The sequence below is a fragment of the Schizophyllum commune genome (genome assembly GCF_000143185.2).
Source record: "Schizophyllum commune H4-8 unplaced genomic scaffold SCHCOscaffold_16, whole genome shotgun sequence".
In the NCBI taxonomy this organism is placed as follows: domain Eukaryota; kingdom Fungi; phylum Basidiomycota; class Agaricomycetes; order Agaricales; family Schizophyllaceae; genus Schizophyllum; species Schizophyllum commune.
In genome coordinates, this window is record NW_026089553.1 from 505,551 (window position 1) to 609,140 (window position 103,590).

At 56.5% G+C, this 103,590-nt stretch overlaps 32 protein-coding genes and 1 non-coding gene across 33 annotated transcripts; 19 read left to right on the forward strand and 14 right to left on the reverse strand.

The window, feature by feature from the left end:
* Positions 1-12,405: 12,405 nt before the first annotated feature.
* On the reverse strand, positions 12,406-13,744 carry SCHCODRAFT_01109647 (uncharacterized protein; the record flags this gene model as incomplete). Its single annotated transcript, XM_003026254.1, has 7 exons — positions 12,406-12,435; positions 12,581-12,667; positions 12,718-12,874; positions 12,945-13,310; positions 13,366-13,520; positions 13,569-13,654; positions 13,708-13,744. 7 exons carry the CDS (start codon positions 13,742-13,744, stop codon positions 12,406-12,408), a joined length of 918 nt encoding a protein of 305 aa, XP_003026300.1.
* Positions 13,745-14,535: 791 nt separating this feature from the next.
* Positions 14,536-18,014, forward strand: SCHCODRAFT_0238578 (uncharacterized protein; the record flags this gene model as incomplete). Its single annotated transcript, XM_003026343.1, has 22 exons — positions 14,536-14,543; positions 14,595-14,684; positions 14,740-14,793; positions 14,852-14,899; positions 14,948-15,013; positions 15,063-15,182; positions 15,230-15,322; positions 15,531-15,617; positions 15,672-15,714; positions 15,756-15,800; positions 15,858-16,030; positions 16,080-16,121; positions 16,175-16,366; positions 16,413-16,460; positions 16,508-16,534; positions 16,583-16,694; positions 16,746-16,846; positions 16,896-16,994; positions 17,051-17,146; positions 17,199-17,569; positions 17,619-17,729; positions 17,779-18,014. 22 exons carry the CDS (start codon positions 14,536-14,538, stop codon positions 18,012-18,014), a joined length of 2,262 nt encoding a protein of 753 aa, XP_003026389.1.
* Positions 18,015-20,119: 2,105 nt separating this feature from the next.
* Positions 20,120-21,001, forward strand: SCHCODRAFT_02520361 (uncharacterized protein; the record flags this gene model as incomplete). Its single annotated transcript, XM_050343450.1, has 1 exon — positions 20,120-21,001. A coding segment is annotated over one exon (882 nt), but the record flags the coding sequence as incomplete, so codon positions are not given.
* Positions 21,002-21,019: 18 nt separating this feature from the next.
* SCHCODRAFT_02465160 (uncharacterized protein) lies at positions 21,020-21,403 on the forward strand (the record flags this gene model as incomplete). The annotated part of the gene is made up of 1 exon (XM_050342650.1): positions 21,020-21,403. A coding segment is annotated over one exon (384 nt), but the record flags the coding sequence as incomplete, so codon positions are not given.
* A 342-nt stretch (positions 21,404-21,745) lies between these two features.
* Positions 21,746-24,127, forward strand: SCHCODRAFT_01050459 (uncharacterized protein; the record flags this gene model as incomplete). The annotated part of the gene is made up of 2 exons (XM_003026342.1): positions 21,746-22,024; positions 22,115-24,127. Coding segments are annotated over 2 exons (2,292 nt in total), but the record flags the coding sequence as incomplete, so codon positions are not given.
* Positions 24,128-24,505: 378 nt separating this feature from the next.
* SCHCODRAFT_02520650 (uncharacterized protein) lies at positions 24,506-26,824 on the forward strand (the record flags this gene model as incomplete). Its single annotated transcript, XM_050343459.1, has 2 exons — positions 24,506-25,758; positions 26,734-26,824. 2 exons carry the CDS (start codon positions 24,506-24,508, stop codon positions 26,822-26,824), a joined length of 1,344 nt encoding a protein of 447 aa, XP_050197171.1.
* A 633-nt stretch (positions 26,825-27,457) lies between these two features.
* SCHCODRAFT_0114450 (uncharacterized protein) lies at positions 27,458-29,215 on the forward strand (the record flags this gene model as incomplete). The annotated part of the gene is made up of 7 exons (XM_003026340.2): positions 27,458-27,465; positions 27,516-28,042; positions 28,092-28,335; positions 28,384-28,587; positions 28,637-28,817; positions 28,865-29,083; positions 29,135-29,215. The coding sequence occupies 7 exons, from the start codon at positions 27,458-27,460 to the stop codon at positions 29,213-29,215; spliced, it is 1,464 nt and encodes a 487-aa protein (XP_003026386.1).
* Positions 29,216-29,429: 214 nt separating this feature from the next.
* Positions 29,430-31,504, forward strand: SCHCODRAFT_02128055 (uncharacterized protein). The gene is made up of 6 exons (XM_050341880.1): positions 29,430-29,759; positions 29,810-30,345; positions 30,403-30,652; positions 30,711-30,914; positions 30,968-31,166; positions 31,217-31,504. The coding sequence occupies exons 1-6, from the start codon at positions 29,752-29,754 to the stop codon at positions 31,382-31,384; spliced, it is 1,365 nt and encodes a 454-aa protein (XP_050197172.1). The 5' UTR covers positions 29,430-29,751; the 3' UTR covers positions 31,385-31,504.
* A 120-nt stretch (positions 31,505-31,624) lies between these two features.
* On the reverse strand, positions 31,625-32,306 carry SCHCODRAFT_02603594 (uncharacterized protein; the record flags this gene model as incomplete). The annotated part of the gene is made up of 3 exons (XM_003026253.1): positions 31,625-31,912; positions 31,964-32,029; positions 32,088-32,306. The coding sequence occupies 3 exons, from the start codon at positions 32,304-32,306 to the stop codon at positions 31,625-31,627; spliced, it is 573 nt and encodes a 190-aa protein (XP_003026299.1).
* A 794-nt stretch (positions 32,307-33,100) lies between these two features.
* Positions 33,101-33,388, reverse strand: SCHCODRAFT_02673626 (uncharacterized protein; the record flags this gene model as incomplete). Its single annotated transcript, XM_050346683.1, has 1 exon — positions 33,101-33,388. One exon carries the CDS (start codon positions 33,386-33,388, stop codon positions 33,101-33,103), a length of 288 nt encoding a protein of 95 aa, XP_050197173.1.
* A 314-nt stretch (positions 33,389-33,702) lies between these two features.
* On the reverse strand, positions 33,703-34,838 carry SCHCODRAFT_01176824 (uncharacterized protein; the record flags this gene model as incomplete). Its single annotated transcript, XM_003026251.2, has 5 exons — positions 33,703-33,857; positions 33,916-34,137; positions 34,190-34,294; positions 34,468-34,554; positions 34,616-34,838. 5 exons carry the CDS (start codon positions 34,836-34,838, stop codon positions 33,703-33,705), a joined length of 792 nt encoding a protein of 263 aa, XP_003026297.1.
* Positions 34,839-37,219: 2,381 nt separating this feature from the next.
* Positions 37,220-42,009, reverse strand: SCHCODRAFT_02644731 (uncharacterized protein). The gene is made up of 6 exons (XM_050346404.1): positions 41,525-42,009; positions 40,022-41,472; positions 39,489-39,962; positions 39,326-39,439; positions 39,168-39,273; positions 37,220-39,116 (listed from the first exon to the last, which is right to left on the reverse strand). The coding sequence occupies exons 1-6, from the start codon at positions 41,643-41,645 to the stop codon at positions 37,648-37,650; spliced, it is 3,735 nt and encodes a 1,244-aa protein (XP_050197174.1). The 5' UTR covers positions 41,646-42,009; the 3' UTR covers positions 37,220-37,647.
* A 935-nt stretch (positions 42,010-42,944) lies between these two features.
* SCHCODRAFT_02644736 (cell cycle checkpoint) lies at positions 42,945-44,378 on the forward strand. Its single transcript, XM_003026338.2, has 6 exons — positions 42,945-43,001; positions 43,058-43,172; positions 43,249-43,549; positions 43,625-43,799; positions 43,852-43,983; positions 44,101-44,378. The coding sequence occupies exons 1-6, from the start codon at positions 42,959-42,961 to the stop codon at positions 44,211-44,213; spliced, it is 879 nt and encodes a 292-aa protein (XP_003026384.1). The 5' UTR covers positions 42,945-42,958; the 3' UTR covers positions 44,214-44,378.
* A 197-nt stretch (positions 44,379-44,575) lies between these two features.
* Positions 44,576-45,331, forward strand: SCHCODRAFT_02520839 (uncharacterized protein; the record flags this gene model as incomplete). Its single annotated transcript, XM_050343463.1, has 2 exons — positions 44,576-44,725; positions 44,783-45,331. 2 exons carry the CDS (start codon positions 44,576-44,578, stop codon positions 45,329-45,331), a joined length of 699 nt encoding a protein of 232 aa, XP_050197175.1.
* Positions 45,332-45,774: 443 nt separating this feature from the next.
* SCHCODRAFT_02644742 (uncharacterized protein) lies at positions 45,775-47,002 on the forward strand. Its single transcript, XM_003026336.2, has 3 exons — positions 45,775-45,961; positions 46,016-46,851; positions 46,898-47,002. The coding sequence occupies exons 1-2, from the start codon at positions 45,827-45,829 to the stop codon at positions 46,544-46,546; spliced, it is 666 nt and encodes a 221-aa protein (XP_003026382.1). The 5' UTR covers positions 45,775-45,826; the 3' UTR covers positions 46,547-46,851; positions 46,898-47,002.
* SCHCODRAFT_02128157 (uncharacterized protein) lies at positions 46,652-47,679 on the reverse strand. The gene is made up of 6 exons (XM_003026249.2): positions 47,580-47,679; positions 47,425-47,523; positions 47,337-47,374; positions 47,091-47,281; positions 46,898-47,041; positions 46,652-46,851 (listed from the first exon to the last, which is right to left on the reverse strand). Exons 2-6 carry the CDS (start codon positions 47,459-47,461, stop codon positions 46,758-46,760), a joined length of 504 nt encoding a protein of 167 aa, XP_003026295.1. The 5' UTR covers positions 47,462-47,523; positions 47,580-47,679; the 3' UTR covers positions 46,652-46,757.
* A 165-nt stretch (positions 47,680-47,844) lies between these two features.
* Positions 47,845-48,721, reverse strand: SCHCODRAFT_02644747 (uncharacterized protein). Its single transcript, XM_003026248.2, has 4 exons — positions 48,671-48,721; positions 48,484-48,616; positions 48,334-48,431; positions 47,845-48,284 (listed from the first exon to the last, which is right to left on the reverse strand). Exons 1-4 carry the CDS (start codon positions 48,695-48,697, stop codon positions 47,961-47,963), a joined length of 582 nt encoding a protein of 193 aa, XP_003026294.1. The 5' UTR covers positions 48,698-48,721; the 3' UTR covers positions 47,845-47,960.
* Positions 48,722-48,837: 116 nt separating this feature from the next.
* Positions 48,838-53,058, forward strand: SCHCODRAFT_02694021 (uncharacterized protein; the record flags this gene model as incomplete). The annotated part of the gene is made up of 8 exons (XM_050346864.1): positions 48,838-49,137; positions 49,188-49,251; positions 49,304-49,384; positions 49,435-49,482; positions 49,532-50,732; positions 50,927-51,072; positions 51,160-51,189; positions 51,536-53,058. The coding sequence occupies exons 2-8, from the start codon at positions 49,194-49,196 to the stop codon at positions 53,056-53,058; spliced, it is 3,087 nt and encodes a 1,028-aa protein (XP_050197176.1). The 5' UTR covers positions 48,838-49,137; positions 49,188-49,193.
* Positions 53,034-54,596, reverse strand: SCHCODRAFT_02557885 (uncharacterized protein). The gene is made up of 3 exons (XM_003026247.3): positions 54,570-54,596; positions 54,441-54,520; positions 53,034-54,389 (listed from the first exon to the last, which is right to left on the reverse strand). The coding sequence occupies exons 2-3, from the start codon at positions 54,517-54,519 to the stop codon at positions 53,137-53,139; spliced, it is 1,332 nt and encodes a 443-aa protein (XP_003026293.1). The 5' UTR covers position 54,520; positions 54,570-54,596; the 3' UTR covers positions 53,034-53,136.
* A 261-nt stretch (positions 54,597-54,857) lies between these two features.
* SCHCODRAFT_01260586 (uncharacterized protein) lies at positions 54,858-55,327 on the forward strand. Its single transcript, XM_050341338.1, has one exon. The coding sequence runs from the start codon at positions 54,994-54,996 to the stop codon at positions 55,243-55,245; it is 252 nt and encodes an 83-aa protein (XP_050197177.1). The 5' UTR covers positions 54,858-54,993; the 3' UTR covers positions 55,246-55,327.
* A 1,171-nt stretch (positions 55,328-56,498) lies between these two features.
* SCHCODRAFT_02706943 (uncharacterized protein) lies at positions 56,499-58,326 on the forward strand (the record flags this gene model as incomplete). Its single annotated transcript, XM_003026334.1, has 2 exons — positions 56,499-56,511; positions 56,567-58,326. 2 exons carry the CDS (start codon positions 56,499-56,501, stop codon positions 58,324-58,326), a joined length of 1,773 nt encoding a protein of 590 aa, XP_003026380.1.
* A 137-nt stretch (positions 58,327-58,463) lies between these two features.
* Positions 58,464-60,074, reverse strand: SCHCODRAFT_02520768 (uncharacterized protein; the record flags this gene model as incomplete). Its single annotated transcript, XM_003026246.2, has 4 exons — positions 58,464-59,683; positions 59,733-59,816; positions 59,873-59,950; positions 60,002-60,074. The coding sequence occupies 4 exons, from the start codon at positions 60,072-60,074 to the stop codon at positions 58,464-58,466; spliced, it is 1,455 nt and encodes a 484-aa protein (XP_003026292.1).
* Positions 60,075-60,479: 405 nt separating this feature from the next.
* SCHCODRAFT_02520384 (P-loop containing nucleoside triphosphate hydrolase protein) lies at positions 60,480-65,927 on the reverse strand (the record flags this gene model as incomplete). The annotated part of the gene is made up of 19 exons (XM_050343451.1): positions 60,480-60,808; positions 60,858-60,920; positions 60,973-61,092; positions 61,151-61,456; positions 61,506-61,902; positions 61,955-62,068; positions 62,118-62,236; positions 62,338-62,551; positions 62,601-63,722; positions 63,772-63,864; positions 63,913-63,929; positions 63,981-64,360; positions 64,410-64,684; positions 64,734-65,151; positions 65,205-65,321; positions 65,371-65,410; positions 65,463-65,562; positions 65,608-65,794; positions 65,833-65,927. 19 exons carry the CDS (start codon positions 65,925-65,927, stop codon positions 60,480-60,482), a joined length of 4,506 nt encoding a protein of 1,501 aa, XP_050197178.1.
* Positions 65,928-75,365: 9,438 nt separating this feature from the next.
* Positions 75,366-76,013, reverse strand: SCHCODRAFT_02557894 (uncharacterized protein; the record flags this gene model as incomplete). The annotated part of the gene is made up of 3 exons (XM_050343730.1): positions 75,366-75,750; positions 75,802-75,888; positions 75,939-76,013. 3 exons carry the CDS (start codon positions 76,011-76,013, stop codon positions 75,421-75,423), a joined length of 492 nt encoding a protein of 163 aa, XP_050197179.1. The 3' UTR covers positions 75,366-75,420.
* A 273-nt stretch (positions 76,014-76,286) lies between these two features.
* On the reverse strand, positions 76,287-78,953 carry SCHCODRAFT_02753710 (uncharacterized protein). The gene is made up of 6 exons (XM_050347283.1): positions 78,063-78,953; positions 77,607-78,012; positions 77,401-77,556; positions 76,687-77,349; positions 76,525-76,630; positions 76,287-76,475 (listed from the first exon to the last, which is right to left on the reverse strand). Exons 1-6 carry the CDS (start codon positions 78,916-78,918, stop codon positions 76,452-76,454), a joined length of 2,211 nt encoding a protein of 736 aa, XP_050197180.1. The 5' UTR covers positions 78,919-78,953; the 3' UTR covers positions 76,287-76,451.
* A 302-nt stretch (positions 78,954-79,255) lies between these two features.
* Positions 79,256-83,317, forward strand: SCHCODRAFT_02520852 (WD40 repeat-like protein; the record flags this gene model as incomplete). The annotated part of the gene is made up of 12 exons (XM_050343465.1): positions 79,256-79,471; positions 79,527-79,567; positions 79,616-79,765; positions 79,816-80,012; positions 80,055-80,155; positions 80,205-80,571; positions 80,619-80,692; positions 80,741-81,282; positions 81,333-81,384; positions 81,437-81,860; positions 81,910-82,486; positions 82,540-83,317. The coding sequence occupies 12 exons, from the start codon at positions 79,256-79,258 to the stop codon at positions 83,315-83,317; spliced, it is 3,519 nt and encodes a 1,172-aa protein (XP_050197181.1).
* An 851-nt stretch (positions 83,318-84,168) lies between these two features.
* SCHCODRAFT_02520680 (uncharacterized protein) lies at positions 84,169-88,736 on the forward strand (the record flags this gene model as incomplete). Its single annotated transcript, XM_050343460.1, has 17 exons — positions 84,169-84,384; positions 84,642-84,932; positions 84,979-85,372; positions 85,422-85,518; positions 85,567-85,658; positions 85,709-85,845; positions 85,901-86,012; positions 86,064-86,181; positions 86,231-86,426; positions 86,507-86,680; positions 86,736-86,935; positions 86,996-87,165; positions 87,214-87,313; positions 87,365-87,485; positions 87,538-87,766; positions 87,818-88,180; positions 88,231-88,736. 17 exons carry the CDS (start codon positions 84,169-84,171, stop codon positions 88,734-88,736), a joined length of 3,516 nt encoding a protein of 1,171 aa, XP_050197182.1.
* A 383-nt stretch (positions 88,737-89,119) lies between these two features.
* Positions 89,120-89,217, forward strand: SCHCODRAFT_t265. The gene has a single exon. It is a non-coding gene; the product is annotated as a tRNA-Gly (tRNA).
* Positions 89,218-89,642: 425 nt separating this feature from the next.
* On the forward strand, positions 89,643-93,532 carry SCHCODRAFT_02520726 (uncharacterized protein; the record flags this gene model as incomplete). The annotated part of the gene is made up of 12 exons (XM_003036932.2): positions 89,643-89,685; positions 89,742-89,801; positions 89,858-89,914; positions 89,966-90,046; positions 90,099-91,100; positions 91,165-91,198; positions 91,682-91,771; positions 91,825-91,895; positions 91,945-92,004; positions 92,057-92,122; positions 92,174-92,251; positions 92,304-93,532. 12 exons carry the CDS (start codon positions 89,643-89,645, stop codon positions 93,530-93,532), a joined length of 2,871 nt encoding a protein of 956 aa, XP_003036978.1.
* A 67-nt stretch (positions 93,533-93,599) lies between these two features.
* Positions 93,600-95,526, reverse strand: SCHCODRAFT_02594099 (uncharacterized protein; the record flags this gene model as incomplete). Its single annotated transcript, XM_050344007.1, has 2 exons — positions 95,303-95,526; positions 93,600-95,251 (listed from the first exon to the last, which is right to left on the reverse strand). Coding segments are annotated over exons 1-2 (1,653 nt in total). The 5' UTR covers positions 95,304-95,526.
* Positions 95,527-96,064: 538 nt separating this feature from the next.
* SCHCODRAFT_02557911 (uncharacterized protein) lies at positions 96,065-97,951 on the forward strand (the record flags this gene model as incomplete). Its single annotated transcript, XM_050343731.1, has 5 exons — positions 96,065-96,188; positions 96,247-96,318; positions 96,368-96,427; positions 96,476-96,577; positions 96,630-97,951. 5 exons carry the CDS (start codon positions 96,065-96,067, stop codon positions 97,868-97,870), a joined length of 1,599 nt encoding a protein of 532 aa, XP_050197184.1. The 3' UTR covers positions 97,871-97,951.
* On the reverse strand, positions 97,884-100,672 carry SCHCODRAFT_02753714 (uncharacterized protein; the record flags this gene model as incomplete). Its single annotated transcript, XM_050347284.1, has 3 exons — positions 97,884-100,250; positions 100,302-100,442; positions 100,648-100,672. 3 exons carry the CDS (start codon positions 100,670-100,672, stop codon positions 97,915-97,917), a joined length of 2,502 nt encoding a protein of 833 aa, XP_050197185.1. The 3' UTR covers positions 97,884-97,914.
* An 854-nt stretch (positions 100,673-101,526) lies between these two features.
* Positions 101,527-102,615, forward strand: SCHCODRAFT_02603607 (NGP1NT-domain-containing protein; the record flags this gene model as incomplete). The annotated part of the gene is made up of 4 exons (XM_003036934.1): positions 101,527-101,773; positions 101,807-102,303; positions 102,330-102,407; positions 102,457-102,615. The coding sequence occupies 4 exons, from the start codon at positions 101,527-101,529 to the stop codon at positions 102,613-102,615; spliced, it is 981 nt and encodes a 326-aa protein (XP_003036980.1).
* Positions 102,616-103,590: the final 975 nt, after the last annotated feature.

A 103,590-nucleotide genomic window follows, 5' to 3' on the forward strand; every position in this document is an offset into this window, starting at 1 on the left:
GCCATCAACGAACAGGGACAAGCGTACTACCCGCAGCTCACAATGCCTGAGACGTGGAGTAACTACACCACGAACCGTCCTGAAGGGAACGCAGACGCTTCGGGCGCGGGTTTTTAGGAGGTTCAGGGATTCGCGTCCCACCTCAAGCCCAACGCTGGGGACGCGATGAGAACATAGCTAGATCAGCGTCGAACGCGTTCACACAGAACAAAGCGGCAACAACTAACCAGCCTACGAAGAGTGGGGCGAATAAGAGCGCGAATTCGCGGCCTGGCCCGCCTCCTCCAAAGGAGGGCCCCGCGCATCCTTATCGAGCTGTACCAGAGACTCGTTTCGTACCATATGATCAGAGACCGCCAGCTTTGCCGGTAAAACCAGGGGAAAATCCAAGGAAAGACATGGCTAAGGATTCAGGCCGTTTGGCGTCGGCGGGAAGGCCTCAAGCGCCTGTCCAAAGAGCTACCGAACCTGAGAACGTGCTAGAGAAATTACTTGAAGCACGCTGCCCTACGACGGGTATTTCCTTAAGAGAGCTACTCGGTGTTAGTCCGTCGCTACAGGACCTTCTTCGGAAGGCGTTGACGCGAAAGAGTGACATTATTGATAGTTTTGGGAGTCTCTTCCATAAGACATTATTGAGAGAAGCGTATCAGAAGAGGGAGCTCGATTACTCACAGGGTATTCGTTGGCGGTCAGCACCCGAGGAAATGCCAGCCGATTCAGGCCTACCTGCCGATTGGATGAACCTACAAAATGAAGTGATCACCACGACGGTAGAGTTACCCTCGGGCGCTTGTGGGAAAGTACCTGCCGGGTCTTTCGTCCAAATCGACTCGGCTTTCGAGGTCTACCAGAGTATGAATGACAAAGAGAAGGCAGGGGTCATCTTCGCTGGAGAACCCACTGCTAACCTGCGTACGCTATGGCCTATCATAAATAAAAATGGCGCGGACGAGTGTATTTTGGACAGCGGCTCGCAGGTCGTGTCGATGTCGAAAGACTGTGCTCGAGCGAAGGGAGCGGCCTATGACCCCACAGTGAAAATACGCATGCAGAGCGCGAATAACCAAATAAATGAAACCTTGGGACTCGCGAGGAACATCCCTTTCGATTTTGCGGGGACCATTATATATCTTCAGTGCCACGTATCGGATACGGCCGCCTTCCGGATCTTACTGGGGAGGCCTTTCGACACCCTGTGCGAGTCCGTGGTCTCTAACGACCGATTTGGCAATCAGGAAGTGACGATCACTTGCCCGAACACCGGTAATAAAGTGACCATGCACACATACCCCAGAGGCACGGTGCCGGAGCACATGCGCGAGCAGCTGGGTTTTCCGGAGGCTTCTGCGAATTGATCTCGCTTCTCGAGGATCAAGGAGAAGCTGCCCTACAAATCGAGATGGATGAAGATCAGTCGATTAAAATAACCCATATCTCACGCCCCGACCAGGAGGGCGCCTTTGACCGAAGCGACCTCCAGTCGAGGTATCTACAAGCAGCCTTAGACGCTGGATACATAGCCGATAAGGACGGGAAAGAGCTACTAGAGACATACTACCAGACATATGGCGGAAAAAGCACCGGGGTGGCAGAACAGAGAAGTCAGCAGTCGCGAGAGGCGCCGCCAGCATCGGCGAACCTGTTGAGTGACCCACTCAGGTCTGCCTACCAATACGATGAAGCGGTAAAGCGAGCCGAAGCTGCGCTACCAGAAGCAGCCGCCTTTGCGGCCGCTCGAAAGAAATACAAGCCGGTGGCACTTAAAGTGAAGCCGGTACAGGCCCAGCTACCCCAACAATTCCATATAGAACGCAATATAAGGGGTGACCCCGAAGAAGGAATGCCTACGCTCCCGGTTCACCCGCCAGATTTTCAGCCTACGGGGCGGTATACGGAAGAGCGTAAGGCCTTGATAGAGAAACTGCACGGGACGGACTTCCTCACGCCGGAAGAGATGAAGCTGCTGCACTACATATACATGGTACACAATCAGGCATTTGCCTTCACGGACGAAGAGCGTGGCTGCTTCAGAGAGGACTTCTTCCCACCCGTAGAAATCCCGGTTATACCTCACAAGTCGTGGGCGGAGAGAAATATACCGATCCCGCCTGGGCTGTATGAAAAGATTTGTGAAATCATAATGAAGAAAATCAAAGCTGGCGTGTATGAGCCCTCGAACTCCTCATACCGGTCGAAGTGGTTCTGCGTCGTGAAGAAAGATGGGACCAGTCTACGCCTTGTACATAGCCTGGAACCGCTCAATGCAGTTACAATTGCGCATTCAGGCCTACCACCAGCGACCGATAGCCTTGCGAACTGGTTTGCCGGCCGCGCTTGCGGTGGTATCCTAGACCTGTTTGTGGGATACGACGAGCGATTACTAGCAGAGTCTTCACGGGACTTAACCACCTTTCAAACACCTTTTGGCGCGTACCGATTAAGGACGTTACCCATGGGCTGGACCAATGCCGTGCCGATTTTCCACGACGACGTTACTACTATCCTACAACCGCTCATACCGGACATTACCATCCCCTACATTGACGATGTACCAGTACGTGGTCCGGCGACACGATACGAGTTGCCGGGTGGGGGTTACGAGGTCCTGAAAGAGAACCCGGGAATCCGTCGATTCGTGTGGGAGCATCTGCAGAATGTCAACCGAGTAATTCAGCACATGTGGTACTCAGGTGGTACCTTTTCAGGGACGAAGTCCATACTTATAGCGGCGGAAACAACAGTAGTGGGCCACCGCTGTACTTACGAAGGGCGCAAGCCTGAAGACGATCGAGTTAACGTCATCAGTAATTGGGGGCCGTGCAAAAATCCCTCAGAGATTAAGCAATTCCTCGGACTGACGGGCGTGTATCGCATGTTCATTAAAGACTACGCGGCGGTGTCCGACCCACTAGTTAAATTAACAAGACTCGGGGTACCATTTCATTGGGGCCCGGAGCAACAGAAAGCGCAGGATAAATTAAAGGCGGCACTGCTCGACAGTCCACCGCTGAAGCCTGTCGACTATAAGACGGATTGGGACACTATCCTAGGGGTAGATACCTCATACATAGCGGTTGGCTGGTTTATACAGCAAGTCAACCCTGAAAATGACAAGGAATACTACTACTGCCGGTTCGGCTCGACACTCTTGAACGAGCGAGAAGCGCGGTTTTCCCAACCAAAAAGAGAGCTGTTCGGGTTGAAGACGGCTTTACAATCAGCGTACTATTGGATCGCGGGCTGCCGCAGATTAGTTGTTGAAGCAGACGCGAAGTTCCTTAAGGGAATGTTGAGCAACCCTGGCTTTGGACCCAACGCCACGGTCAACAGATGGATAGAGGAAGTGTTGTTCTTCCACTTTACGCTAAGGCACGTACCCGGGAAGTCGCACGCGGTAGCGGACGCCCTGTCCAGAAGACCGGCCTTCCCGGGGGATAAACCACGTGAGACTCCCCTGAGTGACGACGAAGACGAGCCTCAGGGCCTCGGTGGCTTCGAAGTTAAAGGCCAGGGCGTCGATGACACGCTGCCTTTTGAAGCATTTAAGGACCATATAGACTCTCGGGGAGGGTACTTCCACTCAGAGATGACGCATTCAGGGCAAGACTCTCCCTTTTTAGGCCGAGCACATGTCAAAGATATATTCGAGCAATTTAAGAGCGACTGGCTTACGCCACAAATCACACAAAAGGCGCCAGGGCTGTTCGCATTTAATCTGACCGTCAAGAAGGAGCGCAAGAAGCGTGGGGCGCTGCGCGATCCGATAGAGAACCTCAATGATGAGGACACGCTAGAAAAATATCTTCGGTTTCCCCGCTCGCTAGAGCTAAGAGAATTTGACGAGAAATTATGGGACTTGCGGGATTTCCTTAGTCTGAACCCAGTCGACCTCGAGCCTAATCGGTGGGAAGAGATAGCACCGCTGGCTAAGGAGTACCGCATGACGCAGACAGGCAGAATATATAGAAAAATGGGCAACGGCAGTACCGCTTTGTTAATATGGCCAAGGGACCGTTACTTCGTGTTGGATTGCGCACATAGCGCGGGTCACCACGGCGGGTTTACCGAAATTTATAGCACCGTAGCGGCAAAATATTGGTGGCCTGGTATTGAAGCGGACGTCGAGCACTACCTCACCCTTTGCGACTACTGCGCCGGGCGTGAGAGGATGCCTGAATCCCTACCAAAGTGCCTTTACTTAACGAGCGGACCCGTTTCAGTCTCGAGGGAGCCTGCCACTCATAGCACAACCGTATCGGGTGTAGCGAATTTGGAGCGGGAACTGAGGGAAAAATACGGCATGTCACCAGCTGAAGTTAAGTCGGTGGCAGCTCTAGTGATTTCGGACATGGCGGACGGACTCAGTCGCTCTCCACTCTACCACGAGTCCGAGCAGGAGCGGCCTGAATTGGTGGAACAAACGCAAGTAAAGCCTAAGCTTCCCGCCTGGGCTGCACAACAACCCGTGCCACCTGGTGCTGCGCGAGATCTACGGGATTTCGAGATAGAATTACAGAAAGCAGCAGCTGAGACGCGCCACTTTAACGAGATACGCGCACAGCAGCTACAGCAACAGGGACACCTCGAGTCCTCAGACATCTATAGGGCTTTTATTCACCAGCCTTGTCAGACAGAAGTGTTCGAAGAGTTGGTTGCAGAACCAGTCGATGAGAAGCGACCAAGGCTAGGTAATAAAATGGACACAGAACTAGAGACGTGGCTCAGATGGGTGCAAGACCCCGACCCAGAGCGTAATGCCGTGGCCTTCCGCGAGGCCCAGCCCATCGCTGAAAAATACAGTGACCGGTTCTTTGCAGCGGAAGGGAAACTGTACAAACGGGAAAAAGATGCGGTACCCAGGCTGTACGTCCCGAGAGACAAGAGAATACAGATGATGGCTGAAGCGCACGATAATCTTGGGCACCGAGGGGTCTATGCGACCGAGCAACTACTCCGTGTGCGGTTTTACTGGCCTGAATTGGTGGAAGACGTCGATTGGTTTATCCATACGTGTCGACCTTGTCAGGAGAGGCTCAAAACTCTGGCGAGGATTCCGCCGGTAGTGACCTTCACACCTTCACTGTTCCAAGTGATCCATGTCGACACCATGCACGTCACCCCGTCGTCAAGAGGGTTCAGATACATCGTGCATGCGCGGGACAGCCTTTCAAACTGGCTCGAAGGGCGAGCGCTGCGGAAAGAGACCGCGGTCACAGTGGCAAAATTCATTCTAGAGGACATCCTCTGCCGTTGGGGCTGTCCTGGCGAGATCGTCACGGACAACGCCAACCTCATGAAGTCGGCCATGCAATGGATCTCGAAAAACTATGGAATTAACCATATTAAGATATCTGCTTACAACTCGCAAGCGAACGGCAAGGTCGAGCAGGTACACTGGGATATCCGTCAGTCATTAGCTAAGGCTTGCAACGGGGACTTGAGCAAATGGTTCAACCACCTACCTTTTGTGTGGTGGGCAGACCGTGTTACCATAAGAAAAAGGATCGGTGTATCGCCCTATTTCCTCGTGACAGGAGCGCACCCGACCCTGCCCTTCGATTTGGCTGAGGCGACTTGGCTTGTTGACTACCCTACGCGTATACTCTCGCGCGAGGAATTGATCGGCTACCGCGCGCGGGCACTCGCCAAGCACCACTCTGATGTGGAGGCGGTGCGCAACAAAATTGACAAAGAAAAGCGAGCACGCCTGAAGCGGTACGAAGAAGAGTACGGACATGTTATCAAGCTGCTTGACTTTAAGCCGGGCAGCCTGGTACTAGTCAGGAATACTAGAATAGAGAAGTCTCACAGCGACAAGATGCTACCGAGATATCGCGGCCCCATGATTGTTATACGACGGTCAAAAGGGGGATCGTACGTACTGGCGGAAATGGATGGAACCGTCTTCCAAAATAAAGTAGGCGCTTTCCGCGTACTTCCGTATCGAGCGCGTGAGCGAGTTGTCTTGCCCTCAAATATACATACATTAATTGATTTATCACCGTCCGAATTGGAGGACCTTATGGCCTCCGATGAGCCTGACTCGGTCGACGCGGCTCACCTTGGACCTGCAGACCTGGAAGGGATAGACGAAGACGTAATTGGGGAGATTGAAGCGGCTGATGAGGGCGCGGCTAGGCTAACTACGCCTGAACCCGAAGTGCAAGTCGACCACGAACGGGCGGTAACCGAGGGGAACGGAAGCGACGAGCCTCGCGCATCGCGATCATCGACACCCACACCCAGTGAGCAAGACAGTGTGGAAGGGGATGAAGGCGACTTCATCGGAGGGGCACCCATTGAGGAGCCTGACCGTGAGCTCACTCCACCGCTGCAGCCTGACGAAGTGCGTCGCAGGAAGCGCGAGGGTCGTCCCGGCAGGGATATGGCCGAAAAAGGAGGCTGGGACGCCATTATGCGCACGCTCAGGAAGCGATAACTCGGACTGAAGGCCTAATTGACACACGAAGGCGGTTGCAGGCGCATAAACATATATTGCATCTGCAGATAAATAAAACAGCACATGCTAGCCACTACAGAACGTAGATACAAAGAGCGGACGCGTCTAGGCGACGCTGTGGCAGAGAAAATAAGTTAAGACGACTCGGAACAGCGGTAACGACAGTAGGGACAGTGTATACACTGCTTGAGAGAAGATAAATAGTAAAACGGGGTATAGACTGTTCGAATGGTCGCCAAGTGCCCTGAACCGATTAGTTCTTCAGCGATGCAATGGCAGGAGCTTCAGGCGAGGCGGCCTTGCCACGCTGACGCGTAGAAGTGCGAGAAGGGGCGGTCGACTGACGCCCGCGACTCACAGCGCGAGTATCCGCTTTCTCGGCGCTCCCGGTCTTGGAGGGGGCGCTCGGCTTCGCAGGCGTCTTCGACGACGACCCCTCGTCGACTTCCATCGGCGCTGGGTCCGCAGACGAAGACGGAGCGACAGCCGCGACCGAGTCAGGCGTGCTAGCGGAAGTAGCGGCGGCTTTGGCCGTCTCGGCCGCCATAGCGTCGTCCATCTCGTCCTCGGAGGTGGGCCGGTCGTTCAGGAAGGCGTTGTCGTAGTCGGCCTTGATACGACGGCGAGAGTCGGGGGACGCGTCGCGCAGATCGCGCGATGCCGACTCCAACTCTCTGTCGCGCCAGCCAGCGGGCGAACGCGCCGTGCGACGCGATCCAGGGACCTCGGGACCGTCGCTCTACAGAAAAGAACAACTTCAGTAATGAGCAAATGAGACTCCAAACATGAACACTCACTGCATCCTGAGCAACATACTCATTGTGGTGAGTAAGGGACTTATAGACGCCTTGAAGGCCCTTGCGGCAATGCTCCATCTCGCGCTGCGCCTCGAGAAGGAAGCCGATGCCGAGAACAAGGGTGTTCTCATGCGCAGTCACCTCCTTGAGCAGCTTCATGACGCTGCTGAGGTGAGGCTTGCCGTCACCGTATGACTGGCGACGCGCGATTGAAGCAGCCGCCTCGAGCATGGTCTTCGAGGCGTCGTAGCCGAGAGCCTGAGCGAAGACATCCGTGCCGTTGAGCCCGTTGAAAACGAAGCCGGTATCGCCGAAGTGAGCGATGCCCGAGTTGCTCGCATCGAAGACTCCGATCTAGATGGTATAAGCGAATAGTCTCACGACGCCTGAATAGGTCACATACCTTCGTAGGAGGGAACTCAGCCGAGGGCGACAGGCCTCGCTTGAGTGACAGCGAGAAGTCCGTCGGAGGCGCCGCGGGCGGCTGCCTCTCGCGGCCTTTGCCGCGCTGGCGACGGCCCTTGAACGAAGAACCGGCTGCAGCGTTGCCCTCGATGCCGCTCATGGCGTCTGCACTACCGAAGGTGTCGCCGCTGCGACGGATCTTCAACTACAAACAATAATCAGCACGCAGAAGTAACTCCAGCCGGGCGAGTACTCACCGACTGTACGGCGTCATCAGCCAGTTGCTGAATGACTTCGAGGTCGCGGAAGTAGTCGTTGGGCGACTCGTCAACGGCGAGAATGTTGAGAGCGAAAATGCAGAGAGTGGAGCAGCGGGACATGATGAGATAATGACCGCGGCAGCCCGAGTCGGATACAATGACCTACGCGTTCGTGAGCAACCGAATCAGGCATGTACAAGAAGAAACGCACCCGTGCATCCCCAAGGCGGGGATGTATAGTCCGATCCACGCTCTGCCTCAGCGCCTTGAGCAGCGGGTCGCTCTTCATGTCGGCGCGGCTGTCTGCGAGCTGCGTCGTATACTGGCGAAGCTTGTTGAAATCGAGGCTGAGAATCGCGCGGATGGCAGACGCGACCTCGGCAGTGGGCTCCGAGGGCAGCGCCTGAATCTGTTTCTCGACGTTGATGTGACCGAAGGACGACATTGACAAGCAGGGATGGAAAGAGCGTAGCGAAGTTGGGTTGCGGGAGCCGATTCAGGCCCGCCTCCTTTTATAGGCACGACCTTACGGTCTGCTCAGAGTGCCGGAAGTGAAGAGAGGTTGCGATAGCGCTGCCCTCCACCTATTGCCGACGGCGAGGACGCCGCTTATTTTGGTGTGGGGGAGATGGAGCAGTCGCAAGCCCCTAAAATTTGTCGATTTTTCCATTTTGAACCACGACTATGGAATGGCAGCACGGCCTGGTTCAGCGGAAGCAAACAAGACGAACCACGGCGATTGCCGAGCAGGCCACCTGACTACCACGTGCCGCACAAGCGAACTGAGGTTGACGCGCCGCGAGAGAACGAGAAGCTACCCACAGATAAATGAGAACTTTTTGTCATATACCAGACTGATAGTAAACCAAGAAGTCAATTGTGGACGATGCTAAGAGCTACTCTAACCCAAGAAAAGAGACAAGAAAGAAAGAAAAGAGAATAAAAAGACGAAGCCCATCTACTCCGGGTGGTACGCATAGTTCCTGGAAGAAAGGCGTAAGCGCGCCTGAATGGCAAGCACGAACTCGTACGTACCGATCACATACGCGTTCAGTCCTCCTCCATCACCCCAGCATGGGGGAACCGCAACATCACCTCTACCTCGAGGAGATCCGATGAAGCGGGGGACTGAGTGGCGTCCATCGAGGGCGACACCGGAGTCGAAGATGTCGGCGAATCCAGCTCGTCGAGGACGGCCGTCGGCGCATTGGGAGGGGACGATGAAGTCGAAGAGACCGCGGTATCGTCCAGAGTGTCAATCACGGGGAGGACCGGCGACAAAGGGGTTTCGGGACCCGTCGACATCGAAGACCCCGCAAAAAGTAAGCTAGCGGGATCGGACTCCGGTGGCGTGTCGGTGCCGACCGCGGGCTGGAGCACCCCGTCCTGAGAGGGCGGGGAGACTGGCTCCATCGGGAAGGAATCTCTGCCATGCACGTAGTCGTAGCCCAGTAGCGCTGGGATGAACGACCGAGTGTCCGGGGAGATGGGTAAACCATGACGGGTGAAGTACAGCACTTCGAAGAAGTGGCTATTGACGAATATGAGCGATTCCGCGCTGGGTGTCGAAGGGGCAGGCGGCATGAAGGGTTGTGGCAGCTCAGGGAGCGCCATGGCGTCAGAGAGACAAGGCGAGAGCCAGCCTCCCGGAGTGAGCTCGCCCACCGAGCTGAGTGGCGAACTAGCGGCACTGTCCGAAACGGAAGATGAATCGAAAGTGGCCTCACGGAGGTCTGCGGGCCCAACCGTGTAGTCGCCAAGAGGAGTCCAGTCGTGTCTCGAGTGAAGTGGGGGCGTACGCAGCGGCGAAGCCATCGGTGGCCTAGGCGACGACGACTCTGGAGTAACCGACACCTGGAAGAGGAGGGCGTCGGAAATAGGGGACGCACGCGTTGAGGAGAGCGGCGCTGGAACGCTAGCCGGCGACGGAGGCAGAGAGGCGGCGGGAGAAGGCGCACGTGAGGATGGCGGCGAGGTCACGACAAGCCGCTGTCTTCCGCGCGGCTGCACGTCCAAATCGAAGCCGAGGGCCTTTGCGGCGTCGCGCTGCTCGCGACGTTCCATCATCGCCAGAAACGCGGGCGGAATAACCGGAACGCGCACGTCCGGGCGTCGGTAGGAGGTCGGACACTCGACCGACAACTTGGCGATGCGGCGACTGTAACGCTCCCCGTCTGGCGAAGGCTAGAACGGGAGAAACAAAGTCAGAAAACTATGGAATACACAAGCGAGAAGGGAACGTACCGGTTCCTGAGGCAAGTGCGAGGAGCGCGTGGCCTCGGGCAGCTCCACTCCGTTCTTGCGCGCCTGACGTTGCCGAGTCGCGAAGCCCAGCTCCCAAGGAGTGGCAGGGCGACAGCGGTCCAGTTGGACGTCGCCATACCCACACCGCAGAGCCTCGTCGCGCACCCAAGTGTCGGGGAGGAACTCTGCGTCCCAAAGCGATTCGAGCTGCAAGAAGAGAAGTCAGAAATAACGCGAGAAGTGAACAAAGGTTGTGTACTTACCGCCTCGCGGTTGGCACGTTCCGTGCTAGCCCGACGGAACTCGAGGGAACCGGTGGTCTCCAGGGCCGGCAGATCAATATCGACGGCGTTTATGAGAAATCTGGAAACGCATAGTCAGCCAGGGACTCTTCAAGGAGAGAAGAAAGCAAGAAAAGTGACTTACCCGGGCCGGGGAAAGTCGTGATTGCTATACCACTTAGGGCCCGGCCTGGCGAGGCGGATGACATCCCAAATAAAGTATGCCGCCGCCGCCCATGGTGGTATTGGATCGAGGAAGTTGACGTCGTCGTCGGGCTCGCCCAAGACGAGCACACTCATGAACCGACCCTACACGGATTTAGTTCGAGAAAATCGCGTGAAGCGGGAGTGAAGGGACTTACTAGCAGTTGAGAGGTCGACTTGGCGAGAGCCTCGTTGCGTATGAAGAGCAAACACAAGTTGCGAAGAGTAGGCGCCTTGTCGGCGCCTAACCTCGCGCGAATCGGTCCCGTGATCGCTTGGAAGCGACCAGCGTACGCTTGAGGGCCCTGGCGCGCTTCGGGGTGGGGAGCTTCTGACTTTGAAGGCATCTAGAGGCCTGAATCAGCGGCAGAACGCGACGTCCGCGCGATGAACGTACCAGGATGACGGTTAGAGACAAAAATTTAGAACTCGAACATGCACGATGCGAGCTTAAGTTACGTTGCCGGCGCTTCGGCCCGGCCACAAGAGTTCGAATCCAGCAGAAACCCGACCTGCAGGCAACATTGGGGCAGCCATTTCAACAGACTGCGTCGCGCAGTCGACTCGGTAGTGCTTGCCCTACGAGTAACAACGCCGAATCACTCTACTAGCCATTTGAAATGACCGAGGACGGTCAAGATTATGGTGTGGGGGAGATGATACGCCGGGGCTAAGAAAATCGCGTTTTATAAGGGGAAATTAAGCAATATGAAGCGGATCGCCGGCAAGCAATCAGGGCTATGAAATAGCAAGCTACTACTGTACAGGGAGCTTAGCCTAGATGGTACCAAAGGTGCTGGTGCAAGAGACTGTCAGCCTGTCCAGCTTCTATAAGCGGGTACTATAAGAGAAACCGGTTAGCGGGCTACCCTGAGGGCCACTAGGAGCTCCGAGGCACCTGACCGCCATGTCTGCGCGCCTTAGATGACATCCTTTGGATCCCTGAAAGGGCTGAGTGGGATGCAGTCGCTCTAAGACCGCCACTCACGGCTATAACATGCTTTAGCAGCGCCGGAATCTCGTATAGGAATATGTCGCACCCATTCAGGCAGTCTCTGCTAGCTACCTAAGGGAAGTCTGCCAAGGGAATCTTTCCCGAAGCAAAGCCTGTTGCCGGTGCCGCACGCGCGTCACCTGACCGTGTAACTCGAACCGTGACGCGGTTCGGACTTTGCCGAAACCAACTCGCACCGGCGCGACGCTTCCTCCGCGACGCGCGCTCGGTTTGCGGCCCCACCACGCGTGCCTCGATACACCTCGGCGAGCGGAGAATTCGACTGCGGACTCGTGCGGTCCCCAGGAGAAACCGCGCGCTCCCTAGGCGGATAAGATCCATATCTCGGTATCTCGACTCTCTGGCGCCTCTTCGACACCGGCAATCTTCCAACCGGCTGACAGTATCGTCCTAAGCCCGGTATCAGCGCTCCGGCGCTCGCGATAGGCAGGAATTGGGCGGGATTTGCAGGGGATGGCGCGATATGAGGGAATTATTGGGAGGAGATAGGAGAAGTGCCGCGGCGAGGCGTCGGGCTGACCTCGGAGGGGCGAACGTTCAAATACCAGACTGTAGGATGGATTCAGGGACTTTTCGGACCCCGAGAAGCCCCAGTACAGCGCACCGCTAGAATCATAAGCTTAACCAGCATTTGACCGTCTGATCAGCCTTTGGGCAACTAAGCACCTGAATATCTCGTCGTAACCTTCGTATAACGCTTCCCAAGCGCCTGCGAAAGCTTTGAGCACAGACCCTCTCAGTAACCGCGACTCCCAGAGCACGGAACCTATTATTTCTCCAGTAGACTAGTTACTCCCAAGCAATACAAAAACCCGGACTCGCTGCGTCTCTGACCGGTGATTGACCATTCTACTGTGTGCTTGTTGTGTGTGGTTGAGGCCTGAGTCGATCAGAGGTCTTTCGAGACGTACGATCCCATTAGCGAGAGCGCGTCGGGACACCGTAGTACGCTTTTTGGCGGCAAAGGTCGGCTCGTCAAGCTGCCTCATAGCGATAGTCTGCGTCCGGATGAGGGCAAGGAGCAAGGAAGACGAGCGCAAGTACTTACAGTGGAGATTGTATCGTCGATGAGAGTGATGGACCTGAGTACGAGCACGAGCTCAGACGAGGTGCTGTTGTGGGCATTGTCCTGCTTCACGCAGATAGCGAAGCCAACGCGCACGATGTCGCCTGGGCGGAAGCGCGCCGGTGTAATGGCCGTCTGTCTGGTGACGAGTCAGTCACGAGAAAGGGAAGGACGAAGGAGGGAAGTACAGGCGACCAGGCGGGACTCACTTAAAAACGCCTTCGTCGGACTCAAACCCTTCTAAGTACTGGACAACGTTGTCCTCGGTGTGGAGACAACCATCCGCTTGCATGCGATTAAGATCGTCAAATGGATCGACGTGCTTCGGGAACGAGATCTTCTCCTTGCCTTTAGCGTCATCGCCGGTTTCGAAGTAGGGGTTGGCGACAAGGAAATTGTCGACGCAGACACGCTCGGAGGGAAAGACCGTGGATTTCGCGACGTGGCGGTCGAGGATGACGCAGCCATACTTGGCAGCCTGTACCGCCTTCACCATAGTGTTCGCTCCGGCGCCGTGCAGAGAGACGGATTGGCGGAACCCCTTGAAGACGGAGTCGCGGAAAGGGGCATATTTCCTTTCGTGAGAGTCAGAATGGAGCATTGAGACAGCTTATAGACGAACACGCGTACCTCTTAGGCTTGAAGGGAGGTAGCAGCTTTTGAGTGAGTACTCCGACCGTGTAGAGCGTGAGCTCTTCTTCCACGTCGGCGTCTTCGTCATGGGAGTGGAGTCTAAAGGTAGTGTAGGTCGCTGATTCATCAGGCTTGACTCGAAGACTGAGTTCCTATACGAAGTCATGAGGAGGGGGACGGGTCGCTGGGGGAGCGCTCACCTCGAAGTCGTCTGTGACGTACAGGCTGTTAGGCGGCAGGTGATCTGTTTGTCCGTGTTTGATCATAAAGGCGTCGATGATGGCGCCTGTGAAGTTCAACTCAGCCGCGAGTCACTGCCATAGCTCTTTGCTCACTCACGCGCCGCTGCTACGTCGAACTCCTTGAGGTTTTCCATGACTGGGGGATGAGGCGGACGATCGGTATCCGACTGTCTGCGCGTTCGTCTTAAGGGAATTTGGCCGGCGGTCGCCAGCCCTTGCCGACCGATTCTGCTTCCGCTTGACTGAAATTCGGACTCGGCGTTCTGGATACAGTCCCCAACGTATCGTCAGAGTGTGTCCCCCCTGTGTAGTCTTCCGGCCATAGGTCACGGCGCAGGAAAGCGGGTAAGCTGATGTCGCTTTCTGTTGTTTCTCACCTCCCGGGCATACAGGTCGCAATTTTGCGAACGGGCAAGTGCGCTACTTGGAAGCTCATACGCTGCCCAGCCGACTGGTACCCGTATAACGATCAAGACCGCGTGCGACCGCATCTTCAAGGAACGACGAACATGCTGTCGAGGAGCGCGTCCGACTGGACGAGAATTCTGTCATCGGATGTCCATACGCCCAGGTAAATTTTGGCCGAATCGGGTGAAAGTTTGGACCTTCACTTCGACCCCTAAACGCGATAGCCACCTCGCTACGAGGTGACCGGGCGGTCCGCCCGCATCGACCTTCAACCAGGCGCGACAAATCGGGCAATAATTTGACCATAGCCCCCCTGTCGTTATCGCTGGGCAGAGGGCATTCGGATGTTTGCGGGTACGCACTTTCTTCCTCCTTAAAGGCGCTTCCCCAGTACTTAGAATTCTCGTCGGTTTTGCCGTCTTTACTCCCGCCTTCTTGCCCACCTCGATAGCTCTCACGCGCCATCATACCCTCCCCCCGTCCCAACTCGATATCTTCAACCAGAACAATCGCAGTTATGACTCAGTGCGTTCTCGTCGTATGCGTATACATTGCCAAGTCTGACGACTCCAACAGGCTTCCCATCCCCCCTCCTTTCGCTGCAATGACTCCGGAGCAGATGCAGGCGATGTTCGCCTTCTTCATGCAAAATCAGGCCACTGCTCTGTGTGTACCGTGCGATCGACCCCACTCTGTATGCTGACTACTCGTTCACTCGCAGCGCTGCTGCTAGTCCATCCCCTCAAGGAAATGTCGGGCCGCCCTCTGCGCCGCAGTGAGTTTACAACATGGTTCCATCGTCGGCTCCACTGATTCATTGACTCGTAATTTAGGGAGGCGCCTGCGCACGACGATGAGGTTGAAGGGGGGCCGGTCGATAGGTGCGCGAGTATAATCAGTTTTGCTCATTCACACTGACCCGCTGCCAGTCATACCGCCACGGCTCAGGCGCCCCCGACTCCTACCAAGACGCCCCCTCGGCGCAAGACCGTCGCGTACGCAGATCATTCCCTGTCCCTTTCATTGTCCTGATTGGCCGACCAGCGCAACGCCCGCGACCCCTCGTGTGCCCGTCAACACGACTTCAGTGATCGGCAATCTACCCAAGTCAGCGGCCTCGACGCCGTCATCCAAAATGGCGCAACTCACGCTCGATGGCCGCAAGTAAGCGTTGGCCTTTCTTCGCATCCCCGGTTCTTACAATTGTTTAGGTTGTCGGCAACGCCGCCCACGGACGGTAGACGTCGCGTCGCAATGTCTGCCTCCACCCGCAAGGGACCGATTCCTACGGGTCATGATCCCCAGTAAGCATCCGACTGAGTATGTAGCGATTTTAGATCGCTGATTCAAATGACCAGGCTGGTCTTTGAGGACATTTTCAGCGACAACGCCTTTGAGCGCGACCCTGGCGCCGCGGATTCCGCAGATGACAATGCCAAGGTGGACGACGGCGATGAGTGAGCATCCTGCGACATCACGGCACAATGTCTATCGCGCTAACGTAGCTTTCAGGTCTGATCCCTTCGAAGGGTTTCCTGAGATCGTCACCGTGCCTACCACCGAGCGCGCCGATGACGGGGATGATGCCGCGGTCAATGAGTGCGTACTCATCACATGGGAACCGCAGACGCGCTGAGCTCACGTACTATCCAGCACTCCAAAGCCGACGGGAACAAGGCGCAAGCGGAATGAGTGTGTACTTTTTCGCGTGAATGACAGTCCACTGATCAGGTACAGTCCTACGACTCCGAGGTGGATGAGCACCCGTCGTACGAGGACCAGGTGAGTCTGATGTCGTACAGCCTTCTTCTCGGCTGACGTGCGTTCTGCAGCTCTCAGTCTAGCCCGCCAGCTGTTCAAACCAGCCCCAAGAAGAAGGCGAGGGTCGCATCGCCGACGGGCAGCCCGGTACCCAGTCCCACCGTGTCCAAGATAGCGGTTGGCGAGGGCATGGCCTCCCCTTTCGAGTCCCCGAGCCAGGACACGTTGGCGTCGGACGTCGAAGCCTTGAAGTGAAGTGTCGGACTTACGCCTTGTCGCCATGTACTGACCGCCTTCTAGGCGTTTGCTAGCTTCAGCACGACAAGGCGTCAAGATCCCAGCGTCAGTGCATATGTTCTTGCTCATTGCTCCTGTTTCCTGACGCATTCCCGAAGTCTTGCCCCGCTGCTGGAGGAGGCGAAGGCTGCGGAGCTACTCGATCTGGAAGCCCTTTGCGCGAGTGGCGACGAGGATGACGAAGACGAGCACGGCGATCTCAAGGGCTTCGTCGTTGGGGACGACGTTGTTGAGTACGATGAATCGGCGCCTTCGTTGCCGGACGACGACGCACCCCAGCCTCCTCCCCGGTGAGTTACTCTCCTGCCTCCAATACCTTGTGCTCACTCTGTACAGTAAAAGGTTGTATCGACGTCAGGGAGCGGATGACCCCGCTGAAGACCAGTGAGTACTCTTGCATCGGATATCTGATTCGTCGCTGACCTCCACAGATCTTCGGAGGTGGAGATCGTTCCGACGTGAGTGGTGTTTTGTAGACCATCTGCCTTCGTCTGACGCAGTTGAAGACCTAACAAAGGCAAGAGCCGTGCAGCCCCGCCCCCTCCGCCTCCGCCTCCTCCGCCGTCGAGGCCTATTCCTGGGCCGTCTGGCGAACGTAGGTCCCGCAACGCGGTCGAAGTGAGTAAAGGGACGTGCCGACAAAGTGTGCTTTTGCTAATCCATCCCAAGTACGCATGGCAGACCGCGAAGATTAAGCTCAGCGCGGCGCCGCGAGGTCTTCACCCTGGATCGACCGCTCTTGATCACGGTCTGAGCGTTTGCGAGCCCTTGTACGTACGGGTGTTTATTGGCGTTTTCATTAGCTAACTAAGCTTGCAGGGACATCAGTCCGCCTGCCGAGCTGTTCAGCTGGATTCCCTTCCTGGGCGACAAGATGAAGGAAATCGGCTATGGCGAGAACGTGAAGCCGGTTCCTGGGTTCGTCTTTAACTCATATGCTGTACTATAGACGTTGTCGCTCATCTATAAACCAGTGACGGCGCTCTGTTGCTCTCCGACTACACCGACGATGGATGGTGCACGCCCCCTCTCGACATTGTTATCGCAGCGGAGACCCACGTCCATGTTCCGTGCGTACATATGCGCTTTTCATACCGTGCTCTAGCTGACGATCCTACGTAGAAACCTCCTTCGAGCGCTTATGTTCCGTCGCCACGGGCCGTACATCAACGAGTCTCAGGTTGACCCTGACGACATCGACGCCGTCGAAGTCTCGAGCGTCGGTGCTGCGGTGAAGCGATACAAGTTCATGGTCAAGGAGACTCGGGCTCCCGCCGTGTCGCTCACCGTTGGCATCGTCAGGTACTCGCGACTCGATAATCCTACGTCAGGTCCCCATCCTGTGTGCTACATCAACGTGACGTCGCTCGAGGGCGACTTCGATCGTAAGGTCGGGCTGCAGTGCATGAAGTTCGGCCAGCGTGAGCTGTCGTGCGTGTCCTTCAACAACGCGGTCAGGATGACGACTCTGCCCGTCTTTGATCGTCCCTCTGGTGAGTGTATCACTTTGCATACGCGATTCGTACACTCACATGCGCACAGTTGCCGGGCCCACTGGAAAGTCGAAGCCCAGTACCTCCATCCGTCGCGGCAAGAGCAGCGGTCAGACCACCCGCCGGGGTGCGAACTTCGAGTTATCTACAAACGACGTTGGTGAGTACCTTCATACGACATGCATCGTGCACCATCTGACAAGATTCAGTGCCCGTTCTCGACGCCCGTAAGATGAGTCTGCCCGAGGATATGTCAATCTGGCACACGGCGCTACCACCCTTCGAGGGTCCTATTCCCAAGGACGCTGCGGCGATTGTGGCCCACACCACAAACATGTGGGTTGGTAATCGCTCCAAGACTGCCCCGTCTGGCACGACGTACAACGTGCAGTACAACTTGCTTTACATCATCATCGTCGGCGAGCTCCCTGCTGGCCTTGTCTAGAGTATATTCCATTATACCGCCCATTCTCCCATTCGTATGCCTTCCCTCTATGGTACCTGCGCGCCTATGCCTATGACTTATCCATGCTTATGCTTATGCCTCCTATGCTCCCTATGCCCTACTTCATACCCTCATGTCTACCCCTTTACTCTCATAGCGCCAGCGGACTTTTGTGTGTACTCCTGATGTGCTCCTCGATGTTCCACTTGTTCTGTACTGATGGAATAATGAGAACTATCTTTGGATATCTGTCGCGTTCGACTGAGCGGAAGACTCGCGGGGGGTGTCATCGGTATACACCTCTCCCCAGGTTGGCTATCATGAAGTACATTGGGCTGCAGCTGCGAGGTAACGGGGAGCTCATTATCGCGCAGCTATCCTTAAAAGCCGTGCTGTTGTGCATGCGCATGCGAGGACGGACGCGAGGCGCGGGTCCTTGGATGAGAATTCGGGGAGGACCGGGAAAAAAATTGCCCGATTTGGAACGATTCCCGGCATGGAAATTGTTTTCCGGGTACTCCCGCATCCCTCCTCACCGCCGTCGCTCACCTGTATACGAACACTACCATGGCGCCTCGCACAAGGAGAAGGTTCAGACCTGGGACTTTGGTGCGTGGCAGTATACACGTAAAGTCGTCGATCCTGACCGTGTGCAGATGCGCCTATGTTTGAACATGAACCATCTATCGACTGTAGTCGCCTGGCTCGCCTTCGTCGCGACGCTCTACGCCTGCGCAACGCCCCCAGCAGACGCCTCGAACGCTACCCCAAGCGACAACGCAACTGTCCTATCCCCGGGTCATGACCTGATCGGCGGGAACGTCGTATCTGTGTGCCTATCGTACCACGGAAGACCCTGCTCAACGCAAGACTCTCATACACCCCAATTGCCGTCGCAGCCAACTTCTTACGGAGGAGGCTTGCATAACTCGTCGCGGTGGCCATGTCCCGGCCATTCGCTCCACTCGTCGCCGTCTACAAATCTCCATGTAGATGTGCCCCCTTGCTCGCCACCCGTCGCTCTCCAGAGCGGGTCGGTTTCGTCACTGCCTCGGTGCAGTTTCCAAGATCTACGCGCGTTCGACGCCTACAATAAGACTACACAGTGCGACGATCTCAAACCCGATGCGCGTTGTTTACCTTACACCGTGCATCTAGTACCTCCAGCCGCTGCCATATGTCCCGCTGTCGCGTACCGATATGAAATGCTATATCGCCTTTCCCTGACTCTGAATAGCTGCGATGGTCAATCGTCAACGACCCGTGATCTTTCAAGTACGACGCGCCTGGCTCGGCGGACGCGTTGGGTCGCCTACAATCGTCCACGGCTCAGGATTCGAACGTCCCATGCGGTACTTCACGCGTTCTACAGGCAGGATTCGATGTTGAGCTGTCTCCTCGTTATGAGGAGTAACATTCGTGCTGTGTGTGCGTCTATGCGAAGGAACTTCATGAGAAGGTGGGATTACCGAGCGTATCTGGCCGGATACAGGCATGGCGAGGCAATCACTGAATATGTGCTTCAGCTCGACGGGGCGCCCCTCTTGATTCATATGCCCATTCACGCCTCCGTTCTAGTCACCATGTTCCTTCCCTTGTACCCCTATCTTGACCCTCGCATGTGCCCGCGCGAACCTGAATCCGTCAGAGCCCAAAGGCCGATAGGGCGGAGAGCTTTCCACAGGACTATGCGATTTATCCTGGGAGGTGGAGGACCTACGAACCGGTTGAAGTGGTCGTCCCTTCGAAAGTACGTGAAAGGCGCTTCTCCTGAGGATGTCGGTGATGATACTGAATTTAGTTTCGCAGGGTACGGACCTAGGGAAGTTATGACGGCGCGCGCGAGCAAGGACAAACTAGTCGTTGTCGACATGCCTTTCGTCAATGCTGTTTGGTTTTTGAACAAGACCCAATTGAAAGGCGCTAGTCTGTTGCACGACACCGAGTGGTCGTCTCGATGGGATGTAGGCGAAGCCCGTCTGGAGCTAAGTGCGCACGAATGCTCAAATGACTGCACGCCCCACGATTCCGTTTGCGTCTTCAAGAAAGTCGTCACGCGTACTGAACGTAACCGCCGAGACTACGCTAAGCGGAAGAAGGCACCTATGAAGCCCGCTGTTCGTAGTGTTGAGACGCCTGCCCACTTCCCTCCAGAGCCCGTCACTGACGACCTCGTAGAGGACATCGTTCGAGGATTCTGCGCTGACACATCCAAAGAAGCGATCGAGGAAGTCGGCTGTGCTTCGTGCGGGATTCTCTGCAATCGCGCGTCGTCAAAGTCGGTCAAGGATCGAAAACTTGACCTCTCGCTTCTCATAGAACCCCACGCAACTCGACTGGAACGAGATTCTCTCAGCCAGCCACTGAAGCGTGTCGACGGACCCGTCCTTGCGGAAGGATGCGATAGAATATGTGTAACGTGCTTCGACCATCTAGTGAGTGGTAGAAGACCCCCAATGTCTCTGGCGAACGGCTTATGGATCGGAGAGGTTCCGGACGTGCTTAAGGGTCTCTCATACGCGGAGATGCAGATGATAAGCAAGGTCCGCCACAATCGTGCCGTTGTTCGCGTTCGATCCGGCCGTGGCAAAATGATCGCTAATGCAGTCATGTTCTCGAGCCCTCTTCCCCAGGTACGCCGTGTTCTTCCCCCCCACCGGGAGGAGCTCAACGAAGTCGTAGCATTCACATTTTTGGGATCCGCTCGCCCCACGCCTGAGGAGTTCAATCGTACGCCAATGCTCATGAGACTGGATGTCGTCGAGAAAGCGCTGCGTTGGCTGTGTCCAAACCATCCGTCCTTTCATGACGTGGAGATATCGCAGGAGAACATAGATAGTTACCGCGTAGAGAATGCGCTTGTGTGGGAATTCCGTCAGTTGGCGGACGATGATACGATTCAAGAGGCTACCGCTACGAGTATGGCCAACGAAGACGTTGACGCTCCAGACCAAGGGCGATGCCCCTTCGTCGTTCATGGACTGACATCTGAGAAGTACTCTAGTATGACCATCAATCAATTAAAATCTGTCGCATTGGAGCATCTTCAAAAGGGCAATACGGTCCTTGGCGTGGGTCACGATGAAAAGCCGGAAGGCATGTTTGATAACCCCAAAGCGTATCCAGCGATGTTCCCCTGGCTCTTCCCCTATGGACTAGGAGGTATCGGTATGTACATGAAGGACGAAGGTTCCATATCAGCCAAAGTTCACAAGGCTCACTTATTATTGTATCACGACAAGCGGTTTCAGGACGATCTCTATTTTCCTATGATAGCATTCAATCACGAGCAAATTGCCGCGAGCTCGACGGCTAGCAATATCATGGTGAAGCGGGCAGATTTTCCTCGCGTTATCGACAAGTTGGCGACCCTCAATCTCCACGTACTCGGCCAGCTATCACGTAGACTCGAGGAAGAAGGCGGCGTAGTGGTTGAGACGGACGACGAAAGAAACTGTTTCGATATCATGCGCAGTCTCGATTACATTGGCGGCCATGTACAGGGTTCCGTGACAGCGAAGAAGTACATGAGGAATGAAATCTGGTCTCTCATTAATTTTATGGGTGCTCCGTCGTGGTTCATCACCCTGTCTCCATCGGATAGTAGCCATCCAATCGCACTGTACTTCGCAGACCACGACCTAGTATTCAAGCCGCGCATCAAGTCTTGGAAAGAGCGGAGTGATCTTGTCGCCCGTAATCCAGTTGCTGCTGCACGATTCTTCAATATCATGGTTAAAGCTTTCATCACGCACGTCTTCGGCGTTGGTTCTGCTCACCGTGGCTTATACGGTCCAACATCCGCTTATTACGCCGCCGTCGAGCAGCAAGGCAGACTGACATTACATCTGCACTCGCTGCTTTGGATTCGAGGGGCTCCGTCGCCGCAAACCATCCGCGATAGGTTGCTTGGCGGCGATACAGCGTTTGAAAGAGAAATGATCCGTTATCTTGAAGAGATGCAAACTGGCCAATTCTTAACGGGCGACATTGAGACGGTGAGAGCAAGAGTACCTTTCCGCCCGAAGAATGATGCCGAAGACGACGTCCATCGCTTGTACAAGGAAGATACAGCTGAGGTTGATGATGAGCGCCTGAAGCAGAAAGACGCGACGCGACGAAAGGGTGCGTACGAGGATCCAACCCAGACCCTTCCCGAACCTCCGCCTCCGCCCTGTAAGTGCAAACAGAGAGCCTGCGAATGTGCAGATAAGCGAAAATTGTGGTGGTCGCGATTCAAGGAGACCGTCGACGATCTGATCCTTCGAGTACAAATACATCGCTGTATCCGCAAACGAGGCGCAAGAGCAGCAGAATCCGCTGCCAAAGGACGGAAGGACCCACTCGAGGGCATCAAAGGTTGCAAAGGGGATGACGATATTTGCGAGGCCCGCTTTCCTAGAGATTATGTTAGTAAATCTTATGTGGATCGCGTCACTGGGGCCATACACTTAGTGAAGACGGAGGTCATGATGAACTGCGTTACCCCGGTAGTGACGTACCTCACCAGGGGGAACACAGATACTACGAGTCTGCAGTCAGGGACATCCATGAAAGCGGTCGTACTGTATGTATCAGACTACATCACCAAATGTTCTTTGAAAACTTACCACATCATGTCGTGCATAAAAGCGGTCTTCGAGAGACACGCGGCTGCATTCCAGGGGGCGCCAAGAGACGCGACGAGCGCTAGAAAGCTCATGATGAAGATGGTGAATGCGTTGGCACCCCGAATGGAGATTGGGAGCCCGATGGCTGCGTCCTATCTGCTCGGATTCCCGGACCACTACAAGAGTCATGAGCTCGTCATCTTCTGGTGGAAGAACTACGTCAATCGGGTACTGGACGACTGGCCAGAGTCTGTGAGGTCGGGCACCTTCGAGGAGCGGCTGATCTTGAAGAAAGAGGATGGCCAGGTGATAGGCACCTCCATTGTCGATGATTATGTGCATCGCCCTCGGAAGTACGAGAACTATTGTCTGTTTGAGTGGATACAATGTGCGAAAAAGACGAAGCGCACCGCTAACCAACTCAAATCGTTCTTAGCTGCTAACGCGGATGTAGCGCCAGGCGACGCAGACGAAGATGTTAACGCTGGCGACGATGCGGTCCCTGTCGAGGCACACACACCTCCAGTCAATTCCGCTGATGATGTTCCCGACGTACTGGATGACCTTGATAGGATACCGAAAGCGGTGGATCTTATGGACGGTACGCAAAAGTCACCTATGGCCGTCAATCGTCAGCCCCCTTACGCGTCGTTCTTAGACACGCACCCGCAACACGCCTCTCATCATGTCTGGTGCGATCCATCGAAGAGGCACTACATAGTCCCTAACTTCGTCGGCGGAAGTATCCCTAGAAGCGATCAAGGAGACCGCGAGTATTATTGCGCAACTATGCTTACCTTGTTTTCTCCGTGGCGTCGAGGCCGAGACCTGAAAGTCGAGGGGTACGATTGGGACCACGCATTCCGTGCTTACGAGTTCAAGGGTCGCCATCTGCAGTTGATGGAGAACTTCAACCTTCGGTACGAATGCGCTGATGCCCGCGATGATTATCGGAACGAGTTGAAGAAGAAGAAGCGAGTTGGCGCGGTGAACTTCAGGATAGAGGATGCTGAGGACGATGGCGATGGCGGTGTCGGATACCCAGGAAGCTACGGTGAGGACCTAGATTATGACGCACCCGACGACGGAGAGACGGGACCAGGTTGGAATCGCGTGTATCAAATAGTTGACTTCGCTCGGACGTACGCGGGTACATCAGGTTGGACTGAGATTCGAAAGGACGACAAGCACCCTGCTCCTACATCGAGCATTCCAAAAGGGGCGCGGCGTGGGTCGGAGTGGGCGTCGTACATCAAAAACTTGAAGGACAGCATCTTTCATGCGAAGCTCAGGTCAGTGCCGGTAGGTAATGGGTCGCGCAACGCCGCAGGGACAAGCAGCGGGATGCATGAGACAGGCGTTGTCAACCTACCTGCGTCTTACTTCACGAAAGAGTACTCCGCTGACAAACCGGACCTTAGAACTCTGATAGAGGACATCGTCAGTGAATTCTCCCTGAACGCTGATCAGCAGAGGGCATTCACCTTGATCGCCAACCACGCCGGTGGTGTCCAAGCAGACCCACTACGAATGTTTATGGGCGGTATGGGTGGAACTGGGAAATCAACAGTGATCCGCGCGCTTATCGAGTTCTTCAAGCGTAGAGGGGAGGAACATAGATTCATCATACTGGCGCCGACTGGCACTGCTGCTGCTCTTCTCAACGGATTCACGTACCACTCTGTCCTTGGTATGGGGTGGGGGTCCAACAACGGATATGCGGACGGCTCGAGTGTGAGGAACATCAATGACCGCCTGCAAGGTGTTGAATATATATTCATCGATGAGATCTCGATGCTCAATTGCGGCGACTTATACCGTATAAGTGCTCACCTGGCCAAGGCCTTGGGAAGGCACGAACTCCCATTCGGTGGTATGAATATGATTTTCGCAGGGGACTTCGCGCAACTTCCGCCCGTTGGAGGGGTTAAGCTCTACGACCGAAAGGTTCAGACAGACGTCGAGCGGAAGAGGATGTCGCTTACAGTTCAGATGAACATCATTGGGAAGGCGATGTGGCACCAGGTCACAACGGTAGTGATACTGTCGGAGAACATGAGAATGAAATCGGCGACAAAGGAGGATCGCGATCTCGCGCGCACCTTGGCCGACATGCGATATGCTGCGTGCACACCCGAGGATATGGAGGTCCTTCGCCGCCTTGTTGTTGGCAGTAGTCCTGCGGCGCCTAAGATGAACGATCCCAAGTTCAGGAGCGTATCGATTATTACCGCAAGACACGCTGAAAAGGATGCATTCAACGATCTGGGGGCTAAGCGCTTTGCCGCGGAGACAAATCAAGAGCTCACTTCCTTTTATTCGTGCGACGCCCGTGCGTCCGAAGACACCATCCCGGGTCGTAAGAAGAAGAAAGGCCGACCCGGCAAGAAGGCTGCTAAGTCGGGCTCAGGAATAGCGGAACACTTACAGAAGATGTTATGGGATTCGCTTCCCTGCTTCACCGATAATGTGCCCGGGAGGTTGGATCTCTGCAAGGGCATGCCGGTCATGATACGTTCCAACATAGCGACAGAGCTCTGCATGACAAAAGGTCAGGAGGCCGTCGTATACGATTGGTCCGCGTCCCTCGGCGACCAGAAGCAGCGAATACTCGACGTACTATATGTCAAGCTGGTAAACCCGCCGAAGAATGTGCAGATGGATGGTCTGGAGGAGAATGTCGTACCGTTGTCGCGGATGTCCCATACCATACGGTGTCAGCTCCCTAATGACCAAACCGTCAGAATAGAGCGAAAGCAGATCCCGATTCAACTCAACTTCTCGATGACGGACTACGCATCGCAGGGTAAAACCAGGACTTTCAACGTCGTGAACCTCGCGAACTCGCGATCACATCAAGCATGCTATACCGCTCTATCTCGTGGAACCTCTGCCTCTGGAACCGCCATAGTATCCTCCTTCAACGGCGTGATGCTGACGAAGGGCATGGACGATCAGCTGAAGAGAGAATTCAGGAATCTGGAGGTACTTAGCGAGATTACGCGCTTGCGTTACGTGGGCGACTTGCCCGCCCATGTCACAGGCGACACAAGAAATCAGCTTATACGTAGCTTCCTTGACTGGAAAGGCCCAGATTATGAGATCCCGAATCTACATCCGGCGCTCAGGTGGCGGTCAAAAGAGGATTGGGACGATATTAATGACCCTGTCGGTCGTCAGGCATGGCAATACGCAGCTAAGGACGATGAAGAACCGCAGCCAGCGCCTATCGCGCAATCAGAGACGAAAGGGACAGCGAAGAGGAAGAGGAAGGTCGAAGGGGACGTGGAAAAAACATCTCAGGACGAACGCCCAGCAAAGCATGCACGCACTTCGAATTGTGATGTACAGAGTCGCCCTGCTCCCCGAGGATACCAGTGGAACTCAACAGACTGGAGCTGTCCGTACGATGCCGTGTTCACCGTCCTTCATTGTATCTGGATAAGTGATCCGACGAGATGGAGTCGTCATCTTTCCAGCGTCAGCCCGTTCTCCAAGAAATTGGTTACCTTGTGGACCGAGTATATGAGTGCATCCGAGCGTTCGTGGATCGGTACCCGAGACATCGTGAGGACGATGCTTCATGAGAGCGATCCTACCATATTCCCGTATGGAAACCGGCCTGCATCCGCCACTCGGCTAGCCATAAACATGCTGGGTGACACCGTTTTCGCATCTAGATCAAGAAGATGCGTCAGTTGTGGATCCGTACGAGGTGAAGGGACATCGGCGCTGGGCCAATGCAATCCGCTGTACACTCAGAATTTGCTTCATGGCAGAGATCGCGAGAGATTCACCACTGCGGACTGGCTTACCGAAGTCCTGCGAGGTAAATCGCGGCGTGTCAGTTGTCTCTCGTGCCGTAGCGCCACCGAGCCAATAGTCACCGTCCGCGAAGTTCCTGAGCTGCTATGCCTTGATAGAGAAGACGCGCACTTACTTATCTCGCACAAACTGGATTTCAAGGGCGTCGCCTTCGCCCTGCGCGGTGTCGTATACGCTGGTCAGCACCACTTTACGTGCCGTGTTGTTGATAGCGTGGGCACCCTGTACCGGCACGATGGGATAACCAATGGGAACCTTTGTGAGAGGGAGGCGGATCTAGCTAGAGTGACACCAGATGAATTAGGAACTTGGAGATGTCGAGATGGTGCGGTCAAGGATGCGACCCTCGTCTTCTACGTGCGTGTGAGGCCCTAGGTTGTGTTCTCATATATACTTGGCACATGTTGAGTGACCCAGTAGCATGTTGGTCCGCGGGGGTGGGGTAGGGCGGGAGGGGTTATGTTGGAGGAAGCGGTGGTGTACGACGATGATGAGTGTCACGTGCTATTATCTTGCGATGGATATTTGTGGCGTAATGACGTGTACTTTCCTTACATGGTTCATTTTCACCCATTCTCCCCGACCTAGCATCCTCGCTGCTTGAACTTCCTCTGAGCCTACGGACTACATAGCCAATTCACATCTTGGTCGGTATGCTTCTCAGATATCACAGCGACCTTCCGATTCTGACGACCTTGCTGCCAAATGCAATGTGTATCCCACTGCCCCCCTCGTACCTGCCACCGAGCAGCGTCTTCTGCATCTACATCTTCTTCCGAGTCGGAAAACGAGCGGCCCTACAATGCCGCTGCACATGCCCCACGCCAATGGGCGGCTCGCATGAGACGATGTGCATGAATATTTGATTTCCGCCGTGCCGAGCTCGCAGGCCGCCTCCTATCAGACGCATCGGCTCTTCTGCGTCCGAAGCCGGCGGAGTCTCATCCTCGTCTGGCTTTTTTACCCTCCTTGTGATCGCCCCCCACCGTCCGCCCGTCGACCGCTGGTATGATTCTGTGCGTATATCTGCCCTCCTTCTGCCCCATCGCTCACGAACCCGTTGCAGACCCGAACCATGCGACGCGCCCCTATGCTCTTGCCTCAGCGCCCGCGATCTCATAAGCTATGGCCAAGTTTGTCGCGACACTCGCCGAGCCGTCACCGACTACAGTAGCTTAGCCTTCCAGGTGAAGTACGCCCTCGAACCCTTCATGGATCACAAAGACGTCGTCCTCTTCCGCGAGGTCCTCAGGGACACTGGCGCAGTCATATCCGGCGCTGTCGCTCTACATTTCTTCAACCGCGTAACGGTCCAAGACACTCCCCTCGAAATCTACGTCGAGCGCACGCACACGATGGAAGTCGCCCTATTCTTCGATTATATTGGTTACCAGTATCGGCCTCGAGAGAGACAGGAGGGCATCCTCGCGGACGCCCACAGCCTCGCCATTAATCGCTTCAACCTGCGCGATGCCGCCATCTCCGAGTTACACTCCATCCTAGACATGTTTACCCTCGTCCGGGGTGACACAGAGGTCAAGATCATGATGGTCGTTGACAGCGCACTCGATGCCATCCTGGACTTCCACTCTTGTGCGTGTCGCGGCATAGTCCTTCCTCGTCTTCTGACTGTAGTTCCCAGCTCCCGTGATGAACTTCATCACTTATAGGTCGGCTTACTCGCTCTTCCCTTACAACACGTTCATCAAGAAGTCGGGCCTTCTCTTCGTTGAGGATAACGGTCACGTCGACGGGTATAGGAGACGCGGTTGGAGAATGTACCGGCGCCTATCCAACTCACGGTACGAGACCGTCGGCAAGGAGATCACTGTCGGTACTCGCTACGTTGGGGACCAACATACGTGGACTATCGACCTTGATGACCTGTGCGTTCCGGTGATCTTTCCTTACCTTCCGAATTAACCTTTCTACAGTGCGCCGCAGGACTTGGACCCTATGCTATTCAATTCGTTCGAACTCCAATGGTCGCGTAGGGTGGACGCGTACATCCTCCCGCAAATCGCTCGCCTGGTTTTCCTCGCGCCCCAATATTGGACGCAAAGCCGGCTATTCGCCAGCAGCGACCTCATTCACCGCTTTACGGTTGCCCTTCATTCCATTCAGCCCGTGGCCTATAGGTGAGCGACTTCGCACTCGTCCGATTCTACCCGCTGATGCTGCGTACAGACAAACCGACGACGACGTCGTCCGCGCCGTCCTCTCCAGTGGCGAAGATACACTCTTCAAATTTCATCCTCCTTGCGCGACGGACACTATCATGCTGGTTCCTTGGAAGGCAACTCTCAGGAAGTACCGGGTGCCCGTCGTCAAGATTCGCGGTGCGAGGTTGTACCCCCCCGAGGGCTTGGTTTGTGAAGTACAATGCGCTCCTGCCTCGTCTAATCGTGCCTCTAGGAAGATCCTTTCGCGCCCGACGAAGCGAGGAGGACCCCTGAACCGAATGCCGTACCTTCGTCCCACATGCAGCCGGCCAATCAGCACTCGGACGACCATATAGATCATCAAATCGGCAATGGCGATGCCCAGACGGCGATCAGCGCCATCCACGCCGCGCCGGCTCCCATACCCTCCAACTCGGCGAACCCGCTTATCGGCGTCACCGAAGAGCTACAGGTACGGACTTCGCCTGGCTTGCTTATCTACTTTCTGACATCCCTCGCGTAGCTAGCGGTCTGGGACGGCGTCGGTGACTTTGAGGTCTACACTCGTCCTCGGAAAAAGGCTCGGAGAGCGGATGTCGTATGATACTCTTAGTTGCAGCGGTCATACAATGATGATACGAAACACGCAATAGGGTCTACATCTACATATATATGGTTCGATGAAGCCATCCTCTTGTGGCCGCAACGATAGGCATGTGAGCGTCGTACCTTCATAGTCGGATGCAAAAAATTGCCTTCTATGGAATGCGATCGGTGATGACGTAAACCTTCCGTCTTCGCTCCGTCTTTTCCCTCCCCTCTTCCTCGACCTCCCCCCTCGCTGCGTCCCGCTTCCATCGCAGTCTCCTGTTCCCGCACATTGAGTACCATCAGGACTTGTCTCTCTCTGCCTCTTCTATGCGACCAGGCATCTTCTTTGCTTCCGATCTTCACTGTCGTGCGGTCGCTCGGCGACACTCCGCCTGGATCACGATGACACGACGTGCGTGTCCTGCAATTTCACCTCTCCCGCTTCAAGTTTGCTAACTATTTGTCCTGAGGCACCATTCTTATCGAGCTCCGCGGCGGCTTGCTTCCCTCCCCCATCCCCAGGCGCCCTTGCACTCCACAGCGTGCGCCATGATACTGTACGTGTCTTTCGCGACCCCCCGCCGTCCCACCTGTTCATTTTCCTCAGGCCTGACATCTGCGACGATGACATCTGCAGTCCGTTGTCGTTGCCAGATCTTGTGACCTATTCGCAGATCTGCAAGGACACGCATCGCACTGTCCGATCGTACGCTCACAGAGCATACAAGTTCAAGCATTGCCTCGAGAGGTTCATGGACGCGGACGAAGCGGAGGGCCTACGCAACCTCATGCGCAAGACGGGAACCATCATATCTGGATCCATCGCCCTTCAGTTCTTCTCGCGCGAGCCCCTTCCCGATAGTGACCTCGACCTGTACGCTGACCGCTTTCGCGCGGTCGAGGTCTTTGGCTACCTGGCGGAGCTTGGCTACCGTTACCTTCCCCGCGCAGACCAGGACCGCGTGCTCGACGTCGCGCTCGTTCGTGCGATCAGGTCCGAGCGCATTCGCCCCGAATTTACCTACAACTTGGAGTCCGTCCTCGATGTCTTCACCTTCGGACGCCCCTCAGTCCCGGACGTCGTGATACAAGTCGTCGTCGTGGTTCACTCCGTGATTGACGCCGTGCTCGACTTCCACTGCAGTACGTACCATTGATCCTCCCGCCTACATCGCACGCTCACGAACACTACACATTCAGCGGCGGTCATGAACTTCATCACGTACCGCGCCGGTTATTCCCTCTACCCGCGCAACACCTTCGTCACCATGTCTGGCGTCGCCTTCGACGACGATGCCATGAACGGCCCGTCCAGCAAGTACAGGCGCCGTGGATATGATCTCCGTTGCGCGATGGAGGAACGCAACTTTGATCTCCTCGGTCGTGAAGTGACTTGTGGTGAACGCTACGTCGGCGACTCGCACACGTGGGTCATCAACTTCGACAACGGGTGCGTTTCCTGCTCGCAACCGGCGCCTGCGTCCCACAGCGCTGAAATGTAATTGCAGAGCGGACGAGCAGCTCGATACTATGCTCTTTAATTCCTGGGCTCTTCAATGGACCGTCGTCGGCCGCATTCGCATCCAGCCCAAGATCATTCGCCACTTCTACGTCGACGGCTACGATACCCTCATTACTCGTGTCTTCGCGACTGAGCTGCTCCTGCACGACTTCACCGATCGCGTTACATCCATCCACATCGACACTATAGGGTGCGTGCTGCTCGCTCGCGCGTGTTCAATGACTGACGCTTGCTTATGGACAGTCGCACGGATGCTGACGTTTTGCAAGCCGTCATCCGTAGCGGCTTGACTTCCTTGTTCTCCGACATGCCTCCGTCCGCAGCGGACACCAGATTCATAACCAACATAGCCAAGGTTCCCGTCGCTGTCGGCGGCATCCATCAACTCGCCCTGCGCTCTTTCGGTCCCGTGGATCTGCTACCATCCGCGTTTACCGAGAAGGTATGGTTCTCGCCTACTGTACTAGCGCTCGATCCTGATATTTCCTTCAGGTTCCGAATGCCTTCGACGACGAAGACGACATCGTGTGCGTTGGCATGAGTTTTGGGCGCTGCCTGGGCCGCCAGCGGTACGACGTCAACGCGCACAGGACCCTCGCGGTGTCTAAGGCATATACTCAGATCAATGTGTCCTACTCGTGCTCACTGCTTCCTAGGTAAACAAGGTTGCGCGTGATGGGCCCGTCGCGAAGAGGCGTCGTATTGATTGATTTAGCTACTCACTTATCGACCTCCTGTGACCTTGAACAATGACCGCATGACTTGGGCTTCAGCCCGTCCTTTAAAAGTTAATAATCTGCTTGGCAAAAATGATCATTTCTCTTTTTGGGTCTTTGCTGTTGTGTCGCTGTCCTTGTCTCGCCAAGGCAGGTCTCGTATACCGCCCCCGGGGCCACTTACCTAGTTGAAGCGTGGAGTTCCTGGTTCTGGCGTAGGGGCTGATTGTGGCGCATTGGCTGTCGGTGTAGGCTGTGGCGGCTGCGGCGTTGTCACTGGCGGTGGTGATGGCGATTGCACTGGTGCGGGCGGTGGTGCAAAGGAAGGAGTGGCTGTATGGCTCGCCGATGTGGACTTAGCAGACTCGCGCTCGGAGCGCCTCTTTGCTGCATGAAAGAATGCTTCCGGGGTACTAGGCTTCTGACCTGCTCGTGCCTGTCTCATGCTCACCGCGGTTGCGCTTGCACGGCCCTGGACATCTAGTCAGGAGAGAAAGAGATGGAAGGAAGCAGTATCACGCACCTCTTGAGCAGATGAGGTAGAGGACTTGGGGTCTTGCGCCTGTGGTTGTGGAGCAGCAGAAGTGGTCTGGTAGGATATGAAGCATTAGTACATGGAAAACACTAGTTATGCTATGAGCACGCACAGAGGATCTTTCGGTGGTGCTCCCGCCTTGCTGTTGTTGCTGTCGTCCTAGTCCATCCCGCTTGCGGTGGTAGACTGCCATATGGCTGCAGTATCCGCACTTGCGATTCTTCGGAATAGCACCCATATCCTCGGAGAAGTCCAGGAAGGACTCGCAATCGCAATCGAGGAAGAGACATGTGCCCAGCATGGACGCCGTCAGAAAGGTTGTGGAAGACATTGGACCACCACCACTGGACCACCGCTTGTCACCTCTACCACAACCACCATCCAGCGTGAGACCACGCCTTCGCACCAGATAGCAGACAGGAAGAAGGAGGCAGAGTTGACTAGCCGCTTAGTCGCGAGTCCGAATAGCTCCGGGGAGATGATCGAGATGAGGCAAATGAGGTGTATTCCTTACCGCAGCTTTACATATGTAGGTTGTATGTAGGTCGTAAAGCAACGAGCCGCTCTGTACCAGCGCTCGCATCTGTTGAGAAGTAGTCGTCGTCCAAGTCTGCAGCAGATAGGCCTTCCGAGATATGGCGGGATGACGGTTCAAAGCAAGCTCAAATTTGACCACAGGCCCTTCCAACAACTCCTCTGTATACTGTGTACCACAAGTCGTGCTCTCGCTCTCACTTGTGCCTGTGTGAGGCCCCTGCTCTGGGCTGCTGCTACTACGAGGGACAAGTGATGTCAGGTTGCACAGGCCTGGGAAACGGCGAGTCCCATCCAGACAGCGCAGCTTGAGAAGGAGTGAAGGAGTGGGAGGAGAGATGCCCCACCACCTGGGACGGCGAGCAGGCTCGGAGATCAGATGGCAAGAAGGCGTCCGCAAGCCGCTTGTTAACCAGAAATCTCAAAGGAAAGCACGGCGAAGATGAGGGCAGGCAACTCCCAGGGAAGATGGGAAGATGAATCAATTCAGCGGGTGGGACATGCGGCTGCGCTGCTCGATGATGGAAGGAGGATGACCAGGCGGTCAAAGACAGCAAGTGGGACGACGACGATGACAACACGCTCACACGCTCAGCCAGCGAGCAGATGGTGGTCGTGGACGCGCTCGACTACAGCAAGGAGGAGGATGGCGTACACAGCGGTGGTCGCACACTCGTCGCTGAGGTGAAGGCATCCAAGGCCCGACGTCAAACTAAGCAAGTCACCGCCGACCTTTGTGACGCCCAGAGCCCAGAAGCGCGACAGACCGCCGAGGCGCGCAGCTTCGAGGCCGTGATGCGTGAGCACGCCCGCCGCCGAGCAGCGCGCTGCAGGGCTCGAGGCAGAGCTGGCGAATGTGGACGGTGAAGTCCAGGGCATGCAGGCGCAGTTGCGCGATGCAATGCACAGGCTCAACTCAACGATCTAGAATCGCACTGCGCCAACTCGTGCTTTTACCTCGGGGCGAGCATGATGACCATGGCGACGCGCACGGGTAGTGGTACCTCGTCGAGGAAGCGGCGGACCATAAAGAGCAGGTCGCCCGTGATGCTGTTCGCGAACGCGAAGCCGGCGAACGCGGCATCGATGCGCGGCGTGAGCATGACAACGACGGTCGTGACGCCGACGGCGGAGGAGAGGAGGTTGAAGCGCACGGATAGCCAGCAGTTCACGCCACATCCAGTAGTATGGGTTTAGTATGGATTTGCGTTCGTGTCGACGCAGCGGAGCATGTCGCGCATAAACTTGGTCGAGGCGCCGAAGGCGCGGAGGATGGTAACAACAGCGGGGAGCATCACCGAGTCGAGGCGGCGCATGTCGCGGAAGGTCTGGCCGTAAACCTTGCCAGCTTGGTAGTAGAAGAACCCCGATTACAAGCGCGGCGGCGGCGACGAAGGGCGGTCCACCGACCACGCTGACCGTGATGATTGTCGTCGCCGTCGACAAGCTGTACATTGCCGTGCGTTCAGAGTTGTCCTGAAGCGAGGAGTCAGTGCCCTCGAAATCTGTCCCAAACCGATTGAGAACACGTCCGCGGGAGACAGTATCGTGGAAGCGAATGTTGGCGAAGAGGACCGACTCAAGAAGGCGCTTATACAGGACGCGGGAGGCATGGATGGAACCACCGTCTGAGAGTCGGTTAGCCGGAGGAGGAAGAACACGGCTTGAAAATATACGTACACAAACTGGACCAGCGGAGAGTCGTGACAACGAGACCCGCAAGAGCAACCGCGGCGTAGACGCCGATGTAGTAACCAGCACACTCTTGCGCTCGCTCGGCGGTTCCTGCGCCGACCAAAACCTCAGCCAGCCATTCTCAGCAATGGGGGAGAGCGCAGAGACAACGAAGACGAAGACGAAGAACACCCAGTACCACTTATCGCCAGAAGCTTTGAAGTAGGTGAGCCTATTTAATCTTCGTCAGTCTTCCGCTATGCTGTCCGAGGCCCATGACGCACCAGATGTCCTTCCCACGGCGCGCGCTTCTCCTCCTCGACAAGCTTCCGGGGCGGCTTGCGAGCGTTCGCTGGGGCCACAGGCGGCGGCTGCAGCACCGTCTTCAGCTCCGACGGGCGCCCCGCCCTCGCTCTCAAAGCCCCCCTCAACCCCCCTCAATCGCCTGCTCCTCCATCTCATCCTCCTCCACCGCGTCCACCGCCTGCACCAGCCCCGCCATCACGCCCGACCCGCGGAAGCCCTCCACGCCGCCCCATACCTCACGCGCCCATTGTCCAGCGCGCGAAGAGGCGGTTGTAGCAGAAGTGGGTGTCTCAGCAATGAGAATTGCCTTTGAAGCCGTTGCGGGCGTCTCTGAAGCAGCTAAGGGCATTTGGGGAGTAAAAGGAGAACATTCGGCAGGCCTAGGCTTTGCTTGCGCCAGGCGAATCATAAGCTGAAGCCAGATCTAAGCGCACGGCTTCGCGCACTTCGACGTAACGATTGGTGGCGAGAACTGGAGGTTGCGCTTGAGCACGAGAGAAGGGGTTGAGGCTGTGTTGGTGCAGGGAAGCCGTCCATCAGTATTGCCGGCAAGTCCACCACACGCGGGCTAGGCAATGGCGTTGGGCAATTGTACAGAGGTCTCCTGTAGCGAGGGCTCGTTCTCTTCCGATACTGGACTTCTCGGCACGTCTGCGCCCATCGACGTGGGTCTACAACCTCGTCCGAGCGAGGAGAGCAGTCCGCTGCTTCATGCTAGCTCCGATGCTAGAAAGAGCCCCTTTACGAGGAGCGGGAGCGTACGCCATTGCGATGGTTATTCAGCGGTTCGATTGGTGGTACGGGCAGTGGTTGATCGGGATGGCAAGTGATAGTGGCTTCCGCATCCGCGATGAAGTGCTTTGAGGCCAACGCGCGCGGACTGTCTCCTCGGGCTCGAAGGATACGAGATCGGCGTTAGTGAGGCGGCGAACGAACGCGACATAGGGTTCTATTGCAGCGTGTATAGGGATGACGGGGGGTCGGGCAATGCTGTTAGGCGCGTCAGTGATCATGGGTCCATGCAAACATGGGTGCACAACGCACATGAGGAACGGCTCCTAAGCGCCGCGCCCGTAAAGTCGCGCTTCACGAACAGGCGCAGGAGGCGCTGAGCGTCCAGCGCTGATCCTGAAGATATCATCAGATCAGGGTCGGCCGCTAGATTATAATCATGGCGGCGCGAGTGCTCACCTCCCTCATGCGCTTGGCGGCGCAATCTTCGAGCTCTTGCTGCCTCGCTCTTGCTGCCTCTCTTGGTCGAGCGCGCTAGCTCCACATATGGGGCCGGGACGACATTGGGCGGGTGCGGGGTGTATGGGCACAGATAGACAGAGGCTGGGGAAGGAACAGCAGGCGGCCTTAGGGATGTCTCGAGTAGATTACAGTGTGCTGGGTACGCTGCCGATGGTGAGGGGATGGTGAGGGGACATCCTCTTCAGGCACGGACGAGCAGCAAGATGGTGATAAGAGACGAGACCACCGGGCAGCCTCCCAACGCCAAACGAAGTGGGCTGGTCGCCGAGTGAAGGAGAGCACCAAGTTCGGCGAACTCGGACCGCCTTCCCGTGTTTGGTCTGCTTGTCTGTGTTTGTCCCCCATGCAGTGTCTCGTACATTTCGCCATCAATTAGCGGAAGGGAAGTGGACTGTTGTGTATCGAGGGGTGAGGGAGGGTGAGGGGCAGGGCAGCGTGGTGTGGTAGGCAGACCTGCTCCGCGGGAAACGCGTCTTGGCGGTGGTCGGGGTGGTCAGCATCGAGCATGAATCATATCTCATGCCTCATGCTGCAACCTCCCAACTTCCTATGCTGTATAGTCATCGTACATATACTACCACATACCACGGCAGTTAATTATTCAATCATGCACTTTCTCCTTTGGAAAAGCGATTCCTGCTGATCAGAATGAAATAAATCATGTGTCGTTGAGAGGCCATGGTGCGCAATTTCATCGTTCCATTAATCCATTGGTCCCTCCTCATTCTTCTCACTGAGGATATGCAAGGCTTCCTGTTTTCAGTGTGCCATTGGAACACACCTTCCTTTATCCAGGGCATCGTAGCTTCCCATTTTTGGACTTCCACGACCTGTCAATTTCGGGTAGATCCCCAATGTGTGACACCTTCTCTTTTGGAATCTTCCTGTTACTTGCTCATTTAACGCGTTGCCAATAGTAGCTTCATAATTTTCGGTGCGCAACATTTTGTAGCTCTAAATATTCACTACTGAAACATTTTCCGGACACTATACCGCCCATACGACTGTCCCATGAAGGAAGAGGATGAGCAGATTCGCAAGCGCTGCATCTCCGTTCTGTCGCTTTCTCTTATAAGGCGATGACAATCTTGCATAAGGGCGTCATTGAGACCATGAATAGAGATTTCGACCTGGAAATAACACAATAGCACGGCGGCAGGGCCGAGATGTCTGGACCGTATGCATGACCTATTCGCAAGACGGGTGGCCCCTGCGGACTTCCTTCGCATGAGCCTTGCAACGGAAGTAGCCGACCAGATCCGGTGGCCAAGTTTTTGCATTATTTCAGGAAAAAATAAGGTACAGGAGATTTGCAGAGGCCGACGATGATATGGCGAAGGGAGGAATTTCTCGCCACTGTCGTGGTTGAGAGCAAGTCGCTGCGGCAAGACCCGAAACCATTACACGTGACATGTCACGGTTCGAGTTGACCAGTTACCAGCCACCGGCAAGGCAAAGGATCAGTTCATGAGACTAGGCATGAGAACATTTCACTGTCCGAGATCACTTCGACTTCTTGTATTACTTCTACACCTACCAGCAAGTCTAAGGATGCGAACGAGCGAGACGAAAACAAGTAAGATAAGAGCCCAGCAGCTAGACCAACCAAGATTCCTAGTAAGCGTTATGTATGAACGTGAGTGAGCCACGATGCAATGGTGGTATGTATCATATGCAGGCAGGCGCAGAGAAATACGTTAGAAGGAGTGTGTGTATGTTCGTGAACAGAACGAGTAGGTAGATCGTCTGTTTGCGGCGACGCGCAGGAACATAGGTTGAGAAAATGAGATGCATACTGTATAGATAGGCATTCGCGAGATGGATGGATGGAAAGCGGTATAGAGCTATAGAGCAGAAGAGCGAGGAGTCCGAGACGACGCGACCAGCACGTGAGGATGAATCCATCAAGGAGGGCCTTGGCGAGGGGAAGAGAATAGCGAGAACATCTTCTCCGCGCCCTCCTTGTACTTCTTCAACTTCTTGGTCCTGTGCGGGTCGCGCTCCCTGTCCTCGCGGACGTCCGTCTCTGCACCATCCGAGGACATGCTGTTCTCCCCGCCAACGCTCATCGCCGACTCCTTGGACTTGAGCGAAGGTGACTCGGGAAGAGTCGCGGACGGGGACGGCGTCAGAGCACCCAAACTTGATACAGTCGAAGCGCCAGAAGTAGACTGCTGGAGCGCCGACCGCGACGTCGCGCTCGACCGAGTCGAGTACGCTGACGGCGGCGGCACCTTGGGCTTGAGGAACTGTTTCGTGCCCTTGCGGAATGACAGCGGCGTACGGCCACGGCTTCGCGTCGATGGGCTCGGCGAGCCACTATCCGAGGGCGGCGTAGTGACATCCGACTGCTGCGACATGCCAGACACCGAGCGCGACGTCGTCCCATTGGTACGCTGCTGAGACGGCGTAGGCGTCTTGCGGAAGACCTTGAGGCGATACCTGTCCACGACACCGCGCGCAAACAAGCTGGTGCCCTTCGCCCCATTGCGATCCACGCACTCGCCATCCACAGCCTCGACGAAATCCCAGTCGTCGTCTTCTTCGTCGGGACCTGCAGCCGGGCCCTCGTCGTAGTCGTCGGGGAGATCCTTGTCCAGCGCGGGAATGCCAGAACGCTCGCGCCTGTTGCGCGCGGCCGTACCGCGATAGCTCGATTGGCGCTTCTGGGTCTCCGCCTTCGTCGTAACGCGCGCCGTCTTGACCGGCTTGCCATCCTTCTCGGGCACCTCCGGCGCCGGCACGTCCTTGCTCGGGCGCGGCTTGGCCTCCGCCTCTGCACCGTTCGCCTCCGGCTTGGCGGGTGCGGTGTCGACAGGGGAGACGAGTGGCTTGTCCTGCGCCGGCTCCGACGGCTTCGCGACATCTGCCTGAGCCTGAGCCTCCTCGAGGTCCGGCACAGGCTCGGCGACCGTCGTAGGACGAGCTTCCGGCGTTTTGGGCTCCTCGACCTCCTCTGTCTGAGACTCGGAGCCTTGCTTCTCCTCCCGAAGCTTCTTTAGTGCCTCGTCGAGCTCCTCCTCTTCGTCTTCCTCCTCTTGCTCCTCCCCGCTCTCCTCTTCTTCCTCTTCCTCCTCGACATCGTCGTCCAGAAGAACCGAATGACGGCCCTTGAACGAGTATCCATCGAAAACATCCACGGACTCCTCGGCGTCCGTAGTGGAGGCTGGGCGCACCGAAGACGAAGACCGTGACTGAGAGGGCGTGTTGTTGTTCGAGCTCTCGTCATCGGTACGTTCGGCGTCCGTGCCGCTCTGCTCTTGATCTGTCTCGTCGACGTACTCGTCAAGAACAGGCTCCATGTCCAGGAAGGTGTCGTCGAAGTTCTGGGTATCACTTGCGTTGGATGGGTCGATGGGAGGAATATACGGGGCTATTAGCGAGCGTCAGCAGGGTCCATGGCATGACGGAGGATAGCACTTACGGATATAGCGTTTGTAATACACATGTCCCCAATCTATCATCGAGAAATAGGGATGTCGCTTGATTCTGGGTTCGCACAACCGCAATGCGGGGTTGCGTTGCAGGAGCTGCGAGTGTGCGTGAGCTACGGCAATAACAAGCAGGCAGGAGAAGTCGTACACCGCGAATCAAGCTCTTCGTATCGTGATCTATGGCCTTGTCGTCTGGGAACTGCAATTCGTCCTGCAGCACCCGTACATACATGTCGGAATGGTTGTTTGCCCAGAAGGGCGTCTAAGAAAGGGTGAGTAACAGATGGCCTCCAGCGGTATGAAGGACTCACGATGCCCGTCAGCATCTCGTAGAGCATAGTGCCGAAGCTCCACCAGTCGACCTCGTAGCTGTAAGGAAGACCTTGAATGACCTCCGGGGCCAAGTATTCCGCCGTTCCGCAGAACGTCGTGGTCGTCTCCTGCTGCCCAACACCCGGCGCCCAGGACAAGTCTTGGTCACCTTTCATCCACGGAGGAGATGCAGGAGGGATGAACTCGCCCCTGGTGCCATTGGGCGTGGACGGTGCCGTCGTCAATGTTCGCCGCTTCGGGAACTCCTTAGAGAGGCCGAAGTCCGTCAGAACGATGTGACCATCGCCACCAATGAGGATGTTCTCAGGCTTGAGGTCGCGGTAGATCACGCCGGCGGCGTGTAGGCCTTCGACGCCTTCGACGATCTCGGCAGCGTAGAAGCGCGCGCGGTCACGGCCGAGGCGTCCCCAGCGCGCCAGTTGAGTGGCGAGATCTCCGCCAGGGTGGAAGTCCTGAGCAACGAGCAACGAGTCAGTCTGGCAGAAGTAAGGTTAGACGGCGCGTCACGTACCATGACTAGGAAGAGGTTGTCCTTGTCATGGAAGCTCTGGTGTAGCTTGACGACGAACGGGTCCTTCGCCTGCGCAGCCATGCGAGCCAGGACGGCCTGCTCGGTGAGAGTATGCTGGAGTTCCTGATGAGCCAGAACATGTCGCTTTGTGATCGCCTTGAGCGCGTAGAGCGACGAAGTCTTCTTGTCGCGCACGAGAAGGACCTTGCCCGCGCAGCCCTTGCCCAGCACGCGCATCATCTCGAAGTCGTCGATGGTGACCTTGCGAGAAGGCTTCTTGTCCTTGCGCGGGTCGACAGAGAGCCCGCGCTTCTTCCGCGGCTTGCGATGCGTCGACTCCTCGTCGCCCGTCACGGACTCATCGCCCGTGACGGAGGACGCGGTGTCGTCGTGGCCACCGAATGCGCGAGACATGCGTTGATCAGGGTCCGCGGATTTGGCGCGGCGGATGCGCGAGAGCGGGCTCGTCTCGGTGGTGGGCGTAGCTGCAGCGTCTTCTTCTCCCGCGAGAGATGCCTCAGCGTCCTCCTTCTTCGGCACGGGGTGCGGTGTCTCGGCTTCGGGGGTAGGGGATGGCGGGAGAGGCGGTACAGAATCCTCCGGCTCGTCCCCCTCCTTAGGCACGGGTGCGGGCGTAGCGGGAGCGGGAGTGGGCTCCTCCTTAGCGCCGATCTCCTCTTTGACACTGGCCTTGTCGTTAACGGCATCGGCGACGGGGGCTGGAGCGGCCCCGGTGGGAGCCGACGTGTCCGTCACTTCGTGCTCGGCCTCTTCCTGAATATCGTCCTCGCGTTGCTCGACGTGGATGCTCATCTCCTCGATATCGTCTTCGCTCTCCGCATCGGCGTCCTGGCCGTTTGTGCGCCGACTGCTGGCGACGCTCGGGCGACGACGATCAGAGGGAGCGGAGGAAGAGTGCTTCTTGTCCTTTGAGCCCCCGTGGGCCGCAAGATCCGAGCGGACACGCTTGATCGCGCGCTCGACCCGCACGCTCTCCAGGTCGTCCATGCGCACGCGGATGAAGCGCTTCCACGGACGAGCCTGACGCATGTCGGGCATGTTGGATATGGTGGTGAGGTACGACGCCAGGGCGGTACTGAGGGTGGAGGGCGCAGCGGTGACGCCGGGCGCGTTCTGGTTCGTCGGGGAGAAGGCGAGGAACGGGTCGTTCTGCTCCGCGCTTGGTGACGCAAGAGGGCTGGCGACGGTGGAAGCGACGTTGGAGGCAACGGTGCTGGCGTTCTGGGAGCGCCTGGTCCGGTTCGTCGCGGGAGAGGCGAAGCGCGAGAGGGTGTTGAGGAAGGTTGACTTGCGCTTCGGCGGCGCGGGTATCTTCGAAGGGTCGAGCGGGAGAGCAGGGAGCTTGAGGCCGGGATGGCCCTCGCGGAGCTTCGTGTCGAGTTCGACGATCTCCATCAACGTGCGAGTGAGTGTGAGGTTATGTGTAGGCGCTGGGTTAGGTCGCGGTCAGGGTCAGGGTACACGAGCGCGGTCGCTACGCACTCTTGACGTATATACTGTATGCCGTCGCATCGTTGGGAGTCTCGGCAACACTGACGCTCCAAGGCGCATCTGGGTCGATGCGGATCGGCACCCGCTTCGTGGATGGCTGTCTTGAAGGCATGCTTGCTGGAGCTAGTACTGTCCTGGAGGCCGTTGTCGCGCACGGGACGGTGATCACTGGCTATAATACGCGTGATTCCAGCAGGAAATCAGGATTTGGGACCGCGGAAGTAAGGGCAAGCGTAGCCCGCGCGCGAGGATGTGGCGACAGCGAACGACACGAGGGAAAAAAGGGCAAAGAAGGCGTGTTGTACTGCAGGTCCGTGAAAGCGTGTTGTTCCACGGCCACGTTCCCGACCTCGAGGCGCGGGAAAATTGGGCTTCCCGTTGCGACTTCCTGGGCGCTCGCCGTCCTTCGTATGTCGACTTCGGCCTGCGCAGCAAATTACGAAGAAGGAATGGCGGTAGCGGTCTGACAGTCGTGGTTTTGAATGAGTTGTATATTTCCCGAAGCGGAAATAATGCAGCTCATTGTTGTCACGTGTATTCGTCAGCTTACGCATATAAAGTTCAACATTGGTTCAACGCCGATGCCGTACGTGCATGTCGCGCGCAACCTTGTCTATGGGAAGAGCATCTCCTTATGTGACTAATACGCGCAGCAGCCAAACGACATCCGGTGCGATAGTCGAGTCGAGCGCGTTTAGAGGCAACATACATTAGTGGCCGTGCGCCTCAAAATCTTCATCATGAGTATCACGAGTACACCGCTGGGTGTGTCATTTGGCAGAGTCGCCAGCTTCTCTCGTACGTCCATAGCCCCTCCGGCCAATCAGTGTCATGGCCGTAGCATGAGGGCATACGGAAGACATCGGAAATAAAGAGTACACGTACATCTGTCTTCTCTCAGGAAGAAATGTTTCTCTTTTCCGATACCGAAGGAGGTAATGTAGCACTCGTGTACTTCTCCGTGTGTCATCACCTGTGTACGGACGCGAACGTCAAGCTCGCTGGAAACATTGCATTCCTCCAATGGAACGGTGAGACGACAGATTCTCTCCAATACGCTCACCCAGGCCTTGCCGTCCGCGCCATCATGGAGGTTCAAGAATGCAGAGGGAGCGACCTGATAGAGTCAGAAGCACCTGAACAGCGCTAGCATTCGCAAATCAAGCGGTTCGAGGTAGAAGCCAGGTCAGAACACCCTATCAACCTCAAGGGCGATCTTCCATTCAATGGTATCACTGAGCGCGGCTTGCATATAGCTCGTGGTATTCATAAGCATAAGCGTCGAACAATAGAGGCGTCGGCTAGGAGGGAGTGGGCTCTGGTGCCATGACGGGACGGAATCAAGGTCGAATCAGCGTGGGAAACCGCCCATGTTGAATTTCGTTCTGATCCCGCGCGGGCCGCCGCGCTTCGGCTCTTGCCGTCATGCGGTTTCGGGCCACCGTCGAGAATGTCAGCTTGTTCTTTAGTGAGGAGACTGGTCGAGACGGTGAAGAAGTGCTACTAACGGTTGCACTATCATAGGACTCATTCAATCCATTGAGAAGCTACAGAAGAAATGCATCATCAGGTTCACGGAGGAGACTATGCACATCATCTGCAACCACGACGCGAACGAGGGCGGCATTCAAGTCTGGTCGTGCGTATTTCGATCCCCATAATCACTCAATCCGGTGATACTTTAGCTCCTACTTGCGATTAACGCTCACCGCCAGCCAAATCAAAGTCATCACCATCTTCACCTCCTACCGCATCCAGTCCAATGCCAACAACGAGATCACCATGGCCCTCGCTTCCGACGCCCTCCTCGCTACCCTGCGCTCTTGCACGACCCACGAATCCGACGACATTACCGTCAAGCTTGCAAAGAAGAACGAGCAGGCGGTGTTGAGTTTTGAAATCAGCGGCTTTTCGCGCGTCGGGCAGCGTGTACGGGTGGCGCATGATGTGCGCATAGAGGTACTCAAGCCAGCGGACGTGGAGAGGCTGGGGGAACCAATGTGCCCAGATCCGGATGTGAGTTGATTGCTCACTATCGTTCTGTCACGTACAAGGGTGCGAAATATAGGAACGGGCCTAACTCGAGCGCAGGCCCACATCCTGCTACCACCACTGCAGAAATTGCGCACGGTCGTCGAGCGCATGCGTATAATGTCCGACGTACTCGCCATAAGGGCGAACGGTAGCGGCTGCTTGCAGCTCGCCATTCACACGGACGACGTCAGTGTCGACACCGTCTGGAGGAATTGTACGAATCCAAAAATGCGTACGTCTTTCTCTGCCTTCGCTCTACTCTCCTAACCGATAGCAATATATAGCACGCGCGGATGCCTCCTCCCAGGACGACTCGGGTGATCGCGACCCGGAGCAGTACCACTCTGTCTTCGTCAACATCCGCAGCTTCATCAAATTCCTGAATGCGCACGTCGTCTCGAGCACGACCATGGCTTGTAAGTGCTATATATGCGCCTTCTTCTACTGGCATTTGCGCCTTCTCCGTTAGAGTATGCGGCTCTCGCCCCTGGCATATGCACCCCTCCGATGCGAATGGCTAACGACGCCCATAGGCATCTGCCAAAATCACTGCATGATCCTCTATGTCTACATCGGCGATGTCGCGACTACGGGAGGCGTCTTGACGTTCTATATACCGGCTATCATCGACGACGAAGACGGCTAACCCTTTCAAGACCTCTTTACTGCGCTCTATGGGAGCTCCGGTGATACTCATTGCTGATGTACCACTGTCTACTATCTCGCTGTGCTTACTGCTGTCGTCTGCTGCCATCGATGGACTCATTGCTCATTCTCGCTCATGTCCATGTCGGTGGCTCTCTGGGCGCCTATTCTTGTGAATACAGAAATCCTGGCGCTTTATCAATGCTTCTTGAAAGAATTCTTGTGCGAAACCGGCCGCGGATGCGTCGATTTGTACTAGAGGGGGCGCTTCCTCCCCTTCTAGTGACTCACTAATCCTAGTATCCGCGAGGCGCGCTGTATAAAGTGAGCAAAGAACGATGAGCAGGCAATTTCTTGTTCACAATGAGCGACCTCCCCCTCGCGTTCGAATGCGTCGAATGCGCTCTGACTTACTCATCTCGCGAGCAGCTGTTCTCGCACAATGTTCTCTATAAACATTACTTGTGCGGGATGTGTCTATCTGCTCAAGTCAGCGAGCTCTCCCTGAAATACGTGCGTATGACCTGCTTCTCCTCAGAGGGCCCCGTGCTCATCATCTCAAACTCCCAGCACAAGGCATCGCGTGTGCATGAAGCTCGCAAGTGGAAGTGCCCGCTCTGCACAAAGCGGAAGTTCAAGACGCCCTCTGCACTGGCCCAGCACCTCGAATCCGGCTTCCACCCAGGCGTGACGCGCTTCCACCTTGTCGCCGCCGCCCAGGCCCTCCCCACCGCCGCGCAAGTAGCCATCCGCCCAATGCCCGGCATCTACGCCGCCCCATCGCCCATGAAGCTCGTCGAAGCATCCGCCAAGCCGAGCAGCTGGACCGGCAGCGCCTACCAGTGCGAGAAGTGCCCGAAGGCCTTCCACACGCTCCTCGCGCTCGACCACCACCTCGCGTCGGCGGCGCACGACGAGGCGGAGCTGCGCTGTCCGGCATGTGCGGCGGAGTTCGCGCTCACGTCGGCCTTGGTACATCATCTGGAGAGCGGGTCTTGCGGGCTGGCGAGTTATGAGCGTATTCAGACGGAGGCGAGTGCCATTATCGGCGCTGTTACGCGCTTGCTGCAGGATGGAGAGGTTCCGGAGGGTGTAGTTGGCAAATTACTGGAGGCGTGAGGGCCTGCGCGAATCCACGGGCTCGCATGTTCGTCGTGGTTTACTTGCAGGGGTAGTTGAGGGTAAACACCCTCCGCTTGATACTCATTGACGATGAAGACCGGTTACTCTCTGCTTGCGCTCCACTACCTACTTGCTGCATATACTTCCCCTCGGACTTCTGCATTGTATTTCCAATAGCCACTGCTGTATCCTCACTTGCTCGAAATCAAGAATCCCTGTATTGCTGGACTCCATGAGTGGGCGCTTATCGCGCTCATCCAACTCGCCTATACGACGGTGATAGAAGGCGCTTACTGTACTTGTCGTCTGACCCAGCTCTCAAGAACCCGACCCTAATAGAAGACCGGACGTGCGAAATCTATCATAGGTCATGCTCGTCATGACCCTCCGACTGCGCCCCGCGATGGATGTATTTAACGGCAGCTGGAGGGTATCCCCCCATTGCACGCGACTGTCTCCTCGCTGTCGTACCTGGCAGTGACACCGGCAGTGATGACTTTCCAGTGCGAGGAGTGCCCTCATCAATGCGCCACGAAGGAGAAGCTGCGGCAGCATAATATTCAAAGGCATCATTACTACTGTGCTACTTGCAAGCTTTCCTTGGGTGATAAGCATGCGCTCAGATCTGTACGCGGTCCCGGTCGATGCTCCATGATATCCATGCTGGAATCCATTCAACAGCACAACAACTCCCTCGTACACGAGCCTCGTCAGTGGGCTTGCCCACTGTGCTCTACCAAGAAGAAGAAGCGGGGAAAGGGAAACTTCAAGACCCCATCCGCCCTCACCCAGCACCTCGAGTCCGGCATCCACGCCGGCGTCACCCGCTACCACATCATCGCCGCCACCCAAGCCCTCCAAACCCCAGCCCCCGTCGCCCTACACGCCACCCCAGGTATCTACTCCGCCCCCGCCCCCATGAAGGTCATCGGCGGCGTCGCCACCAAGGCCAGCAGCTGGACCGGCACCGCCTTCCAGTGCGACAAGTGCGAGAAGGCGTTCCGCACGCTCAGCGCCCTGAACCAGCACCTCGCGAGCGCGGTGCACGACGAGCTGGAGATGATCTGCCCGGGGTGCACGACGGAGTTTGCGCTCACGAGCGCGCTGGTGCGGCACTTGGAGAGCGGCGTCTGTGGCACGGCGACGTATGCGAGTGTGCAGGCGAATGCGCGGGCGCTGATTGATACGGTGTCGGGCTTGTTGAAGGGTTGAGAGCGGCGCGTGGGAGGACGGACGTGATATTCATGCAACAATGTATAATGATAATGTAGGATAATCTGCAGGGACGGAGCAGTACATCATCGAAACGGAGGGCCACCATTGACAAACCTCACCAAGGACTAGACGATACAACATACACATGCCCCAATATTCGTAGCACATAAAGGAACTGACCATGCACGAGCACTCATCCAAGCAGATTTCACGCTGCTAGCGAGCCCTTGTACCCGTCTCCGCGGCGAGCGGCCAGGATGCCTCGGATGAGAACAACGACGGTCGCGAAGGTGACCAAGATCCTGCATTCCTTGAGCAAAACGCGTGTAGCAGAGAATGGAAACATACCACATAATCCAGCAGAACGCCTCAAGGGCGTTCAGCTGCCCGCAGTAGACAAACAGCCTCTGCGTGTCGCAGTTTAACCCACCGCCCAGCATCTCCGTAACCGCCGCAGCCGCGGCGGTCCACATAATCCAGGTGAACGCGAGGCTATGAGACAGTTAGCAAGCGCAACGAGCATACACGACGCGTCACGTACAATACGATGTGCGAGAGCACGCTGACGAAGATCGACGTCGACATCGTGAAGAAGAGCACGGCATAGAGAATGGAGAAGACAACTGTCCAGCAGGAACAGAAGAGCACAAAGCGGACGCGATCGCGCTCGCTGACATTGCGATAGTTGTGGTACAAGTTGAAGCGGGATACAAGCCACGCGGAGATGGCGAGCTAGGGAATGGAAGTTGAGCGGGGATGCAGGGGAAGTATGGTGGATGATGCGCACCGTGATGATGCCGAAAAGCGTCAACAGCCCGAAGGTGACTGCAAACACGGTCAGCATCTCGCGTTTCTGCAAAAGGGGTAGCACGCACTGGGGTGCCCTCTGCGGATATGGTCGTCGATGGCCATGATTGTGGAATGGGGGGCTCGTCAGAGTCGTGCGTCGCGTACTGTTCGTTGATTCGTTCGTCCTGTTCGAGTTCGTCAACAACCCGCCAAAGCGGACGCGTCAAAGTCAGCTGCTTACGAGTCTCTGTGAGCTCGTCTGAGATGGGGGTCAGGAGCAAGGAGCAGCTAGACCAGCCGCGTTTATAGGCGGCGCTATAGGAGCAGAAACACGCCACCCGGAAGAAAAACGCGAAGACGTCATGCACGGGGAACGCGGCACGTGCCGATCGACGCCGGATCGCCGATGCGGCTGTGCCCATCGAGACCGCGTCGGTCAGCGCCAACTTCAAATCGGCGGGCAAGTCGTGCGCTCGAAGGGGATACTTGTGGTCCCATATGCAGAATTGGCCATGTCCAACCCAATATATATGCTCTAGAAGTGTCAGATAAATAGGTATAGTACAGTGGTATCCGGTGGTAGGTCCTCTTGAGCGATACAGACGGGGAGGTAATGACAGGTTCAAGTGGATGCGGGGGAGGAGTCTTGCGTCTGGGGAAGGCATACAGCAGAGCCAGGATACAGCTTGTCGCACTTGACCTTCGGATTCAACTCGAAGAACTTGTCAAGCGGTATACCGTGCGCGATGGAGATCTGGTAGCAGCTGTCGCCGGGCTCGACGATGTACTCCCTCTGGCCATTAGGGCATGAAGGGGTCTCATGAATATTGGGGGACAGGATGAACTTCCAGATGAAGAGAAGGAAGACGGCGATGATGAGGAAGAAGGGGAATAAGCTGCGGTACGCGTCGGTGTTCACGCCGTGTCCGCGAATTACGGGCTCGTTCTACGGGACTAGTCAGCGCGAGGGTGGCGGGTGGGCGATATGTACGTACCACGTCTGTTGCTAGCTGGGTATATCCATCAGAACGGCTTGGTAGACCTTGCTCGACGTCCTCATCTTCATCAGGGCTTCCCTGTGGGCCATCCGACACTGCATGAAGAGAATAAGCATCTCATCCTCCCGCGCACAATCATACACACACCTCGCGTCATCTCGCCATACTCCGCGCCCTCTGGTCCCTGCCAGATCGACCCGTCGCTGTCTCGGAACGTATACCTCTGCGTATCCGCATCATAGCCTATCCTCGTCATGCCCTCCGGTAGACGGTGTGAATCCTATTTCGCACAGAATTACACTTGAGCATCTCGCACGAATGTGGGGGAACTGACTTCGTCGTACTGCGACCAGCGAGCCATGGTGAACGTCGGGAGCGGAGCGTAGTTGCGCCACGTGCAGCGCAGCTTGGCGCACACCGGAAGGCGGACCGCAGACCGGGCGTGGAGTTTCGGCACTTGCCGTTGGCCATTGTTCTTGTCTGGGTTGTCTCCCACCGCCATCTTGAGAACGGTTGCGTTGGCTACTGCTTCGCGGATTCGGAGTATCCAAGCTCCTCACTTCTATGCTCACGAATATGTGAACAGAAGGTGGAAGACCTCCCCATTTTGGCACGCTATTGAAGCTCGTCTTGGTTGAATTTTCCATCTGCGGCCTCAATGATGCTCTTGGCCTCGACTTCCCCCGCATATATAAGGCAGTCCGCCACGAACTAGATGCATTACAACTGCCTCACTCCTTACATCCTTTCTCTCAGTTTCCTTAGCGCGCTAGACGCCTTTTCTCTCTCTCTAATCTGCAGGTCAGTGCACCGACACCGACGCCTTCGCAGAACCTTATCGGTCGAAACAGGACAGAATGCCGAAGCTCACTCGACAGAAGTCAGTTGACCGTTCTACGGCGAACCCACACGTAGGCGAGTAGTCGAACAATGCAGATCTCTTCACCTGCTCATCGATTTGCTCCAGGCCGTCGGGTCCCCGTGCGTCGTTGTTCAATCTACCAGCGAGTCCCGCTCTCGCAAGCCTTGGCGCAGGACGCCGAGCCAGGTAGTTGTCGCCGTTTGCTCTGGCTTCGCTCCACGCTCATTCATCGTCAGTGTCGGCGCGTGTCTCGCCCGTGCAAAGAGCCCGGGCAGAATTGAAAGGTAGCCATCATGATAATAACTCTTGAAACTCACTCATTATCCTCCGTAGACTACGAACACACGCCGTCGACATGCCACATTGCACAACTACCTCCCGAGCTACTATCCGCCATCTTCATGATGTGCGGCGATCCGAATATTTTGATGGGATTCCCTCGGGAAGACGTCGCCGGATACGCCTTTACCCACGAGAAAGGTCTGTCCTACGCCAGGTCAGCTATCATTCTCGGGCACGTTTGCCAGAGATGGTACGCCATCACCCGAGGAGACCCTCGTCTTTGGACGCTCGTCGACATCGCCGCACCCAAGAGGAGCGACCTATTCGTGCTCGACTTTTGCCTGCAACACTCCGGCTCGCTTCCGCTCTCCCTTGAGCTTGACTTGCTCGACCGTCCAAACGGTCTCCTTCGCAAGAAACTGGACACTGAAGGCGTCCTCGTGCCCTTGATGCGCATCGTGGCGATGAACGCGCGTCGCTGGGAGAGCATCTCGATGATCATAGCGACTGAGCATGGACTGATTGCTCCCTTGCTCAGCGTTTTCCCCGGAGGGTTCTCCTCGCTTCGGCGCGCGTCCGTCGAGGCGTACCCTGTCGGCTCATTTCTGGGTGATCCCATCGTGATGCTGCACGAATTGTTCTACACGTCGCCTCACTTACAGGCGATCAATTGGTGGACGAATCCTTCCGTGCTGGCCGCTAGCCAGTGCCGCATGGAGAACCTGTCGCAGATTGGCGTCCATCTGGAACACAACGCAACGGAGGTTCTCACAGTCCTCGAGCGCTGCACGCGGCTGCAGGTCTTGAGCGCCCGGTTTGACGATGTCAGCGGCTCAACCCCTCGCCTCCGTACGCGCAAAGTCGTGCACGCTCCTCATCTGCACACCCTGATGTTAGGATCTGAGAAATATGACTTTGGCTGGATGTACGACCACCTCGAGCTTCCTGGACTGAGGCGGCTCGATGTCACGCCTCTAACCTTCCATGGGAAGGACATCGAGCGCATGCTGACGCGGTCCGGCGCCCAGCTGCAGATGCTCAACTGGGTGCATCCGAAGATCGGGCATCTGGAGGACACCATTGGGCTACTTCACAGTCCGCCGTTGAACTCGCTGCGGGTTTTCCGATACCTGGCAAATCGGAACCGCAGGGATGAGGAGGCGTTTGCGGCGGTAGCGCAGGTCGTTCCACCGCATGTACGAGTATATACAGAGTGCTGTTACGAGGCAGAGGCTGCCTTTAGACAGCTACAGTAGATGTATCGTAGTCCTTGCTGTATCGTTGTAGCATAGTACAATTGTCCCATGCAGCTCAAGGCTGCTCTTTAACGAGTCCCACGTGCGACGCCTGACATCGGAGTGATTCCTTCGGCATTTGCCGTTCTTCTGTTTTCGTCCGTCATCTCGGAATCGTTTCTTGGCGTCAATCACTCTTCCTATGCTCTAGTATCAGGAAATTCACGTCGCTCGGACCATTCGACGGCACATGCAAGCTGGCGCTACCTTCCCTTTCTTCTGTCGGTCCGCAGGACTCGATTCGCTTCCGCCCATCCTTCGAGGCGCCCACATTCCGTGAGATTGCGGCCACCCGGTGTATGTAGCTCACAATACCGAGTTGCGTGGCATCTGTCGACTGGTAGGCCCGAGTGAAGGACAATACACGCATGACTGGACCTTCAGACAGGTCAACGCAGCTTTTCTCGCCGGCAGGTAAGAATAAGCCTTCGCCGCTGTTGTCTTCCTTGCAGGCCGTATGACAATCGAGCTGGCTCTTATTGTGCATGTAGCTATTGTCTGACAACTCTCTCACGCGGTATGCGGTAGGCTTATAAGCGATGGAACTACCAAGTGAACACCATCAACAAGCCGACTACACCACGACAGAGCTGCGCTCTACGTCTTGACGCCTCTCAAGTACTCGTGCACGCCTACGACACCCTCAACGATTAAGACCTCTCTAACCCTTCAACCCCGTCGTCCACGAAGTCATCATGTCTCTTGGTGCGCTCTTCTTTGGCGCATGGTCCACTCTACTGGATTGCTGATTATATTCTAGCGAATGCCCAGAATACGACACCCTCCTCTCCGGTTGGCCAGGCGTCAAGGATTCAAACTCGCACTACGCCGATCGATGTCCGGCGACGAGGCATATTCGGGCGAATCTTCAGCAGCATCCCCTTACGCCGCAATCTCACGCGTTCCCATCCCACTCACGACACCACGAATGCTCCTGCGAATAACGACCCTACGCTTGATGAAATAAGACAGCCTCCCAACGTCGTTCTCGACCAGATTCTGCATGCGATCGAGCAACAGACACGTGTGCAGGATCAAGGACTGAATCGTCTCACGGAGGCTATCATACAGGCCAGCTCATATCCCTCTGACGACGACGACGATCCCAATTCACCTGCTGCGCCTGGTTCCACCGAGGAGGCTGATGTCGATGGACCCAACGACGACGCTCAGTTCAGTGACACCTCTTACGGTCGACCTGCTCCTCCGACTCTCCGTGCGTCGACTCGAGAGCCACCGGCCACATCTGGTGCGGAACCATCTAGCACGGCTGGCGCGCCCGGCCGTGCAAGTGCTTCGCAGGCAGGCCCGTCGAATCACACGGCCCAGTCCAGCCTTAACTCGGGCGGTGGCGGCTCTCACGCGCCGGCCCCCCTTCTTGGCTGCACGGCGCAGAGTTCTGGGGCCCTTGACGATCCCAGGAGCCCGCATCTTTCGCGTGGCTACACTGCCGGTGGTAACGTGAATCCTCGTCTTGAGAGCAAACGTCGCAAGCGTCGGACCTTCATCGGGTACTCCGCTTCCTTGCCTAAAGACGGCGCATTCCATGGCAACAGGCTCAGCGTCTACGTCGGGACGAAGGATGAGTTGCGTAAGCTCTTTCGTGACGAAGATATACGGCCTTTCTGGGACGGCCTCGGCCTGCTACTCCCATTCTGCGAGGGTTACGCGCATGAATTAACTCAGCTTCACATATATATTTTTCAGCCATGCTTGAACGAGGACCTCACATACAAGCAAGATATGCTGGTACCCGTCCTGGATGCTTTGCGCCCCCGACTCCCCAACTTCCTCTCTGTGACCATATCCTTTTCGTGCGGGGATCAGGTATCGCAGGATCTCGGGTCTCTCACGCAGACTATTCGCGCGGCGTTCTTCGCCCTGCGTCACCTTCGCTTGGAGGGCTTCGCTAAACTGCCGCGGCTGTTTCTCTTCCCGGTCGAGGACCTCCGGGTTCTAGAGATTCTAAGTCAGACAGCGGTGGCAGAAGTGGACATGATTCAACTCATGGTATGGTGCAAGCAATTGGACTTCTTCCAAGTGCACAGCTTCGGCAACCCTGCCTCCGAGCGCACGTACTTTGCTCCAGATCCCAATCCGAGTGTTGCTTATCCGCATGTCATGCACTTCGTACACGATCATCTCAGTGATCTGTTCATCCAAAATATTCCTAACGACCGTATCGTCCACCTCACGGTCACAGACACGGCCGAGTACAGGCAGAAGGAGCTTTTATTTGGCGGCAATACGTTCTGGTCGTTGAAATGTGATGACTCGAACTGATTGGATGGCACAGTACGATCGTATTCGACAGCTTCAGTAGATTCAGTATTTAAGTCCGGGTTTCGATTATCTACTACATTACCGAGGCATCATTCCATACAATTCCTCTGCCTGCAACGCATTTGTTGTGTAGAACGAGACATGGCTCGGAATAAAAGGCTTGGGGTCAAACCTTGCTTCCCATTCTTCTATGAGACCTTCGAAGTAGCTCTCATAGAGCACGATCTGCAGATCCTCCATGAATGGTCCGCGTAGGAGAGCTACGGCATCCTCTGCCTGTCCAGTCACCAGCCAATGCATGCCAAACATCCGGAGGCGCGCGGATGATCTTCTGAGCATCCGCTGTATCGCAGAGCGGTAGATCTTCGTCTTCGACATCTCAAGACGTTGGAGCGCAGGAGCAATGACACAAGAAAGTAAGATGGACCAGTCGTATGACCCACACAGCAACAAGTCCCGCAAATGGGGTAGGTGGTATGATGGATGATCGTGAAAAGGATCGGCAGCGAATTGGTCGACGAAAATACTGATAACGAGGACTTCGAGATTGACGCACATGCTGAGAATGGGCGGGACCATGTCTGGCTTTGCATCGTGAAGCCCTACATGCGTAAGTTGGTGCAGGGGTGCGAGGGATATTCCCGCTCGGATGTATGCTGCACGTGTCCAGTCAACCACGCGTAGATGAGGCGAGCGCATGAACAAGCGCCACAGCGACATGTCTGTGCTTGATCCATGAGTCAAACAGAGCGCAATGTCAATGTGGGCTCTCTGGAGTGAGGAAAAACACTCTGGCGGTGTCGATAGCAAAGGCTCTAGGCTTTCAAGTGCTTTGAACAGCCTGATGGATATTTCCGTCCAGCGATGGGCGTTCGCGGCAACGAGGCGCATGAAGCGGTCATCGACAGGTCCAATACCCCAGCCGCATATTTGAAGCGCGAGAGGAAGGCCAGCGGAGAACTCCAGGCAGCGCTTCAGGGTAGCGAAGGCATCGCCGCTTGGGTATGCAACATCGACAATCGTCCATAAGATTGGGTGATTGCGCGTGATCACGCGCCATCGCCCGCAGACGCTCCCGAGAACTGTCGCGGCCTCGCTATAGAAGTCGCCGTCATAGTCTTGAAAGGTGCGGTCGTGCATGAGTTCATAGCACGGATAGATAGAGGCGGGGTTTGGGCCTCCGCAGATGAGAAAAATCGCGCAGAGAAGCTCGTTTGGTAGACGGTCAATGAAGCACTTGTCCGGCCTTTGTAAGAAGATTGGTGAATGGGCTTCGGCGTCCATCAAGGTGGAGCCAAGTTTCGAGAAGGAAGCGTATTCCCATTCGCGACCTGGAATATAATTCTGACGTCGCGTACGGCTTGCATGACGGGGGGACGTACCAGCGGGGAACAATTGCGCATCGCTACCCTGTCCGTCTCTGCCGAGAGCCATCTGAGGCGCGTTCATGCCCGCCGCCATACTGGGTGCAGGTCAGAAACAGTCGACTCGAATCCTGGAACGTCGCTCACCTTGCGCGATGATATTACTAGTCGCTAGCGACTTTGAGGAGAGGAAAGTGAGAGTGGAATGCGACAGGCGGCAGGCTTCTCGTCTCGAGCTTTCATACGGTGACGAGGGTCAAGTCCATTCAGGACTAACAAGTTAATTCTTGACGAGAGGAGAAAGCGTCCGTTGCGATACCGACCGGAAGCCCATCGAATGAATGCACGTGATCAGAGTTGAACTTCGGCATCAATGGCGCCGTCCAACGCAGCACATATAACACTCGAATAGCAGGCAACAATGGCAGAAGTGATGATAGATATAAATTGCGCAAATGATACGTGACGCACAGCTACGTGACATGGGCAACACGACGGACGCCGGAGGGACTGGAAGCCGAGCGTCGAAAAGCGATTCCCTACTTCTGAAGACGAGCAGAGCTACTGGGCAATGATTTGGGGCGCGAGGCGACGAAGGATGTTTCTGCTAGGCGCGTCTGTAGCTCGCGGATATAACGAGTCGTCACCGCGCTTGACTTGGACGGGGCCGGAGCCCTTGGCGCTTCGGCGTCATCCAGTGAAGCATGTCAGGGTCGTACGAGGCTCAGTGCACCGTGTCTTCGGATTCGCTATCACGCAGTATGGGATTATTTGTGAACAAAAGCGAGCGCGAACCGGATTCGATAGTCGAAATTGGCGGTGATAATGTTCGGAATGGCATCGCACAGTAGACGAGGTCCGCCTGGTCAAGCGTTGAAACTTCAATGAAAGTAGAGAGAGAAAAGTGATGAGTCATGCGGTCGATATGAACCAGAAGTGGGCTCGCGGTCGGGCGGCGACTGCGTCAATGACAGACTTGGGTGGCTGCTAGATATGGACGCGCGCCTCGTGATAGGGTGGAGATTCAGGTCCGTTCTCGAGTTCTTGACTTGGGGATGTTGTCTTTTGCGACATTTTGGCGGGGCTGGATCGCGGGGAGTTGCTCGTAGATGCGGCGGACCGGTTCATCAAGGTCGATCGTAGCAAGCTCGACGAGCTCGGCGTTCGCTGATATTCAAGCTTCAGCCGTAGCACTGATACTATACTATTCTCTGCGCAATATGAGATCAAGTACGCGTGTACGAGTCAGCGCACGCACCGGGGTCCATTCTCCCTTAGGTCGCCTTGGGCTCCATCCCCAATATCGTCTTCACTCGGCTAGGGCGCGAGAGCGCATCGCGCAGGTGAGGATCTGGACCCTGGAACGGAGGCATCGTCCTTGCCCTTGGGATCGTAGAGAAGCTCGTCAACCCATTTGCCAGTAGAGAAAGAGGTCAGTACGAAGTTTGACTGAGTCACGCGCAGCCAGCGCACAGCTCATGGCGTGCGGGTCGGCATTTACCGCTCCTTGTTTCCAACCGCCATCTCGAAATTGTTGCCCTGCCTGTCGTCGTGCTTCAAGATCAGGCAAACCTTGGCGCTCAAACCATCTAACGGCACATCGAAGATGACGCTACCCTCCCTATACTCCGTTGTGCCACAGGGCTGAAAGTCCTTGTTGCTTGGCGGCGATTCGAGGCGCCCACAATGCGTGGGATTGCGGCCAACTGCAGTTATTCGGAGACTGGCTGTACCGAACGAAGGTCAATGCACATGTGGCCGGATCCTCGGACAGGTCAGCACACTGTGAATACACTCCGGACGCCCTGTTGTCTTTCCTGCAGATTGCATAACAATCGAGTTGACCCTTATTGTGCATGCCGCTATTGTCTGACGGCTCTCTCACGCAGTATGAGGTATGCTTATAAGCGATGGCAAACTACTCAGTGAGCACCAATCAACGAATCTACTATACCACAACAGAGCTGCGCTCTACGTCTTGACGCCTTTGAAGTACTCGATCCACGCCCACGACTTTCTCCACGCTCAACATAACCATAGCTCTGCTACTCGTCGACCCTCACGAAGCTCCATATCATGTCTTCTCACGGTGCGTACTTGCCTGACACGCGTTGGCCATCAATCAGTCGCTGACCATATCCCAGCGAATGCCCCGAACGCGAAGCCCTCCTCGCCGGCTGGTCCGGCACGTACGGTTTTCTCTCGTACAACGCCGATTGATGTTCAACGACGAGGCGTATTCGGACGCCTGAAGAACCGCTTCCGAGTCGCCTTGCGCCCAAATCTCACGCGTTCCCGTTCCGCTCAAGTTCCCGATGCCACGAACGAAACGTCGATTTGCGACCACCATATTGCCATAGGCAATGACCTCGCGCATATTCGACTCGCTATTGAACAGCAGACTGGGATTCTTGAGCGAGGGATGGACCAGATTGCGTCAGCCATCCACTCGGCTAGTATTACGCTCGCTCTCAACAGGCGCGGAGGCGGAGATGACGACGATGGGGCGCCTCCGCCGCCCGGTGCACACCGCCAGGAAGAGAGCGATGATAGCGGGCCTGAGGACAGCAAGGACATCCCCGACCCCGCTGCTCACGAAGACGCAGACACGCCCCGAGCCGGTCCTCCCAGCGCTGCTTCTGCTCCTGACTCTGGTCCATCGGGCCACAAACGCGCGAATGACTCCCAGGTTGACGCCGGTATGCCTGGAGACGAATCGCACCCGCGACCGACACCTACTGCACAACCTCAGTCTAGTTCGGGTGCTACGCATCCTGCTGGTGATGCTCCCTTGCAGCACGTGCCGCCTCCTGTCGATGATCCCAGGAGCCCGCTCGTCGATCCCATTGCGTTACGGCACGGGAGTCTCAACGTCGACGTCGTTGAGAGCGTCCGGTCAGATGGCCCCGCCGCTCAAGCCTCTGCCGGTCCTCAGGCTACCTCCAGTGTCGATACCGCGCCAACTAACGCGCAGGCTGTGAACCACGGTGACACCTTTCCTGGGCTTGGGCTTTCCACTTTTGCGAGTCCTGGATCAAGTTCTGCAGCTCCTCCACTTGTTCCATCCGCACTCTTCCGAGCCGAACCAACCTCTTCTGCAAAGCAGGCCCGCGGCTTGCCCGAAGACGATGACGTCCTTATATCTTCCGACGTCGACCTCGCTCAGGCGGGTCTGTATTGTGGCGCCAGACTTTCCATCTACGTCGGGAGTAAGGAAGACCTGCGTAATGTGCGCACAAAGCCATCCGCATTCTACAGTGGTCTCTCAGAAATCTTGCCTCTGTGCGATACCTACGCACACCAGTTGAAGCAGCTCCGCATCGTCCTTTACAGAACGTCGCTAGAGCAGAACGAGACCTTCGTCGACGTGCTTGTAGAGATCCTGAAGTCTATGCATACTCGCCTAGCATGCTTCTTGTCTGCTCGCATCATATGCAAGAAGCGGGATTACGCACACTATCGCACTAGCAGCGACTTCGACAACCCCGAGATTCGGGACCTGTGCAAAGTCCTGCAGCACGTCCGACTCGAAGGAGACATCGCGGTCTGCCGCCTCGCGTTGTTGCCGCTTTCGGAGCTGCATTGCCTTGAAGTATCAACGGACAGTCCAGTTGCAGAGGTGGACGTCATGCACCTGATGACTCGCTGCCAAAAATTGTACTCCCTCTCTGTGCGGCGCATCGCTCGCCGTGTCCCGAGGGGCTTTGAAGGGAATCTCACGGAAAGCCTTCATGCCCCCTCTGTTCTTGATATCGCGTCCGACGACCTGAGCCCTGGCTTTCTGCACTGCGTTCAAAATACCCAGGACCTTAGGCTTACCGTTTCCGATGCGAGCCTGATCGACCAGTTCAAAGCGGTATTTGAGGCAAGGAAAATGTGGTCATTGACTTCAAGTTCGCTATGAACACTGTTGACATGTATTTACTTGTGCTTTCGGGAATCCAAGGCGGCAGGCTGGCGGTGGTGTTCTAGAATTACAGACATATGGAGTTAGTGCAGCGTAAACTATGGCGATCGGGCAGTCATCATCACGCAGTAGCCTTACATGTACAGAGACTCGTACGCTGCTTCGGCCACGGAATACTGCTCGGTGAAAACATCGACATGCGGTGGTACATAAGGGGTCATGTCGAATGTCTTGTCTCGGTTCGAGGGCATATAACCTCTTTGGCACACATACCGCAAAATCCGCAACGACAGTAAGGTTGGACTCCGTAGCAACGCGACTATGTTGTCCGCCTGCCTGGAGTGCAGCCGATAAAGGGTCAACATTCTGATACGCGCGGATGACCTCCTGATCATATCCTCGATCTCCTGTGGTTGGATTATGCCGCACGAGATGTCCAGTCGGACAAGAGCGGGCACAGTCACTTGCTTGAAGAGCGGTGAAGGTTTCGAGCTCGCGCCGCATAGCATCAAAGCGGTCAAGCGTGGAAGACAGACGGGATGGTGTGGGCTGTCGTTCTGCTCGTCTGGTCCGTAGTCATCGACATCGATCAAGAGGACTTCCAGATTGTCCAGACGCTGACTGAGTAAGGAAGAAATTTGGTCGGGCGAGGAAAGACGGACACCGAGACTGCTGAGCTGACCGAAGGGGGCCACCGCCAGGCCAGCGGAAACATATTGAGCCCGGGTTAAGTTCGCATGACGAAGATGAGGTGAGGTGAAGAGTGAGCGCCATAATTGAGTATCGGGACTGGAGGCATCAGTCTTTCCCCGAACAAAACATAGATGGGCTCTATCCAGAGAGGTGAATGAGCCAGGAGGTGGCGCAAGAAGGGGTTTCACATCCTGACAGTCCAGCAGATATACGGACAGCTCCTTCCATCGATTGGCATTAGCCGCGACGAGCGGCATGAAACGACTGTCCGGTCCTTTGCTGTCGTTGGCCAGAGGTATCGCATCACATATATGCAGCGCGATAGGGAGCCCGGCGGAATAGTTCAAGCAACAAATCAGCGTGTTAAGGCCCCCGCGTCCTGGATAGAGCACATCGGCGAGGGTCCACAACGCGGGATAGTTGCGCGTTACGACGAACCACCGGGAGCACACACGACCGAGCAGAACAGCCGTTCTGCTGTAGGGCCGAATCCTTTGGTGGTATACGTCAAGGTCATGCATGAACGTGTCGCGAGGGAAGCCAGAGACCAGGTTTGGATAACCGCAAAGAATGAAGATCGCGCATAGAAGCTCGTTGGGTAAGCGGTCAATGTAGCATGCGGGTCGACATGGCCGCAGCTCCGATGGATTGGACGACCGCGCTATGGCGATCATGAGTACAAGTATTCGAGAAGGAGAAACACGACTTACTAGATCGACCCTGCGAGCCGGGATACACCGCAGATTGGTTTGCAACGCTTGAACAACCACGAGCCTGCGCAGCGACCGAATAACCTGGGGAGCCATTGTGTTAGCTAAGGACGTGCAACGCTCGTATCGAATATACCGACCAGCCTCCGCTCCATTGTGCGTCTCTAAGATGGTGTGTCCAGCTTGCGAGAACGAAGTGTAGAGTGAACATTCACGACCTAGGTAACGATCGTTTAGATACAATTGAAAGCAGGTACGGGGAGACGCACGGGTCGCTGGGAGTCGTTCACTATCACCCCTTCCGTCGCGATTGACGTTTGTGTGACGCATGCCTCTGGTCATGGCTGGGATAGACTGCTGGTCAGTTGCGCGCAAAACATGTCGCAGGGTACGTGCTCACCTGGTGAAGATGGTACTTGGACGCCTGGAATACCTAGCGACGATGACGGCGACGAGTAAGGGGGGATGCGAAACGACTTCACATCTCCCGCTTTCATATAAAGAGGGGACATCGGCGTCGAAGTCCATTCACGACGGATAAGGTAATTTGGGACAAGAGGAGAAAGCGCCCATCGCGACGGCGACAGGAAGCACCCCATATATACACACGTGATATCGATCACCGTTGCACGCCCCAGATACATGACATTGACAGAGCCCTGTATCTGCTCAGATTGTATGTGAGTCCACTCTATACTCTATAAAGTGTGTCGTTTCCGAAAGCAATGGATAACCCACTCGCATATATTACCAGCACCTCAGTGTCCTCTTCGCAGCATCTTCCTCCTCCACCTTGTTCTCCCGCATCACCTTCAAGAACACGCTTTCTAGAGTCGCCTTCTCTACGGTGTATTCCGCGAAGTCGCCGGAAGAACCGAGAACGTGAAGCACGTCCGCAAGATGGGCACCCTCTTGAATTGGTATCTCGAAGCGCGTCGCAACGTCGTCCGCCTTGCGCGAGCCAGGTATACGACTCATGAGCGATTGGGCGTTCACGACGTCTTCCCTTGTCCTACACGTGAAGTGCACTTCGTAGCAAGCATATCGTGCTGAGAGCGAGTTGATCGTGCCAGATGCTGCATGCACAGTGAGTAGATTGGCAACGTTGATGACTCGCTGCCTTACCGAGCATGCGCTTGGCCAAGATGGAGACGTAGTCCGCCAGCGCAGAGGCCTCCTCCATGGAGTCTAGCGACTGTAAGTCCATGGACTTTGCCATGATGGAGAAGTGGGGACTCACGCGTCGTCAATACCACCGCTTTACCGGACACCACGCCTCTCAGGGTTTGCCACATATCTCTCTTCATCTTCGCGTCTACTCCTGTAGAGAACTCGTCGATGAGGATGACGGCGGGATTACCTGGTTGCTAGTTCAGTAACCTGAGACGAAATGACAATGAATGGTTTGGAAACCGTACCCATTAACGCAATAGCGAGCGCCAGCTTCCTCTGATTGCCACCAGACAACTTGCTCGCCAACCTATCCGCATACACATCCAGACGCGTGGCCCGAAGCAGCGTGTGTACATTGTCATCAAGCTCTTGACCGGGGGATAGCCCCTTCAGCCGACCGTATATGAGCAAGTGTTCTCGGACGCTGAGCTGCGTATCAATCGCCGTGAACTGAGGGCAGACGCCAAGGTTCAATCGTGCCCCTCGCGGATCGCGGACGATGGAGACACCCTTGATGGAAGCATCTCCTTCGTCGGGTATGATTTCTCCTCCTGGATGGACAGTCAGGCGCCAGGACGAAGAGAGTTGTCCAGGACTCACGGATGATGTTCAAAGTCGTTGTCTTTCCGCCTCCGTTGGCTCCCAGCAACGCAAGCACAGAGCTTCTAGGCACTTCGAGACTGACATTGTCGACGGCCTTCTTGTTGCCAAAGGTCTTGCTGACGCTGTCGACGCGAAGGAGCATGTCGCTCGAGGTACGTTCCACATCCATGCCCGCGGTCGAACCCTTCCTGCGCTTGAGAGCGTCCGAGCTGCGCCGCCAAACGGAACCCGAGTCGACCCATACCAGGACTGAGAACAGGACGAAGATGAAGCCGAAGAGGTAGACAATGGGGCCCCCATAGCGCGTGATGACGCCGAGCGATGAAGTTGTGACCGGCTCTGGCCCAGAGCAAAGCAGCGAGAACAGATTCACCGACACAAATGCGGCGCGCAGCTAAGCCTTGGAAGTGAGCAAGCCAAACGACCATCAGATTGGCAGTACTCACCACACTAGCGACGGGTGAAAGCAGAGAGATCGTGAAATGAATGGTCGTGACGATGTTGTCTGCCTCGGACGTCTTGCCGTATGTGAACGTAAGGAGATAACCTGCTAGGTATAGCTGCGATGCCCATGAGCGGTGTCCGATCATAGGGATGAAGGCGACGTACGACAAACATGATGACTTGATACCCTGCCGAGGCTGCAAAAGCGGCTAGCGGCGAAGCCACCATCAAGGACACACAGTACGAGAAAAGCGTCGCCGCTATTCCGTACAAAACCATGACAACTGTATGACGGTTAGGTGAGCTGTGCGCTCATTAGAAAGGAATGCATACCCCACTAAAGACATGGTCAGCTCGAAGCCCATGCAACACGCTAAGGAAGGACGTACGAAGAGTCCAACGCCAGCAAACTGCCCTGAAGTAGTAGCGAAGACGATTGCTATGATGCTGGACGCGATGATCGACCATATAGCATCGAAAGCAACGTGGCCGAGCCACAAGCCCACAGGATTCGACAGGCCATTCGAGAATTGCATAGCTTGCACAAGCGACCGACGCTCTTCTGCGACATACATGGCGAAAAACGCGGGATAGACTGCCTACGGAATAGTCAGCCTCATTCCGTATCAACGCTCGGGCGCTACTCACCATTGCCGCACCGAAGAAGGCTGCCCACTTGAGCGCGACCAGGGTGCCCGGCGCGATAGAAGGTAGCCTCTCATAGTTCGCGTTTATGACCGCCCCCGGAGCTCCATCTCCCGTCGAGTTCACTGCGTGCTGGAGAAGAACATTTGACGCTTGATTCAACAATTGTAGCCCCTTCAAGCCCGGTTCTGTTGCTTCCCACGCGAACAACGCCTCATACGCGTCTAGGCTCACGGACAGACCGCCAAGCGACATATTCCGGTAATTGTCCTGGATGGTGCTGACGAACGTATCGTTATCTGCCACGCCCTGGATAGGTAGCGCGATATTTCCCAGTAGCGCGCTAGCGACATCGGGCGGGTAGGTCAAGAGCCTTGCCTCCTGGTCAAAGAGCACCGTCGGAGATTCCGCCAAATAGAGCGGCTGTACTAGCGTGTTATTGCTAAAGTGGCGTTCGCAGGTCTGCTCTCGGTCGGCTATGAACACGATCGGGATCGTCGACCCGGCAATCGCGACGAGCGCAGCAAGGACCGGGGAAAGCCAGCTCCGGCGCGCGATGAGCATGCGCTTCCGGAAGATGGTGACCGCCTGTCGAAGAGGCGATACCGGGCGGCTGTTCGTGAGGTTGAGCGGTGCATTATGCCCGGGGTCGAGCGCATCCTTCTGCGTATCTTGCGAGAGCTTGTCGTCGTCCTTGGTCGCTGCCTCTTCTTCGCGCGTCATGAGGTTGAGGAAGATCTCCTCGATGGAGGTGCCGAGGACGTCGTAGGATGCGATGCCTAGCTTCTGCTTGCGCTCATCAAGCATGCGTACAACGCGCTCGACGACGGCCAGGTCCTTGTTATGCAAGCGGTATGCACTGTACCGCTGGGAGCGACTGAGCGATGTTTCGGGTGCGACCGCTCGAACCGCGCGCAAGACTTCGGACTCCATATGCGAGAGGCAGTCGCCCTTCTCGTCGTCCGTATCGAGGTCCTTCTTTTGCGTCGAGTCGAAGGTGGCGTGGATCGCGTATCCCTCTCCGAGCGTCTGCTTGAGGGCAACCGGTGGACCATGAGCAACAAGCTTTCCAGGAGCAGCCAAGATGGCGATCTCGTCCGCCAACAGGTCAGCTTCGTCAAGGAACTGTGTACTAGTCAGTAGCGGACTTCAACAGGTCGAAGATTCAGCTCACATGCGTTGTGTAGACGATAGTCCTCTCGTCTCTAAAGGTGGTCAAGGTGCGCCATATTGCTCGACGTGAGAGCGGATCAACGCCGGACGTGCACTACACGGACTATCAGTAGAAACTCAGTCACTACATGACCATGCGTACCTCGTCCACCAGGACGACTGGCAATCATTGTTAGCTCAAAGTAATGCTCAGTCCAAAGTGCCACTCACTTTTCGACCCACCAATCAGCCCCGCCGCGAGCTGCAGCTTCCGCTTCTGCCCACCAGAAAGGGTATCCGCATTCGCATGCACCTTCGCCGCAAGATCGCAGTCCCGCAGCAGTTGCTCGATCTCATCGTACTCTCCACCATCACCTTCCTCGCGCCCGTGCACGCCGCCTTGACTCTGCCTCGCCGCGCTCGCCCATTTGATGGCACGCCACACGCGGAGAGTTTGGTAGCACGTCAGCTCAGGAAAGAGGACGTTCTTCTGCGGGACGATGCCAAGAGTGCCCCGCGGCGGACGTGTAACGCCACCTTCGAAGGTGACAGTACCGCGCGAGCGGCCAGTGAGGCCTGCGAGGACGGAAAGGGCGGTAGATTTGCCGGCACTGAAAGAGATTAGCAAGGAGAGGAAGCAAAATCAGCATGTCAACGAACCCGTTCGAGCCAAGTAGGACAGTGATGCCACTCTTGGGGATATCCATCGTGAGGTCCTCAATGGCCGTGACATTGCCGCGAGAGCGCCCGAAGAGGTCCGTGTTGAAGGTCTTGCCTAGGTTGCGGATGGATATCGAGACGCCATCGGGTACAGTTGGGGTCTCGTAAGTGTTGTGATGGCGGCGATGGAACCACTTGAACTGGTCGTGGTCTCGTGCATTGTACACCAAGGCTTCGAGTCGGGTTGCGAGCCAGGGCCAGAGGATGATGTTGATCTATAGTCCTTTAGGAATTGATGAGCAACGGGGTAAGAGGTTAACTCACAATCGCCACTATGATCAAGGGCAGCAACCTCAAATCATTGTCCGGGTCTCCCTTTAAGACGTCCGTCGCCCACTCATGATTCTCCCACCCACAGATGGCCCGAATGGCGAAGATGTAAAAGGCCGGAGGAAAGATCAATGTGAAGATCGACGCCGCGCCCGTCGTCGCCTCCTTGAACACCAATGCGATGATCGCCAGCACGATACTGACGAACGTCGCCACTACCGCCGCGAGCTGGGGACTCCGGCCGAAGGGCGCAGCGACGAAGAGGCCGTAACTCGCGAGGGAGAGCCCGAGGAGGAGGTGCACAACGAAGATGAGGCCGGGGTTGGAGGCGGTGAAGATGCGGTAGCTCCAGACGAGGGAGACGATGATCCATGCTGGGAGGTAAAGGAGGGAGATGCTGACGTGCCAGGAGCTTGGAAGAGGGTCAGAGATGGAAGGAGGGCGAGTAAACAGGTAAAGACGTACAGGATGCGCGCGGCGTCGCCTAGACCCATGACTTGCATATGGGCGGTGATGAGGTTGGCGCGCTCGCCGGCGAAAGCGCCAGGTAGCTGGTACGCTATGCCAACATAGCAGACGAATCTGGAAGAGGTATGAATGAGATTGGACAGGAGATGTTGGGCGCACGCACAGTGCTAGAACGAGCAAATTCCTCAGACCGCGGATGTAACCTGATGATGGGATTGTCAGAGCTGATTGCTAATATAAAGGATTGCGACGCACTAAGTCTGAGCCTTGTGTCCTGCTCCTCATTTGTCTCCTGCGAGAAGGGCCATTCCAATGGGGCAGGGGCGTCCACATCGATAGTGAGCGCTATGACAGCCTGAAAGTATGAGCACGGGAGCTTGATGAAGAACGCTCGGCGTACCTGATCTATCGCCCACTGCAGCGGCATAAGGCGCTGCTCATAGTCGCTCTGCTGGTTCTGAACATCGATATGGTACAGTCCTCCATCCTGTGACGCCTCGGCCTTAGCCGACGCCACGTGCTCTGCCTTCACCCCTCGCGGGGGTATTTCCTTTGGAGTTCCTTGAGGTTCTCCTGGTTTCTTATGACTCGTATATATACTCCGTGACTAGTTATGACTACTTACAGCTGTAGGTATAAAAGGGCCCTCCTCCAAGGGAGGAGGGCAAGGTTTTCAATCGAGACTTCGTTACAGAGTAACCTCGTGGGAATCTTCTTCATCATCTCCGTGAGCCGAGCCCGGCCCGCTCTCCGCGTCACCGTACTCGCCTCATATTTTTACTCTCTCGCTCGACGTCCTCGATAGAAACATCGACTTCGACTTCGACAACCAGCAACCAGCAAAGTTTTCACTACCTACCCCTATTCCCCCCGCTAAGGCAACGGACTTGATCAACCCGGCACCCTTCGCGGCTTAATTACCCTTTCTTCCTTGTCGACAATCTCAATGGCGCCAAAAGCTCAACCTCTGCGCGACTCCAGCGGACGTTTCCGCCCTCGCGCAGCGTCGGTTGACACCGGTGAGTCTCAGACCGCGTGGCGTGGTACTGACGACTCCTTCACTAGTGCACTCTCGGACAACGAGTCCGACTCGGGTACGGCGGGCGCTCAAGATGCGCCGCCTGCCACCGCCGATGACCAGGTCATCGAGCATGCGACGGTGCAACACGACGTTGTGCCGTCGTCGGGTGCTTCCGCCACGACGGTGGGGGTATCCCGCCAGGTGTCTGCTCTCGACGGAGCAGACCCTGGAGAGGGCGAGTGGTCGGCCGATGCCGCTGCTCAGTCCCCGACCCACGCGCATGCCGCCGACGGCCTCGTGCCTGAAGCTGGTGCTCAGCCGCGTGCACCGGGTGCTGTGGGCAGTCGCGCTATCGCGCCAGAGTCCACGGAAGTAGATAATACTACGAATAAAATTTTCCCTCAGTATGATGAGAACAGCGAGCACGGGGCTCGCGAGTCCGAAAGCGTGAACGTACCTGAGAGCTCTATCCCCGGAAACAGTAGGGACCGGATGGATAAGGGTAAAGGCCCGGATCTACGCAATTTCGGTAATCTCGACTTCGACGAGGTCGAACACGATCCCGAGATTCAGCGGGACATCCTGGATGCCGCAAATCGAGCTCGGGGATCGCGGGCTCAAGTGCCCAATCAGGGGCCAAGGGTGTCTTTGGCAAATCTGGAACCCCGCGCCGCCGAAAACAAGCAGATCGCCGATCTGTTCGATGCACTCCACCTCAAGACTGTTGAGGCCGCGGACTACGCCGCCCTCAATGCCAAACTGGCGAGGCAGGTCAGCCAGCTCAGTGAGAGGTACGACAATCTCGTCGAACTCCTCACGGATGGGTCTGGCGCCGCACGCTCGCGCGCTGCGAGCGTCGCACGTGAGCGATCGGTGCCGAACGAAGTTCAACCGACACGTGACCTGAGCGCAATCAAGCGCGAGACCGCGGAGGCCTCTGTGCCCCCCGCGGTGCATCGTGAACGTCCTTCGAAGGCTTCTAGTCCCGAAGACAAGCTTCGTCCGAGCTATGTAGCTGGGGGCGAGTCCTACTGGGACAAGTACATGGCTATGATCAGAAGCCGTGTAGTCGGCCTTCCGAGCTCAGACTCGGATGACGACGGACAGTTTGACAGCGCGGGTAAGGCCAGCCGCCTTAAGCCGCAGCCTCCCGAGTCCTACGACGGCCGGGAGGACGATGAGGCCTTCTGGACCTTCGTCATTGATTCTCTTCAGTATGTCACTGATGGTCGAGTGGCAGCCACTCGGCAGGCCGACGTTGTCTCGCGTTGGCTCACTGGCAAGGCCAGAAGGTTCTACAAGCAGAACTACATGCTTAGTGCTTCTCGAAGCGCAAATCTAGACGACTTTTTCAGAGATTTATTCGATCACTGTTTCAGTCTAAACTACAAAGACAAATGTCGTACTCGGTACAAGTCCTGTATCCAAGACAATCGCGATCTCCGCGACTACATGCACGATCTAGAGCGCTTCTGGGTGGTGCTGACTGAGGAGACCAGCCGAAACCGGGTCTTGAAGTTTTGGGAAGGCCTTGACTCCTGGCTCGTGAAGCGCCTGATGGAGGACGGCTTCAGCAAAGAAGTTGATGAGTTAGAGCCTACGTACCGACGTGCTCTGCAGCTCTGGCAGGCTAGCTACGCTGCCCGAGCCCAAGCGAAGGGCAGGCGCCCTGACGACCATGGTGGATCGCCCCCCAACCGCGGAAGCGGCACGGGTGGCGCATCTGCATCGTCCCGACGTTCTGGAGGCGGGAGCTCTTCTGCTCCCTCCTCTAGGCCGCCAGCGAACGCGTCTGCTGCCGCTGGAACGCGCACCTCGAGCTCTAATGAACGCTCGAGGACCACTGGAGGTAAATTCAGCGGACAGGCAAGGGGGTCACAACGTACCTCCGCGCCGAATGGAAGGAGCGCGAACGGTCGCGCCCCTCCTAACCGCAAGCCAGGAAAATCTCCTGAGCTCCTGAAGCGCCTCCGTGAAGAGGGGCGCTGCTTCCGCTGTGAGTCTAAGGACCATATAAGCCGAAACTGTCCCGAAGCGAACCACGTACCTTCGACGTCTTCTGGACCTCCTGGTCTCGCGATTCACTCGGTGGCAATCGAACAGGCACGTCTGCTCGACCAGAGACGTGCTGGCATCACTAACACGACTACATTGTCAGTCAATATGGTTCAGTTCGAACCCTCGCACGACTCACCTGGGTCTAACCCGGACAGTACACGCTGCACGACGTGCTCACCGCCGTGGGCAACACACGTCCTCGCGGACTGTCCGCTTGTCTGTGGCGACGTTCCCGGACGCCCCCACCTCTACGTGCAGCCGCTCTTCGACTACTACACGCGAATTGCGCTGCGCACGAGGCGCGAGCCTCCCAAGTTTTGCTCGGGCGACGACTTGCTCGCCCTCTGCGAGACACCCGAGTATGCCGATTTTATCGGTCGCGCCTGCGACCCTTCATACGTTGGCGACTTGGGGCAGTGGCGGGTGCGTGGTGCGTTCGCGCTGAACGCCGTGCGCGCTTGGCCTGGCGACGGCGAGAAGCTGCGCGATGCGATGTTCCACAACCTCGCGCCGCTCTCGTATCTTTGCGATGGCGCGCCCGTCCGTTTCCTGCCAGTCCAGACCCAGGACGATTGTGTCTCCCTCTTCGAGACTGTTGAGGCCGAAGCTGGGCGTCGCGAACTGGCTCCGCTTCGCATCCCGAATGCGTTCTTCATCCGCGAAGGCTTCTCGATGGAGGACTACGTTGCGCGTCAGATATGCGTCGACTTCGGGATGGACACCTCACAGGCTCGTCGCATGGCGTACCTCTACTCCACGGGCACTACCCTCGGGGATCTCGTGCCCGAGAGCGTCGCTTACGCCCTCAACTGGGCAGTCAGACGCGTAGTCGGCGAGGAGCAGCGTCGCGCTGACCTCTCCCGCTTCTACGCCTTCCGGCCGTACTCTGGGTCGCCGGTCATCCTCGTGTGCGACACGCTCCTGGGCGTGTCGTGGGGTCTTCGTCTCAAGGACATTGACGCCGGTATCAACGTCTGGTACTGGTACATGTATCAGCGCATGCGCTACTTCGTGGGTGGGCATCAGAACACGGCTCACCCGAAGCGCTATATGTCGCGCTGGTTCGAGTCGCCTGCTGATGCCGCAGCGCGTCGAAGCTTCGACGTCTTCACGCAGCCCGACGGCGCGTTCCCCGCGCGTTGGTTTCGCGAGCCCGCGGAGGACCTGATTGAGTCCGGCGTGTTCGCACAGGCGTGGGCAACGATGGTGCGCATGGCGTCCAACGTGCCGGTACGTTTCCCAGCTTCGCGTCTTCCATGGCGTCAGCTGACGGTCTTCGCAGTATCGAAGGGGCGCTCCGCGCCGTTGGCGTCCTCGTCCGCACGCGTTGCGCAACGGACAGCCGTCTTCCCGCGGGGGAGCGGCCGCCGCATCCCGAGGCCCATCGTCCTCGTCGTTCGTGTAAGCGGGCATCCCTGCAAGGCGTTAGTAGACTCTGGTTCGTCAGTAGATCTCGTGAGCTCGGCTCTCGCTACTCAACTGCGCCTTCCGCTCATTGAGCACGATGGCCAGGTGTCCATGACGATGGCAGTGAGCGGGTCGCGCTCGAAATGTAATTTTCATACGTCTGTAGATTTTGAATGGTCAGCTATACACGAGCAGCGCGTCTTTGACGTCTTGAACCTCGCGACTTACGACGTCGTCCTCGGGACTCCGTTCCTGTACCAGCATTCCATCTCGTTCTCCATCAACCCGCCGAAGATCCTCATTGGGAGCGTTGAGGCGCTGCCGCTTGAGGGGCCACACGTCGACGACTTGTTCATGGCGAACGTAGAGCCCGAGCCTGGCTCGGACGAGTTAGAAGCTATTCGGAAGCATCTAGTCGAAATGGCCTTACCTTTGTGCAAGACCATCGCGGAGACTGAGCTCCCGCCCTTGCGTGCGATTAATCACACGATTCCCATCATAGACCCCGACCGTCGGTACCCGTTCCGTCGCTCGAATTGCCCTGCAATCTTTCGTGAGCAATGGAATGAGAAACGCGACGCATATATGCGCTCGGGGCGGTGGGAATTCACCACCGCCACGAACACGGTGCCCATGCTTCTCATCGCGAAGAATCAGCGCGAGAAGACGAAGCTACGTACTGTTGTAGACCTGCGCGAGCGCAACGACAACACGCGCAAGTTGTCGTCCCCGCTCCCCGACCAGAACGCGATCTTGCGTCGCGTCGCCGCTGCGAAATATTGGTCAATTCTCGACGGGAAAGACCACTATGAGCAAATACGTGTCTTACCTGAGTACGAAGACGTTAACATCATGGCGACGCCTGATGGTAACGTGAAGAGCAAGGTTATGCTCCAGGGCGACTGCAATGCTGTCGCGACGTGTCAGGCAATAATGACGCATATTTTTCGCCCTTACCTAGGTGTCTTCATGGACGTGTACCTTGACGATATTGTCATATACACGGACACGCTCGAAGAGCATGTTCGCGCTGTCAAAACCGTGCTTGAGGTGCTGGCGCGCGAGAAGTTCTATCTGGGTGTTAATAAGCTGCACTTCCTCGAGCCTGAAGTGCGCGTACTTGGGCGAATCGTTGATGCGAACGGCATTCGTGTCGATCCTGCCCGCGTTGACGAGGTCGCGAAGTGGCCGGTGCCTACGAACAAGAAGTTAGTTCGCGCATTTTGTGGCGCGGTGGGCTGGCTCGCCGACAATGTCGCCGAGATCGCCGCGCCCCTGGGCATTTTGCACGATTTGTGCGGCGAAACTCACCGATGGGAGTGGGGATTCACGCAGCAGCGCGCGTTTGAGGATTGCAAGCGGCTGGTGAGCGCGAGCAAGCGCGTCTCACGCCGAGGCATCACCCTCGGGCCGGATGGCAAGCCCACTTCGCGCGTTTGGCTTCTGACCGACGGCTCTAAGTCGTCTTTGTCAGGAGTAGTCGTTGAAGGGGAGGATTGGCGTACCGGAACGGTAATCGCGCTCTTCTCCGCGAAGCTGAGCACGACTCAGCAGAATTATCCTGTACATGAGATTGAGATGTTAGCTGGCGTGGAATCAATGCAGCGACATCGCGACTTACTTCAGGGATTCCACTTTACGTGGGTGACTGACCATCGTGGTCTCGTCCATCTTCTGCGGCAGCCAAACCTTTCGGGGCGGCAAGCGCGCTGGCTTGAGAAGTTGGGCGAGTTTGACTTCGAAGTCGTGTACCTGCCGGGCGTGGATAACGTGTTAGCTGATGCACTATCACGCATATACGAGGGCGACGCACCTGGAACACTGCGCTCTCCCTCTGAATATACATCCTTTGATGAGGATGGCTCTGTCGATTACGACGGTATGGACATTACTCGGCCGCTTGTGACCGAGCTTGGCGCCCTGGCAATTGCGCCAGAAGGCGGGGACGACGCAGCTCCACGCCGTGGTCGCGGTCGTCCGAAAGGCTCGACGAAGGCCTTCAACGACTGGGTTCGCCGACTCGCTGCGAAGAAAGGATCCGTCCGCTTGATTGTGGGCGATCACGCGGCGGATGGCGATTCTGATAGACGCGCGACGCGTCTGGAGGGGGGAGACGACCCGGTCGAACCTTTTGCAAGTGACCCGAACGCGTTTGAAGACGAGATGAGTGAGAAGGAAGCAGCGCAGAACGCGCTGCCAGCTCATCACGCGTTTGCTTCCGATCAAGCCACGCGAGGTGATGTCAGCGGAACATCACATTCGGCATCTTCCGAGTACCCCTCGGGTACCCGAGAGAACGCGCACTCGCGCGCTGTCGAAGACAGCCCGTCGTCGCCCGACGTCGGCAGCCCAATCACAGAGGATGCGAATATAGACATACCTAGTGCTGTCCAGATGTCGGAATCCGAACCAGAACACCCGACAGGCGAGACACCAGCCTCAGCAGAGGAAACACGTGTCTCGACCTCGGTCGGCGCGGAAGGTGACGAAGATAATGATATCGCACCTCCTAGCCTCACGGAACCTATCTTGACGGCTATACCCAATCACACACGGGGTGTACGCATTGAAGATTTGATCCGGGATAAGTATCAGGACGATCCGTTCTTTGCCAAGATATTGGAAGAACCCAGTCACTTCCGAAACTTTGAGGTGGTTGACGGACTCATCTTCCTGAAGCAGGACTCTCGTCGTCTGCTGTGCATTCCGAACATCAAGGAAAGTGGTCGCTCCGTGCGAGGACTCATTATTCAGGAAGCACACACCTTACTCGCGCATCTCGGTGCCGCTAAGGTTATCCCCGTGCTCCGTGATCAGGTGTGGTGGAAGACGCTGGTGCCTGATGTGCAGAAGTTCATCGCATCATGCACCACGTGCGCTTGGAATAAGCCCAGCAATCACAAGCCGTACGGGCTATTGAATCCCCTGCCGGTGCCTGGCACGCCTTGGGAAGCTATCGGGATAGACTTCACGGGTCCCTTTCCCGAGAGCGAGAATCACAATGGGACCTTCAATTACCTTCTCGTCGTGATCTGCCTGCTGACCGGCATGGTACATCTTATTCCGACGCGTACTAATGTGACTGCCAAGACTCTGGCATACATTATCTTTGCGGAAGTCTATAAGCTACATGGGCTCCCCAAGTACATAGTCAGTGACCGGGATTCGCTCTTCACGAGCATATTCTGGACTCACCTGCACAAGTTGATCGGAACGGAGCTGCGCATGTCAACTGCATACCATCCGCAGACCGACGGATCAACTGAACGGGCCAATCGGACAGTTGTCCAGATGATACGCGAATGCGTCGAGCCCGCTCAATCGGACTGGGTCCTGAAATTGCCGGCGGTTGAGTTTGCGATCAACTCCGTGCGCTCGGAGAGCACGGGGTATGCACCGTTCTTCCTGAATACTGGTCGCATGCCCCGCGCCATGATCTGGGAGGACGCACCCACGACGGAATATCCCGGGGTGCGGACTTATGCGCGCCGCGTCAAGCAGGCCATCATGCAGGCTCATGACGCAGTGCTCGCCGCGCGTGTCAAGCAGACACGTGATGCCAATCGACGCCGCATCCGCGCGCCTTTTGCCGAGAACGATCTAGTATATGTCTCAACTGCCAACATGAACTTCCCGAAGGGCCGCGTTCGTAAGCTACTTCCCAAGTTCATTGGACCATACCGCATCCTGAAGGATCTAGGCAATGAGGCCTTCCTTCTTGATCTCCCGAAGGAGTTGAAGCAGCGGGGAATACACCCGCGCTTCCACGCGTCTCTATTGAGAATTCATATTCCCAATGATGATCGGCTATTTCCGGGCCGCCTTGAGACTCAGGTGGCCGACTTCGGTGCCTGGGAGAAAGAATGGGCAATTGAGGAGATTGTGGGACATCACGGCAAGGGTGCTGATGCAGTACTCAAGGTGAAGTGGAAGCCAGGCGACATGTCCTGGATCCCGATCAAGAATGTTGCCACCCTCGAGAAGGTCAAGCAGTACCTTGAGGCGCTTGGCGTTGACAAAGCGGGTGATCTCCCGGCTGGATCTGAACCAGACCCCGGGGATATCCAATTGTATGTAGGGAATCTCGAACTCACGATCGAGCCTCGTGTTCCCGATGGCGAGATTCACGACGAATCGGGTAATGGGCTTAGCTGGGATCCCCTTAAAAGGGATGGACAGTCAGTATGCCAAACCAACTCCATTTCCTCTTCCTCTCTCTACATACATACTATGGATACTTCTACCTTACCTCCGCTTCCCAACTCTCCTTCCCCTTCGCCCAACGTCAACCGTGTCGGTACCCGTTCCCACACCAAGGCCAAAACGGCGCCGGCGATCAAAAATGGCAACAAGGCGGACTCGGTCCAACCGATGGATGTCGACCCACCCAGTTCCGAGGCCGCCCCGCCGGCACCCGCGCCCAAGACGATGTCGTCCGTCCTCGACGCCGCCGGCTCTGCCGCCTCCACTCTCATCGACAGCGAGCCGCCTGTCGACACCGCCGCCGCGCTCCGCGCAAAGGAGGCCGCCCGCGCCAAGTACAATGCCGGTATCATCGCCGACCGCATCCGCCAGCAGGAAGCCGCGCGCTCCGACGTCATGAAGCAACCCATCCCGCGCGTCAACGCCGCCGCCGACGCTGGTGCGGATAAGACCGCGCCTCCGTCCGCCGCCGCTGAGACGACGCCCGCCAAGCGCGCCTCCGAGGACGACGGCTTCCTCCTCGGCCGCGCCAAGCCACGTGGCCCGGCCCAATTCGCCCACCGCCGCATCGTTCCCATGACGTGGGAGATCCGCGGACGCCGCCTCGTCATCCCTATCTACGCGCGCAACGACCCTGAAGAATACCTCTTCAGTTACCGCATCCCACTCACCATCCTCGTCGAGTACATGCGCTTCAGCGACGGCATCACTGCTACTGGAATCCGCCACGACGTTGTTGAGGTCCCGTCCGGCTATGCCGAGTTCGTGGAAATCCTCCAGCGCGCCGACTTCGGCAAGCACATGTGCCCGATCGACCTCGCGACCGGCAAAGTCCGACCCATCCCCGACGAGCAGCGCATTGATCGGACCTTCTGGGTGCGTCAGATCCTCGACATCAGCAGCGGAGCGGCCGCGCATCGCTACATGGACGAGGTGGAGGGCAAGGTGCCCGAGCCCACCAACGAGGAGCTCCTCCTTCGTGAGGTGACGGCCATCGAGGCGATGCAGGGGCGCTTGTCGAACGCCCGCCGCCAGCAGGCCTTCGAGGCGAACCGTGCCAAGCGGCGCGAGGGCAAGGGGAACCAGTAGTTACTTACTACTTACTAGAGATCATCAGAACAACGGCTCGAAAGTTACTTACAGAAAAGGTTCGAAATATATACAAAAACAAAGACTCGTTTCTATTCTATACATACGTGCTACTTACTGGTTGCTACTGTACTTACAGAGCGCCTTAGAAGGCGCTGGAGGGGGGTATGTGACGCCTCGGCCTTAGCCGACGCCACGTGCTCTGCCTTCACCCCTCGCGGGGGTATTTCCTTTGGAGTTCCTTGAGGTTCTCCTGGTTTCTTATGACTCGTATATATACTCCGTGACTAGTTATGACTACTTACAGCTGTAGGTATAAAAGGGCCCTCCTCCAAGGGAGGAGGGCAAGGTTTTCAATCGAGACTTCGTTACAGAGTAACCTCGTGGGAATCTTCTTCATCATCTCCGTGAGCCGAGCCCGGCCCGCTCTCCGCGTCACCGTACTCGCCTCACATCCGCACGAAGCGTGTAATTGACCACACTTGCAGAGATGTTGGTAGGTATCGGGTCATGGAATTCGATCGCGGCAAAGCACTCGGAAAACAGGTTGAAGTTCTCTGGGCAGGTTGCGGGGATGTCATCTGGGGAAGCGACCTTCTTGACAGCATCTAGCTGCGAGGGAGAGAAGTTGCTCGTCACACGCGACATGATGTCGGTGGGGGAAGGGGACGCAGAGCCGTTCGTTGCGTCCGCCCATACTAGGGTGAGGGAGCCGTCGAATTGAGAAGATAGAGGGAAGATAGGGTGCGGTTCGCCGATGCCATACTGTGATGAGGGTTGTGAGCAAGAAGTACATAGCGATCGGGAGGCACGCACGTTATTCGTCTTGACCAAGAAGGACTGCGCCACCGCAAGGAAGATCCCATAGGCAATTGGCAGGATGAAAGCGCGAAGGATGTTCAGCTAGAGCTGTCTCAGCAACACGTACCACCATAGCTTTCTGAGCAGCCTACCAATGGATGCTTGCTGAGAACGACCGCGTTCTTCCAGCAGAGTATCGCAAACTGCCTCCAGAAGAGGCCTGCCATGGTGGGGGAAGGGAAGGGCGAGTGCCGCGTCAATCAAGGGCTCGCCGCAAGCTCATTGCCAAGTATTCAGAGTGATACACCGCATAGGCTGTTCAATGACACGGCTAAGCGCCCGTTCGCACGCGGACCGGATCGGTCCGGGTGGCGCGCTGATCAAGACCTGGAAACGTCCCTTGAGACTGCACGCAACCCCCAAGTACGAGCGTGAGGCCTTAGCGAAGCTGAGGGGGAGAATATGGTTGGTCTTTGCCAAGCCAGAGGACAACCAAGAGCCTTCGGAACAAGCCGATGCGGGTCACGTGTAGTCTATGGACTCCGTCTGGCTACAACCTTGCAGGTCCAGCTTACGGACTATCACAGTGTAGTGGCTGCTAGCGGAGAATTTCTTGTCACGCCACACATAGTTCCAGCATGCTTCACTACTCGATCAAAGCCATTCTACGGATGCAGGAATGTTTGAAGCTGAAAGATCAATCAGAACAATCCTCCATGCATGCTGAAGCGAACTCACGTATTCCTCATACACATGTAGCACCTCCCTGAGCTGCTTCCTCGTAATCTCAGCACGGTACAGTATCTCATCGTCTGTCATCTTGCCGTCAAAGTACTGATTGATGCTACACGACGCCCGTCAGCCTCGCACACCCAACTACTCTCAAAGCAAATCACTCACTGCGCAAACCGATGTGCGATATGCTCATTCTTCCCCTCGGACATCGTTGCTAGCCATAGCTGCTGCAACGGCGTTGCCTGACTCGGATCCGTGATGATCGACGCCGCCCCGCCTTCCTCATCCTCTTCGCTCGCCGGGCCCTCCCCGGGCTCGTTGTCCTCGAACACGTCGTCGTCCGCGTCCTCGTCACCCAGCTTCTCCCCGTCGTCCTCCTGGATCACCATTGCGCTCACTCGGCTCTCGCTCGCGCGCATTCGACCCGGAAAGGAGTAGCTGTGTGCCGTCTTTGGGGACAGGGACAACCAAGGTAAGGCAGATGGCCGGCGTAGGGCAGCTATGGGCTTCCCGTGGCCAGCTTTCTCGTCGAGTGCGGCAGGAAGATGAACGCGCTGATGCTTGCGTAGCCTCGCGCGCTCCTTGAGCTCGCGCGTAGCGACGATGCGGATGCGGAGGGAGAGACGGATGAGGAGGCCGCGCTTGAGCATCCAGAGGACGACGTCGTGGTAAATGGGGATGAGATCGCGCGATTGGACGACGGTGGCGTAAAAGTGGTTGTCACTCTGTTTGGAGGGCGCGGTGGAGATGAGGGAGAGGATTTCGGGAAGGGAGGCGACAGAGGGGTCGGTAAATTCTTGTTCGAATTCGGCGGTCAGTTCGGATAGCCTGCAGTGGGAGTCGGCATCAAGCACAATCATACTCCTGAGAAGCACGTACGGCTGCTCAAACTTTGGCGGCAGTGTGAAGACTGTCTTCAAACCAGGGTGCACGACGTCGACGATCTTTGCTCTTCGGTGCTCGACCAGCCAGCGAACAACGGGGTATATCTGCGTATCGAGATCCCAGTCTAGCAGACTAGACATGTCTGCAAGCCTAGGCCATCGTCGTCAGAGTGAGCAAAGTGAGGATGAAAGAATACTCACGACAGCGTGATAGACGCAACCTCGAGGAAGCGGATGAGCCCATCCACCAGTGGCCTATCATTCACACTAACATGCGGCCCCCTTAAGCTCGCGAATGGATCAAATCCATCCTTCTCCAGCAACAAGATGCTCTTCCACGGCGCAAGCGTCTCCAACCTCCACCCATAGCTCATATGCGGGCCCCACATTTCTGCGGCATCCTGCTCCTGCAACTCGTCGACGTCGTCGTCGCTTTCGACTTTGAGAAGGGAGTCGAGATAGGGAGGTAGCTGGAGCTCCATGGGAAGGTCGTGGATGGTGATGTAGGCGATGGTAGAGGTTTTGATGGCGTCGAAGAGGACTTGCATAGCGGGGGCAATGGAGGTTTGCGCTAGTGCCTGAGTCATGTAGGTGGAGAAGTGCTCGCCTTCGCAAGGCATGTGAGCATATGGGCCACTATACAATTGGGGGGCATACCCTTGGCTATACATGACTCTCGTATGCTCATGAGCTGCTCGCACTCCATTTCGACGAAGTTAGACAGCACTTGCTCTCGGAAGAGCACAGCGGTCAGGTTGAAGGCGATCCGCTCGTATATGATGTCAAAGTACTTCCAGACGTTGCCAGAGTTAGAAGACGACGGATCAGGAAGGTCGAGAACGAGTACGACGTGGAAGGACTGCAGCCAGGCGCTCTTCGTCCCAAGGTGCTCGGCGGGGTGCGCATCAGAGGGATCAGCATCGTCGTTCGTCGCCGATGACATTTGCCGGTTCCTCGAGCCGCGCCCGCGGTTGAGTCCCTTCCCGACTTCGGGCTTGAATTTCCACGTCCCATCCGGATAGGCGCAGACGGGATGACCGATGAAAGCCAGCTCGTCGACGATGAGTTCGAACTTCTGATGACACATGGATACGTGAGGGCAGAGCAGGTTGGTCAAGAATTCAGCGTTGTAGCCGAGGATGCGGTCGTACTCCTCATCCTTGTCAGGAGGTGCCGAGAGGTGAGCGCCTTTTGCAGGCGAGGCGCTCGTGCCAGTAGGAATTTCCTTGGACATAGACGCTGTCCGTACCCGGATAGCAGATTTTGGCTTGCTCCAGGTATATTCATCACCATGGACTGTGGCGGTAGAGGTACTCTCGAGCACGTTGGGCTCGAACGCATGGGAAGTGCGCCATGGGTTGTCGAGGTTCGAGATAGGCAAAACCTCTGCCTTGTCCGGCTTGTAACGAGAGAGGCGAGCTGAGGGTATGGGTTTCGCAGGGTATTTGTGTACGAGGGTAGAGCCTGTCGCCGAGGAAGTCACAAGCAAGATGGCCAACAGGGTTTCCGCCATCGCGGCATTTGACAAGGCGCGTGCGGGCTAAGCGTGAGACCGTCCGCCCGGAAAGGCAGGCTTTGTTCCTTTCCTTTTACGTCCATCACGTCCCGCCCGGCTGGGAGGATCGGTCGGCGATTGTCCGGCAGCCTGCCCCTCTTCGAATCTCAGGCGCACACTCACAGGAACAAGCGCTAGCGGAGCTTGCTGACGACTTGGTGCTCTCATGATACCGCACAAGCCCGACACGAATTCGAACGGGAGTCGGTTACGTATTCAAAATCGTGGCTTACCCGATGTTGCATTGGCCAGGAGGACGTCAAGCAGCGTCTTGAGTGCGCGACGTCAGGCCCGCATGCCAGCTGTTCCCGAGAGGCAGGGTTTGGACAGGTCTCCGCCGGCGTCGAGTCCGCTACGACTGCCGGTGGAGGACCTTGATGATACAGACAGCTCAGCCTTGGACGAGGACCACGTGGATGTTGAAGCACCGTCCTCAGCAGAGGAGGGCGCGCACTTCGGTCAGAGCCTTCAGATCGACATGAAGACGCTCGTGGGCGATGCAGTGGGCAATGTAAGCAACCCCTGACAGACACATACTCTCGAGCAGAGACTCACTGTCCGTGCAGATTAGCATCAGCCCATCCTCGAGGGACCTTGTTCTTGCTGCGTACGGCAATGACTATACAATGATAGCCAAACACTGACCATAGAAAAGACGCCGCGGCCTGTTCATCATTGATTTGGAAGCACCGCTTGAAGTACCCCGTTTCCTGCCTCAGGGAGGGACATGGGATGTCGCAGACGTGCAATGGAGCCCTCATACGGCTCGCTCAGAATATATAGTCTCCACTTCTAGCGAGAAACTGTCGGCTCATCCTGCTCTCTACTGCGCTGCTCTTACTGATCTTTCGGTAGGCTAATATGGAATCTCATGTTGCAAGGGAAGACGTCAATACAGCACGTACTGCACTCGCACTACCGTGCTATCACGGATATAAACTGGCACACGAGCGAGTACGACACCGTCATCAGCACCGGCATTGACTCCTGGTTATGGGCGTGGGATCTGCGCCAACCTCGGAAGCCAAGCATAGGTCTTTGCGCTTTTCATGGTCTGTACTTGTCTTATCGCCGTCGACGTTCTTGCTGATGAGGACTTTCAGCGGGCGGAGGGACGCATGTCAAGTGGAATCGCCACGACCCCAACGTCATCGCATCTGCGCACACGAACGAGGTTCTCATCTGGGATCGCAGAGTATGTTCTCTCTCGGTCTTGCTCTGAGTGCGATGTTCAACAGAACCAGAATGGCTCTTTACCAACCGCACGCATACCCGCCCACAGATCGAAAATTTACGGACTAGATTGGTCCCACACTGCACGGAATGAACTCGTCACCTGCTCACTCGACCGCACTATCAAGTTCTGGGATATCAACTGCCTCTCAGACACGCCCGGCGTTCAATCGTCTGAGGCAAAGGCGACTATTCACACCTCGTACCCGGTCTGGCGAGCGAGGAACTTGCCTTTTGGCGAGGGTGTGATGAGCTTGCCTCAGCGAGGGGGGACTGCGCTGGAACTGTACGCGAGGGATAACTTGGAAGAGCCTATCGAAGCGTTTGAAGGCCATACAGATGTTGTCAAGGAGTTCGTGTGGCGCAATGGCGAACAGGGTACGTGTGAATGTGGTATCTTACACGGCGAAGCTGACTTGCTACAGATGACTTCCAGCTTATAACTTGGTCGAAGGATCGTACCCTGCGCTTCTGGCCTGTTGACCATGAAACACTACATGTATGACCTCTCTCCTCCGATGATCAAAGCACGCTAACCTTCACACAGCGCGTCGGTCATGTATTTGGCGAGAACAGGGGTCGCACAGGCAAGCGCCCCTCGCTCGACGTCCAAAGCTACCGGGACGTCACCTTCCGCGGCCCCACCGAGACCACACCGCAATCCATGCTCTCTGCCCCCATCGGCAACCGCTCCATCCTCGCCGAAGTGCGAGCCCTCCCGCCCAGCATGACCACCACCTCCGCTCCAGTGGTCCTCGGTGGTGGCGCGGAGAAACCCACCAGCGCCCACGGACGCATCTCCAACACGCGCCACGTTCCCATCCCCCACACCATCGCGAGCCTGAAGAAGACGGGGACGATGAGCAAGGGGAGCGTGACGGGGAAGTCGGTCGCGACGCAGATGGATGCGTTCACTTGGCTGTCGAAGGTGCGGGTGGGTGGGAGGAGGGGGAGTAGTTCGGGGCGGGGGAGCGATGTGAGCCCGAGTGGGTCTCAGTCGAGGCCGGCGTCGGCGGTGAGGGGGAGGAGTATCAATCGGATCGAGAGCGATAGCGAGGACGAGAAGGAGGAGCAGTCGCTGGCGGATGAGTGAGTTGTGTGTTTGCCTACGTGGAATGAATGCTTACGAACTTCGACAGGATCCTGTCCGTCGTCAAGAAGCTGGCAGAGCACAAAATTAAGCTGGAGAAGGTGACCACAAATGTTTACCCGTTTCCAGCATCTACTGACGAAGCTGATGTAGGCCGACCTGACTAAGAAGCGCACCTGCACTCTAGGCTTGCACGGCCCTTGGGGCGAGAAGTCGTCTGTCTTTCTCCGTGTCACCTTCACCTTTCCGAAGGACTACCCACACGCCCAACATCCGGGCGGCACCCCAAGCGTTGAAGTCGAGCGCAGTCCTTTGATCTCGATGAAGGACTACGTTTTCATCCTCCGCCGCTTGCGGACAATCCGACAGCACCGGAGACCTTGCCTAGAGGCTTGTTTGCGCTTCCTCCTGTTCGCCAGGGAGGACGAGCATGCTCGGGGGCCACTGTATCCTGACTCGGAATCGTCGTCAGATGAGGACGAAGCTGGGAAGTCGAGGGATGTGACGGTATCTTTGTTGCGGAACAATAAGAACCTGACAGAGCCGAGGACACTGCAGGGCGCTTTCGGGCCCAATGGTAAGTTTCAAGCTGCCCCGCTATCCCGTGTAGCTGACTAGTCATGTAGGAGAGCTCGTCTGCTTCTTCCGCGCGCCTCCCCGCATCGTCCGCACCCTCATGCCCGACGTCTCCGGCTCCCCCGACGAGACAGGAAAGGTCACTCCAAAGCTCTTCAAGCACCCCGCCCTCATCTTCGACGCCGTCGACCGCCTGGGCAGCTTCACCCCCGAGCGACCCAGTAAGCCCTACCCCCGCCGGCCTGGTCGGGGGGAGGCCGACAACATTGCGCGCATCATGACGAACCTGCTCACTTTCTCCCCCTTACAATACCGCCCCGAGCTCGCGTCGCACGCCGAGGACCAGCCACAGAGCTATGTGCTGCCGATGCGGCGGAGCACGATCGCGGTGACGAACACAATGGGGCTGGCGGGGCCGGAGAGGAAGGTGGCGGTGGATTATGTGTTTTTGGGAGACTCGTTGGAGGATGTGTGTAGAGCGAATGCGGAGGCGGCGAGGGTGCATGGGAGGTATGATCATCAGAGGGTGTTTGAGGCGCTTGCGGCGTTGTTTCCGGCGTTGGAAGACGAGAATGGACCGCATAGGTATAAGAAGATGAGCGCGGCGCAGCAGGTAGTGATGAAGTAGTGAGTCCGGATTGCTTGCTGGCTCTTATCGTTGCTAATATTGGGTTTCTCAGCTTCGAAGATTTCTGCGTTGCGAAAGACGTGCAAATGCTGGGGATGCTGTCGTCTGTCATCCTCCAGGCATTCGACCATCACCAGCTCGGGGCAATACAGCCGAAATCCCCAGTGACCGCTATGCACACTCGTCGCTCAACCCCTCTGTCGGCCAACGTTGCCAATCTGGACTACTTTACCACCCGACGTTCGCGTACGAGTCCTCACTCTCCACCTTGGCATCGGTCCGGGAACGATTCCCCTTCGCGCAATTTCATCAACGCTGCGATTTCCTCCTCCAACTCATCTCGTGGCTCATGGTCCAGTCTCTTCAATACTGGCACAATGCGGCAGTACCTTGCAGGCGTGCAAGATACCCTCCGCGAAGGCCTCGCCACCCCTTCGACCGACACCCTCCCACCTACGCCCAAACTTCCGCCCACGCCTACCACACCCTTAACTCCTCGACCAACAATCCCCGTCCCAACTAGCAAAGTACTTCGCGGGCCCGACTCGCCCATCCCTCGAGCTCGGAGGCCACGGCAGAACTCGATCCTCGCCCCACTGAACGAGCCGATGTCGAAGTCTTGGAACGAGTCGTTCTTCGGGTCGAATCCAGGACCTTCACCGCCGGTAGTGCAGTCCTCATACTCGTCGGCGGGGTCTGGGAATAACAGGGTAGGGCAGCGCTCGAGGCGGCCGACGTTCTCGAGGGTGCCGCCGCCGAAGACGATAACGACGGTGACGGAGAAGCGGTTGGTGTTCAAGGAGGAGATGATGCTGGCGGAGGGGAGGTGAGTTAGGACATCGAGCGGGAAGGATTGGAGGTGCTGACTCTGCGTAGCGAGCCGTTCACCCGAGAGCAGATTCTCCAGTTTCACGCTCATATTCAGGCGTACGCAGAGATCCTGTATCGCTGGCAGCTGCTGGAGAAGAGGCTGGAGCTTCTCAAGTCTGTCCCACCGCGAAGGAATGGGCTAACAGATCCCGTACAGCACAGGATGGGTATGTCACTACTGTCTATTGCTTGCACTGAACCTTGGTCTGACTGTTGCGCAGGTCTCATCCGACAATGCACACGCTGTCCGAACCAGTTCCCGTTCGAGGTCGGGCGCAACAAGTTCTGCCCCTACTGTTCGAATCCGAAAATCCTTCCTTCGTGTACTATATGCCGTCTGCCCGTCAAAGGTACGTTCACTCTGTGCGCTCTTCGGAGCAGGATTCTCTGATGCTACATCCGCAGGGCTATCGAAAAGCTGTCTTCGTTGCATGCACGTCAGCCATATATCTTGTTGGAAGAAGTTGGACGTGCCAATCTGTCCGAGCGGATGTGGATGTTTATGCTCGTCCTCGGAGACCGGGGTCTTCCTCCCTGGTGGCAGACTTCCGATTGCCCCTCCAGGTTCTGCTGTGCTCCCTCTTGCCGCGTAGCTGTGTACTGTATATCCCTGCATTTAGTGTATATTTCTATGTATTATTTCATCTTGCGTCGTGAATCCCGCCAGTGATGTCCCCGCTGTGTTTGTTCGGATTGATGCCGAGGCCCTGTTTGGTCGCGGTCATTGTTGACTTCTTGCCACATACGCGTCGAACGCGAACACGACACGGGGCCCGTTCTTTGTCTCCTGCGTCCATGAGGCTGTAACACGATGAGCCAAGAGCCAGTAGTCGGAAGCATTGTCGAAATCCCTGTCGGCCGCGGCGTCGTACGCTTCACTGGCGCTACCTCCTTCTCTCCCGGCAAATGGGTCGGCGTGCAGCTCTACGATGCCAAGGGCAAGAACGATGGCTCCGTGCAAGGGGTTCAGTACTTCACCTGCCCGATGAACTATGGCGTCTTCGTGCGCCCTAGCCAGGTGAAGGCGGTACTCGGGATGGAGCCAAAGGAGCCAAGGGAGAATGGGACCCCAGTGCGTGCGCTGAAGACTGGACGCGCATACATGCTCACATCGCATAGGGCAGAGTACCAATGTCAAGGCCGGTACTGGGGCACCAGCGAACGCCGAGCTCGTCGAGCTTACTACGATCGAACTCGATGCACCGGTCCACCGCATCTACGAGCAACTCCCCGCGATCCAGCAGCCCCGCTAAGGTATCGCCAAAGCCAGCATCGCCAGTGAAGACCTCGAGACTTGGTCCAGGATCGCCCGCGAAGCGCGCGTCCATATCCTTGCAGCCACGCAAGTCTCTGTCCTTGAAGCAGTCGCCTCCCGGGCACGAGCCAAGTCTGTCGCGGGAGCCGTCTGGTTCAAGAAGACCGCCTGCGTCGCCAGTACTGTCTCGACATCAGACGTCTTCACCTTTGATAACACAAACTCCTCTCCTTGCCACGACACCACCGCGAACGCCATCACCACCAATACCAACCATCAGACCCGGTTCGCGCTCAAGTTCGCCCATAAACAATGCTACAGTGCGTACATCGCTTGCCATCATACACGGCACTGACTCTTGCGCAGCCCCCACAACCCCCACCCGACGACACCGAACTGCAAGAGCTACGCGCCAAACTCCGCGTCCTCGAAGCCAAGCGCGGCGACGACTCCCGCCACATCCGCGAGCTCGAAACCCGCCTAGCCGAGGCCGAGTCCTTCGTTGCCCTTCGCCCCAAGCTCCAGGCCAAGCTCAATCAGCTCCAGACCGAGCTCATCGAGACGCGACGCGAGCTTGCTGACGCGCAGCAGCTGTCCCAACTCAATGAGGGCCGAAATGTGGATAATCAGGAGCAGCTGGAGATGGCGATGTTGGATAAGGAGATGGCGGAAGAGCGGGCGGAGCTGGCGGAGGCTGAGCTGGAGGAGGTGCGGGAGAGGCTGGCGGCGGTGGAGGTGGAGTTGACGGTGAGGAGAGAAGGTATGTGTGTGTAAGCAACGGAGGTCGTTCATGGCTAACAAGGATATAGAGAATGGCGATGCCATTGATACCGAGGCCGGCAAAGATACCCTCGCATTCATCCAACTAGAGAAGCAGAACGAACGGCTGAAGGAGGCGCTCATCAGGTACGCCGTTCTCCCCCTTCCCGCACGCGCACTGCTAAGAGCGTCCAGATTGCGGGACGTGACGCAGGAAACCGATCAGGAGCAGCGTAAGCGACTCGCTGAACTGGAGAAGGACCTCGCCGGGTTTGAAGAGCTGCAGAGTACGTTGTGTGCGCATATATTCCAGAATACGATCCCTGACCCATCCCAGCCTCATACGAAACCACCCTCATCCAACTCACGAACGCCGAGATTCAGGTCGAGGACCTGAAGATGCAGCTCGACGACGCGCTCGGGGCGGAAGAGATGCTCGTAAAGTTGACGGAGAGGAATTTGGAGCTGGGCGAGGTGAGTATATGCGTGGTCATTGTTACTCGAAGGACGGGGCTAATAGGCAACATAGAAAATCGAAGACATGCGCATCACCATTGAGGATCTCGAGGCTCTGAAGGAGCTCAACGACGAGCTGGAGGAGAACCATGTTGAGACTGAGAAGGCGCTCAATGAGGATCTTGGTTAGTACCTTTCATTCGAGATGGGCACCCATCATACTGATGGTCTGACAGAGAAGCGCGACATGGAGATCCAGGAGCTCAAGCGCGAGGTCGAGCGCTACGAGGAAGCGTGCCAGGATCTGGAGGGCACGATCTCCCAGTTTAGGGAGCTCGTGCTCAACTTGCAATCGTATGTCGCTCAATATTTGTTCCTCTCCTCGTCTGACTGCATCAACCAGCGAACTCGACACCCTCCGCACCCAGACTCAGACCGCGCAGGACGAATCCGCGAATGCCGCTTCCCAGACCGCCGCGGTCATGTCGCTCAACATGAAGTTGCAGTCTTCTGCGTCGAAGAACCAGGCCAAGCATATCGAGCTGGAGATTAAGAGGCTGGAGGCAAGGGAGTCAAAGGAGTTGTTGGAGATTGTGCAGGTGCGCTACTTTCCACTTCCCTTCCTACATATTCCCTTTAGACATATCACAAGTTCAGCGCGTACTCATTGCTCGCGTAGCCCTTCCTCCCGCAGCTCTACGTCGAGCAGGACAGCTTGTCGATCAGCTGCTACTTGTTCTTCCTCCGCCTGTCGTACAAGGCCGACCTGGTCAGCTCCGTTACCGCCCAAGCTCACGGTCTGCCCGATTCCCTTCACGGTACCGTTTCGGATGTGCTCGTCGGCGTTTGCGAGGTGCGTCCCTCCCCTCATCGTCCGGTGTATCGCGCTAAGCACGTCCATGTCATAGATGCGCGGCCGCCTTTCCGCCCTATCCATCCTCTGCCGGCGCTTCGCGGCCATCATGCGCTGCTGTGACGTCGAGACCTTCCTCAATATCGGTAGGATATTCCCGGATATCGCGCCCATGGAGAAGCGTTTGGACATGCATGTTGATCTCCTTCGCCGCGATGAGTTCAGGGTGCGGGAGTGTGTGAGCGATATCCTGAAGTGCGTATTGTATCGCTTGTCAAGTCGGAATGCGGGCGAGACTGATGCGGACCCTCATAGGATGCAGGCGCAGTTCGACCACCTTGCGGAGACGTACTTTGAGGGCTTCCCGCACGATTTGGGCGAGCGGCAATTAGGCTATGTGTCCTTGTTTGATCACGATCTGGATATGTTCCTTGGGTCCATGGGTCTGATCAAGACGACTGTGAATGCAGTTTTGAAGGATGATGGTATGTTGGTGCGGCCAGGCTTCAGAGCGTCGCTCACTTCGTTGGCAGAGATCACTTTCGACATGGGCGGGTACGACATCGATGCGGAGCTCTTCACGCCGATGCAGAAGCTGCTTGACCAGATTAAGCCTGCGAAGAACACTGCGAGGTAGGCGCAGCCGTTTCAGTCCTTCGAAAGTGTATGTTGACCACCATGCAGGAAACTGGTCAAGCGCTTCGAGGACCTGACGCAGGACTCTAACGCAGTCAAGTCGGCATTCGAGCCACGCTTGAAGGTTCTGAGTAACTCAGTTCCAGAGCTCGTCAACTTCGGCTTCGCAGTGCGTGTCCTTCCTATATGCATCCTCCGAATAGACGTTGAACCCTTAGCAGCTGGCGCAGCAAATCATGCCCCATCTGAAGGACGCTCAGGCCGGCAAGTCTCCCTTCCAGTTGACGACGATCATTGGCTTCGTCAAGCAGTCTGCGACGTCCACGGCTGCGAAGGGTCTTAAGCCGGGCGTGTCTGTCTGGGATGCGCTGGCCGAGCCTATCACGCAACTGGTGCAAGAGTCGTCAAACCTGCTCACGGAGATTTCTGAGCCCAGCGTCGTCACGAAGGGTATGCACGTTGTAGCTTGATGGAGCCCACCAGCTTATCAACCTCTCATAGTCACTGGCATCGCCCCTTGGATCACCCGCGTCGAGCAGATCAAGGCCAGCCTCGCCGTTAACGTCGAAGCAGACCGCAAGCTCGCACAGGTCTCGGACGAGATGCAGGGCCTCGTACGCAACATCAAGGCGAAGGACCAGCACATCCAGGAGGCCGCGGTCAAGATCGAGCTCATGGAGCGTCGCATGGAGGCGGCGAAACGGCAGGCGGACATGGTCGTCGACCTCGAGGCGGAGCTTGCGAAGGCGCGGAAGGAGAAGCAGGCGTATGATGAGGCGATGGAGCAGCTGCAGACGGATTTGGATGCGCTTGAGCAGGAGAACGCGAAGTTGAAGGCGCAGACGGCGGCTGGGGAGCGGCAAGGTGGGTTCTGTTCTGGGTCTCAGTGTAGGGCTGAGCTAACCTTTTCGTAGCGTCGGGTCCTCAGCAACCGGAAATGGAGAGCGTGCCCGTCGAAGGCAGCCTCGAGACGTCCTACCTCCTGGAGCAGGTCGACGCCCTTCGCGGCACCGTCCGCTTCCTGCGCACCGAGAACTCGTTCCTCAAGGGCCAAGACCTACTCCGCGAGATCGAGGCTCTTCCTCAGCTCGACTCCGTCAGCCGCATGTCGACTCCTCCCTTGGACCCCTCGAGCTCTTCGGACGAAGACTCTGACGACGACTATCCGCGTACGCCGCCAACTATGCGGTCCCTGGCCGTGGAGACGAAGCTGTTATACCGCGATGTGATCAAGTTCTCGTCCTCGCCACGCGTCGTCGACCTGTCGAAGCTGAACGCGCGGCGGACGGAGGCGAAGACCGGGCGTGTGTGGCTGCCGAGGAAGGAGACGCCCGCGTACCACATCATGGAACGCAAGCGCGAAGCGGAGGCGCTCAGTAGACGTGTGCGCGGCCTTTTGGAGCGCGCAAGCGGAATATAGTCCATGCTATGCTTTTCTGTTTCGTTCTCTCCCCTCAATATCTCTACGCGTACGTGCAGTGCTTGCCGTACGCTTGCTTGTTGTCGCTCATGTGTCACCAGCATTTGCTCCACAACGTATACCACCTCTAATACCGGCCAGTCACTCGTTTATCTTCATGCTATCACGGTATTTATGTATCACCATTATGCACGGATTACAATGCCGCTACTTCAGGGATGCCTCACCCCAGACACGGCCGTGATGCACACGACTTATCGCTTGTGTGCGCACCCCAGCCAGGGACTGCATCATTTCGAGTCTTCGACTGAAGGTGTCAGTGGTGTGATGGTAAGACTGGAGCTTTGGGCCGACAGATTGCAATGACAGATGCAGGCCAACAAGCATCAGTGGTGTAACGGTAACATTGGAGCTTCCCATCCACGTGGGCCCCAAATGGGGTTAAATGCTCTAGCCTCGGGTTCGACTCCCGGCTGATGCATAAGTTTTTGCCCTCGCATAGGGATGAACGATATCGCTCCCCAACTTTCGCCGGTCGCTGACGACGACCTTGGTAGATCTCCGTTTTGACACAAATCTCATTTATCCTACGCCGGACTATCAAACTTCGCGTGTGCAACCGTTTCATGTTTCAATTGAAGCGCGGGCCATTCGTGTTCCTTTCTTTCCCTCCACGTCGAGAATTCCCGGATGCGGAATGAATGACCTCGTCACCACACCGACTTATAAGCTCGCGCGTTTTCGCTTCAGGATCAAGTGTCTAAGCCTGCCTGTCATCCACCTCGTCGACTATCGCTTCAGATTGACTCTCGCGATTGTGAGTGATGCGGTCTCCGCCTTCGCGGGTGCATGCGATTGCCATTCTTGCCCATACTAACTAGCCCGTCTCAGCGACAGTGTCCCCAAATGCCTCAAAACACACAACATGAGCTGACGAGGAGCTACGCCGGTCAATATGCCAGTCGCGCTGAGTTACTGAACGGCTTGCTGACGGATATGTCGCAGGTCGTACGCTGTCCCATCGCCATGGATCCCGTGCCGCAAACGCCGATGCGTCGGGCTTCTGTAAGGCTTGCGCAACGTCTTATGGCCGAGGAGTGCTAACCGACATATATTTGAAGGCCCTGCGACGCTGGAGGACGAACTAATTCTCGAAGAGCAGCGTCGAGAGGCATTGAGTACGTTGTAGTACTTGGATTGACCGCAAGGCACTGACTATCATGTACTAGAACGGCTACTGACCCAGCCCGAGTACCCGTCTCGGAAGAAATTGGTAGTCCCTTTTTCCAAAGCGCCCCTTGCCTCCTCTCGTATGTTATGCTATCAATGAGGCAGGTGTCGCGTACTTACAGTGTCTCTCAGTGACCTCGATGAGTCCCCGGCAGGCAAGCAATCTCCAGCCACCCATAAACCGACTTCCAAACGAGTTGCTCTGCGCGATATTCCTCAACTGCGGTGACCCGAGTCCTGGATTTGCATTTCTTCACGATTGGCATATGCATACTTTCCTGCTATCTCCTTACGATGCAAAGCTATTCAGCAGGACTGCAGTCCTCCTTGGGCATGTCTGTGCGCGGTGGTTCATGCTGACGCGCGGTTTCCCCGGTTTATGGACTCTTGTCGACGTCGGCTACCCCAACCGGGAAGCCACAAGCGTATTGAAACGATGTCTATTATACTCTGCAGGACAGCCGCTTACGCTCTGGATCAACGCGCACGGGCGACCGAATGGTCACAAGGAGGTCGCGGACCTGCGATTCATGCCCCTCGTAGCCGCCAATGCCCAGCGGTGGGTCGAAATATCCATCTCGCTATGCGATGACGGCACTCTTCTGGACCCTCTGATGGCGCTGCCCCACGGGTCATTCAAGATACTCTCAAGAGCTTGCATCAACTTCTTCAACCTGACTGTGCGCAACGGCGAGAAAACGGCCACTCAGGACACACGGCTATGCAATGCTCTGCACGCGTCACCCAATCTGACCACGGTAGGTTGGAAATGCACTGAGTTCATACGACTAGGGCTCGCCTCCGCACCCCTCCGGCAACTGACCAGCATCGCATTGCATGATGCCGAGCCGACTGAGCTTTCTCGAGTAGTCTACGCCTGCGCCAACCTTGAGTTCCTATTGGTCCGCATCAATCCATGCAAAGATTGGATGCAACGCCGAACTCATACACTTGGGTTCCATTCCCCCATTTGCCTACGCCGTCTGCGAACCCTGGCGCTGGTTGGGTCGCTCGATTGGATGCCGCTTTTTGAGGCGCTTATTGTCCCTGCTCTTGATCGCCTTGATTTGGGGAACCAGGAGATTCCTACTCATGTCATAGAGGGCATGCTGCTCAGATCACGCGCAACCCTCCGTATGCTTACCATATTTGAGCCGAGGGTAAATCAAGGGGAGCAGATTCTCACTCTTCTCCGTAGCCCGCCTCTGCGCGAAATCAAAGTTCTACGCTATGTGCGTTGCAACCCGATGAGCGCAGGGAGGGAGTACGAATATCTCTTTGACTTGCGACCATTCGTGCCTTCACATGTACTTTACACGACTGACTATAGCGAGGCTGAGCGTCTATACAGAGAGCTTGGAAGCAAGCGATCTTGATGTGTATCATATGAAAAGAGAGAGCGTATAGTATCAATATAATTCTTATATATTGTTCCCGCTAGCTTGCTTCGGTCACTCGTCGAAAGTAGCGAGCGCGGGCTGCTGGAAGCTGAGTCCTCTGAGGCGCAAGCCATAGTCTAGATTAATGTATCTGCTGACTCGAAGACATCCACATAACCTGGCGGTACACCGTCAATCGGCTTGAAGCGGTTGAACATGGGTCACGTGAATGCCGCGTGCCATCAAGAAGCGCCGGCCCGTTCGCGACTCCTTCCCTTCTTGTCCACAATTGCCATGTACGTGTTGAATGGAATTCCCACCGCCGCATCGTATAAGCCATTGCCCCATCGCGACAGAGGGATTCCTCCCTAACACGTCCACTCGCCTTCTCCGCTACACGCTCAAGACGAGCAGCTACGCGCCCAGGTGCGTTGGACGCGTACGCGAGCCTCCAAAGAATCCCTTCTGACGATTCTTAGTATTGACCAGGGGGAGAGGATGATATCGAATGTTGTAGGGCAGGATACCTTAGGCGGCGTGAGCCACGCAGGTAAGTCTACCGCTTCAAATCCTGGCGAGGCTTACCGAAAGATTGGAAGGTCTCACACCATCCCCTCATGGCATCTCTCCAGACGCGCGGGACGCACCGGCAGACGTCGGTAAGGTCGCTGTACGCCTCTTAGACATCGACGAGTATTGATGGATGCAAAGGATCTACCTCAAGCGCCACGCGCGATCTCGAATTAGCCCTAGAAGCACGACGTCGCGAGGCGTTGAGTACGTTGTTACATCAAAATTCGATCCAGAATGCTCACTACTTTACCACAGAACGAGTACTCACTCAGCCCGAGCATCCAACCCAAAAGGCGGGCTCGAAGTCCGCAAAAGCGCTCATCCATTCCGACTGTGCGTTGGTCGTCTTGTGAGGTATACGTCGTGTACTCACAGGTCTATTTAGCGAGCTCGATGAGTCATCGGCAGGCTCATAACTCCCAACTTCCCATTAACCGCCTTCCCAACGAATTACTCTGCGCGATCTTCTTTGTCTGCGGCGACCCGAGTCCTGCATCCGTCTTCCCGCGCGACTCCTCGATGCACGACCTCCACATAAATCCTCTCAATCTGAAGTCCTACAGTAGGAACGCAATTCTCCTCGGAGTCGTTTGTTCGCGATGGTATCGCGTCACACATGGGTTCCCCGCGCTCTGGACCCTTGTCGACGTCGAGTATCCAGCTCGTTATGCGACGAACATCCTGAAGCGATGTCTTGCGCATTCTGATGGCCTCCCACTCACGCTCTGGATCAGTGAAAGCGTGAACCCATGGTTTGGCATGAACGGCGAGGACCCGGACCCGCGCTTTATGGACCTCGTGGCCGCCAATGCCCACCGATGGAGAGAAATCTCCATCGAGCTATACGACAGACGCGATGCTGTACAGCCGCTGATTGCATTGCCGCCGGGAGCATTTAGAATTCTCTCTAGGGCCCGTATAAACTTCTACAGCCTGAATGCGGAGGAGTCTTCCTTGGATACGCAGCTATGGAGGTCTTGGCTTACGTCTCCGACGCTCAGCTCGGTAGACTGGGTCAACACTGAGCACATTCGATCAGGACTTGCCGTCGCATCCCTCCAGCGTCTGACCAGCATCGGCATGCATTTCGCTGAGCCTGCCATGCTGGCTTGCATACTTAACACTTGCCTCAGCCTCGAGGTTCTACTGGTCGAGATCGAACCGCATACACTGAGGATGAGAAGCATGCCTCTCACGCTCAATTCGATCTCCCTCCCCCACTTGCGAACCTTGATGCTGTGCGGGCCTTACAATTGGACGCCACTTTTCAACGCACTCACTATCCCTGCCATTGACCGACTGGAGCTATCGCGTCAGAATATCAACGGACACGACATAGAGGGCATGCTGCAGAGGTCCTGCGCACGCCTTCGCATGCTCACGATATTTTGGCCGGGGTTGAACCAGGCGGATCATATTCTTGCAATAGTCCGCAGCGCGTCTCTACGCGGCCTCAAGGTACTGCGTTATCAGTGCTCTCCCCATGGCGGAGCAAACCAAGGATGGGAGGATGCGTTTGACATACGCCCGTTCGTTCCTGCCGGAGTTCTATACACAGCTGACGCTAACGAAGCCGAGTGCTTGTACGCTAGGCTTGAGAATAGTCGCAATTAGATAGATGGATTATATCGTACCATGGGCTACATCAACAGGAAAAATACATTCTGTCTCGAAGTTGGAGTCACTCAAGGTGTAGATACCAAGCGGGCCTTGCGGAAATCAACCCTTGTACGCCGGCAAGCGAATTCCCATCAGTGAGCAAAAATTGTACAGCAACCTCGCCTGGGACGTTGGCGAGTAGTTGCTTACAGGGAAAAGCGGAGACGATGCGCAAAACCGAGGGGAAATCCATCCCATCAGTGTTCGCCGCCTTGAAGTAGTCACGCTGGCCTCGGGGTAGAACAGGACCCGCTTCCAAAACAGCCAGATTTCTGCACAAAGTAGGCAAAGCCTGCACATCCGCCTCGCTTATATCCGCCGAGATCTCGAGAATGCGCAGCTTTTCCAAGGGGAAGCTGAAGAGTCGCGCGGCTGACGTCTTGCCTGCTAGTCGCAAATAGTGGAGGTGCGAGAAGGTATCGCTCACCATTTGCTGCGCTACACAGAGCGGCCTCACTTTATCAGGTTCGACGAACAATGCAGACACGGTGCGAACATGGTGCAGGAATGGCTTGAGAGCGAGCGTCATGATACCGAGTGCATCCTCGTTGTTGAAGGGGCCACCAGAAACCAGAGATTGATGGAATTCCAGGCGCAGCTGAGTGAGATCGGTGCGACGAGCATTGCAAACGCGGATGATATCGTTCAGCCCTGCATCGAAGAGGGCGGAGTCTCCCAGCTGGGATTTCGTCCCAATGCGGACGAAGAGCTCACGCTCATCGAAAGGACCGTTCTTGGTCACCGTGTCTGAGAATTGAAGACGCGTCGGGTCTCCTTCGCCAAGCGCGCCATTCAGGGTGCTCGCTAACAGCCGACCATCAGGCGAGGACATGTCGGATCTGTCCGAGGGAGACAGATGGGGCGCGAGAGCGGAATTGCGAGGGAGTGCGGTTTGCGCAGAGGGTCCCGGCTGGGAAGTAGACGCCCGCTGCTGCTGCCACGCTCCGGCGCGCTGGGAAGCACGTCTAGCCGCCTCCGTGGCTGGTTGAAGGCAGCTGTGGGTCGCGTTATCATCGCCATACCGCTCACGAGCGGTCGCGGTGAGTCCATCCTGCAAGTCGTCTCGCCCAATAGGGTCGTGGTGTAGGATGGCGCAGTTCGCCGAAGTAGCAGGGCCCGGCGAGACTGGAGCTACGGCGGGAGCGGTGCTGATAACGGCGACAGTTGCAGAGGTACCTGGATATTCGTGAGACGGCGTGTCGATGTTCGATGGCCCTGGCGTGGGATCGGCGCCTGACGGGGACGAAGGCGGGTAGATGATATGGGTGGCTGCGGGGCTGGTCCCAGCGTCGCCAACGTCGTCGTCGCCCGCTTGGTGTGAGCCTTCTTCGCCGCCGCCATGGCCCGCAGACCCTTCTCTAGCTTGAGTGGTCGTCGTATGAACACCGTGCCGCAGAATGTTGTTCGTCTCCCCGATCTCGTGCAGGACGCCGTCTACAAGGGCTATCAAAGTGGTCGTGGTCTGGGCAATATATTCGATGGCTGGGTTCGTGGCAATAGGGTCACGCGAGGAGCGGGGAAGGAGAATGTCGAGGAGAGCTGTGCCAGCGCCACGAATGTGGCGCACGAGGGAACCGCGAATGCCTCGTCTCCGGATCGCAGGCGGCGTCGTGCGTAAATGCACCGCTGGTGCCGGACCAGCCAGTGGGGTGCGGGCCGTATCATGCGCGTCCACTGGATTTGGAGAGATCAGCAGGCAAACCGGGTCAAGAAAGGCATACGCACTGTCGTTTGCGGCGTACGTACTAGCGAAGCGTGATGAAGCGGTCGTACAAGACGTCGGTGAGGTCGTGAGTGTATGGGATATTCTGAAGGGCGCCAGGCCGTTCGTAAGTCCGTGAAAGTATGCTGCTTGATGCTGGATGGAATGCGCAGGGCTTATAAGCGCGACTACCTCGTGCGAACTGGCCGACAATAAGAACAATCAGCATGAGCACTATTGTTCTCAACTGTATAGCTAATTGTAAGAAGATAAGGAGGACATGTCGGCACGAAGGACCTCTCGCCGAAGAGAACAAAATGGCCGGGGCCACATTTTCGGTCCTGCGCGCATGCCGATGAGGCTTTCGGATGCAGAGGTCGAAGCAAGCAAATGAGGAGGTCCTTGGAAGGTATGTTCCGTCAATCAATCTATGCGAATGGTTCAGCTGAAGGCGTCGTGGAAGTAGGTGAGGAGATGGAGGTCGTTACTAGTATCTTGTCTGCGCTCTTGTGAATGACTCAATGAGGCATCAACGTGCCGTCACACCTCCGTCACGCCGAACATTGCCCGCTTCTTGACCAGCATGTCCGAGACGAAAAGCACGACATGTCGACGCTAACGACGTCTGCGCTTCTACCTTGGCCAATGACTTTGAGTGAGAGACGAAGTTTAACGTCGGTTTCGCGTGCTTTGCATCGGACATCACCGGTTGTTACCGCGACGGGAACTCTGAGCTCGTTCTAGACCCCTTCCTTTCTTGAACACAATTGCCATGTAGGTGATGAATGGGTCTCCCACCTTCGCGTCGTATAAGCGAATGCGCACTCGCCAAGGCCCTCTTCACTGATCACCTTCATCAACACCACGCTCCTTTTGCTGACAGCAGCGGCTACGACCTGAATCACGGTTGTAGGTGAGCTTTGGATTTTCCTGTCACGTCGACGAACCCGTTCTGAGTACTTGATAGTGATGGGTGTGAAGAATAGGGTAGCCCAGGCGTCAAGCGCACAGGGCGTCGAACATGGGATAAATGCCGCTGGTGAGCTCCATTTTTTGCAATCGCGACAACTTTGTTGACTCTGAAGTAGGTCGCACATTCGTCCATGATACCATCCCTACGAACACCCGCAACGTCGCGGCGCGCGTCGGTATGGTTTACCCTCAAAAATTTTGAACTTCGGCTCACGATCTTCAAGATCTCAAATGCAGCACTCCAGGTGACCACGCCGCCTTCACTCGCGCTGGACGCGAGATCCATGCCGTTGAGAAGCCAGAGAATGCCCTTCCCCAGCCTATCGGTACGCCTATCGCATACGTCTGGCCGCATCACTTGTAATAACCCCTCCGCAGAGTCCATGACGATGCGCCCGACGTCCCCTCGTGTCCAATCACCCATCGACCGCCTTCCCAACGAACTACTCTGCGCGATTTTCCTCCTCACTGGCGACCCAAGCCCCGTATCTGGCTTCCCTCGTGATCAAGATATGCACGACAACGGTCTGCATCCGTTCGCGGTGAAGCTCTACAGCCAGGCCGCAGTCACCATTGGACGCGTCTGTTCCCGGTGGATGCACGTGGCATGTGGCTTTCCTGCGTTGTGGACCGTCGTCGACGTGACCTATCCGGGGGCGAGAGCTACCGCCATACTGAAACGCTGCCTGAAGTACTCTGCCGGTCTTCCTCTCGTACTGTGGCTTAGCAGAAGGGTGAACCCAGACGACAGTTATTACGGAGTCGACCCCCGTTTCATGCGCCTTGTTGCTGCCAACGCCCATCGATGGGTCGAAATATCCATCCAATTGGGCGATGAGTGTCACGCTTTACAGCCCCTCATAGCACTGCCGCCTGGCTCCTTCACTGCACTGAGGAGAGCCCGCATAGAGTTTGCGCTGATCCATGTAACCGACAACAGCTTGGATACACTACTGTGGAGGTCTTTCTATACGTCCCCGCACTTGGTCGCTCTGGATTGGAACCGCACTCAATACATCCAGTATAGTCTCTCCTCGGCCCCCTTACGCCAACTCACCGAGCTGGGCGTATATTCCACTGAGCCTGGAATGCTCCTCCCCATCCTCCTCAACTGCACCGCCCTTGAGGTCCTTTTCGTCCATATAGACTGGCCGTGGGGCCCAGAGGAGGACAACGGAACCATCCCTCTTGCGTCACCAGTATGCCTTCCGCGCCTACGTGCACTGGCATTGCGTGGACCTTACGATTGGGCGCCGCTCTTTTCCGTATTGGAAGCCCCGTCGCTCAAACGGCTCGACTTGTCCCATATGGACATCAAGCACGCTGACATAGAGAAAATGCTTCGTCGGTCGTCTGCTGGCCTGATGATGCTCACTGTATACTGGCCTGCCATGGATCAAGGCGATAATATAATCGCTCTTTTGCACAGCCCGGCGATGCGTCACCTTCGGGTCGTGCGATACGAGTGTGCTTATCCTGGGGCATCTGAGTTTGGATGGGAGGAATCATTCGACTTGCGTCCATCAGTTCCATCACATATGTACTATACTACAAGATACGCAGAGGCGGAAGAGTACTACAGGATGATATGCACAACGACGAATCCTGGAGTAGTGTAGCCGAGACAATATCTGTAGCAACCTCAGAAAGGCCGTATACCCTATCAATCTAGTCGCATAGTCCACGTCGGATGAACCTCCATGATGGCTCGAAGTTTGTCAAGCCCACGCGTCTCAGTGAGCGTGAAATGTACAACGGCATTGCCCGGAACACTCTTCAGCGCTTGCTCGCAAGGGAACGCGGACTTCAAGTGCACGACGAAGGTGTGTGGATGGTCTGCAATAGGGGAAGCGCGGGAACCGTGCGCAAAACCTGACAGGTAATTTGGCTGGCGGGAATCAATAGGCCCCGCAGTCAGAAAAGCCAGTCGATCACTGCGATGCATCAGGAGAATCTTGATGTCCATCTCTGAAGTGGGGAAGAGAGCCTCAAGGACGCACAAATCCTGGATTGGGAACGTAAGAAGTCGTGCTGCTGAAGTGATTCCTTCAATCCGGACGTGGTGAAGATGAGAGAAGTCGTTAGCAATCGAGCGTCGAGCCTGCTGTACCGCCTGAGTGGCTTGCACGTCATCAAATGCCTTGAATGAGACGACTGCCGTGTTGAAGCTTGGCAAGTAAGCGCGGATTGCAAGCAGGATAGCATTCAGCGTGTCTTGATCGTCGTACTGCCCGCCAGAGACCCGGCTTTGATGAACCTCCACATAAAGCTGCGTGAGATCATGCTGACGCGCTTCGCAGACATAGAGGAGGTTATTGAGCCCTTCGTCAAAGGGCTCGGACGGGTCCGGCAGCTCCACCTTCCTTCCGACGGAGATCAGCAGCCTGCGTCCGATGAAAACTCCGTCTGCCACGACGAAGTCGCGGTAGTGGATGTACGTCGAGCGGAGGTTTTGCTGGGCGACGTCGAGGACGGCACGAGTGGGGTCCTCGTCCGCGGCATCACTAGATTGCTCTGCATCGTTGTCCGGTGGAGTCTCTTGTCGTGGAGAAGAGTGGTGGAAAGCTTCTCCGTCAGACGCTGACGCGGCGTCCGAAGCGACGCTTTGCTGCTGCTGCTGCCCCTCCTCAACCCCCTGGTCAGCGGCCCGACGAGGCGAATCCGACATCATGGCCGCCAGCTGCCGCCTCGCAGACCCCTCGTCGTAACGCCTCGTCTCCGCCTCAGCCGCAGGACTGTAGTTAAGCAAGGCAGAGCTCTCCGAATGAACGGGGCTCGTCTCAAGTGAGGGGAAGAAGAGCGGGGCACTGGCGGCAGGACCGGCCGTTTGCGCAGCTTCTACGCGTCCGGAAGACGACGCGACAGGGCCGGACTGTGCCGGTGCGACACCAGAGCCTGGCTGGTCGAGAGCGGGTAGCGGTATCGTGCGACTGAGAGGCGTATACAAGGCCGAAGGTACCGGGTCGGGCGAGGGCGCCAACTCGGGGAATGGGTCTTCCTCGGGGGTGAAATCAGCGAGTTGGAACTCGACATTCTGTTGATGAGCTTCCGGATGGGCAAGTATATCGTCGAGAGTGTCGCGGTCATGAGCATTTAAGACAGCCGCCGGGTCTCCTTCGCCTGAGGTCGCGCTTGTAGCACTGCTAGAGTCGCTGATGTCGTGGTGCTCTTGAGAGGAGCTGGCCTGAGGACCGTTGTCCTCCTCTTGAGGCGCCGAGTGGATCTGCTGCTCGCACGAGGTAGCCCCCGAGTTTTCCTCCCGTTGTTCGTCTCGGACGACCTCGTGAGCTTGGGATAGATTGCCCAAGGGCGCATCAGAAGGGCCGGCGCCGCTTTCTGCGAGCTCGTGCGAAGCGCACTCCCCACGAGAGCGTAAATCGTACCTGGCGGCATGGCTTGTCTCGTCGCTTATAATCGGATCGTAGTCGCGCGAGACATGCGGGCTCCTAGGACCGTTAGATGGACGTATATGACTCTGCGAGGGCGACACAGGCCCGAGTGGGCTTCCAAGCGCGCAAGAAGGATTGCCGGTCAGATCTGGGTTCGCAAAGTTCAGCAGGTCGCCATTCGGGATCGAGGCTTCTTCTTGTGCAGAAGATGCGGAAGGTTGGTGATTGTCGAACTCGAGCGGGTCTGGCGCGATCCCAGGTGGGAACCCGCCAGGACCGCCGCCGTGACCCGCGAAACCTAGTGCAGCTTGAGAGATGGCGTCCGCAATCCTATTGAAACCTTGCTCTGTAGTCTCGCGGTGCCGCTCGATGGCGTCTAGGATGCCGTCCGTACGCCCGGGCTGGGCGGTCGTAGCGTGCGTGGGAGTGTCGTTCGTGGCAATGAAGTCGTGAGATGGGCGAGAACGTCGCAGACTTGGGCGCGGAGCGTGAAAGTGGTGCGCGAAGAAGCGACGGATTCGCCCTCGAAGGGTCGCGTGCGGCGTCGTGGAAGAGTGCTCGGAGGGTGCCGGACCAGCCGGTGGATCGTTGGTCGTATCGTGCGGATCCACTGGGGAGTCAAGAGTCAGCAGAGATATGTGGTCATGCAAAGCATACGCACTGTCGTACAAGGTGTGCTCGATGGCAAAGCAAATCGTGGCAAGGAGTAAAGCCTTCGAGACGTCGGTGAGCTCGTGAACGTATGAAAAGTCGTGAAGGCGCCAGGCCGTTCGTAAGTCCGTGAGTATGTGTGCCGATGCTGCTGAAAGGAATGTGCAGAGCTTATAAGCGCGAGCGTTCTTGAGGTGGGTATACCGGCAGACAATAGCGCCCCACAAAAGGCGTAGGTGCTATTGTTCCTCGAGTCTTTCAGCTGCTGTGAGGTGCAGATTATACCATCGCAGCGCGGAAGCACTTCGCCCGGCAACACAATATGACCGGTGCCACGCCTGCTTGTCGCCACATACCAGAATTACTCTTAGAGTTGAGCATTTTATGTCACACTACGAGACGAATGGTGCTTACCGTTCAAGATGGCCCACTGCTCGCGCGATTCTAAGCCCGAGCCAGAGAAGGTATAGCATGTGCGTAATTATCAACGTAAATCATTTGAGCGAGAGAACTCGTTTAAGACAGGCAGTCCTCGAATTGTGTCCCAACCCTGTTCTTCTCAATCCCACGAGATGTGGGCGCCTCGAAGCGTGAGCACAAATAGGTCGAATCCGACGGTCCGGAGAGAATAAAGCGGCGCTCCGTCAGGTTGAGGGTGAGACCAGCCAAATCGGAGTTCTGAACAGAGTCTCCCAGTGCCGGGAATGCCTTGGAAGAGATGAGTCGAAGCGCACGTCGACCCAAACCTCGAGGTGACGGTCAAGGACAAGACACGGCAAGTGCCGAACGCGCTGCCGGGCAAAGGTGACCATCACCGTGTCACGCCATTGTCCTTTGGCCAGGGCTGGCCGGTGAACTCCATCGAATGCGAGAACACAATGAGAGAGAATATATGTATTCCCGCTGTTACTGAGCGGGGTAGGCCTTAACGTGAGTAGCATTGAGAAGTCGTGGGCATAGCGACAGTCCTGAATTTCGAGGCACATTCGGAGGTGAAAACAAAACGGCGCGGGGCCACATTTTCGCTGCGGAGGGTTGAGCTGCTTGGTAGACTTCGTCATTCGGAGGTCCTGTAGCTCACCTCGCGGGGAATGGTATTGTAAGTAAATGGACATGAAGGGCGGAGAAGAGATGTAATTGTTGATCCCTTCGTCACGCCCGACGTGACGTCTTGTTGTCACCCTCATTTTCTCCCTGATTAGTCCACGAACCCGCGCACATCATGCCTGCCAACGATGGCGCCCTCCTCTAAAAATACCGGATTCTCGGCGAAGCCGCGCCTATCCGCCTCTCAGATCTCCCTGAAGCGCCTGAAAGGGGAGGACTTTGAACGCAATGCGAAGCAGGTCTCGCGCTTCAAGATGCTGAACGGCGGCAAGCCCTTTCGCGACGAGGACGGCAAGGTCACTGAGGCGGCGGCGTTGGAGAAGGGGGCGGAAGACACGAAGCCGGGGAGGGTGCAGCGCGACGGGTGGTGGTTTGGTGAGTGGTCTCTTCGACCTGAACTGCGTGCAGGGAATACCTGGGTGATCTCCCAGACTGCTTTCGATCACTGCAGAACGAGCCCTACGACGAAGAAGGATGATCCCTACTCTGTGCTGTTGCGGAGGAACAAACTCCCCGTGGCGCTTCTCGACGATGCGGCCAACCCCAATACTCGCAAGCTGTGCCTACTTCCCCCATACTACGAGTCCTCACTAAATCCATCTCAGCGCTCTGTTATTGTCGAGACCAAGCCTTTCTCCAATACGTTTGGTCCCAAGGCGCAGCGGAAGCGGCCCCGCGTCGAGGTTGGGTCTTTCGCCGAGCTCGCAGACGCCGCCAACGAGGCCGCCGCGAAGCCTGAGGAGGGAGATTTGACTGCCCCCGTCAAAGTCCTCGAGCCGCAGACCCACGCCGACTTCCATGAGCCCATCTACGCGAAGGGGACGTCCCGCCGCATCTACGGCGAGCTGTACAAGGTCATCGATTTCTCGGACGTCATTCTTCACGTCCTCGACGCTCGCGACTGGGTACCATGTGCGAGTCGATTCTCGAGTTCATCAAGAAGGAGAAGGCGCACAAGCAGGTCGTTCTCGTCATCAACAAGTGCGACTTGGTCCCGAACTGGGTCACTGTACGTTGCACGACCTTCCCCATCCTGCGGTGTACTGACTCGTCCACAGGCCCGCTACATCCAGCACCTCACCCCTCGCTACCCTACTATCGCATTTCACGCCTCCCCCAACCACTCCTTCGGCAAGGGCTCGCTCATTCAGCTCCCCCGCCAGTTCTCCCAGCTGCACTCGGACAAGAAGCAAATCTCCGTCGGGTTCGTCGGCTAACCCAACGTCGGCAAGACGAGCGTCATCAACACGCTCAAGAGCAGCAAGGTCTGCCGCGTCGCGCCCGTGCCTGGCGAGACGAAGGTCTGGTAATACATCACGCTCACCAAGCGCATCTACCTCATCGACTGTCCCGATGTTGGCCCGAACGTGCCGAAGGGCGCTGGGCGCGTGGACGCTGCGGATGCCGTCCGAGCGGCGAGGCGGCGAGCGCGGAGGGGTTCGGGGTCGGGAGGGGAAGGAGGGCAGAGCACGCATCGGGTTCAGGTGTACATCCCGTGTAGTAGTGAGGCAATGGAATGTCATTTGCTACGAGACGAGACGAGAGACACGAGGGCACGCGGAGAGGAGGAGAAGAGAGGGGAAGGGGAAGGGGACATAGACGTCGCGCAGCGAATCCCACGATTGGTAGGCACCACTCCCGCGCCCCTCAAGCCCTTCTCACCAACATTTGACTGTCTTTTGTCAGCCCGAGAGCGGACGAGCTGAATACCAGCTTCTATACCAGCTTCGTGCCTTCGACCCCACGACGCTCCCATCCTACTAGACGAGCCGCGCGGTGCGTATGAACCGAGGCATCGACGTGCCGTCACACGCCGTTCACGCCAAACATCGCTCGCTTCTTGTCCAGTACGACCGAGACGAGGAGCATGACATTCCGGCGCTAACGACGTCTGTGCTTCGAATTATACCTTGGCCATCGACTTTGAGTGAGACGAAGTCAACGTCGGTTTCGTGTGCTTCTGATAATCGCATCGGACATCACCGGTTTCCACTGCGACGGGAACTCTGAGCTCGTTCTAGACCCCTGCCTTTCTTGTACACAATTGCCATGTACGTGATGAATGGGTATCCCACCTTCGCGTCGTATAAGCGGATGCGCACTCGACAAGGCCCTCTTCACTGATCACCTTCATCAGCACTACGCTCCTTTCGCTGACAGCAGCGGCTACGACCTGAATCAAGTAGGTGAGC

Excerpts from the sequence above, each read along its gene's own strand:
- SCHCODRAFT_02128157 (XM_003026249.2), bottom strand. The coding sequence starts at position 47,461 with ATGGCCATCGACGACCATATCCGCAGAGGGCACCCCA. Across the intron at positions 47,282-47,336 it reads CGCTTTTCGGCATCATCACG|CTCGCCATCTCCGCGTGGCT; the intron begins GTGCGCATCATC and ends TCCATTCCCTAG. Across the intron at positions 46,852-46,897 it reads GCGTTCTGCTGGATTATGTG|GATCTTGGTCACCTTCGCGA; the intron begins GTATGTTTCCAT and ends CAAGGAATGCAG.
- SCHCODRAFT_02644747 (XM_003026248.2), bottom strand. The coding sequence starts at position 48,697 with ATGGCTCGCTGGTCGCAGTACGACGAA. Across the intron at positions 48,617-48,670 it reads GCTGGTCGCAGTACGACGAA|GATTCACACCGTCTACCGGA; the intron begins GTCAGTTCCCCC and ends TGTGCGAAATAG. Across the intron at positions 48,285-48,333 it reads CCCAGCTAGCAACAGACGTG|AACGAGCCCGTAATTCGCGG; the intron begins GTACGTACATAT and ends CTAGTCCCGTAG.
- SCHCODRAFT_01260586 (XM_050341338.1), top strand. The coding sequence starts at position 54,994 with ATGATTTGGGGCGCGAGGCGACGAAGGATGTTTCTGCTAGGCGCGTCT.
- SCHCODRAFT_02753710 (XM_050347283.1), bottom strand. The coding sequence starts at position 78,918 with ATGGCGGAAACCCTGTTGGCCATCTTGCTTGTGACTTCCTCGGCGACA. Across the intron at positions 78,013-78,062 it reads AGAGTCATGTATAGCCAAGG|GCGAGCACTTCTCCACCTAC; the intron begins GTATGCCCCCCA and ends TGCCTTGCGAAG. Across the intron at positions 76,631-76,686 it reads ATCGCACATCGGTTTGCGCA|CATCAATCAGTACTTTGACG; the intron begins GTGAGTGATTTG and ends GGCGTCGTGTAG.
- SCHCODRAFT_02557885 (XM_003026247.3), bottom strand. The coding sequence starts at position 54,519 with ATGGCGGCGGGCATGAACGCGCCTCAGATGGCTCTCGGCAGAGACGGA. Across the intron at positions 54,390-54,440 it reads TGCGCAATTGTTCCCCGCTG|GTCGCGAATGGGAATACGCT; the intron begins GTACGTCCCCCC and ends ATTATATTCCAG.
- SCHCODRAFT_02644742 (XM_003026336.2), top strand. The coding sequence starts at position 45,827 with ATGACTTTCCAGTGCGAGGAGTGCCCTCATCAATGCGCCACGAAGGAG. Across the intron at positions 45,962-46,015 it reads ATAAGCATGCGCTCAGATCT|CACAACAACTCCCTCGTACA; the intron begins GTACGCGGTCCC and ends TCCATTCAACAG.
- SCHCODRAFT_02644736 (XM_003026338.2), top strand. The coding sequence starts at position 42,959 with ATGCGGTTTCGGGCCACCGTCGAGAATGTCAGCTTGTTCTTTA. Across the intron at positions 43,002-43,057 it reads GAATGTCAGCTTGTTCTTTA|GACTCATTCAATCCATTGAG; the intron begins GTGAGGAGACTG and ends GCACTATCATAG. Across the intron at positions 43,800-43,851 it reads TTGTACGAATCCAAAAATGC|CACGCGCGGATGCCTCCTCC; the intron begins GTACGTCTTTCT and ends AGCAATATATAG.
- SCHCODRAFT_02644731 (XM_050346404.1), bottom strand. The coding sequence starts at position 41,645 with ATGCCTTCAAGACAGCCATCCACGAAGCGGGTGCCGATCCGCATCGAC. Across the intron at positions 39,963-40,021 it reads ACAACCTCTTCCTAGTCATG|GACTTCCACCCTGGCGGAGA; the intron begins GTACGTGACGCG and ends CTCGTTGCTCAG. Across the intron at positions 39,274-39,325 it reads CGAAGAGCTTGATTCGCGGT|CTCCTGCAACGCAACCCCGC; the intron begins GTACGACTTCTC and ends GCACACTCGCAG.
- SCHCODRAFT_02128055 (XM_050341880.1), top strand. Across the intron at positions 30,915-30,967 it reads ATCCACATCGACACTATAGG|TCGCACGGATGCTGACGTTT; the intron begins GTGCGTGCTGCT and ends GCTTATGGACAG. Across the intron at positions 31,167-31,216 it reads CATCCGCGTTTACCGAGAAG|GTTCCGAATGCCTTCGACGA; the intron begins GTATGGTTCTCG and ends TATTTCCTTCAG.